At 36.6% G+C, this 144,179-nt stretch overlaps 1 protein-coding gene, 2 long non-coding RNA genes and 1 pseudogene across 3 annotated transcripts in view; 2 read left to right on the plus strand and 2 right to left on the minus strand.

Moving 5' to 3' along the window:
- Window positions 1-13,149: 13,149 nt before the first annotated feature.
- Window positions 13,150-52,014, minus strand: LOC141516041 (uncharacterized). The gene is made up of 3 exons (XR_012476590.1): window positions 51,943-52,014; window positions 44,057-44,148; window positions 13,150-13,252 (listed from the first exon to the last, which is right to left on the minus strand). It is a non-coding gene; the product is annotated as an uncharacterized LOC141516041 (long non-coding RNA).
- Window positions 52,015-52,074: 60 nt separating this feature from the next.
- Window positions 52,075-78,631, plus strand: LOC141516043 (uncharacterized). The gene is made up of 4 exons (XR_012476591.1): window positions 52,075-52,161; window positions 68,491-68,591; window positions 72,212-72,271; window positions 78,504-78,631. It is a non-coding gene; the product is annotated as an uncharacterized LOC141516043 (long non-coding RNA).
- On the minus strand, window positions 54,730-66,036 carry LOC141517118 (serine palmitoyltransferase 2 pseudogene; annotated as a pseudogene).
- Window positions 78,632-135,656: 57,025 nt separating the features above from the next.
- PARM1 (prostate androgen-regulated mucin-like protein 1) overlaps window positions 135,657-144,179 on the plus strand; it is a 330,318-nt gene continuing 321,795 nt past the window's right edge. Inside the window, 1 exon segment of the mRNA XM_074228456.1 lies at window positions 135,657-135,803. Coding sequence (XP_074084557.1) covers window positions 135,761-135,803 — 43 coding nt within the window. The 5' untranslated portion in view covers window positions 135,657-135,760.

The following is a 144,179-nucleotide window of genomic DNA, read 5'->3' on the forward strand; positions in this document are numbered from 1 at the left end:
CCCTCCACTCTCCTTGGCTTTGCCTGTTCCTCCAATTCATGATAAACTCACTTCTCCCACCCCACCTCTATGTTTGTATACTCTTCTTCTGACCCACTCCAAATATGACAAATAAATATTTCCCTCATTGTTCTCATTTCTTCTACAATGTATTCCTTCCCCCGCTTCACCCTCTTAGAATCAACGAAAAGAATGATAAATATCCAATTTCTAAGTTTGTCTTTAATTCTCTCAGTGACCCTTGAAAACAGAATGATTTTTGTGGAGGCATATATCTTTTCTCCCTCTAAACATTGATCATTGCCTAGCCCTTACAAAATCTCAATATTATCTACCTCTAGGATTCTCTTTTCTCCTGTTTTTGCATTTCAACAACTCTTCTCCACTTTGGACCTTTTCCATCAGAAATTCATAAAAATTCTTTGTTCTACTAAAAAATTCCCTCTCTCACATATCGTTCTATTAATGGTTTAAGGTAAATTCTTAATTTTCTCATTTTGGAACATTTTTCAAGGAGTCTATTTAGATCACAGATTCCACCTACTAAGAGCTTTATTTTTTTTTCATTTTTTTCTTCAAAAACTAATTTCATTTTTAAAAATCTTTTGTATCATTTCTTCTATTTATTCTTAGAGTTCTTGTGGGTAAACAATTCTTTTTGGTAAGGCTCTTTTCTTTGTGAAATTAATTATGGAGATAACCTCTTCCTCTGCCCCTTGAGCAAATCTAAAGTCATAGTAATTCTTCATTGTATCAGGAATTTTATACTACTTAGCCATGTCTCCAGTCTCAACTTCCAGACTGGAGTTTTGTGCCACGGCCACCTCATATAATTAGATGGGATGGTCCCATTCTCTTTAATATGGAGAATCCATCATTACTGTCCTACTGAAAGTCTGGGATGGTTCTCCCCAACCCCATTCCCACTTCCCTTTCCCCAATCTAGGACAGGAAACTGGTGCTGGAGCTGGCCTTAACTTTTGCCTCAATCCCAATAAGCATAATGATGATGATACAGTAGTTTAAACTGATTTACATCCAACCAGGTATCTCAGAGTATGCGCTTTCCAGAAATCTCTCCTCATCTTCATAACCTTGGACAATCACTGACCATGAGCATGTTCCTTGTTGCATCTATAACCATATATCAAATATGACTGAAACCCAGAATAAATTAGGACTCTATTCCTACTCTAGCCACCTAGCTAGCTTGATCTTTTGGTTTATCTAGCAGGCCACCCATGAGATCCCCTGCCAATTCTTCTCCTACCTTTCCTGAATTCAGAGCTCCTGTTGTCTCCCCATCCAGAGTCCCTACCATCTTCTTGAATTGGTCTACCATTGGGAGGAGCTGGTGTCTCCCCCTTTATGACCATTACTCCATATGACATCCTCATTCATCTTTTCCCTGGGACCTCTTAGGGGAGCCAGAATAGTCTGAGCCATTATCTTTCATATCTCCATCTTTGATGGAAATCTATCCCACTATTCCCAAAACACCTGCAAACCTGTTCTAAGGTATTTTACATAAATGATGGATGAAGTTTAGAGAATAAATGTGGATAAGCTATTAAATGATCCTGTGACCCCAAGGACAGTGATGCTAATATGGAGCCCCTTTTTAAACCCTGAGGGGAAATGGTTGAAAAATCATCTTCTAAAGAGAAGCCCCATAAGTAACAGCAATGATAAAAATGTTGACTCAAAATTTACCAGCATTTTATAGTAATGACTTATATGCTTATATATGTAATTTACAATATACCATCCTAGTAATAATTAATACTAATAGTGCAGGACTTTGAGGTTGGCAAAATGTTTTAATTCACTATCTACTACGACTGAGACAGAAAAGCCTACCAATGCAGAAGAACCAAATTCTTCTCCATCTAAACAATACACCCACAGTTCCTAGATATATGAAAAGGAAGTTCAAGCTTCACCTACTGATTTCAAAAAGAACAGCATGCTTACTGTCTGCAGTCTGGGACTCTCAGGCCCCTGACTCACAATTATCTCATGTTAACATCTACACAGAGGAGGGGAATTTTCCTCCTTCAAGACAGTCACTGTATATAAAAGATGTGTGAAATTCAAGACTCAACTATCCACTGGCATATCTGGCTTTACAAGTAGGCAGAGTAGGTGGCAATCTTGGCCATGTGATTTGAGGAATATTTGGAAGAGCATTTTTTCTAAAAATCTTTTTTACCAAGGTTCCATGGAGCCAATAATTCTACCACTAATGAGTCAATTTGGGGGGCTAAACTGTCTTTTAGGGGCAGCTTCTTTGAAAATTCAAATGTTTCTGAGCAATCATCAACATCATATTATTAATTAACTTATCTAACCACTAGCTCTCATGTAAAGGAGGGACCTAGGAAAAAGGAGATACAAAAAGAGAGAAAATGGTCATAGAACATAGGCACAGATGAGCCCCACAGTCAAAATTTAAATGAATACTTGATTTAGGGTCAGGACGACCTTGTTACTTCTGTCCTTTACAAGCTAGGTAACCTTTATAAGTCTTAGTTTTTTCATCTGTAAAATGGGAATTAATGATGCCTCAGTACCTTCACTGGATTATTGTGAAGACCAAATGAGATAAATGTTCAAGTTCTATGACTTTTAAAGTCTCTTCCAATTTCTATTCCTTGGTGTTGTAATCTTATATAAATGGTTTTACATGTTAAGGAATTGTACAATTTAAAGAACTATTATAATTGTAGTAATAAAGGAAATATATATATATATATATATATATATATATATATATATATATACATGAATCTTTAAAGTCCTCCCTCTACAACTTGCCTAAGAAGTAATCATCTAGACTCCACCAGAATGAACCCAATATATCCCCAGACAGTCCATTCTATTCATTGATTATTGGGAAGTTATTATTATTATTATTATTATTATTATTATTATTATTATTATTAATTATTGGGAAGTTTTCCCTTACATCAAACTTCAATATAGGTGGACTCTTAACTGCCTTTGGAGCCAGCCAGAACAAGTATTATCTCTCCTTCATATCACAACTCTTAAAATGTATGAAGAAAACTACAACCCTCTCCTGCCACCCCCACAAATATCTGCAGTTTCTCTTCTTTAGGCTAAACATCCTCAGTTTTTTTCAATTGATCCTCATAGGATAAAATTCTGAGGTTATTCACAATCCCATGTATCCTTCTGTCCGTACTTCACAATTTAGGAGACAGAACAGTTTAGCAGACAAAGGTGTTAGAATCTAAGATCTTCACTCTTAGCTGAGTAACCTTAAGCAAGTCACTTAACCACTCAGATTCTTGATTTTTAAAATAAACTCCAATGTGCTTTAGAGCCATTTACAACCATTAATTAGCAAACCATGTAAATGCCAGTTATTCTTTTTAATTCCCTTCCTGGAATGAGGCCCCTAGAACTAAAAACAATATTCCATATGAACTCTTCCAGGTTACAGAATTTAATGTAGGACTGTCATGTTCTCTAGCACTGGATACCATGTCTCTTGGTGTATTAGCATTTTTGATTTCCTAGTGATGCAATTGACTTGCATTGATGTTGTTAAATGTTTTTTTGGTCCTCTCTAATTCTTTGTGATCCTATTTAGAGTTCTCTTGGCAAAGACACTGAAAGGTTTGCCTTTCCTTTTCCAACTCATTTTTACAGATGAGGAAACTGAGGCAAACATGGTTAGGTGACTTGCCCAGGATCATATAGCTAGCAAGTGTCTGAGGCTAGATTTGAACTCAAGTCTTCCTGATTCCTGTCCTAGATCTCTATTTGCTGTACCATCTAATTGACTTTCACTAGCTGTAAGTCATTTCTGTTAGATTTGCAAAGCACTTAAAATATTATATCTTTTTATCATCACAACAACTCTGGTAGGAAAGTATTATTATTATTATTATTATTATTATTATTATTATTATTACTATTACTATTATTACTATTACTATTACTATTATTTGCTTTTTACAGGTGAGGATACTGAAACATAGAGAGTTAAAATGGCTTGCCAGTGTTTGTTTCTGAGGTATATTGGAACTCGGGTTTTTCTGACTTCAAGCTCTATCAGTAGTGTCATTTTTCTATATAAATGTGAAATCTTAAATCTTGACTAGTATCAGCTATATGACACCCACTATATGAAGCCCTGGAGGCACTTGGTGTCACCATAGTGACTTCACTGAATTCTATATGAATTATGCACAAATGCATACACCAGTAGATTGAGTATCATAAATACAAGATTCAACCTGAGTATAAGGAATTATTTTTTATTATGTATATATGGACTCCAAGTATGATTAATATATTTGCAGGAAATATTGAGTAGATGTCTATTCCTGAACGCAACCATTTTTTTGGCAGTACATTATGAAAAGATGCTCAAGCAGATAGAGAAGCAAAAAGCCCCACCCCAAACAACTTTATCTGTAATTTTTCTTTGTCATCCTCCTTTGGGCTGAGGAAAGGAAGACAGCTAGTTAAGGAAATGATTGCACATAAGATTGGTTCACAGACTTCCTATAGGCCTGAAGGATAAGTTTGACTACAGCACCATCCAACGACTTCTGTCTTGTATGTTCAATGGTCCAATCCCAACTTGGAGATGTTCTGGGGCCCAGGTGTTCTGGGGCCGAGAGGGAAGATGAAAAATGGAGCTCATAGGCTATGGAGAAGCATGGATCTGCTAAATTTGGAAAAATATTGCTGTATCCTCAGCAAAAACTGAAGATGTGAGATTAGGTATCTTCCTTTCTTCTGTATTTCTTAATTGGATGGACTATCCCATCACTGTGATTGTGAACATTTCATTTTCCCTTACAAAATCCTAGGAAAGTGTTCTCTAGATTGGGAGCCATGGATTATTATAAAAGACTATCTTAATAAATGATAGTATTAATGAATAAGAAAACACACCTGTAGGTTGAATGTCTCCGTCTGTCTTTTGATCTCTTGGAATCTGGCTTTACCTCTCTATTTCTGCCTGAATAGGCAGGTTTGTTACAAAGACTTCCTTTGTCTCTCTGTCTCTGTCTCTTTGTCTCTTTCTCTTTCTGTCTCTGTCTGTGGACTTTGTAGGGATCCCAGGGGACAGGAATAGTCCACACCTGCCTTCCTTAAGACCATGGGAAGACGGTGTCACTTGACAAAGGAATACAATCCACAATCCTTTTACCATATGGTTTTCTTTTCAGGCCCCCAGTCTCATGGATCTCATTAAAATCTTAGAAACATGCACAGGAGTTACCCTTTAGTCTGCCTCAATAATAAAAATTCAAAGAGATAAACACTTGTTAAAAAACAGTGACATTTCAATTAATTCTGTAAAAAGAGATAGACAGTACTCTCATTCATTTAGAGAAGACATAACCATTTATGATACTTACTGATATATTTAGAGATACATATGTAGATATAGATATAGGTATAGCTAAAGAAAACCACACCACGTTATAATATAGAGACAGACATATAGACACACTAGATATAGTTTTTTTGGTGTAAATATATGCAAATATACGCAGATTTATCACAAGAATGTAATTGACATTACATAGTTCTTTTCCATGGCTGAGTGGATATGTAGAAAATGTAAAAATATGCAACATTGTATATGCTATAAGATATTGTTATATTAATATATAGACAACTAAAATATATAGTAACTAGAATAGCTTCATCTATTGTTTTATAATGTATCACTATATTATTTAATATATGGCATTATAATTCATTGTATGTTACTAGTAAAATATATTTAGATGGCTATTCATCATTAGAAAAACAGGGATATGATAAATTATGAATGTATACACACATATGTAATCACATAAACACCATGCTAAAGTCTTAAGCAATTAAAGCTTAAACCTGCACTAAGATTTTTGGGATGCCTTACATGTTCAATATAAACTCATCATGTTTGGTAGTCTAGTGATAGTTCATCATACATATTAATACATAAGATAGATCCAACATATTATCTATTTTATTTGTTATAAAAATTTATGACATATGCTATTAAGGTTCTCAGAATTATATGGCTTAAAAAGTTTAGTTGCGATCTTAGTTCAGAATAAAAAGTGAGGAGAAGAATTGAAGTAAGGAGTTAGTACTGGGGAAAAGATGACTCAGGATGGACAGACAGATCTACTCCACCCTTGCATGAGCAGAGAGTGGCAGTTTGGGCAAGCACCAGAAATAACAAGGAAGCCAGAACAGGCACAAAGCACTGGGCTTGGCTTTTCTCTCTATGGAGAAACCAGAAACCATCCCAAGAACTGGAAAGAGGGAAAGAAAATGCTAGTGTCTGGGAGGCAGGAGTATGAAGGACCCTGATATGGAGTCTGGCAGTAGGGATGACAGAACATTATATAGGTGTATTAACACCTTTAGAGTGAGGCTTGGATTTAAGGAACAAGCTGTTGATTAATTAACCACTTATCCATCCCATAGTACTTGGCATAATTATGATCCATTTCCTAACTGGTTTCCATTTCCTGATTCAATTTTATATTAAGAGTAGTGTGTGTGTCTCAAAATAACCCATGTTGAGAGTGAGGGAGAGCCCACATACCTAATCCTCTTCCAGGAGTGACTCAGAAGCAGGCTCTCATTCATCTGCAAAGAAGAAAACCAGCCTGACAATTAAATTTGCAATTATAATTATACTTACTTAGAAGCTAGGTGGCACAGTAAATACAGTTGGGTACAAAAATGCATTTCATTCAATAATGAAATCTGAGAGAAGTGAAGGGAGGAGGGGGAAATTAGCTAGAATGTAGATTAGTCCTGGGAAGGACTAGTCCTAAGTAAAACAAATCCTGAGGAAATACAAAAGCATTTATAATTTTTTCTGAGGTATGAAAGAATGGGAATCTGAGTGGATGCCCGTAAACTGGGGAATAGATGAAGTTATGGTGATGAAATATTGTGAGGAAATATTATAGGAGTAATAATCAATCAGTATTCCAAAGGACTGATGATGAAACATACTACCCACCGCCTGTTAGAGAAGTGGAGGGTGCAGAATGAAGAATTAGACAAATATTTCTAGGTTGTAAACAATGTGGAAATTTGTTTAGATTGAGTATTTATGCTTGTAACAAGGGTTTCATTTCTCTTGTATTATCAATTTTGGGCGGTGGGATGAGAAGGGGTGAATGAATAGAGTTTGGCTGATTAAAGCAAAATATATGTTGGAAAGAAAAGAAGGGAGAGAAGGAAGGAAGGAAAGGGGGAAAATTTGGGCACTCTTTGAAACATAATGGCCAAATATAATTCCTGAAGAGTCATGATAAAACTTAATGCCCAACTGATAATGTTTGTCCTTCAGTTTTGGAGGGACACAACATCAGGGAGGTGATGCCTTGACAGGCACATGAACTGAATTTTAGTGAGAGGGATGCTCTCCTAAGTCACCACCCTTACTTTCTCCACCAGAGCCATCTGGGTCCAGTTACCAGATCTGAATCAGGATGACTGGAGATGGCCCTGGATGCAAGGAAATCATGGTTAAGTAATGTGCTCAAATTCACACAGCTAATAAGTAGCAAGAATCTGAGGCCAAATTCAAACTCCCATCCTCCTGAATCAAAAGCCAGTGCTTTATCCACTAAGTCACCTAACTTCCCTGGTGCCCAACTACTGATAAAGAGGTAGTGGACTCAGATTGCAGATTGAGATACATTTTTAGACATAGTTTATGAGAAATTTGTATTTTTAAACTATCATATTTTCCCACTTAAAAGTGAAAGTAATTTTAACATTCATTTTTAAAAATTGAATTCCAAATTTTCTCCTTCCCTCCCTATCCCCCTTCATTGGGAAGGCAAGCAAGTTGATATAAGCTATACATGTGTAGCCATATAAAACATGTTTCCATATCACACTGTAAAAGAAAACATAGACCAAAAAGTAAAGAAAATGTAGGCTTTCATCTTCATTCAAACTCTATCAGTTTTTTTTTTCTGGAGATGTATGACATTTTCCATCATAAGTCCTTTGGAATTAATTGTATTGCACCCTTGAATTACTAAGGAGAGGTTAGTCATTCATAGCTGATATGCTAATACTGTATATAGTGTTCTCCTGGTTCTTCCTACTTCATTTTGCATTAGTTCATGGAAATTTTTTCCAGGTTTTCACATTCTGTTCATGATTTCTAATTGCTCAATAGTACTCCATCACAATCCTATCTGTCAAACCATTCCCCAATTGATGGACAACCCTTCAATTTCCAATTCTTTGTCACCATTAAAAGAATTGCTATACATATTTTTGGAATATATATACCTTTTCCTTTTTAAAAAAATTTTTTTGAAATACTGACCTAATAATCAACAAGTATGCACAGTTTTATAGTCTTCTGTTCATAGTCCCAAATTGATCTACAGAATGGCTATATCAGTAGATATATATCTTCAGCCAACAGTACACTGTTGTCTCAATTTTTCCCATTTCTACTCCAACAGTTGCTATTTTCCTTTTCTGTCATATTAGTTAATTAGATAGGTATAGAATGGTAGTTTATAATCAATTTCATTTGCATTTTTAATCAATAGTGATTTAGAGCATGTTTTTTCATTTGATTATAGATAGCTTTATTTGTCTAAAAACTGCCTGCCTGTTCATAACCTTTGGCTGAATCAGTTGATACATGGCTCTTATTTTTATAAATTCTCTAAATGATTGAAAAATGAAGTCTTTATCAGTGAAACTTGCTATATTTTTCCACATTTATGATTATATGTATTTCCCTTGATCCTATCTGCCCCCCCAATTTATTCTACTCTCCCCCTCCTTTCACCCTCTCCATCCCCAATACCTTTTGTTTTATTTCTGCCTTTTGTCCTCTTTTCTATCCCCCTGCCCCTTCTCATATTCCTTTTACCTCCTATTTTCCTGAAGGGTCAGGTAGATTTCTATAACCAACTAAGTATGTCTATTATTTATTCTTTTAACCAATTCTAATAAAAGCAAGTTTCACTCATTTCTGTCCATTTCTCTACCATCTTTGCATCCACTATAAAATCTCATTTGTTCCTCTTATATTGACAGTGTTTATCCCAATCTACTGCTCCCTTTCCCCTTATTCCAGGTCATTCCTTTTTCTTAGCCCTTAATTTTAGTTTTTTATAATAATCCCATAATATTCAACTAACACTCATTCCCTCTATCCATTATGTATACTATTTCTTCTAACTGCCCTGGTAAAGAAAAATTTCTTAGGTGTGACAAGTGTCATCTCCATGTAGGATGTAATCAAGTGTAGCCTTACTAAATATCTTCGAACAGCCCTAGTGAGTTTTTAATGAGTTACAAATATAATTTTCCCTTGGAAGAATGCCAACAGTTTACTCACATTGAAAACCTTATTATTTCTCTTTCCTGTTTTGTATTTGAAAGTCAAAATTTCTATCCAGCTCTGGTCTTTTCATCAGGAATGTTTGCAAGTCTTCTATTTTATTGGATTTTCATATTTTACCCTGAAAGATTATATTTATTTTTGCTAGTTACATGATTCTTTTTTATCCTAGTTCCTTTACTCCATGGAATAACATATTCTAAGTCCTCCAGTTCTTTAATGTAGAAACTGTTAAATCTTATGTTATTCTGACTAAGGTTCCATTATATTTGAACTGTTTCTTTTTAGCTGCTTGGTATATTTTCTAGAAATTTTGTTTTGATTGACTATATTTGTTTACAACAGGGTTTATTTTTGCTTATTTTCTCAGTGGGGGAAGGAAGGGATAGACGGGATAGAAAATTAATCTTTATATGAAAATTAAAAAAATTTAATTTAAAAGAAAGCAGGCTGATTTCCATGATCTCAAATTTACCAGAATTATTTTAAATTATTAATCTTTTTAAGATCAGTCAGTAGAACCTGCCTAGGTATCATACTTTGTGCATAGTAATTAACAAAATGATTGTGAATCAAAACTTAGAATATGTAAGGGGTAAAGATCCAGGGCATATATATAGATTTTCTTTCCATGGTAATACATCAGTAGAGATAATTAGTAACCTACCTGCTGAGAACTGCCTATTCTAAGGAGGAGGGGGAAAGTGTCTTTGTGGTAAATAGACAAGCAGAGTAGATATCTCTAGCTTCCACTCACGAAATGTCAATGGAATTTCCTGAATATAGCACTCAGGCAGAAGAAAAGTCCCAGGTTTCTTCACTGAGCTAGAGATCGGCGATCTTTAATTTCACAATTAAATTTTATGATTGCAATCTTTTAGATGATTACTGCTTTGTTTCTTGTCCAAATATTTTGGCCAATGCAAATAAGCCTTAGAGAAGATCAAAGTAGAAGAAACAAAATAATTCTTGTTGTTTCTGGGAAATGGCCCATTACCTATGATGAGAACACTCTCTAAATAACTCTTTTACAAATGTTCATAGAAGAGAGTCACAGAGATGGACTTTCAAGGGAGTAAAGCAAAATCTGGAGAAAAATAATCCAAACTATTGAATGATTTAAAATGTCACTGGAAATTTGAGGACTCTGAGTTCACAAGAAAGTTAAATAATATAGATGTGAAAACTATGAAGAAAAAAAGAGGAGGAAATGTTATGAGATGTTTTAAAAAGCAGAGAATTTTTATATGATCCTGGAGGTGATAGAAATCTGTAGGAGTTTATTGAATAGGTGGATGATATGGTCACACCAGCACTTTAGGGAGATCATTTTGATGAGTGAGAGGAGGATAGGATGAAGTAGGGAGAGATGTGAGACATGGAGACCTACCAGTAGATTTTAAAGTAGTACGGGTGTGAAATGATGAAGTCTTGTACCAAGGTTGTGGCAATGCTATAGGAGAGAAGAGGGAGTTTATGAGAGATATCATGAAGGTAAAATAGACTGTTTTCTTGCAGCCCCTTCACATTTAAAATTTTCCTTTTTTATTAACTTTTCTATCTGATGGATGTGAGGTAGAACCTCAGAATTGTTTTAAATTACACTTCTCTATTTTTTAAAGTGATTTAGAACATTTTCCATATGATTGTTGATACCTTCTATTTCTTTTTTGAGAGGAACCTGTTCGTAATCATTGACCATTTGTCTATTGATAATGGGTTTGATATTTATCCATTCAATTCCCTATATTGTATAGAAATCAGACCTTTATAAAAGAAATGAAGTGCAAAGATTAATCCCAACCAATATTTTCCTTCTAATTCTAACTGCATTGATTTTAGTTTTGCAAAAACACTTCAACTTCATATAATCAGAGTTCTCCGTTTAATTCACTGTTACCCTCTCTTTAGTGGTCAAGTAGGATAGCATATCATAGATATGTAGATAGAACACCGAGGGTCTGAGAGACAGGAAGACCTAAATTCAAATCAGATCTTAAAAAGAGTAATTTGATCTTAAAAAGATTAATTGGCAGTATTTTCTAGCTGTGTGACCCTGAACAAATTATTTAACCCTATTTGCCTCATCTGGAAAATGAATTGGGAGAGGAAATGGAAAACGGACTTTTATATCTTTGCCAGGAAAATCCTAAATGGTGACACGATCGGACATGACTGATAAATGATGTTATGAACTCACCCCTAGTCTCCGATAGTCTTCTCTGCTACTCTAAACCTCATGACAATCTAATATTCCTTGAGTTTCAATTGTTTCCATTCTTTGTGTTTATAGTCTCACTTCTTGGCACAGATATTCACATATTTCCTATGAATCTTAGTGCCAAATATGGAAGAAGAAGAGCTGGTGTATGCTTTTTTTTTGATAACAGATGATTGTGCAATCAATGCCACCTGTGTAGATGAGATGTTACAAAGCATGGATGATTCTTTGGTGCTTGGGCTAATTTTAATCTAACAATTAACATCAAGAAAACACAGGTGCTCCACCAACCAGCACTATACCATCCACACATGGAATCATCTATTATAACAAATGAAGAAATTTTTAATGCTGTGGATAAGTTCCCTTACCTTGGCAGTATGCTTTACAGAGATGTACACATTGATAATGAGGTTGACATGTGTTCCTGAACTAGCTCAGTGTTTGGTAGACTTCAAAGGGAAGTGTGGGTAAGAAAAGTACTAGACTAACCATCAAACTGAAGGTTAATAGAACTATTGTGCTGACCTCATTGCTATATGCCTCTGAAATCTGGACAATCTACCAGTGCCTTGACAGGAAACTAAATCCCTTCCATTTGAATCCTTGTAGGAAGATTCTAAAGATCATCTGGCAAGATATGGTACTGGATATCAAAGTTCTTTCTTGAGCCTAAGTGTTAGCATTCAATTTCTATTACAGATAGCACAACAAGTTGGACATTGTTTGAATGCCAAACAAATGTTTGCCTAAAAGACTATATTATGGAGAACTAACACAAGGCACATGTTCACATGAAGATCAGAAGAATTGACACAAGGGCACTCTCAAGGTCTCTCTGAAGATTGGAATTGATTGCATGACATGGGAAATTCTGGCAAAGGATCACCCAACATGGTATGTCTGCTTCAAAGACAAAGACAAAGAAATATTCTATTTATGCAAAAAAATCAATAATTCTGCAAAGCAAAATTGCACTGTTTGAAAAGAAACATGAGAGGCCCACCACTCCAAATGTGTATTTTCCAAATTTTGACATAGATTATGTGTATCTAACCAATGGTAGAGCATTATGGGCTCGTATTGGTTGGATCAGGCATAGTTGGATACACTCTACCTTGACTCCAACATAGTGATGTTGTTTTGATCCTCTTTGAAAGTGAAGGATCAACCAAGCAATTTATCTTGGTAACTAGACTTCTAGATGGTTCATATATATACATATATATATATATATATATATATATATATATATATATATATAGAGAGAGGAGAGAGAGAGAGAGAGAGAGAGAGAGAGAGAGTTTTATTTTGAATCAAATTTAATTTTGATCTCTCTTGATGGATTTAATTGGCAGTAAACGAAGATTGTCCATTTTTGTCCAGTACAATGGAAAAAATGAATTTGAAGATAGGGGATCCTGGGGTTCAGAGACTAATTCTACAATTTATTACCATTGTGAACTTGGGAAAGTTACCTCAACCTGGGCTTCATTTTCCTCACATGTAAAAATGCTCATACTCAAATGATCTTTCATGCTCTTCCAATTTTAATATGTTCCTATTTCCTGTTTCTTTTCTTCAGTTGATATTTCAATTTATTTCAAGGGATTTTCTCCAAGTTTCCAAGCAAAGCACCATATCACCTGCAACAAGAAGTAATTTTATTTATTTTTTTGCCTGCACATATTCTTTCATTTTTTTCTTCCCATATTACTATATTAGCATTTCTAATCAGTAATAGAAACTGAGTTTTACTTCTTATCTTATTTAAAAGACTTCTAGAATTTTTCCATTAGAACGGTTGATTTTAGATAGAGTTTACAACAAGAAAAATAAACTTTTATAATAGTTTTTAATTTTATAAACAAAAATAGGTATTGTTTTCTGTCAACGGTTTTTTTTCTAAATCTGTTATAAAACTATGTGATTACATTTGTGTTGATAACCTCTATGTAACTCTTATACTTGTTTTCTGAAAAGTTTACCACAGACATAGACTATTCTTTCCTCCTGGGCTTCCAATTAAAAATCTTCTAGTAACTGACTATAATATTTCCAATGTTGATATTATTTCAGTTGCCTGATATTAAACTGAATATTCAGTGATTGCTAATCCATGTTTGTGCATGGTTTAATGAAGCAAGCAAGGAGAGTGAAGAGGTTCTTTTTATCCTATAAAAGATAGTGAGCTTTGACTCTCCTTAATAATACCCATAGTGAAAGAACAGTCTTATTTTTTTTCTTTAAAGAGTCAGAAACAGCACCCAAACTGAGACTACCAAACAATCCATAAACCTCTTCTCCCTTGCTCATCAGCTCCTCCAAAATCCTATGCAATCTGGAACTGTATTTTGGATTTAATCTCTTGCATGCCTCTCACCTTCTTTCCAGTTTATGAATCCATTAGTCTTGTGCAGGACCTTATTATATATTAGACCAGTTCCTAATTGAATTCCTGGCTTCCAGTAACTCCTCCTTTGAATCCCTTCTCCACACATTTTACAAAATAATTTTTTTAAATATTTTTCTTGTGGCGGCTAGGTGGTGCAGTAGATAGAGCACTGGCCCTGGAGTCAGGAGTACTTGAGTTCAAATCTGACCTCAGACATTTAATAATTACCTAACTGTGTGGCCTTGGGCAAGTCACTTAACCCCATTTGCCTTGCAAAAAAAAATATTTTTCTTAATCACATATAAAAACAATATTAGCATTTTTTTAAATTTTGAGTTCAAAATTTTCTCCCTTCTTTCCTTCTCTTCCTCCCTAATCCTTGAAATGGTAAACAATTTTATGTAGGTTATACAAGTGCAATTATGCAAAGCAAATTTCCAATATTAGTTCTATTGTGAAAAAAGAAACAGACCCTATCCTCCCCCCACCTCAAAAAAACACCATGGCAAAAAATTTAAGTGAAAAAATGTTATTCTTCAATCTGAATTCAGGCTCCATTATTTCTTTCTTTGAAGGTAGATAGCATTTTTCATCATGAATCCTTCAGAATTGTCTTGGATCATTATATTGCTGAGAATCTCCAGGTCATTCACAGGTGACCATCATACAATATTGCAGTTACCATGTACAACATTCTCCTGGTTCTATTCCACTTTTTGTCAACTCATATAAATCATTCCAAATTTTCCTGAAATCTCCTGCACATCATCAATTCTTACAACATATAGTATTCATTTACAATCATATACCACAATCTATTTGGTCACTGTCTAACTGATTGGCATCCCCTCAATTTCAACTTCTTTGCAATCACAAAACCAGCTGCTACAAATATTTTTCCATATGTGGGTCCTTTTCCTTTTTAATCGATCTTTTTGGGATATAGACCTATTAGTGGTATTGTTGGATCAAAAGGAATGAACAGTTTTTTAACCTTTGGGGCCTAGTTACAAACTGTTCTCCAGAATGGTTGGATCAGTTTGTCCATCAACAATGCATTAGTGTCTCAATTTTCCCACATCCCCTCCAATAGTTATTTTCTTTTTATAGCATACTAGCCAATCTGATAGGAATGAGGTGGTAGCTCAGAGTTGGTTCAATTTGCCTTTATCTAATGTGATTTAGAGCATTTTTAATATAACTATAGATAGTTTTAATTTATTCATCTGAAAACTGCCTGTTCATATCCTTTGGACCTTAATCAATTAGGGAATTACTTGTATTCTTACTAATTTGACTCAGTTCTTTATTTATTTGATAAATGATGCCTTTATTAGAGACATTAGCTGAAAACATTGATTTTCAGTTTTCTTATTTCTATTCATCTTAGTTGCATTAGTTTTGTTTGTGCAAGACCTTTGAAATTTGATACAATCAGTATTATCCACTTTACATCTTGTAATGCTCTCTATCTCTTATTTGATTACAAATTCTTCCTTCTCCAAAGATCTGACAGGTAAACTGTTCCTTGCTCTCATACCTTGTTTATGATATCAGTCTTTATATAAAATGCATGTTCACATTTTTAATATTATCTTGATATGTGGCATACAATGTAGGACTATATTTAGTTTCTGCCATACTGTTTTCCAATTTCCTTAGCATTTTTCTGTCAAATTTTGAGTTCTTGTTCTAAAAGCTTAAGTCTTTAGGTTTATCAAATAATAGATTACTATACTAATTTACTATTTTTTCTTTTATTCCTAATCTATTTCACTCATCTATTTTTTATCCAGTACCAGATAATTTTGATGACTCTCACTTTTAGGACTTTAGAAAGGGCTATCCCTCCTTCTTTTGCATTTTTTTCATTAATTTCATTGATATTCTTGACCTTGAATTTTGCAATGATTTTTTCCAGCTCTGTAAGATAATTTTTTGGTAGTTTGATTGGTATGACACTGAATAAGTAATTTAATTTAGGTAGAAATATCATTTTTGTTATACTGACTCAATCTACCCATGAAGAATTGATATTTTTGCAACTGTTTAGATCTGTCTGTGAAAATTATTTTACTGCAGGTAGACCTAAGTATTCTATTTCATCTACAATTATTTTAAATGGAATTTCTCTTTTTCATATCTGACAGCTGGACTTTATTGATAATATTTAGAAATACTGATGATTTATGTGAGCTTATTTTATACCCTGCAACTTTACTAAAGTTGCTAATCATTTCAAGTAGTTTTTAAGTTGATTATCTAGGATTCTCTAAGTATATCATTATATCATCTGCAAAGAGTTTTGTTACCTCGTTGCCTGTTCTAAATTCTTCAGTTCTTTTCCTTTTCTTAAAATTAGCATTTCTAATATAATATTGGATAAAAGTAGTAATAACAGACATCCTTGCTTCCCCTCTGATCTTATTGAGAAGTCTTGTTTATGATTTTAAAACTTACTAATCATTTTAAGGACAGCTACAGTTATTCTTAGATTCACTAGTGTTTTTAAAAGGATTGGGTATTGTATTTTGTCAAAAAGGTTCTTTTGGCATATGATTTCTGTTGATTTTATTATTGATATGATCAATTAAGCTAATAGTTTTCCTAATATTGAACCAACCCTATGTTCCTGGTATAGATCCCATCTGGTCATAGTATATAACCTTTATGATATATTGCTGTAATCTCCTTACTAGTATTTTATTTGAAACTTTTCCATCAATATCCATTGGAGAAATTAGCCTATGGTTTTCTTTCTCTGTTTTTACTCTTCTTGGTTTAGGTACTAATTGTGTCATAAAAGGAACCTGATAGACTTCTTCTTCACCAAATAGTTTATATAGGTTTAGAATAAATTGTTCTTAAAAATATTTGGCAGAATCTAATTGTAAATCAATCTGGACTTTAGAATTTCTTCTTATGGTGCCTTTCTCAATTTCTTTTTTTTAATGTTTTTTTATTCTCATTATGTACAAATTTTTTTTACATTAATAAAATATACTTGTTTACAAGTAAACAAAATACCCCTCCCCCCATGAATATAGATAGACTTGCTTGGGTGAAAAAGTAAAGGAGAGAAAAAAATTAAAATTAAAAAAAAATTATAGTAATAATTGTAGGTATGGCCAGGTGGCGCAATGGACGAAGCACCAGCCCTGGAGCCACGAGCACCCGAGTCCATATCCACCCTCGTAAACCCAATAATCACCCAGCCATGTGACATGCAAGCCACCCGATCCCCACTGCCCTGCAAAAACCAAAAAGAAGAAAGAAAAAAAAAGACCCAAAATAAAATAAAATAGTAATAATAGTAGGGGTGGCTGGGTGGCAGACAGAGCATTGGCCCTTGAGCCAGGAGCACCTGGGTCCAAATCCGGCCTCAGACACCCAAAGATCATTCTGCTATGTGGCTCCAGGCAGGCCACCCAGCCCCACTTGCCCTGCACCCTCCCCCAAATAATAATTACAAAAAATGTGCTTCAGTCATTGTTCCAACACCATCAACTCTGTCGTGAGTGGATCACATTCTTTATGATAAGTCCATCACAAAAGTTACTTCCATATTTTTCCAACGTTGCCATTGCTGATCGCAACTCCCTCCTTTCTTATTTCTCCATTACTGTGTACTATATTTTCTCTGTCCTTTCACTCTGACTCTGCTGTAGGGTCGCTGAGTGGTGCAGCAGACAAATCCCTGGTCCTGGGGCCAAGTAGCCCTGAGCCCCATACCACCACTTAGGCCCAGAATCCACCTGGTCCTATGGTCCTGGGCAGGCCATCCAATCCCAGACCCTTGCAAAAAGTGAAAAAGAAAATGTGTTATATCTGAACACTGTCCCCCCATGGTCCATCCTCTCCTCCTTTATTCACATCCCCACCCCTTCCCCCTGCTCCCTCCTCCTTCTTACTCCAGATGTCTATACCCCTTTGAGTATATTTGCTGTTTCCTCTCCTAGCCATCTCTGATGAGAGCAAAGGTTCCCTCATTCCCATTCCCCCTTGCCTCCCCCCTTCCATATCATTGCAATAGCTCATTGTAATAAAAAAATCTTATTATGTGAAATATCTTGGACTATTCCCCCTCTCCTTTTTCTTTCTCCCTTTCCATTTCCCTTTTTTTCTATTGACTCCATTTTTACACCATATTTTATCTTCAAATTCAGCTTTCTCCTGTGCTTCAACTATAAAAGCTCCCTCTACCTGCTCTATTAACTGAGATGGTTCATATGAATATTATCAGTATCATTTTTCTATACATGAAGTTCATCCTCATTAAGTCCCTCATATTTCCCCCCTCTCCTCCAATCTCCATGCTTCACCTGAGTCCTGTATCTGAAGATCAAACCTTCTGTTCAGCTCTGGCCATTCCAAAAGGAACCTTTGAAATTCCCCTGGTTCATTGAAAGTCCATCTTTTTCCCTGGAAGAGTACATTCAGTCTTGCTGGGTAGTTCATTCTTGGCTGCATTCTAAGCTCTTTTGCCTTCCGGTATATTGTATTCCAAACCCTAAGAGCTTCCAATGTAGCTGCTGCTAAGTCCTGTGTGATCCTGACTGCAGCTTTACAATATTTGAACTGTGTCCTTCTGGCTGCTTGTAATATTTTCTCTTTGACTTGGGAGTTCTGGAACTTGGCTATAATACTCCTGGGGGTTGGTTTTTTGGGATCTCTTTCTCGGGGTGGGGGTGGGGATCGGTGGATTCTCTCCGTTTCTATTTTGCCCTCTGCTTCTAGAATATCAGGGCAATTTTCTTGTAGTAATTCTTTGAAAATCATCTCAAGGCTCTTTTCCTGATCATGACTTTCAGGTATTCCAATAATTTTCAAATTATCTTTCCTAAGTCTGTTTTCCATATCAGTTGTTTTTTCAATGAGATATTTCACATTTTCTTCTAATTTTTCATTTTTTTTTTGGTTTTGAAGTATTGATTCCTGATTTCTGGTAAATTCATCAATCTCCCTGAATTCTATTCTTTGTCTTTTATTCTCCTCAGACAGTTTTCTTATCTCTTTTTTCCATCTGGCCAATTTTGCTTTTTAAAGCATTCTTCTCCTCAATAACTTTTTGAACTGTTTTATCCATTTGACCTAAGCTGTTTTTTAGCATGCTATTTTCTTCAGCATTTTTTTGGATTTCCTTGACTAAGCTTCTGACTTCATTTTCATGTTTTTCCTGCATCTCTCTCCTTTCTTTTCCCAGTTTTTCTTCCAACTCCCTCATTTGATTTTCAAAGTCTTTTTTGAGCTCTCTCATAGCCTGAGCCCAATTTCTGTTTTTCTTGGAGTCTTTAGATGCAGGAGCTTGTGCTTCCTCATCTTCAGGCTGAGTATTTTGATCCTTCTTGGGCTCATTTGCAAAATATTTCCCAATGGTCTTCCTCTTATTTCTTTGCTTGTTCATTTTCCCAGCCTAAGCCTGTTTTTTGGGGGTGCTTCCTGAGCTTTTGGGACACTCCCACAAGGGTCTCAGTGTGTGAGGCTCTGTCCTCCCTCCTGGTCTGTGAATGACCATAAGCGTCCCCCTCTGCCATGGGGCTGAGGTGTGGGGGCCCTGTTGTTCTATGGGGGGGCCTAGACTGGGATCAGGATCTGAATGTGGTCAGAGCACCAGAGTCCTGTTCCAGAGGCAGAGGACAAACCTCTGCAGTCTCTCTCTCTCTTCACTCCCCTCCCTCAGCTTAATGGGCTCATGCCCTAGAGGCTCCTGCTTACTGGCTCCACCTGCTTCTATTTCCTGGATTTGCACTGCTGAAAGACCAAACTGCTGGCTGTGTGCCCTGAGGGCTGGGCTCCACGTGCTGGCTCTGGCAGAGGTCCCCAGCTGTTCCCCAACTTTGTGCCAGTGCTCCCCGAGGTGCAGCTCAGGAGACTCCCCACTGCTGTGAGCCTCAGCTCCCAGTGCCCTGGGGCTGCCTCCAGGAGGCTGAAGTTCTTTGGCTCTGGTGGGCCACCCCTCTGACCCCAGGGAGCAGAGCCTTTCTGCTCTTTTCCAGGTTACCTTGAGTAGGAGAACTGCCTCACTGGGTCCCTTTGTGGGTTCTGTCTCTCGAAAGTTTAGTTAGAGTCCTTAGTTTATGAGTTTTTATCAGAGAGCTCCTAAGACTGGATCCCTTCATGTCACCATCTTGGCTCTGCCCCCTCTTTTTTTTAATGGGCAAAGTAATCTATTTTCTCTTCTGTTCATCTAAACAATTTATATTTTTTGTAAACATTTATTCATTTTGCTTATATAGCTATCTTGGCAGATAATTGGGTAAAATAAGCTCTTAATAATTCCTTTAATTTTTGTCTTCAATGGTGGTGATTTTATCCTTTTCATGCTATTTTTTTTAGGTTTTTGTAAGACAATGGGGTTAAGTGGCTTGCCCAAGGTCACACAGCTAGGTAATTATTAAGTGTCTGAGGCCGGATTTGAACTCAGATACTCCTGACTCCAGGGCTGGTGCTCTATCCACTGCACCACCTAGCCTTCCCACCCCCTTTCATGTTTTTAATGGTCATCTGTTTTTCTTCTTTCCTTTTTAAAAATCAAACTAACCAAAGATTATCTATTTTATTATAGTCATAAAACCGGGTCCTAGTTTTACTTATCAGTTCATTATTTTTTTACTTTCAAGTTTATTTATCTCTCCATTGATTTTTCAGGATTTCTAATTTAATTGAGGATTTTTAATATTTTCTTTTTTCTAAGTTTTTTATCCCAGTTGCATGAGCAATTAATTGATCTTCTCTTTCTCTGTGATTGATGTAAGCATTTAGGGATATACATTTCCCCTTAAGTATTGCTTTGGTTGCATCTCATAAATTTTGAAATGTCTCCCTATTGTTATTCTCTTTAATGAAATTATTCATTTTTTCCCTATGATTTGCCATTTGACCCCACACACTTCAAGACTAAATTATTTAGTTTTTAATTAATTCTTAATCTATTTTTCCATGGCCTTTCATTTAATGTAATTTCATTCCATTATAAACTGAAAAGGATACATATGATATTTCTACTTTCGGTAACTAATATTCTTTTGCCCTAATACATAAGTCAACATTAGCTTAATTGACCATATCCATAATAAAATCAACAGAAATCATATGATTACTTCAGTATATGTCAAAAAACCCTATTTGACAAAAATATAATACCCAATCCTTTTTAAAAATACTAGAGAATCTAAGAATAAATGGAGCTTTCCTCAAAATGATCACTATGTTTTAAAATCATAAGCAACAGTGGTTGCCTTGTACCACTGGATATGTTCCTTTCTATCTCCATTCAGTTTTCTCCAGAGTTCTATCCTAGCTAACTTTTCTAAAGTTCTATTTACCTCCTTCTTTTTGGTGAATATAGCTACCTAGTTCTGAGAGGGGAAAACTGAAATCTTTCCTGTTATAGTTTTCCATAGTTTACATAGTTTCCATAGCACAGTGTTATTTCATCACAATCCTATACCACAACTTGTTCAGCCGTACCCCAGTTGATGGGTCCCTGCAATTTCTAGTTCTTTGTCACCACAAAGAGAGCTACTATAAACATTTTATAACTTAAAGATTCTTTTCCTTTTTTCCTAATCATCTTTGGAAATAGACCAAATAATTATATTGCTTAAGCAACGAGTATAGATAGTTTAATTACTTTTTGAGCACAATTCCAGATTACTCTACAAAATCATTGAATCAGTTCACACTTCCAACAAGAATGAGTGACCCAATTTTTCTACATCCCTTCCAAAATTTGTTCCTTTCCCCATCTGTCCTTTTAACCATTCTGGTAGGTATAAAATGATATCTCAGGCTTTTTACTTTGAATTTCTCTAATCAGTAATGATTTAGAGCATTTTTATATGACCACAAATTGTTTTGATTTCTTCATTAGAAAACTGCCTTTTCATATACTTTGATCATTTATCAATTGGGGAATGAATCATTCTCAAAGATTTGATGAAGGTATATATACATATTTTAGATATGATACCTTTATCTGATCAACTCTATAAATTTTTTCCTCAATTCATGTTTTCCTTCTTTTCTTGTCCATAATTGTTTTATTTGTACAAAAACATTAATTTAATCAAATTGAAATCCACTTTAGACCCCACACTGTCTCCATCTCTTTCTTATCCATAAATTGCTTGCTTATCCACACATATTAATATTGATATTACTTCATTGTCTGAGGTACCTTTTAGCAACATGTAGTTTTCGTCTTTATCTTTTTTAATTAGATCTGTTTTTACTTTTGCTTTGTTGGAGATCATGATCACTACCCCCCTTTCTTTTTTTTTTAATTTCAGATAAAGCATAATAAATCCTACTTCAGCACCTTACTTTTATTCTGTATCTCTCTTCTTCAGATGTTTCATGCAAACAATACATTGTAGAATTCTGATTTTTAATCCACTCTGCCTTCTCCTTTCATTTTATGAGTGATTTACATTCGCAGTGATGATGAAAAAAATTGTGTATTTCTATTTTTACTGTTTATCCTTCTCTCCCTCCCTCTCCCTCTCTCCTGTTATCCTTCATCCTGTCCTTCTTTACCAGTGTTTTGTTTTTGCCCACCACCTCCCTCAATCTGGTCTCCTTTCTATCTCTACTGCCCCTTCCTTTATATCTTTCCTATTTCCCTAGGAGGTGAGATTGGAACCTCTGGAACAAAGAGAATGAATACTTTATTCACATTATGTTCATAATTTCAAATTGTTTTCTGGAACTGGAACAATGCACAATTCTGCCAATAACATATTAATATGGCTATCTTTCCAGAACTCCTCCAAAACAGATGTTCCCATACTATTTCATATTTACCAACTTGCTAAGTGTGAGATAAAATCCTCAGAATGTTTTTGATTTGATTTCTCTTATATTTTATTTTGTCATCAGTGCTTTGGCTTAATGTTTCATGGTTACTTTTTGGGGGTTTTTTAAATTTTTATTTATTTAAGGCAATGGGGTTAACCAAGACCACACAGATAGGCAATTATTAAGTGTCTAGGGCCGAATTTGAACTCAAGTACTCCTGACTCCAGGGTCAGTGCTCTATCCACTGGGTCACCTAGCTGCCTCTCATGATTTTTTTTAAATTTGCAATTCATCTTTTGAGAATTGTTTGTTTATATTCTGCCAAAATCAATTTTCCAAAGTACTACTAGAGGTAATTTTTACCCCCAACAGTTCATGCAGAATGATTACACTGTGAAAACATGGCAACAAACTTCATTTTCCTAAAATACTTTGGAGTAATTTTGAGACACCTGAAAAGAAGGGCTGATTTCTAACCTGACCATTTCAGAACAAACTTCCCCATGTAACATTCACACAATGTGAACTAACCTTGTCTCTAACAGATGCCTTTTGAAAGGCAAGAAGGTGCTCTTATTATTCTGGGGTTCCTGCAGTGCTTACTGAAGCCAGGACTAATGGGTGTCTCTGTGGTTTTGCCTTTTTTAACAAGTCTACTTGAAGAGGGGGAAAAAAGGAATGGAAAGGGAGACTTTGGACTACTTTAGGGTGTGACTGGTTTTCTAAAGTTGGCACTTGGACTAATAGACAATGCCATTGTTTTGCCTACTGTTGCCATAGTAATCCTGGGAACGGTCCCAGTAGCTAAAAGACTAATGCCAACATCATTCCCCTTTTTTCTGGAGTTTTCCCCCTTGATCTCAGAACTGTGGAACGCCTTTCTATTTTTTTAAGTACTCAAATACATACTTGTTTTGAAGCATTTTTCCAACCACAGATTTGCTTAATATTTTAACCTGTTCATATATATATTAGATGGAACAGAATTTAAGAACATCTAGAAGGAAAAAAAATATTTCAATGGTTTTACCTGGTCCTTCTATTAACAATTAATTAGTATCATAGATCCCTTATCTTTCATATAGGCAAAATATTAATGTCATTCTTTATAATTCCCTCCTCTACGCAAAGCCCAAGTGATATTTAACCTAGAAATATAGCCAGGCACTGGCAGACACATGACCAACATAGGAGAATTTTCCAGTTTACTTCCAGGAATTCCAGGTCCACTTTAGAAAAATGAAACTCAACCTTCATCTCCATATCATTTGCTATGCCCCTATGTTTACTGATTTAAACTGATTTAGGTTTATCTGTAACAAAACTATATATTAAGGTCAATTTCTTAGCATTGAACTCTTATTTTTGTCTACAAAACGGAATTTACCTATTATTATTACCTATTATTACATATTTATTACCTAATTATTACCTATTATTGATTAATTACAAACTGGGTTCCAGGCACTCTATTAAACACTAGAAATAGAAAGACAGGCAAAAGTCCCTGCCCTCTAGAAGTTTCCAGATTCTAGAAGGAATCACAAGCAAATATACTCAAATTGGAAATGATAAAGGGGAGTGCATTAGAATTAATAGGAGTTGAAGAAGACTTCCTAGAGATGATGGGATTTTAGACAAGACTTAAAAGAAGCCAAGGAAATCAATTTGTGAAGCTGAGAAAGGAGAGCATTCCAGGTTTGGGGAACAACCAGAGAAAATGTTTATAGTCAAGAGATGGAGTGAGTTAATCCATGAACCATTAAGAGGTCAGTGTTACTGGATCAGAGTATAAGTCAGGGGGTGATATGTAAGAAGACTAAGTTATGAAAAGTTTTGAGTGTCCGAGCAATAAAATGGCACTGGATTTTAATGAATAGGGGGATGAAACAGTTGAACTCACCATGAAGGAAAATCACTTTTGTGGTCAAATGGAGGATGGATTTGCAGTGTACAGAAACTTAAGGCAGCCAAACCTATCAGCGGGTTATTGAGTGATGAGGGTCTGCAGCAGGGGGTTAGCAGTATCAGAGAACAAAAAGGGACATGTTCAAGAGATAAAGCAAAGGTGATGTCAACAGATCAATAGCTTGGGTATGGGAGGGGAAAGATGGTAAGTAGCCTCATGTGATTCATAGGCTGAAGCTAGAGGACTGGGAGAATAGTTTTGCACTCTACAGTAATAGAAGAAGTTTGGGTGGGGAAAGATCTTAGAAGAAAAGATGGTGAAATTCAGTTTGGGAAATGTTGATTTTAAGATGTTTACTGGACATCCTGTTTGGGATTCATCAAGGACATTTAAAAATGCAAGACTGGAAGTTAGTATTGAGGTTGGAAGATAAGATTTAAGAATCATCATCATAGGGATAATAAAATCCATGAAGATGAGCTTACTAAGGCTAGTAGTATATATATAGAGAGAAAAATGGTACCTAGTTCGAATCCTGAGGGATACCACTAGCTAAAGGTGTAGAGGATAATCCAGCAAAGGAGAAAGAGAAGGAATAGTCAGATCGGTAGAATAACCAGAAAAGAATGGTATCCTGAAGACCCAGAGAGAAGAGAGGATCAAGGAAGAGAAAGTGATCAACAGTTACAAACACCATAGAGAAATTTAGGAGAATGAGAATTGAGAAAAAGCCACTGAATTTGTCAATTAAAACATCATTGTAATTTTCAAAAAAGTAGTTTTTTATGAGATGATAAGGTTGGAAGCTTAGGATTTAAAAAGAGGATGGAGGAAAGGAATTGGAGGCAGTTATGGTAGATGGTCTGTCTCTTCAAGAAACTAAGTCACAAATGACAGAGGATATATAGGAAAACAGAAGAGACAGAAGTATAAAGTAAGGGTTGGTTTTTTTTTTAAATGGGAGAGACCTCGGTATGTTTGTGGGTAGGAGGAATAGAGTCAGTAGGCAGAAAGAAAATGAAAATACATAAAAGCATAGAAATGAGATTGATGGCAAACTTAGAGGAACTGAAAAGGAATATAATCACTTGAATAGATATAGCTGTTTGCCTTAGTAAGAAGTAAGAGCATTTCATTATGTGAGACAGGAATGAAAGAGGTAATAATGGCAGAAAATATATAATATGAGATAAGGAAGAGGGAAGAAGAGGGAGCTCATGGAAATTAGTTTCCATTTTTTTCTGTAAAATTTGAAGAAATTTTCTTAGCTGAAAAATTAAGGGAAGGAATTAAGGGAGATTTCAGGAGGAATGAAAAAATTTGGAAAAGCCACCATGGAGGAAAGGATGGTAAGTTGATAAGGGAGATATAGGATGATAGCCTAGCAGCAGTGAAGACCCAGCTGAGGTTATATAGCATAAATTTTTAGCAAACCCAGTCAGAATGGTTGCATGATTTTCTCTACCTTCATTCAACAGCAAGTATGTAGGCTAAAAGTTGATGAATGTTTTAGTGATCCAAAGTTGAGACTTGCCTGTGTATAATTGGCAATATGATAAGGAGCTAAGGATTCAAGATGGTTAAAAAAACAGAAGTTAATCATTAATGCAGGGATATGGTCTAAAGATAAATTTAGAGTTTAAGAGATTGGAGATCACAGTAGGGAAAAGAAGTAGGGTTTTCTAGAGTAAGGCAGAGGCAGGAAAGGTCAAAAGAGTATGGTCAGATAAGGAGATTTCAGAATTCTAGAACATGGAGGTGGTGATGATGATGATGATGATGATGATGTTTGTCCTTTGCTTTCTGAGAAGACCCCAACATCAGGGAGGTGATACCATGACAAGCACATGAATTGGATTTGAATGAGTAAGTCACCAACCTCATTTTCTTCTCCAGAGTCATCTGAGTCCAGTGACCAGATATAAATCAAGATTATTGGAGATGGTCCTAGATGTTAGGCAATAAGGATTAAGTCACTTACCCAAGGTCACACAGCTAGTAAGTGCCAGAGGCTGGATTCGAACCTGACTCCAAGACCAGTACTCTATCCATTGTGGCACCTAGCTACTGGAGGATGGCACTATCAACAATAGCTGAGATGGGGTGAAAGGGAAGTTTATGGGAGGGAAGTAGGTTGAGAAACAGTGATTAGAACATTTATAGTAGAGTTAATGTGTATGAGAGCTGGAGTTGGCAAAGAGACAGAAAATTTATTGAAGAAAAAGGAGAGAGATGGGGGAGGGGATGGTCCATAGCCAACAGATACCAGGATTTTAAATGCATATAAATATGAAGAGTCTGAAGCACAAAGGAGAAGGGGTTACTGGGTGATGGAGAAAGTGGAAGAACCTGGTAGTGACAATGGGGAACAAGGAGTATTCCAACTCATTGTGACCAGTGAGCTGATGGGAATGAACTAATATTAGAAAATATAGTCAGTGAGGCTGTGTCATCTGAGAGGAATAAGATTTTAGTTAGCTAGTAGATGTAAAAAGTACAAGAGGAATAGATTTAATATGAAGGGAAATGTGATTTCTATGAAAGAAACAATTCATAGGACACAGTTGAATGGCTGGGTGGAGTTAGGATGAAACTTTAGGGTGGGAGGATTGAAAGGGATGAAAATAAGAAGTTAGAAGGCAGGGTGTGGGCAATGGAGCTTGAATTGGGATTTCAGGGTTTTAGAATCCCTGGGATATGAAGGCTATGAGCAGGTGTAAGAATGACCAGCACTGAGTGGAAAGCACCCCTCATCTTCTCAAAGAAAGATAGCATTTGGGCTGACATGGGAAGCACATAGTCAGATGATCAAATGAAAGGCCTCCGTTTCACTCTTCTCTCCAAAGGGAAGAGATAGGCAGGAAGGGGTAGAGCAGGAGAAAGAAAGAAAGAAGTCCTGCTCCCCACCAACTTTCCTCTTCCTCCTCCCTCAAAAAAATCAGGAGAAGGAGAGATGGAGACCAAAGAGAGAGTTGCTCTTCTTTGCATTGGTTCTTCACCTCCCAGATGGGAGATTGGGCTGGAAGCCAGAGGCGGAAGTTACTTTGTCCAGGCATGAATAGGAGGTCACTGCATTGCCACCTTTTCTTAAGGAATGTCCTATGCCTTGCAGAAAATGAAAGAAGTAGAGTCATATTAATATATTAAATCAGTTTAAGATTGTCAAAGAGAATAGAGAAAAGAAAGGGAGGGAGAGGGGAAAGGGAAAAAAGAAAAAGAGAGAGAGAGAGAGAGAGCATATTCATTAAGATTTGAGGTGCTTGGGGTAGCTAGGTGATACAGTGGATAGACCACTGGCCCTGGAGTAAGGAGGACCTGAATTCAAATCTAATCTCAGAAACTTAAACCATGCTTAGTTGTTGACCTTGGTCAAGTCACTTAACCTCATTGTCTTGCAAAAGAAAAAAAAGAAAAAAGAAAAGAAAAGAAAAAGAATGAGGCATTATCCTAAATGCTTCACAAATATTATCTTTTTTTGATCCTCACAACAATCCTCCAAGATAGGTTCTCTTATTGTTCCCATTTTGCAGTTAAGGAAATTGCGACAGAGAGAAGTTTAGTGATTTTTTTAGGGTCAAGGGAAAGAGAGAAGAGGAGGTAGAGTTAAGTAAACACAAGACTTGGTTTAAAATCATTGATGAGCATGCACTTTAACAAAGTCTTTTGGCAACTTTAATCCCTTTCTTTGATTCAAGGGGAAGCAAATAAGGAAGAAGGGGACTCAGTGTTAGATAGAGAAAAATGGAAGGAAAAAGAAGACTGAAATGTCTGAGATGTACCCAACTGTAAACTTTGTGATGGTACTAATCCAGTATCTGGCACATAGTGGGTTTTTAATAAAGGTTTTTTGAATTTATTGAATCATGTCTTATAGATCTTTATATTTTCCACAGTTTGTAGCAAAGTGTCTATAAGAAACACAAATGTGTGTGTGTGTGTGTGTGTGTGTGTGTGTACAGCTAGATGGAGCAGTGGATAGGAATATATGTCAGGGCATAAAGTCAGGGAGATTCATCTTCATGAGCACAAAGCTAGCCTTAGACATTTGACTAGCTATGTGACCCCGCCCCCCTCTGCAAATGAGTAAAAGAAAGAAATGGAAAATCACTCCAAAATCTTTACCAAAAATCTCAAATGGGGTCTTGAAGAGACAGACACAACTGAAAAAATTGAAAAAAACATGTGTTTATCTATGTGTGTATAAATATGTGTGTAAATGTGTGTATTGAATGGATAAATGAATAAGTTCTACTAAGTGAGCTTAAAAACAAGCAAAATGCTAAGCTACTTTATTCTAATTATTCTCTGTTCCCAATCCCCATTAGTCAAATGGCATGATCAAGTCTACGATGATAAGTCACCATAGTAAAAAGACAACTGTAAACAAGAGACCAGTTATATCTACTGAGGCAGGGAGAGGAGGCTATTTCAAGGAAGAGGTTAAGTATCACTGAAAGGACAGTAGAGTCATGTGATTGTCCATTGTCTTAAACTTCCAAGTCTTTTTCCAAACTGTCCCCTGAAAACTCAACCTGTCCTTAGCCACTTTTTGCTATACTGTTACCTTGAATGACATGAACCATGAAAAACTATAGAATACTAAATCCTTCTGGATTGAATGTTCCAGTCAGTTACCCAGTCCCCTTCAACCCTCAGTATTAGTGGACTAGAAATCAGAAGGCTGCTTCTATTGAACCAAAGACAAAAATATTTATGGAAGATCTAAGTATAGGAAGACGTTTACAGTTTTCTGGAAATTCTTCCGAGTATCCATAAATTTCACCTTGAGGATCCAGAATTACCAGATCCAGCATACTGTAGGAAGGACAAAATGTAATAAATCCATTCATGCTTATGTGGTAAAGCCTGTTTAACTCCAAAATAGAGAAAATACATCCCACAGTGGCTTCATTTCCTTTCTGGAGGAGTGACGATTGAGAGAACAGCAATAACTCCTAATCCTAGCCATACATCATCAGTGCCTCCATACCTCCTCTCCCTTCTAAATCCTGTGACATATGACTTCCAACTTCACCCTTCAATTGAAAGCACTTTCTCTGTAGTTTACCAATGATCTTTTGATTGCCAGCTCTAATGGCCTTTTTTAAAAAATTCTCATTATTTTCAACCTCTCTGTAACTTTTGACAGTTAATTATCAGCTCCTCCTGGATACTCTCTTCTTTCTGGATTATCGTGACCCAGTGCTTTCCTGATTTTCCTCCTTTCTGCTTGAATGTTCTTTCTCAATTTCTTTTTGCTGTATCTTCTTCTATGTCACGTCCATGAACTGTGTGTGTCCACCAATGTTCTCCTCTGGCCTCTCTTATCTTCTTTCTATACCATATCACTTAATGATTTTATAATAGATCATTTACTTAGCCCTCTATTTCTGTTTATTACATGTCACAATAGTAAATAGTAAAAACTGTAAGTAGTAAATAGTAAAGCATAGTAAAAAATAGTAAAAATAGTAAAAAAAAGTCCCAAACTATTTAGGACATAAGCAGTTTACCAACTAAAATGATTGATAAAGAAAAATTTGTACAGATTTAGTACTTTCAAGAATTCATTACATTCCCCGAGCTCTTCCTCTACTGCCAATATGGTGCACATTTAATGCGTCTTATCAAATGGTCTTTGTGTATTGCTGAAATAGGAAATATGTTTCTGGGTTTCCCTGTGATTGGTAGCTGGTCTTCAAGTGATACCTCTCTGAATTCAGCTAGATTAGTTCTTAGATGGAAAAATATGAATTTCAATAAAGCAATATTTACTATTGGTGGTGTTTTAGTCATCATCATCATCATCAAGTCATTTCAATCATCTTCATTGATATTTTCCTTCAAGACCCATTTGGGATTTGCTTAGCAAAGATACTGGATTTTTCCATTTTTTTTTCCTCCAGATGAATTTATAGATGAGGAAACAGAGCTAACAAAGTTAAGTGACTTGTCCAGGGTCAGACATCTAGTAAATGACTGAGATCAGATTTGAAGTCAGGTCTTTCTGACTTCAAGTGCAATACTCTATCCACCATGCCCCTCTGTTCTTGGATACAGATGTGGGAAAAGATTTTATAAAGCCAAAAGAAAAAGAGGGTGGTAGAGAACGAGATGAATAGGCAGTATCATGGAAACAATGAACATAAACTTGAACAGGCTTTGGGAGATAGTCTAGCATAGGAGAGTCTTGTCAAGCTATGGTCCATGAGGTCATGAAGAGACATACAGAACAAAACCAACATGTGTAGCTTACTGAATTACACATTGAAGTTCACCTCCATAAGATTATGTTGGCTTATAGTAGAGCTTTTGTGCAGGAATCCACATGATGTTATTCAAACATAAATAGACAATTGCTTGGAACACAGCCTGGGTATAGAGCATGGACATAAGAACATAATGAAAATTCATGTCAACACTGCATGTGTTTTTGTTTTGAAGACATTCCATCTGTGGATTCTACAAAGTGTTCTTCAAAGAACATTTCTCCTGAGGAATTAAAGATGATTTGGTCACAATGCATAATGGGAAAAAAGGCTAGAGGACTCTCTTGAGACAAAACTTTCTCTTTTCATCAAGCTGCCTTCAGTTAAGAGAATGAACATATCTATCTCATAAGAGACCTTTGTGTAGATTTCTGAAGGTTTGACACAGCCACAACATGTGTAACCAAATTCAGGGGATTTCCACTCACCATTTGCATCATGAATTATGGCCCACAACCTACTTGAAAAGATCTCTGCTATGCATAACTAAAGTTGCAAATGTCTCTCATTAGGAAATTAGAGTCACTGTGAGTCATTTCACCTAGTCTTTATTTACAAACATACAGTTTGTTTTCAGTACCCTATGAAAGAAAAAAATAACCACAACATTCTTGTGGATGGTGAGGTAGCATCTTCCCAAGAAAACTGTAACTGTGCTATTGAGAGACCATGGAATTGAAATCACTGTACAGGTCACTAACAGATTTTGCTCATGCACATGAGCCTGAAAGAAATAGACAGATGTGGGTATGATGGGAAAACAAACATGGAACAATCAGTACCGGGAGGGGAAGCAAATTAAAGATAGGCAAATCTTTACCTAATTAAGTAGGCAACTATTCCTGTAAGAAGTAAACTGGATTCCTTTCTTGGGTGCTTCGGGATCTTGAACTGCTCTGTGTCAGTATTTTTTGTGCCTTGGGCAGGTACGCGTGGGGGAAAGTATGAGGGTGGTCCTGAATGTCAAGAAAGACCTACCTTCTCCAGTGACTCAGCTCTGGGAAGTGGCATCATACAGAACATGTTTGTAATGACATCACTGTGTTACCACTTCCGATTTCACCCATAAGTTCAACCAACAATTCTATGGAGATGACACCCACATCTCTTCATCCAGTCCTGAATACTCTCCCAATTTCCAATACTATATTTCCAACTCCTACAGAACATTACACACGTTTCCTACCACCACCTCCAACTCAGTCCATAGAAAACTGAACTCACCACCCTTCCCTTAGGGATAGTTCCTCCAGTCACTTCCCTCTTTCTATTTATCACACAATCATTTTCTCATTCATTTTTTACTTCAACCTCTCTTATGCATCTAATTGTACTTCCAATTGCTGTCCTAAAACTGTCATAGCAGTTAGCAATAGAAGTCGATAGAGCCACAAAAAAAAAAAAAAAAAAAAAAACCAGAAGACATTGGTGTCAGCAAGTATGGAGGCCAAGGAATTGCTCTAAGGGACTACAAAGATTGTACCATGCTAATCTTTCTGTCACAGGCAATCCACATTTATTAATGCAAAGTATAAATTTGTCTCCTTTCCAAGGGAATTGGAGGAATGTCTCTACTCTGTAATTTGGCAGGAAGGAGAGAAGATAGTATTCAAGATGAAGACAAAAAAAAAGAAGAAAATCAAACACCAAGTTCTCAGAAAGGGAATCCAAACCAAGGTCATGAGAATCAAAGGTTTGTAAGGAGGTACATACAATGTAGATTATGAAGAATTATTCTATCAAGTGAAATTGAAGTGATGGTCAAAAATAAAGAAAATCAACTAATCAGGTGGAAATAAAGATCTTTTTCTAATTATGTAACCCAAATCTCCTCTCATACACAAATAGATAGTAGATGGACAAGACTTAATAATTTTCTAATCCAACCAAAGCCTAAATTATGAACCCTACACACACACACACACACACACACACATATATATATATATATATATATATATATATATATATATATATATGTATATATATATTTATACATAATTTCCCCAATTTAATTCCCAAATATTCATTATAATACATATTTCTTAAGTCCTCACTATATACCAAGTACTTAGAGGACATAGAGTATTTGGACAAGCAGTTGTTCCTGCCCAATGGGATTCATTGTCTATGTCACTAATAAGTGATCATTGAACCTCTACTTAAATAACTTAAATGATGAGGGAGCACACAACTTCATAAGGTAGTCAATTATACTTGGAAAATTCTAATGCTTATATGATTCCTCATTCTATGAATATGAAATCTGCCTTCCTCTTACTTCCATTTGTTTTATTAGTATTATTAAAGTTTTTGTTGTTGCTAAATGTAAATATATACCTACAGGAAGTTCAATGGCACAGTGGATAGTGCCAGACCAGGAATCAGGAAGACATCTTCCTAAGTTCAAATCTAGCCTCAGACACTGGTCAGGGGCTGTGTGACCCCTGAACGAGTCACTTAACCCTGTTTGCCTCAGATTCTTCGATTGTAAAATGAGTTGAAGAAGGAAATGGAAAACTTTAGTATCTCTGCCAAAAAACAAACAAATAACAAAAAAATAACCACAATCAGACACAACTGTCAACAATTAACAACAACAACAACATATAAACATATATATGTGTTAAATATATACATATTTGTGTATTTTTTAAAAAGAGAATTGAGGAAATTTTTCAATATATCACTTCCAATATTTTAAGGCATTTGGAGTTGGGGGTTGGGATGAAGAGTAGAGAAACCATAAAGACTATCTAGTCCAGAGATTTTTAATGAGATCTATTTGTTTAATATTTGATAACTGCATTTTGATACTGAAATGGATTGGCACTCTTTTAAATCCTGAGTTTTTTTATTATATACATTTTAAAAATATTCTATCTATAGGATTTATCAGTTTTTCAAAGGGGGTCTGTGATACAAAAAAGATTAAAGATCCCTGATTTACTCCAACCTCATTTCGCTCAAGAAAGAAAAAGAAAAAAAAGGCTTAGAGAAACTGTGACTTTCTCAAAGACACCTAGCTAACTCAATGTAGAGTCAGATCTCCAGAGTGGGTCTTTCACCAAGCAAAATGGCCTCAATAGTTATTATAATATTCCTTTCTGAGATTCTGAGAAGAGTATGCAATTCTGATCCAGGTTTGAAGGACATAGAATGTTACTAGACAGAGGTTAGCTGTCAAAAGTCCAGGTTGCTCTGTGGCATTTCTTCCCCCCCACCTTCATGGATATCTATGATGGAAGAAGCAATCTTTCAGGAAATTCAGGCTGTGATTAGCCTGCAGTGAGCTCATGGAGGAAATTAATTACAACAGGGACAATCAAGCTTGCAAGCTGACACTTGCATTTTTTTTTAGTTTAGTGAGATCAAATATAACCACCACCATGCCCATCCCTCTGACTTACAATCACAGGACTTTTGATCTCGGAGGGGTTTTTGTAAACCATCTCTCTATTCCCCTGCAAAGATAATTCTGTACTAAAAATATAGCCATGGGGTAAATCTGACTCTGAACTTACTCACATCTCAATAAATTGTGAACAATGAGAATAAAAGGGCTGGGCCACCTGGGTCTGAGAAAGGGGTAGTGAGGAGAGAACATTCCAATAACCAGAATAGGAAGTTTGTGCAAATAACAGAGAGGGCAAAAGCCAATATCCTCCCTTGAGAACAACTGAAAAATCTCTTACTATTGTATTTAATAAATATTTTTTTCAATAATTGCTACTGAATCTATGTATTTTCCATATGGAAAAGCATATTCCATGATCTGTATGTAAGATTGGGGTAATTGAATAAATCAATTCACCAAATCCTATGTAAGGTACCTGATAAAATTAAGATATTCAGCCAGTCTCAATTATGCTTTAGATCATTAGTATTCAAAGTATGTTTCATGGATCCTGGTGATTTCTAAGAATCCTTCAGGAGAGGGTCAGCAAGGTCAAAATTATTTTCATAATAATACTAAGATGCTATTTATATAGGACAGTGAAGTGATAGAATGAATATAATATTGAGTCTGGTCAACAAGACTCCACTTCTGTAGTTCAGATGTGATCTCTGTCTTAGCTTTGTGACCCTAGGCAAGTTACTTAACACTGTTTACCTCGGTTTCCTCCTCTATGAAATGAGTTGGACAAGAAACAACAAATGACTCCAGTATCTTTGCCAAGATTACTCCAAATGGGGTCACAGGAAGTCAGACCCAACTGAAACTACTGAACAACAATAAAAAAGTATTAGTTTATTAGAATAGTCATTTCCTTTATCAACTACATAGCCATATGAGATCAGATTTTCTTCATATACTTCAACTAAAATATATCACACACAACAGATTGAATAGAGAAGTAGATAGGAGAATCCAACTATTACAAAAATATGCAAAATAATTCTACTGATCTCACAATCTATTTTTTGACCTGCAAATTAGTCATTTTTCATTGATTATGTTAATGATGTCAATGAATAATGGGTCCATTATTTTTATTTTAATATAGTACAGTATTTAATCCAATACAAAAAACAAAAACTCTTTGAGGTCCTCAATTTTTAAGAGTATAAAAAAAGTCCTGAGACTAAAATGTTTGAGAACTTCTGCTTCAGATCAAGTGTGCAAGGTCTCCAAAAGCCATTAGATGAAGTAAAATAATACCAAAAATATATTTATTTCAACTGATCACTTATTTTTATCCTTCCCTATAAATCATATATAAAATCAGCTGAACTGAGGAGTCTATAGAGTGGTTACCCAAGAGATGCAGGTTGCCCATCTGATGAAAATGGTTGGGGGTGGGCACAGAGATGAAAAAAACTTGGCTTTCACCTTGGCCTCAGTTTTCTCCTTCTTGATCCCCAATCTTTGGCTGGAGGAGAATCTTTCAAGCTTTATTAGTTCTAAGGATGTTGGATTCTCAGTCTGTCAAAGACCAGCTTGCAATTTCTGGCAACATAATGAGAGTTAGCCTGTTATATCATATGTGTATATATATATATATATATATATATATATATATATATATATATATATATATATATACACAAACCTGTCTCAATGGACTAATTGAGAGTATGAGAACTTAGAAGCCTGAAGTGGAAAAGGGTATCAAGTGAACAGCAGTTGAACATGGGTTATTTCATCCTGATATAGTAAGTATCATTCCAAAGGGATGGGTGATGATCTCCATTGCCCTCAGATGATTGAGGAGTAGAGATCCCCGAATCCAGAGAGGCAGAGATGGGTACCACAAGATGATCATGACACTGATCCAATATACATTGGAAATGTATATAAATATTCTATTTCATACAATATATATACATATATTATATATAATTACATATCTAATTAAATCAAAATGTGATCTACTAAATCAAAATATAAACAGATACATATAATTGCATATCAAATTAAATTGAAATACAATCATAAACCTTGAATCACAATGGGAACATGATAAATATTCCCTATACTCCTAAAGACCTAACCCATAAAATCAATCTTAGCAACCCTAGTCTGTCATTGCATACAAATCTTTGAAAGCAAAGTCACACTAAAGATCTAAAGCATACGTCAAAGTGTCCCATTGCCTTCTACTTCATGTCCAGCTACCTGGGTCTTCCATCAGTTTTAGCATAACTGTCCTAATCTACTCCCCCTCCCCCTCTATGTTGTTTACTATAATGAAGGAGTGATGTGCAATTAAAAAAAAAAAACACAAACCTCATATTATGGCAGAGATAAATGACCATGAATATAGTAAGTAGAAGAACTTAGGAGCAAATATTGATGTTTTGTTAAATATTTTTCAGTTCTCCCTCCCACCCACAAAAAAGTATTAATAGAAGATTTTTAAATTTTATGTACAATATTGACATTTTCTCCATTATTTTCTTTAATCTAGACAATCAACAAAACAATAAATCAAATGCTCAAATGCTAATGTGTAGTATTTGTCAATTTGCAAGGCAGGAATGCTCATTTTGAAAATTTCACAAATAGTCAATTTGAGATGACCCTAGAACATCCCTGGTTACAGAGATTGCCTGGGTCTCTACTATACCAAGTGCAGATAGAGAAGTGAAAAGAAATTACATTTTTTTCTACCCTGGACAAAGTGCTGGCACACAGGTAAACATAAAGTTGATTAAAATAAGGTATTTGCCATCAAATAGGAGATCAGACATATAAACATTCATACAATATGAATGAGAACTTGATAAAGGTGATGTTGTAAGGCCTATGATGGCATCAACTGCTATATTGTCTTGATATTTGCCCATTTCCACATTATTTTGTACGTCATACTTAATATACAATATAACATGTTATTTTGTATCTATTCATATAATCTTGATCAAGAATAACATTTATAGAGTCCCTGCTAAGTGCCAATCACTGTGGGAAGCATTTTATAGCTATTATTTCATTTGTTCCACAAAACAACTTTAGGAGGAAGGAGCTATTACTCTATCCATTTTACAGAAATTGAAACAAACAGAGGTTAAGTGTCCTGCCCAGGGTCATATCATTAGTGTCTGAGGCTATATGTGAAATCAAGTCTTCCTGACTTCAGTTCCAGTATTCTATCCCAATAGCTGCAATTATTACATTATAAAGGGGTAAATGAACTGGGAAGGATGAACAATGTGATATCATAGGTCTGGTGAAGAAAAAAAATACTTTTTGACCAGTGGAAAGATACTCCCAGAGTAGGGAACAATGCGAGCAAGGGAATGGGAGCAAGAAACTGCAGACCATATTGTTGAGTCTAACATAAATAATAAGGGCATAGAAGCATAGCATTTCTGAGTGGGATGGTTCAATATAATCCTGAAAGAAATCCTCTTATTGGTAGCTATATGGTACCATGGATAGAGCACTGCCTTTGAAGGCAGTTAAGATCTGAGTTCAAATCCCACCTTAGATACTTGTATGACCCCAAACAAGCCATTTAATTTCTGTCTAACTCAGATTCCCTGACTGTAAAATGGTGATCACAATAGCACCCACCCCCCAAGATTGCTGTTAGAAACAAATGAGATTATATATCATGTTTGTAAAGTACCTGTTACAGAGTAAATGATTTGCAAATGCTTGCTCCCATTTTCTTTCCTTCTCATTTCATAAAGACACTGAGGCCAGAAAAATTAAATGATTTCCCTAAGGTAATGCAGATGATATAGAACTGAATTAGGATTCAAATTCATTCCATCTGACTCCAGACTCCATGTTCCTTTCATTATATTTAACTGCCCTTCCCCAATATAGCTCTAGCCTTAACATGCATTAGAATAGATCATGTCACCTATTTGGAGTTGGAAGTTTCTGTTAATAATTGGACTAGACATTTTTGATTCAAAATTCCCTTGATTGGTAGTTTGGGGATTTACTTAGAACTGAGTGAATTAATTACTTGGAACATTTTAAATGACAGTCAGGAAACCACCAAAAACAGTGACATATGGAGTTTGTTGAGAATCTTTAGTGAAAGGATCTGGGTGCAAAGAGGCACTTGAAAGGACAATATTTGAACTCTGACAATCAGTGGAACTTTCCAGAATTAGGGACCTAGAAAAATATTTCCTAATTAATTTTCTAGCTATAGTTTTTATTTCAGGGGCAAGAAATACCCTCTCCAAGAGCAATATTTTCATTGAATGGTAAAAAATTGTTGGCTTCACCCTCTCCCTGGGAAGGGCAACTAGAATCATGTTTGTATTCTTTTCTTTCCATGAGTAAATAGTGATCCCTAATCTTGCCTGTAGTCTTGTGAGTTTAGAAAGTTGAGAGCCCCTGGGTCCCTTTGTAGAAGTTGCCAGTAATAAGAGGAGAGACTATTTACTAGCAGAGGGAGGAACCCAAACCTGGATTTGACTAAGGAGACTGGACCTCACCACAAACTACAAGAGGGTCAAAGGTATAAATTTGTCCCTTCCCTCCTACCCTCTGTTATGAGGTTCTCACTGTGGTCTTCTGAGAAGCACTGAATGGGTGATGATGAGTGATCGATACATGTATATCTGTTATATAAATATATGTAATGTTTTACTTTACTATTGGCAGTGGCCGGGAAGGAGTTGTGTGGATTAAGTAAGTGGAAAATTACATTGTCACTGCACGTCCTGGCATTGGACTACTTGATTTTTTTTTTAAAGCCAGAAACCAGAAGTGCTTCCTGTTGTTTTTTGATGCCATAATTTGTGGTTTTCTGATCTGAAACACCTCTTTAAGCCAACTCTGGAAGTTTTATTAAGTTAATCAATTTCATTAAAATAACTGAAAGGTCTGAGAAACTGCTGATTCATTGGTGTCCATTATAGGTTTCCCAAGATTTACTCTTAACTTTATCATGTTCTTCTGAGCATTTTTTAATAATTGTGGCAAGAAAACACCCCAGCCTCATTCAGGACTTAATGAAAAACTATGCTGGATTTTAAAATGAACTGTGTTCATTTTGTTTTATAAATTAGATTTCATAATTTGTGATTAGTGTAACAAGAATGTATATTGAAATTTTATCTTGTCCAGTTGGGTAAGTGTACTGTTCAAGCCAGCACTAAAAGGGTGACATTTTGTGGATGGTGATGACTGGTTTCTTGTCAAAATGAATACAATATACCATGGGACTAAAATGTTATTTTATAATAAAATTATAAATGTGACATAAAAGTAAGAATGAAATAAAATCATTCATAAGACTTAGTTACTGAGAGGTCTAAAGTTTGAAAATTTAACATAGCTTCTGGGTTGCCTAAGCTTAATGTAGTTAGTGCTCATCCATCTTGGTGGATTCCTTTCTATTATTCAGTTTGCATATCTGATTGGTATGTTACTAGAAGGAACCCCATGGAACCATATCCAACTGTATCACTGTTGAATCTTGGCCAAATGTTCTTTCCATTCTATTGTTAAATAAGTTCCTTTTTTTAAATGTTAGAATTAGAATTTTCCAAGGCTGGAGAATTTTAAATGCAACTGTCTAGGAAGAAAAATATCCTAATAAGTGAAGAGAATGACTGTAAGGTGCAAAATTGGATCCAGAGTAATACATTCTTTGAAAGAGATGGATGTGGTTCCAGAAATTCTTTAGGACTGATTGTAGGGTAAAGACAGAAACATTCAAAGCTGAATAATGTATTTTCTCTTTCATTTCCTTGGAGTATCATAGTAGGATCATTGGGTCAAGGGAAATGAAAAGTTTAGCCACTTTTCTTGCATATTTCCAAATTCACATCTAGAATGGTAGGACCAATTCTTAGTTTCACCAATAATGCATTAGCATAACTATTTTCCCAAGTTGCCTTTGACATCAATTATTTCAACATATCATCATCATGTTTGTTAGCTAGAGTTTTTTAATTCGTTTTATAATTAGTTTTTTGGAGCACGTTTCCTTATGGTCATTTATTGACTGATTTTTTTTCTTTTGAGAGCTACAAACTCATCTCCTTTTGCTACTTTTCTATTGGTTCTTGATTGAATATTTTCTCATTTTTCTAGATATCTTGGATATCACATTTTTCTGAGGAAAATGTTAGGTAAACATTTTGTCTTATTAGTTTTTCTTCTTATCCTCTCTTCATTGATATTTTCCATGTAAAGGTTTTAAATTTTATGAACTAGAAATTCTCGCTTTTTTCTTTTGTTATCTCTTCTACTTTCTTGATTGGCTAAGACTTTTTTTCCTAGCCATGATTATAAAAGTTAGCTATTCTCAGTTACTTTAATTTTATAAAGATGTGACTTTTCATATTCAGTTTATAGTTGAAGCTTATTGTAGAATATACTGGAAGATATTGGTCTATTTGACCTGTTTCTAAAAGGCTATAAGCAGGTTAAACTGAAAAAGCAGAGTAATTGAAGTGAAGGAAGGTTTATAGGATGCTTTGAGGATAATATAAATAGCAGTATTTATATAGTGCTTTCATACATCTCTCATTTGAACCCCAAACAACTAGTCCTGCAAATAATCATTACTGTAGGTATTTTTATCATTCCCCTTTCAAATATGGGGAAACCATATATGGGATCACACAATGAGCAGCAGGGTACACATATCCAAATTCAGGTTTTTCCAACCTGTGTTCTGTTCACTACTTCACACTGCCTCTCAAGGGCATTTCTTTCTATTTCCAAAACATAAACCCCACTTTCTGTCATTTTGCGCTAATATTTTGATTTTTTTCTGATCAGTCAAAATTGGCTGGTGCAAAATTGCACTGCTGAGGCTGGTAATTGAGAGGAGCTAACTTATAATCATGGCAAGGGGAGAAATTCTTGGCCAAATAAGGGATACTTAAGAAAGGCAAAAAAGACCCTTTCTGTACTCAAAGAGCACATAAAACTAATCCGGGAGATACCATGCAAATGGTTAAATACAAACTAGATATACATTGGCTAATTTGTTGTTTGTTCTTATTTTTCATTGACATCACTGTCAGCTTGATGCATATGAATTGGATTTGTGGGACACAGTTGCATATCATCAGTCTCACTCTCCCTTCCAAAGTCATCAAAATCCAGTGGCAAGACAAGAGTTGGGATGACTGGTGATGGCTCAGGATGCTGTGGATGATCTTGGTGATGTTTGGAGAAGCTCTAAATGCTACATGATGCCTACTTTAACTACTTTAATTGCCATTGGAACAAATTGTTCTCATCTGCCCTTTCTGCCAGAGGATATTGGGATAGACACCCCCCTACCTCACCAGTGGGTGGAGGTCTATCAGTTACGCACAATCTAATTTATCCTGTGGGTGCTTTACTAGGGTATGGCCACAGCACATGGAGCCCCAGATGAGATCTGAGTGAAACACTTGTTAGATGCCAAGATGGATGAGCGGCCTTAAAAAGGGGTCAGAAGCCCTCAGGTCAGAGGCGCAAGTCTTCCTCAACACCCTATACACCCCTATAGGCTAAATAGGGAATAAGCAACAAAGAGAATAAGCTAGAATTAAGAGGCATAGAAAGGGACCATTGACAAATACAAGGGGGGCAGTGAGGTGGAGCAGTGGATAGAGCACTGGTCCTGGAGTCAGGAGGACCTGAGTTCAAATCTGACCTCACTTGATAATTGCCTAGCTGGTAACCTTAGGCAAGTCACTTAACCCCATTGCCTTAAAAAAATAAAGTTGTTTTTTTTTTAAAAGTGAAAGACAAATACAAGGTACTTAAGACTAACTTCTATGACTTTACAATTTCCCAAAGAGTTGGTATTACACTCTTTATTTCTGAGTCATGTGTCATGGACAGGTTCAAAAATGGAACATATGGCTAAAAATTGGGCATCTGAGTGTCTGTAGTACTGACATATTAAGCATTTATGGAGTTGAATATGAAGCTAAAGTGTAGGAAAGATTAAGAGTATTTTAAGGAGACTGGCTGATCTCTTAAGTTGAGAGCATTAGTCTACAATTTTAACAGGTCCTCCCTCACCTTTGTTAGGTTTTTCAGAATTAATGCCCATCCTTTCACCTGACTGTATATCTACTTTCATTTTTAGCTTCTCTTTCAAATGTTGTCTTTCTCCATTAGAAACTAAGTAACTTGTGAGTAGGGACTGTCTTTTCCCCTTATATTTGTACCCCAGTGCTTAGAATAGTTACCAGGCAAATAGTAAGTGTTTGAATTCATGTTGACTGAAAGATGCACTATGTCACAAAAATCTGAGGTCTACAGTGTTGTGACTCAGAAAGAAAAATCAGTCTCTACCATTCCACTATATATTACAATACTTTTTTTTTTCAGAGATGTCAGTTTTATGTAAAAAGAATTCAAAATTTCACCATATTGAACCAATGGCTCAATTGTTCATACATAAATGGATGAGCAAAGTTCCTTCTGGCAGTAAGTGCATGAATATGTGAATTGCAAAGTGAGAACTGTCACAAAATTCTAATGCTCTATTTTATGGATATCGATGGAGTTTTATTCCATTGTCCTTGTTTCCAAGGGCTTAATATTCTTCTACTGGCAACCATATAAATATACAAGGTGTCCCAAAATCTTAGTATAGTTTTAAGCTTTAATATCTTAAATCCACAGTAGCTTTGTAATACCTAATATGTGTTTAAATATTAGAATTATATAGTTCATTAAGATTTGTAAAATACTTTACAGATCATCTGATTTGATTCTCACCATATCTCTGGATTATTGTTGCTATTATTGTCATTGTTATTATTTTCTCCATTTTTCATATGAGGAAACTGAGGCAGACGGGTTAAATGACATACCCAGGGTCACATAGCTAGTAAGGGCATGAGATCAGAATCTGGACTTCCAAGCTCCAGCTCTAAGTCTCTATCCACTATAACCCCTAGCTACCTCAAATATACATACCTAAATATAGCAAATATAGCTAAAAACAATACTAAAAACTACTATACAGTGCCTAGAAAATGAAAACCAAGACTTAGAATGTTACATGAACAGTCAGCAAACTCTCCCTTTGAATTCAAGGCTAGGTCAAAGCTGTGATTAACCAGCAATGTAGCGTGTTCTAAGAAATGAAATAAAAATGAACTTGGATTTCAAGGAATGTGATACCATGATTTCCTGTTGCTTCCAACCCTTCATTTCAAGACTGAATTAAAAATAGTTATCTTAGTCAATGACACTGGAAAGACTTGAATACTCTTATTCTTTCCCCAAATAGTAAGTTTCAGTCATTTACACAGTCATCAGTCTATATAGATGCTACTTGCATCAAATCCTTTGCATGAGTGGGTGGTTTCCTGTCTGTGTTTAGTTTGTACCTGTTCCAGAGCGTGTGGCTTGTGGCCAAGCTCCTACTGGTTTTATCATCCTGTTTTATGTTTAACAGTTGTGTTGATTTTGCAATTGGGCAAATGACTCCTGCATTTCTGAGGGGGACCTTTATGAGACTGACAAATCTCCTTGCCCATTTCTCTTTTCATTCTCATAACCAATAAATTCCATCAGTAATCATCTCCAAGTTTAACTATCTTACTTCCTTTAATAATGGGAATCATGCTTTGGACATTGGAATCTGAATATCTAAAGAAGGAGACTTGAGAGTGAAACCTATGAAGGAAAAGAAGAAACCTGGAGCAGACATCCTCTTGTCTTGGATGAGGATTCCTTATTCTGGGGTTCGCAGATCCTCAAAGGTTCCATCAATAAATTTCAGAAGGGATCTATGAACATGAATGGGGAAAAAATACATTTAAATGTTCACTAACTTTTGGTTTCCTTTGTAAGCCTGTGTCGTTTATCTTATATAATTAAAAAAAACATTATTCCAGAAAGGGGAGCTATAGGGTTCCTCAGACTACAAAAGGGGTACTTCCTCCCAAAAAAAGTTGAAGAACTTCTGTCCAAGATCAATCAGACATCTTAAGTCTGAATAGAGTAAGTAGGTTTCCCTTGTGCTGTGATTTGAGGGACAATGAGAAACCTTTCCTTCCTTCCAAAAGAATTCTCCTCTAACCACCAACTATGATGCCTAAAATTTCTCCCTTTCCCTGGCCCCCACCCTAAATCCTGAACTCTATCTTTGAACTAAAATAGTGCTTACTATTAAAATCCAAGTGCCTTCCTGGTGTCATTTACACATTAGAATGAATTCATGTCATATACTTTCCAACATGAAAGCCAGTTTAGAATGATTTTTGAAATGGGGGAGAGTAGAAGTCCAAAATCAAATGTACTAAATGTTTTTTTTTCTTTAAATCCAAATAGCTTCTTTAAACTAATTTTTCAAGCCATTACAACTATTAATGTCTAGTAACTTCTAGAAGACTTTTTTTGAAGGTAGAGATATACACATAGGATGTACTGTAACTGGTTAACAACTGGCAATGGGAATGGGGGGAAATTATACATAACATTTTCTTGATACAATAAGTCAAGCCCTGATTTTGTAGGATTTGCTTCTTTCCAAAGTATAAATGCTCCCACTGAAAATTTAACAATTGGCTCTTTATAAGCTGTTTAAATTGGCTCCAATACACCATAAAAAAAGGAATTAGCTTCTTTGTGAAATGGAAGGTAAGTATTCAAAATCACATAGTTGGAAGGTCATTTAACCAAGCCCTGTGGTTTTACTGATAAGAAATTTGACATACAGAGAGATAAAATGATCAGCCTCAGATCTCAGAATCTCAGAAGAGGAAAATACAAGACTCAAACCTAGGTTTTCTGACACTAGTAAAACTATGGCTCCCTTTATTATTATTATCATATCACAATAACCAATATAATGATGATTGCTTCTTGAGTTCCATAATCCCTCAAGAAATGCAAGGCCCCATGCACATGTCTATGGAATATCCCTCAATAGAAAACTATTTCTTATCTGATTGCCCTATGTGAGAGACTCCCTGATTACCAAACATAGAAATCACTGTTTAATGATAAGGTGGGAAAGGAAAATGTTCATGAGCAAAACAATAAATCAATGTTAGATTTGTAGTCTTTGCTGATTTCAGAGCTATTTCAGAATGAGAATTTAAAAATCTACTCTCTCCAAACTGGTTAGAGGTGGTTCCAGCACACCCCTATCAAAGACAGTGGTGCTCTGAAACTCGGGGTGGAAAGACAGATGTTCCTGTATCAATCGCTAACAAAGTTTTGTTAAACATCAAACAAAGAATTAAACATTTTTTTTTTACTAACTGGGAGCTTATATGCTAATTTTCTAAGAAAAGGAAAAAGGAAAATCTACATCAAGAAAACAAAAACCTTGGAGATGCTTATTATGCATGACTCAAAAAAAAAGAACTTCTTGAATTTTTTTTTTAGAATTTTCATAGCATTCCTTTAAATACTAAGTTCCCTGGTGCTTTAAAGTGGAATTTTTTCTATAAATTTGATTTACTTGTGATTTTTTTTAAAGTTGAAGTTACTGAGTCAAGTAAAGCACATGATAATTCCCCACATTGTCAAAATGGGGAAGGAATAATTCACTATGGAAAAATTCATCAAGTGAAATATAGCTGCTATATTTTAAAAATCAATCCCAGAATTTAAAACCTAGAGAAGTCATAGAAATTATCTTAGGCAACCCCTTTAATTTTACAAGTGAGGAAACTGAAATCCAGAAAGGTTTGTTGTATTTTGACTTGCCTATGATCTTTAAAAATATCTCTTCTGATGCCAAAGTCAGTATTTTATTTTGTTTTTACCATTTCATAAAGTGTTTACCAAACACCACTAAGATAGAAGTAGATACTTAAAGGATTTAGTCTAAATTATAAGCAAGTAAATGAAACTCTCCAAAAAAGCAAAATCCTGGTATATGTCCAAAAACTGGTCTTTGAAATGAATTCTATCTAGGACCAAAAAGAAAAAAAAAGTCATATGATTTTCATGGTGATTTTTTTTTAAATTTCAAATAAGAAGGGAAGGGTCCAGATACAAACAAGTCCAGAGGAAGTGAGTTTCTCACTCAAGAACAGTCCTCTGACTCATTAAATCCAAAATATATTCACCTGTTGGCCCCAGGTGCTATGAAGAGGTCCATCAGAGGAAGATGGAAGGATTATGTCTCAGAGTCACTTACCAATTCACCTTCCCAAATTTTCCAGAAGGCCCTCAGGTAGTGTCCGAGAGTGATGATTGTGGATGTTGGCAAGTCTCTGAGTAGTTTCATGGTTCAGTCATGCAGGTCTTGTGACTTGATCATCAAGTCAAAGATTTAGTTATTGGATCCCTTAAAGAGATCCCAGTCCTGGATTTGAATGCCAATGGAAAAACCCTTGACTATAGAAGCAGAAGACTTTGTTGTTGAAACATTTCTGACTCTCCCTGACCTCATTTAGAATTTTCTTGGCAAAGATATTGCAGTGGTCTGCTGTATACTTCTCTGGTTTATTTTACAAATGAGGAAACTGAGGTAAAGAGGGTTGTGATTTGTCTAGGTCACACAGACTGGAAGTGTCAGAGATCAGATTTGAACTCAGGAAGATGAGTGTTCTTGACTCCAGGTGGCAGCTCGCTTTCCACTGAACCTGCCATATCCTATAGAAGGATTTTCCTTATTTCCTTAGTTGTTAACTTTCCCCATGTGGATTCGTTTTACCTATTTATTAAATATTTATGTATTTCTTTAGCTTTGTATATGTTACATGTCCCCAGTAGAATATAAGCTGCTAACCTCATACAAAGACACCCCTGGCTATTAGTCCAGTGCTTTGCACTTTGAATGAATGAATATTTTGAGGGTGTCACAGTCCTCTCCCTTAAATAAACTCAGAAGGTCCAGACACCTCAACTGAACAAATCAATCAAAAAATGTAAAGGAAAGTAAAAAGTACTGAATCCTGATTTGAAAGGAATAAAGAGTTTTGAATATTGGATGAAAGCATCATGGCAGGAAGCAGATGACAGAAAATGTTGTAATACCTAACAAATCAGACACATCTTTCTGTGTATAACATAACAAACCAGCTTATAATTATGTATCTCAGCCACATCAAGTCAAGTGGTGCAAAATCCAGTGGTTCAGGGTGAAATTGCCCCAAGAAATGGAGGGAAAAATTAATTTTCTCACCATCACTGTTATTCTTCTGAACTTCTAAAGACTAGCCTATCTAGAATGCTCATCTGCAGTGTCCCCACATATCAATGGCAATATCAACTGAGTATAGACTGAGGACAAATTAGGCACACTAGAGAAAAGCAGTTTCTGGATGGTCCAAGGACACTGAGCCATAGAGCCAAGCAGAAAACTGTCCTTCTGGGGAAGCTCAAGAGGAGTCCACAAAAATGGAAGAAAAACCTCTAGTAACTCTGAGCTATGCTTCACCCTTGGTCTCCTCTATTTTTAAATTTGAGTATTTGAATATTTGATTACTTTGAATGTTCCCAGAGACTATGTGAGAGGGTAGAGTATATTCTTAGTTTAGGGTAATGTTTCTGTAACAGCTTCTCTTGTTATAGCTGCGTAGCAAATAGCTTTTCTAAAAGTTCATTGACTCTAGCTGATAATCAACAGGGAGTTCTCTAGTGGGGACTTAGGAGCAAACTACCTGCAGGAACTTCCTTATGCCGGTAAAAGTGGAAGTTGGTATGTAATCACACTTGAGCTAATTTTCCTTGATAGCCAGTAAGCTTAGTTGGTTTTATGTTGTTTAACCCTTTTTATCTCAGTTTCCTCATCTATAAAATGAGCTGGGAAAGAAATGAAAAATCATTCCAGAGACAGAGACAGACAGAGAGACAGAGAGAGACAGAGAGAGACAGAGAGAGACAGAGAGAGAGAGACAGAGAGACAGAGAGAGAGAGATTGAGATTTCTGTACCTCTAAGTTTTATCCTAGTTATCAGATCTGAATAGCAGCACTGGAATGCAAATGCAAATACTGGAAGCAAAACTCCAAGATTAAAATTCAGTTTCATAATTCACCTACTACAATGTGTGTATATGTGTGTCTGTCTATGTGTATAGATAAAGACCTTTAGAAATCAGTACATAAAGCGGGGTGCTGCTGTTTTTGTTGCTGCTGACCCAGAAATCTTTTTAAAACAATACTTGGACTCCATCAATAGATGACAATGGACAACCTTCCAAAACTATTATGGCTATTATTCATTGTCATTGTTATTAAGGAGGAAGATAATAGTAACAAAAAATCCTTCATGGTTTCCTAAAGCATTTTGCATACATTACATCATTTGCATACATAATAGCAGATGATATTGTCCCTAGTTTCATAGGAAGAAATGTAAGATCAGTGATGTCCATGTTAACTCATCAGTCAAGATGAAAACTCAAACCTCTCACAGCCCACATTCACTGCTTTTACCATTACATACAGATTGGTATAAATTTCCCAGAATTATGCTGATACCTCCATAATAGGATAACAATCTACTCTTCCATGTTCTTTTGAGTCAGCTGGGTGACCAAGTGCTAATGCACCAGATCTGGAGTCAGGAAGACCTGACTGGTCTAAGACTCTAACTTTCACTACCTGTGTAACACTGAGCAAATCACTTTACTATTTCCTTCACCTTTCTCATCTGTAAAATGGGGATAATGACAGCCTTACTTTCCAAAGTTGCTCTGAGAACTAAATAAGATAAAATCTGTAAAATGCTTTGCAAACCTTAAAGTAAATTCTGACTATTTATCATGATCATTATTATTTAGAGTATTTTAGAAATCATTGGGCACAAATCCCTCTTGAAAAAAAAAACAGTTAACTTGTTTTGTTTTGTTTGCTCAATTAATGGCAAGGATGAAACAGACTTTGAGGACAGTGAAACTCAGACTTTCAGAAGATGGCTTTATTTCAGAGTATTCAGGAATGAGTGGACCCATCATGATTGCTCTGGTCTTTGTTGGGTTGTTCAAGAATTCTGAGTCCAGGGAGCCAGAGCCAAGATGGCAGCATGAAGTCAGGAATTCTCAGAAACTCATTCCCCAAAAAAACTCCAAAGGCCATCAAATTATGACTCTAGCCAAAATTTAGAGGGGCAGAACCCACAGGAAGACTGACAATTTCCCAGTCCAAGACAACTCAGAAGTTCCACAGGACTGGAGGGATGGAAAAAGCTACTTCAAGCAGCCACAACCACTGTCACACAGTAGCCCAGTGCAGTCAACTAAGTGCCTAGATCTCTGGGGTAGAGGAGGCAGTTTCCAGCCTCCTGGCCCAGGGATTATCAGGAACAGCTTGAAAGGGTGGTGAGAGAATTCTGCCACACCAAAGTGAGTGCAGAGTGAGTACCGAACTCAGAGCAGCCCTGCAGTGGGGATCAGGGAAGCTAGCCTGCACCTCCAAAGAGCAGTCCACAGATGGGTCAGGGGAGACTCTAAAGGTCCCTCTGCTCTCCCTGGGACAGGACTCTGCTGTTTGCCCACACCAAGACCAAGCAGGTTGGGCTTCCATGCTGCCATAGCTAAGCAGGGACCCTCCTCACATCTCCAGGGCAGAGGGGAGCACCTGTGGTCATGCACATACCAAAGTATAGACAAGACACCTTGAAGGAATTAAGGTCCCTGTGAGGTGTGACAAACCTCACCCCCCACAGCCTTGGAAACAAGGTAAATCAGTCATAGGCTGAGGAAATGAGCAAAGGAAAAAGAAGAATCTGACCATAGAAAATTACTTTGGTCTCATGAAAGATTCAGAAGATAAGAAAATTGAAGCTTCTGTACCCAAAACCTCCAAGAGAAATAGAAAATGAACTCAAGCTATGGATGAGCTAAAAAAAGCAATTAAGGGAAGTAGAGGAAAAATTGGGAGGAGGAATGAGAGCGATGCACATAACATGAAAATCAAGTCAGCAGCTTGGTGAAGGAAATACAAAGAATGCTGAAGAAAACAATATGTTAAAAATCAGTTTAGGCTTAATGGAAAAAGCAACACAAAAGGCAAATGAGAAGAAGAATGCCTTAAAAAGCAGAATTGGCCAGCTGGAAAATGAGATAAAAAAGCTCTCTGAAGAAAATAACTCCTTCAAATGTATAATGAACTAAAGGAAGCTGATGACTTTGCAAGAAATCAGGAAGAAACAGAACTATTCCAAAAACACAAAAATTAGAAGAAAATGTGAAATATCTCACTGAAAAACAACTGACCTTGAAAACAAATGCAGAAGACATAATTTAAAAATTACTGGACTACCTGAAAGTCATGACTAGGAAAAGAACCTAGACTTCATTTTTCAAGAAATAATACAGCAAAATTGCCCTGAGATCCTAGAAGCCAAGGGGAAAAATAGAAATTGAGGGAATTTACCAGTCACCTTCTGAAAAGGATCCCAGAAGAAAAATATTCCAGGAATATTATAGCCAAATTCCAAAACTCCCAAGTAAAAGAGAAAATACTATAAACTGACAGAAACAAACAATTCAACTACTGGGGCTCTATTGTTGGGATTACACAGGATCTGGCAGAATCTCCATTAAGACTTGGAATATGATATTCTGGAAAGCAAAAGATCTTGGTTTACAACCAAGAATCAACTACCCAGCAAAACTGAACATCCTCTTTCAGGCAAAAATATGGACTTTCAATGAAACAGGAGACTTTCAAACTTTCCTATTGGAAACAACCAGTGCTGAACAGAGAGTTTGACCTCCAAGTACAGGACTCAGAGGAACCATAGAGGGGGTGGATGAGAAGTACTAACTATAAGGAAATTAATGATGTTGAACTGTTTGCATTCCTGCATGGAAAGAAGATACTAATAACTTAGATGAAATTTCTCATTTATAAGAGCAGTTAGAAGGAACATATATAAACAAGGCATAGAAAAGATCTAAACACAATGGTATAATATAGTATAAAGATGGAGTCAATGGGTGATAAAGGAAAGTACAGGGAGGAAGAGAAAGGAGAGGAAGAAGGGGCTAAGATATTTCACATAAGAGTCAAAAAAAAGTTTTTCAATAGAGTGGAATGGAGGAAGGTGAGGGGGAATGAGTGAGCCTTCATTCTCATCAGAAACAGAGAGGAAATAACATACACCCTATCTTACCCTTATCAATCTTATCCTTGAGAAAAAAATGAGAGGAAAGGTATGGGAAAAGGGGGAAGGGGGGGAGTGAAGGGGGAAGTAGGTAATAGAAGAGAGGGAAGATTGTGGAAGAAGGTACTCAGATGCAACACACTTTTGAAGAGGGACAGGGTGAAAGGAGAGAGAGAATAGAATAAATGAGAGTGGGAAGGAATAGAATGGAGGGAAATACAGCCAGTAATAGCAACTATGGGAAAAAAAATTGAAGCAGCTTCTTTGGTGGACTTATATAAAGAAGGCAACTCATCCCGGAGACAGAGCCATTGGAATCTGAAAACAGACTGAAGTACATTTTTTTCTCTCTCACTATTCTTAAGGTTTGTCATCTTCTCGGGGGAGGGAGTGGGGTTTATGTTCACTGTCATAACAAGATTATTGTAATAATATAAAATAAATAAACTAAAAAAATTTATAAAGAATTCTGAGTCCAGTGAATTTACAATCTAAAGGGTAGTAACTTACCTTTCCTTTTGTTGGCCTAGACATATCCAATATGACTCATCACTTCCATTCCCCCTCCTACAGATGTTCTAGAACCAGAGAAGTAAATACGGAACCCAGCTACTTGTGTGAACAAAGTGAAGACAATGAAATGGGCTGCTCTGGCTTTGACCCACCACAGTCTCCACATCAACCTACTGCTCCCTCTTCCACATTCAGACGACTCCTGACCTACATGAGGTAATGTGACACTTCATTGTAAACCAACATTTCAATTGTACATACTAAAAATTCCCCAAATGTAGTCTAATGATCCTTGATATCCAGAACTAAGGATATAATGGAGTTCATGTGTGCTATTTGAATGGGCTAATGATTCTAAAGAGTGAAATGAATTAGAAAGACTTGTGTTTGAGCTATGGGACACTGAGCAGGTCATTTAATCTCAAGCAACCCTTTGAGACAAGTCATAAAGTAAGTATTGGCCTGCTTTAGTAGAAGAAATTACATCACCAAGAGTTCCTTGAACCAAATTAATATTATGGGCCAAAATTTAGAATAGCAAAATATTTCCATGTTGTACCAGTATCTCATCATGGTGATAAGGGTTTTTTAAACTTGTTTAAGTTTATTCTGTATCTTCATAATATAATAATAATATCAATTTTTAAAACTGACCATAAAATGCTACATATTTTCATTTTCTATCACCTCATTTATTCCAAAATAAAGGGCAGGGTAGAAAAATGTTGATTTGAAAATCTACATATGAGATTTTGGAGATTTTCTTCAACTGAAGTGTAGAAGTTGCTGGTTGGCATGCTATAGTGAGGAAGCACACATTTAGGAAAAGTTAGTTATTTGCTTGGTTTTTGCCAAAGGTCTATTTTCCTTTATGTTACTCCTCATTTCTTCACTCATATATGTTACATATAGTCTTTTCCACCTCCGCTCAACTGTTTACTAAACTTTTTTTAAAAAAGGTACAAAAGGCTTTAGGTTTGGGTATCAGGGAAATCAATATTTTTAATACACTAAAAGCAAATAACAAAACCACTCCATCATTAGTATTTTTTCTACTTTCTATTTAATAAGTTATCATTTCTTCAGAAACAAGAGTACAGCTGATGGCAAGCTAATTGGATAGAATTTTAGATGAGAAATTTTGCCAGTAAAGCAAATGGATTCAACACACACACACACACACACACACACACACACACACACACACACACATCTATGCACAAATTACTCCTTTCCATTACTTTCCCAACTTTAACCTGCTACTAGATAATCCCTTTTTTGAGAGACAAGCTAACTCTGGGTATAATGAAGCCAAGTACATTTCTCCCTCAGGCTTTGGTTAAAGAAGACAAATAGCTTTGGAATGGTGGTGTGCAGATTTGCTTCCTGGTTGTGATACATGTGGATCATATAAGCAGGTACCCTTGGCAGAGGGTCCAAGGAGCCCAATTCAGGAGAAGAATGCATTCTGAACCACTCAGAAAAAAAGGACAAAGACTAGTTAAGGAGGGAACAGAAAAGTTTCTCAGTATCAGAAGATTAAAATAACCAGTGTAACTATCCCTTTCATATGGTAGGTGTTTGATGGAAAACAATAATCAGGATATAATTAGAAGGACATATGTTTTTAAAAAGAGCTAGTGTAACAATGTTAATCCTTTTGTAGAAATATTCTGAATGATTCCAGGCAGATAACTTATCCTTATTTTACTCAATCATGCTAAGTCCTGACTGGAAACAGCTTTTCCTAACAGTCACAATTCTGAGATATAGAAAGAGATCCATGAACCATGGTCAATGCCATTAACAGTATTATTCTCTGGGATACTATCAGAAGTGCTCCTCTCTCATAACCAACCAACCAGTCACCTGATAGTGTAGAGGAATTTGTAAATAAAGTACCAAAACAGGAAACTTATGTTCACTAATCAGGGTCTCATTGGCAAGAGGAGCTTAAGTAGGTATGGAATATGGCTATCTCATAAATATTAAACATGTTTAATGGGAAAAACTTCTTTTCTGCTTAAAAATACTCTAGGCTTGTGAATATCATGAGGAAATACTTGGTGGCAAAGTAAGAAGCATCTAGTGGCCAGGATGAAAATAGATATCGGACAAAATTTTGGAGGCCCATGGCCAGGGAGAGTTACATAATGATCCTGTTGACAATATTTGTATTCTTAAAAAAAAATTAAAGCTTAAGTTTCACATATTTAAATGTAAGAACAAATGAAAGAAAATGAGCTTTAGTTGATTATCTGCCTGGTTAAATTAGGGTTTAAACATTAATAACTTTCAAGGATTGGCTGGGAGATAAGTGGAAGGCACTTGTTTCCTAAGGAAGAGGAGCAAAGTGAGTTCTCCTTGAGGTTCTATTCTGTGAACAACAACTGGGTAGAGAAGCGTACCTGTGACCACAGTGATAGAAAAAGATGCAAGGTCATGGAGTGGTTTATAGGGCATGCCAGGATATCATGATTTCATCAGAATATAAACTATATAACAAAACCTTTTTTTTTTCAAGAAAGAATGTATGTCTGTGTGTGTGTGTGTGTGTGTGTGTGTGTGTGTTGGGTAGGCAAAGACCCCTTTCTTTGAAGGAGAGATGAAGCAGAAAATGATTGTGAAGCAACTTTCACTATTTACAAAATGCCATTTGGATTGGTTGTGGTCACCTTCAATATTGTGAGAAAATTACAAAATTGTGGTTCCTAGACTGGGCTTGGAAAGGCTACGTATTTTCCTGGGTGAGAGAGGGTGTCCTCTAAAGGCCACCAAGAGGACTCAGACTTCTGTCTCTTCATATGTAGTCTCATCAAAGGGCAAGTCCAACAGAGGTACCAACCAGTGACGGGAATACTTCAGCTGCAACAGGTCCCCTACTTCATTTATTTCCTTTAATGCAGTATCAAAGTATTTCTTTGGTATGAGGAGCTGACAAGCAAAACCTAGCTCAGGATTCAATAATTGGGGTAGCAGAAAATCCCATCACAACCACACCGATGATTCACTTCAACATCTCCCATCCAAATGCACCAATTTTAGTTGGCATGTACAGCATCAAAGGTACAAGAGGGGAATCTTCATTCCCATAGATGATGAAGCCCATCTCCTTCAAATGTCTCCTGAAATGCCTAGTGTTTTCAACTCTTTGCCAAGGTTTGTGCCAGCTTCACCCATAATGCATTTCATGGAGGTGATGATTTGTTCCACAACAAGTGGCAACAATGATATGGCATATATGGCACTATGAGAATGTGTTTGGAGATAATCTATCAGTTCCTTCCTGCCTCCAATGTATCCTCCAGCAGCTCCAAAGTTCTTTGTGAATGTCCCCATCATCACATCCACGTCCTTAGGATTCAGACCAAAGTACGCTACTACACCCCAACCTGTTGGGCCCAGGGCCCCAATGCTGTGGGCTTCATGTAGATACAGGTAAGATTTGTATTTCATCTTAGGTGCAATCACTTCAGGGAGGCCAATAATTGAGCTTTCCATGCTGTATATTCCCTCCACAAGAATGAGAATTTTTTTCCAGGGCCTTCGTGTTCAAGGCTGTCCATACACAATGGCAGTATTTAATAGCTTCTCAAGGCTTTGCATATTATTGTATTTGAAGATTCTAATGGTTGCTCCAAGATAACCTAGCGCCAAGAACTAGAGATGCATGGTTCAGTTCATCACTCAATATGAGGCGGCTCTTGCCAAGAATAGCAGGAATATTCGTTGAGTTGGTTGCAAAACTCATTCCATATAGCCATGGCTGTTTCCATTCCCAAAAACCTAGCCACTAACTTCTCTAGCTTTTCATGTTTATCCAGATTTCCAATTTCCTGCCTACTGCTACATACTCCAGCTCTGTACTCCTCCAGGACTTTGGCTGCTCCTTCTTTGCACATTCCAGTGTTCTTTGCAAATCCAAGATAGTTGTAGGAATCCATGTTGATAACATCTTTAATTATATTTCCTGTGTACTTGAATGACTAATTATAATCATGGGAATGTTTTTCCATGATGTCCATGTTGGTTCCAGGAACACTACAGATTGCTTGGTTCCAGTTATCACAAATTCGCATGTAGAGGTTCCTTATGTAAAAGTTTTCAAAGTCCTGATATAGTGAGGCAAAGTTCTTTTGCTCCTCTCTTTCTGTGGCATGGTGACACTTTTCAATTCTCCAGTGCCTCAAGAAACGCATAGATATCCAAAGAGTGGTAGAACCCAATACCCATGCTGTGCTGTAAGCACAGCAACAAGCATTGGGGTTTCCTCAAAAGCTTCATTAAATGGTCTTTTATACAGTCCTCCATTTTGAGTAACATGATGAATCTGGCTGGTGGTGGTGGCAGAGGTGGCAGCAACTGCCAGGCTGCTCCTCACACACCCATTCCACAGTTCCCCATTCAGCAGCAGAGGGTGGGCAGCAGCAGCTGGTGAGTTTTTAAAAACTATTCTAAAGGAGTCCAAACTCTAATTCTGAGGTTCTTAACCTTTTCAATGTCCTAGATTTCTTTGTCAGTCTAGTGAAGCCTATTGGACCCTTCTTGAGATAATGCTTGTAAATACATTTTAAAAAAATATATGACATTAGGAAGAAAACCAATTACATATTACAAAGATATCTTTTATTAAAAGAGATTCATCACTTCCTTTATCCCTCCTACAGATACTTTAGCATTCACAATAGAAGAAATTTAAGCCATCTACCTGTAGTAACAAAGTGAGGGCCACAGAATTACATATTACATATAATTCTTTCTATACATATAGATGTTGTAAGGTTTGGGTTCGTTTTATTTCCAATCAGGTTCATGGGTTCCCCCCTGAGATCTATTAACAGAATTTCTTGGATGTTAAGAATCTCTGTACTAGCATGTCACATCTGAGGACAGTCCTGAGAATGGATGGTGCCTGTCTTCTGAGGTCTAGGCTATATCCTAAGAGAGAGAGAGAGAGAGAGAGAGAGGCTCATCAACCAAGAGTTCAGCACCAGCTAAGGTTTTGTTGTTGTTGCTGTTTTTTGTTTTTTAGCCAATTATCTCAAGGTACCGTTTGCTATGATATTACATTGAAGGGCAGCAATCTGTATCAGTGAGGGAAGTTCTGAGCTAATGATGTCACAGATTCTTTGCAGGGGAAGTGGATTTAGAAGGATCAGAAGTAGGAATAGAGAAATATGTGTTCGAACACAATTTAAAGTAAATCTAGAAAAGAAAATATTTCCTCCCCAACTTCTGAAGCAAAATAACAACCTAGTAAATATTGCTTTCAGAGATTAAGAGGTTGTCAATCCTCAGGTCTCCATTTGCATATTATATTTTGCAAATGAACACTGGAAGATATGCAAGGACTTCCATCAAGTTCCCACAATTCTATTATTCAAACATCTTCAAAAATCTTGTCTCTTCCAAGAAGTTTTTGCCCATGAGAAAGAGTTGATAAATTCACAGATTTCAACCTTTGGTTCAGCTAGTAAAATTTGTACCTAATTAAGGTTTCCACAACATGCCAACAAAAGGTGTCTACCTCATCTTGAAGTCCTCCTTTGGAACCTGGAAGACTTGAGTTAAACCAACTACCTCCATAAGCTAAGGAAACTCCATAGAGAAGAGCTGGGACAGAGTTAATTATGGCCCACAGTTGAGGGCCCTTTGGTCAAGAAAAATATAAAAATGACCTTAGAGGTTTCCAAAGTACTCAAGAAACCATGGAGGAGATATATCTTCAGATTGTCTGCTTTTAACCAATTTGGATATCGTTTTTTTTCTTGGGGGTATTTGAATATTTCCCCCCCAAAAAAGATGAGTATTAGAACCCTCAGATGTTGAACCATTTTATCCAATGTTGAACCATTACTGGGACAGTCTGTGCCCAGAGATGTGCTGGTAAATATATAATAACCAGGTCTCCAAGAAAAAATACTAATAGCACATCTTTAAATATGCTATGAATTACTTCTTAGTAAATTATGTGTAATTTGTTTCATCAGGGCATATTATTTTATCATTTATTCTTAAGAAACTAATAGCTAATAATGCATATTGAATAATATTAATATTAAAAGAATTCACAATTAAATATGATCAATACATTATTTGTTTAATTGTGAATTCTTTTAATATTAATATTATTCAATATGCATTATTAGCTATTAGTTTCTTAAGAATAAATGATAAAATAATATGCCCTGATGAAACATTTGCTGATTTCTGAGATGCAAATGCCCCTACTGAAGACTTAACAATCAGTTCTCCAGGGCCTTTACAAACTGGCAGACACTTGCTTATGTCCTTTTATCAGTTCATGACAATATTGCCCATTTTAAGTTAATTTAATGTCATACCAGGAGGAAGAAATCAGGGACACAAGTCCAACTTGGGCAGTGCTAGGTTTCTCAACAGTCAGCAGAGGGAGGCAATGAGCTACCTGAATGCACACTCTATGCACTCCAAATATGAAAACCAATTGACATTCTGGATACATTGTATAATATATGAAAAATTACCCATCATTTATCCTTCATCTCTCCAATGAAAGAGGAATGGTGAATCTCCCTCTCTTTTGCAGTCCATTTTGATCATTATAATTACCATGTTCAATTTAATTTTATTCTTTTTGTTTATACTATTTCACCCTTTCTATGGTTTTCCTACAGTTTTTAATCATTCATGTGATGTTTTCCATGTTTCTTCATATTTTCTTTTTCTAACAGGCCATTAATATTCTGTATATTTAATATTATTATTTTTATATCTGAATAATATATTTTTAAATTCAGGGCCTTTTAAGTTTTGAATTCCAAATTCTATCCTTCCCTCCTGCTCCTACCTCTCTTCAAAAAAGATAAGCATATTGGTCTTCATATAGGTTAAATTTAATGTGCCACAATTTGTTTAGCCATTTCCCAATTGAGGAGTTCCCGCTTTGTTTCTAATTCCTTGTGAACTCAAAAAGTGCTCATATGCAGAGGCAACTAGGTGGCTTGATTAACAGGAAGACCTGTACTTGAAATCAGGAAGACTTCAACTCAGATCCCATTTCAGATGCATGTATTAGCTATGTGACCCTAGGCAAGTCCCTTCACACCTCTCTTAGCCCTCATTTTCCTTATCTCTAAAATGAGAATAATAATTTCTCATAATTTTAAAGGTTGCCACTTGGATCAAATGAAAACATATATGCAAAACATTTATATATATATATATATATATATATATATATATATACTATATAAAATACTAGTTGTTTGCTATTATAATTGTTGTTGTCACATATATGGGACTTTTTTCTTGAACTCTCTGGGATATGGCTATATAGACAAAAGAAGTAGCCACTTTAGACTCTTTTAAAAATAATAGGTGAAATTCACAGTTTTCTATACCCATATTTCTCCAGCCCCTTAAAACATTAACTATTTTCATCTTCTGTAATCTTTACCATGAGATTTAAAAACCACAGAATTTAAGTCTATTTATGAATTAGAGAAAGGATAGATTATAAGCAATTAGACATAAGCAAAATAAATTCTAAATAACTATAAAAATAGTTATCTGTCTTTTGTGACATGGCAAGCAATGTTACTATAGCAAAAGGTAGAAAGTAGGGGTGGGGATATGGAAATGGATTATTATTTGCAGGGTGACATGGAAGAAATATGCATTAGTTGGGTAACTAGACCTGGCTAAAGGTAGTGAGTTCCCACCATTCGGAAGTTCAGGGTGAGAAGTAGAAATCTAGTTGGTAGCATATAGTCATAGGAGGGCAAGTTTAAAAGGTATATCAGGAAGATGGTACATTAGTGTGACTAGAACAAATCAATAGAACAAACCAGGTAAGTAAGAAGCAAAAACAATTAAATAAAATAACCCACTATTAAACAAAGCAAAGAATATAATTTTTTCCTCAAGAAACTCTGGGAAAATAATATTGACTTAGTCTACTATCTTTTACTATAAAACAAAAAATTTTTTAAGTTCATATCAAATTTATATAGCTCATACCCATAAGAGACCTGATTAGTAAATTTTCAATATCAATAGACTTCAGAAATTAGAAAATGCTAAAACTGAGGCTTGATATATTATTGCTTTGCTGACTTATTAGAAAAGAAATTTTAGATAAAATATTAATAATGCAGATGAAATCTAAAAGTATTTAGTTTGTACATTTTTTCCAGAGAACCAGTTGTTAAACATTAACTATAAACCTCTATACCTATATATCAAAAGTCACAATACCAAAAAAAAGTAGATAAAAGGATATAAGCATTTTTTAGTGCCTACAATGTGCCAATCACTCCACTAAGTGCTTTAGAATTATCTCATTTTATCCTTACAACAACCTGGGAGGTAGGCACTATTAATTATTCTCATTTTATAATTGAGGAAATTGAAGTAGAGCTTATGTGATTTGATCAGATGAAATGTAGGGAATTCTCTTTCACAGTTATGACTGAACACAGAACCAAGCAAGGCTTAGAAGAAATGACAACAGATTAATTATTTTATTAAGCAAAATTTATTTATTTATTTAAAATGGTTTATTTGGTTTCATTTATAATTCCTCTCTGTCCATGCCCTATATGTATAAAGATACTTTGTCATTTTTTTTTATATTTTTGCTATTCTCAGTTGGAAAATGTCACATCTTTCAAAATAAACTTCAACAGTCTTCAGTTATACAGTTTTTGTCTTTATATTTCTACTGGTTACCCAGCTCATAAAAATGGAATATTAAAGCTTCCAACAAATTATAGTATTAGTAATTTTGTCTCTTCAATTTTGTTATCATTTCCTTTAGAATGCTTAAGATGCTATACTTTTGGTGAGCATATTATAGTATTCAAGGGACCTTTAAATATAATGTTTTTCTTACATTGTAAATTTTTGTAATGTTTGATAACTCCACCATTTTCAGAATTGCCTGGCCCTGTAAATGTCTTTCCAGCTTCTTAGAGTCTTGATTGCTGTTATTTCAACATTCTCCAGCTTATCAATGTCCTTCCCAAACCATCCTTTCCACTAAGCTGATGAGTAACTTTCAACATTCCCCCTTCCCCTCTTCAATCCCTTAGCTTAGCCTTTTCCAAGAGTCAAAGAATCATAAAATGTAGAGTTGGAAAGGATGGCAATAGCTTTACATACACACAAATACACACATAACAATAAGCATAGGAAAAAGAATGTCTGTTACAATTCATCTAAGTAGTGATCATCGATCAACTTTTTAAAGGTGTCCATTCAGTCTATCCTTCATATTCGTACTCCCATATAGAATATTCCAAGAGTAACAGATCTACGTGTCCTTTCTTTACTTTCCTTAGGTTTCTTATGAAATATTGGTCTCCTAGAATACAAAAGTCGAATTATATCTTCGATCTCATTTATCTGTGATTAAGTTTGTAGATCTCATTCACCTTCCTACTCCTTTTATTTGGGGGGGTGGGGTGAGAGGGAATGGATGGATTTAGCAGCTTTTACAGAATCACTCTGTATCCCAAATTATAAGATCTGATTCTATTCAACTATCCTTACTATGGATCTTTCTCAAATGTAAATGTGTCCTGCCTCTTTATATATGTTGCCCTTTGACTCTGCAGGCTGGTCACCCCAAAAGGAGCCCATATTCCTCACTGTTATGATATTATACAGTTTTTGATGAGGTGATCTGCTAAGATGTCTATTCCTTCCCAGGAACAAAGAAGGTGGGAAGAAAATATTATGAAGTTCCTGTCTTTTTCCTACTCCAAAATGTTTTATATACTTCATCATTATTTTGAATGGTACTTTCTCATATCATTTCCTTTGGGATTTTATTATTAATATATAGAAATGCTATTGATTTTTATTGTTTTCTATTATCTGGTATTGGGAACTAAAAAACAAAGTGATCTATCTAATTATCTCTTCTTCTGCTCCCCTTAAGACAAAAATTGCAGTTTCTGTTGGAGAAAGGTAGGCAAGACTCCATAGACAGCTATCGATGCCTCTCCTTGAGCAGCATTTAGACAGCCCATGTAAACACATAACCTACATAGGCAGCCCAAATCTTACACATAAAATGTTTACTTTTGAAACTAAAAGTATACTTCTGTGCCTGTCAAATTGCATTCTTAGCATAAATGTTATACTTTGTCAATGACCTTATCTGAATCTTCTGAAAAAATTATGTGGTTTAGGGTGTTTCTATTTTTAATATGATTGGTACTTATTTTCTAAGATCTAATTCTTCTTTTATTTATGGTCTAAATCTAAATTTATCATGCTATAGGCTTATTACCAGAATTTTATTTAAAATTGTAGATCAATATTCACCTTTATTGATCTATTGTACTTTCTCTTTTTGCCCTTATTTAGTTGAGAAAAAAACTATATTTGTGTCACAGAAAGATTTTATTAGAATTTTTCTATTTTTAACTCCTTATACTCTTTCATTGTGTTATGTCCTTGTTTTTTAAAACAATGCTCATTTTTCCTCCAGTTTTCATGCTTTTTCACTGTTTCTTTACTTGCTTAGACTTATTGCTTTGTGTTATTACTAGTCCCATTTCTAGAACTTTTTTCCTTACATCTTTTTCTCTTGTAAGGGTTTCCCAGGAATGGACAGCAACATTACCTGATTAAACAGAATTGAATCCATTCAGACTGAAAATTAACCTAGAAAACCAAAATTAGCATTATCCATGTTGTATTTTTATTTAGTTTGTTGAATATTTGTCAACTCTATTTTATGTTAAAATCAGATAGGAATTGCATTTTATTCTGATTCAGGCCACACTTGGGAATATTATAGCCTGCACAGGTCCTGTATTTGATACCTCTGACTTAGGCAATGCTCTCAAATTTCATAAATTACCTTACTTAGAGTTCCCTACACCAATTAAATCAAGTCTTGAGACCAAAAGAAATATGTGGTCTTTGGAATATCTGGTGATTCAACCCCATGGTGTGTGTTTGATCCCACTGTTGTTTGACCTTCCTGATTCTCTTCACCCATGGCCCTATTTCTGTGGCATATAGACTTTCTCTGAGTGGGTGGAGGGAAGGTTTAGGGTAGCTTTTTCATATCCCGTTCCCAATTTTGTGTCTCATCTAGAAAACACTAAAAAAAAAAAAAAGGTTAAGGTAGGAGTCGCCTCTTCCCCTCCACTTCCTCCCCCAATTGGATAAGATTCAGTTCCCAGCAGGTTAGGGCAAGAGAAAATATGCTCATTTTCAAGTGCCCCCCAAAAGAGGAGGTTTCTTGTCAGAAGTAATGGATGAATTTGCATGAGCAAATACAATTATACTGTTACACCACAACCACCCCCAACCCATCCCAGTATTCCAAGATAGAGTCATGAGTTTCCTCTTTGACTACAAAGGGCAGAGCTTGTCCTTTCCTCCAAGTTCAGGATAGTGAATCAGCTTCTTGGCACTATTACCCCCTTTCAAAGACTTACTCACAGGTGAAAGCTTCCGCAGCAGCTGCCACAGAATTTTAGAAAAGAAAGGAAGGAACTGATGCAATTAGTTTATTGAGTAACAAGAGAAAGTGAGGAGGTAACAGGTCGAGAAAACATTCTAAGTACTATTCAAAAAAACTTAAAGAAAGAAAACAGAGAAGTAAATTTTGGTATCTGGATCAGTGGGGCATTAATGAAAAAGCAAAGGTTGAGAATCTCTACAATTCATCTCTTAACTTTGAGAAAAATCATCTGGACCTCTTCCATCTTTTGTCCTTTAATAAATGTTCCTTGGTTTTGCTTTTCAGTCATATCTAAATTTCATGACCCTGTGGATTATACTGTCCATGGGGTTTTCTTGGGAAAGAGACTGAAGGAGTTTGTCATTTCCTTCTCTAGTGGATTTAAGACAAACAGAGGTTAAGTGATTTGCCCATGGATCACACAGCTGGGAAGTGTCTGAGGGCAGATTTGAACTCAGAGTTTTATCCACTTCTATTATTCTGTCTAGCTTATGATTTTGCTTGCTGTCCTAGCCTATTAAAGTGAAAATCTACCATAAGCATATTTTCCTTTTGTTCCATGTACTATCTTTGAAGGATATGGTTTGATTGGTATTAATTTAGAACTTTAAAGGCAACTTGATTGGATAGGGAAATACTACCAAAAAAGTCATCATCATTCCAACTCTCAAGTGAGTTCATTCACATTTGATTTATCTTTTAGCTCCATTTTATAAATGACCTCTCTGTCATTACTAACAAACCAAAATTTGGTGCCAGTATTCACTATGAAAGACATTACTACTATATAACCATGTTGACCTTCCTTTCCCATGTGTCTGATTCCCTGGGATATCAGGGAATATCTGCACCCCTGAGGTGGTCACTATACACTTCCATTTGTATGAATACAAGTTCAGATCTTAATCAAGTTCCAAAAACGTTTTAAAACTCAGAACATCAAATCATAAGTCATTAGAACTGAAAGAGACCTTACCATGTCACCTATCAAGCTTTTCCTGGTTTTCCCAAAAGATTAAAAAATCTCTGGCAGAGATAGGGTGTGGAGAGTAGAAATTAGTAAACTGATGTAGGAGGGAAGGGTGCAGGGGTGGCAATCATCCTTTAGTGATGATTAGTTGGCTCAGATGTTGGTGGGCAAAGCTTCATAAACAAGGAGTTACAAGCAATGGAGCCAACTGGCTATTATTGACCCAGAAAGGTGCCATCAGGAAGAACCCACTCTAATTGAAACTTTCTACTCTTTACTGCCTTCTTCTTATATAGCCCTGAAAGAGATCAAGCTACAATGCATTTAGGGTAGAATCAATAGCCCTGTATACAGAAAGCTCAATAAACAAGCATTTATTTGTGTGTCTAGGATGACCCAGAGGTACTACTTACCATAAACTACGCAAAAGAAGTCTTAAGCATTGGTCCTATCCTGCCTTTTGTTTGGGGTTTGTAATCTGGGTCCCTGGATAGATTTCAGGTGATGGAGGGGTTCATGAACTTAGATTTTAAAAAATTACCAAAATGAACACTTATTTTAATTACTTAAGCACATTCATCTGACATGGAGTCAATGGGATTCGCCAGACTATAGGAAGGAAGGGAGGAAGGGAGGGAGAGAGATCTTGAAATAAAGGTATAGAGACAGGTAGACAAGCATATTTGTTTTTGCTGTTCAGTTGTTTCAGTAATGTTTGACTCTTTATGACCTCATTTGAGATTTTCTTGGTAGAAAATCTGGTGTGGTTTGCCATTTTCTTCTCCAGCTCATTTTACAGATGAGGTAACTGAGTCAAACATGGTTGAGTGATTTGTCCAGGATCACAAAGCTATTAAGTGTCTGAGGTTAGATTTGAACTTAGGTCTTCCAGACTCCAGTTCCAAACTCTACCCACCATAACATCTTGTTGTCACCTAAACATATAGATTTGGATTTAAAAATTTTAGAGAAAGAGAAATGAGAGAGCAGTAGTAGTTCATAGCCCTTAGGTTAAGAATTCTCCTTTCATATAAAGAGAGCCATGGGACATGGGCTCTTGTGACACTAACCACATAGCCTCTGTAGACTTTGTATTGATGCCCTCAAACCCTGGGCCATTGAGTTTGGTTGGGGTGAGGAAGACTCTAGTAGTAAGAGTGCTTATGTTTCCAACCAAATGATGGTTTTCTGACCCAGTTTCCCCATTAATAGAGTCATGGATTTAAAGCTAAAAGTGACCTCAGAGACAAATCAGATTATAAGTAATAAGGGGTCAGATACAAACAAAATGAAACATTCATCATGCTATGACCAGTACTTTTTCCAATTAATATTTCAACAATGATGAAAATAAGGTCTCTCCTCAAAATCATGAGTCATTTTATTCCTACTCTTTCTCAGAACTACAAAGTTCTGAATCTGGATCGATTAGGAAAAGGAAGTAGCTGTCACGCCAATACTAGGCAGACAAATTTAGTTTTCCCTTTGCTACAAGACAAGACAAGAATGATTAAATTATGATGAAAGAGTTGCCCCTGGAGCAATGGCAGGGATGGAAAAAGCCAATGACAGCTGATCATTTGTTCTCATGACTCACCTGGATGATGAGGAGGCTGTTACCTTCCACACACCATGTGTTTGAGGCCCAACCCATTACCCACATCTCCTAGGAAAAAATCTGAGTCCCACTTCTTTGGTTGACCCTGGGGGATGGTTAGAAATTCTAGTGTGGGATATAATTTGAAAACCAATTATCCCAGTCAACAGTGTTAAGAATGTAATAATTTAAGTGAACAAATTATTTCTCTGTTTAGTCCACTCCTAACAGAACTTCTCAGAAATCCAGCCCAACCTTAATCTCCTATTGAATGGATTCTCTCTAGGTAAGGTGAATGCTATGACAAAAATCTGAGTAAGATTTTGCATAGTGGGTCACCTTTCATGCACCTAAAATTGAAGGATAAAAGCTCAAATTTCTATTCTTTGCTCTATTTATTCCAAGATACTCCTTCCCTTGGAATGTTGAGTTGAACTTGGGTGACCTTTCAAAGAATGAAAAGAATTCAGTGCCCCTAAAGTGTACTGACAAATTCAATATAATTCAGCTTACCAGACTTAAACCAAGACAGGTATGTGCAAATTTGTCTGGTCTCTCAAGTTACCTGGACATCTATGTTTCACAAAGAATTTTCCAGGAAGGGTTTAAAGGTCACAATTGCTATTAGTGCTTCAGGTAACCAAATAAAAAGAAACAAACCCATCACCTTGGAAATAGGAGTTTGAACAGTGAGATTTGTACAGCTGTGAGAAATGGGATTTTGTGGTCTTTAATAACCAATCAACAAGACGGTCAATTAAAAAAGCTTTGTTACAGAATACCAATGACCTTTGGCTAAAAATACATACCTACCTCAGCTCTCTTGATAGGAACCCAAACTAGCAAAAAGTGTGAGGAAATGCTCATTTTTCTGGTTGTGTATCCCAAGGAAAACAAGATGAAAGTCTCAAAAAATACATTATCAGATGTACACTCATTAGGGGAGCTCATACTTGAGTTTTTCAGTTTCTCAAAAGTATCAAATCATAGTCAGCCCCAGGTGATCCCCAGTCCCTCCCTCACCCCAACTTCCCATCTGGTCCACATGCAAACACAATTGAGAAATAGTCAATCATGGAATTCTGTTTATTCTGACATAAAGATAAATCTGAATAAGAGACACACCCAGAGACAAAGATCTTTCATGATTTTTGGTTATTTATGATTTAAACCAAGGCAGGTATGTGCAAATTTGTCTGGTCTCTCAAGTTACCTGGACATCTATGTTTCACAAAGAATTTTCCAGGAAGGGTTTAAAGGTCACAATTGCTATTAGTGCTTCAGGTAACCAAATAAAAAGAAACAAACCCATCACCTTGGAAATAGGAGTTTGAACAGTGAGATTTGTACAGCTGTGAGAAATGGGATTTTGTGGTCTTTAATAACCAATCAACAAGACGGTCAATTAAAAAAGCTTTGTTACAGAATACCAATGACCTTTGGCTAAAAATACATACCTACCTCAGCTCTCTTGATAGGAACCCAAACTAGCAAAAAGTGTGAGGAAATGCTCATTTTTCTGGTTGTGTATCCCAAGGAAAACAAGATGAAAGTCTCAAAAAATACATTATCAGATGTACACTCATTAGGGGAGCTCATACTTGACTTTTTCAGTTTCTCAAAAGTATCAAATCATAGTCAGCCCCAGGTGATCCCCAGTCCCTCCCTCACCCCAACTTCCCATCTGATCCACATGCAAACACAATTGAGAAATAGTCAATCATGGAATTCTGTTTATTCTGACATAAAGATAAATCTGAATAAGGGACACATCCAGAGACAAAGATCTTTCATGATTTTTGGTTATTTATGATTCCCCCAAACTAAAAATTCTATATTTCTATGCCTTACAGTTACACAGATACTGTAGTGGTAGCCTTTTACAAAGACTTTAACAATTAAATTTCTTTAGCACCCCCTTCTGAGCTTCCATAATTCCCATTCACATTGGTCCTCAGAAAGTGACTATTTCTCATCTTGGGGTTTTAAATCACCCTGGATCCTTTTGCAGTGGTTTTCTGGCATTATCCCTCATAAACCCCCACTGGTATATATCTCTCCTTCCTTATTTAATTGATATCATCAATTAACTAGATAACCAGAGGTAATTAGCTTTAATTAGGAATATAGTTAAAGTGATAAAATGCGAAAAGCTGGTATGAAATGCATCCCCTCCCTCCCAAAATCTAGGTCACATTCTACTACAAATAAATACAGAATTCAAGGGAACATAGGATTAAACTTAGAGAGTCCATGGGGCTAAGTGGTAACTCAAAATTCATTCATGGATGGAATTTCTTTTCTCCTTTTTGTGATTCCTCATGAAAATCCTCTGAGGTAGGGATGTGTGTGTGCGTGTGTGTGTGTGTGTGTGTGTGTGTGTGTGTGTGTGTGTGTGTGTGTGTTTGAGAGAGAGAGAGAGAGAGAGAGAGAGAGAGAGAGAGAGACTGTTGTTGGGTCCCAATGATTGAAGTCCTTATAATGTCTTAAATCTCCATTTCTTTCTTTCAGTCAAACTCCCTGAAGTTGCCCTTCTTCAGTGTGTCCGCTGTGTCCATCTCTCTGCTCCTGGTTGAACTCATTGTTTGTTGCTGGTCATCTCTTATGAGAAGGTCAGTCGGACGGAGGAAGGGAAGTGGCATGCTCTCTGAGCTCACTCTGCCCACCCCCCCTTGCTGCTCTCTGGCTAAAAGAACAAGGGTTTGGTTCCTTCAAATGCTTCCAAAGTTTAGCTCTCAAAGTGGTTTCTATAATAATGTCCCTGCTTAGACCACTTTCTCTGATATACATAGCCTCAGAAGTGTGTCTAATACTGTTAGTCCCAATACATTATAAGATTTCATTTAAATGCTTGGAACAATCACTCCTAGAACCTTGTTGTTCAGTCTTTCAGGCAAGTGCCCATTTGAGAATACTGGAGTGGTTTGTTCATACCTTCTTCAGTTCAGTTTTTACAAATGAGGAAACTGAGGCCCAAGGTCACCCAACTGGTCGAGGTCTGAGTCTAGATTTTAACTCAGGAAGATGAGTCTTCTGGACTTCAGACAGATCTCTCTGTACACTGTACTACCTCCCCACTCTCTTGGGGTCTAGCTAAGTCTCATTTTTGATTTGATTGATTGATTCAGAAAAGGTGGTTCAAATTGGCTCATGCCTAGTTTACAAATTTGATTGATTCTGCAATTCAATCAAAAAGACATAATGGAAATACAGCATTTTGGCAATTACACTAATTGGGACTGGAACTTCAGAAACTCCTTTTACATCTCCAGCTAAAGGGATAGCTATTCAGAGAACCTTGCATCTGACTAAGTAATTAAATATCTTGGAAAGAAATAGAAAAAGAAACTGTCGGGAATTATATAACTAAAGAGAAATGCTATGCCCATAAGACAAATTTTTGTCTGTTTTTTTTTGTTTTCTTTTCTCTCTTCCTCCTATCTATGATTTCTCATCACTGGAAATCAATGAGTTGCTTTATTTTTGCATTCCTAGAATTGAATAGGAAGAGATCAAGCCAAAGATACTTTTCAAAAATTATAAAATTGTTTTAGTGATCCAAAGCTTCTCCTGACCTCAAAAGTGAGCCCACCTTTTAACATCAATGTCCTATAAACAGCAAATCATAGTTCAGAACTCAACAGTCTCCAAAGAAATGATGTTAAGGCTCCTTCAAAGGGTAGAATAGAAAGTTATGGTGGATTTGAATAGGCTTCAAGAAGTGCATTAGAAACAAGGGATTTATAAAGAATTGATGTAAAGGAAGTTATCAGGAAGTGCGTTTAGTGAGTGAGAAAGCAAATGACAGAGACAAGGAGAAGCAAAGGCAAACATAAATAAAATCAATAAAATCCATAAAGTTGGCTTCCCCAGTGGATAGCATCTCATATATAATAGACACAATAAATGTTAGTTGGTATTGGAGTCGATGGCAGACGTGATTCCATGAGGATATTCTTATCACAGAATTTAGAGTCAAAAGGGATTGCATCCTGTTTAATCTATACCTAAAAGAAATCTACAATATATGATACCCAGAAAGGGCTCATGTAGCCTCCCACTGATAGACATTCAATAAAGGGAAGTACGCAGTCCCATGAGGCAACCCTTTCAACCTTTGGACAGCTCTAATTGTTGGATAATTTTTTTCCTGACAATTTAAATAACCTTCCCTATGAAAAGGCAGGTTAAGTGTGATTTTTTTAAAATACTTATTATGGAGAATGCTATTGATGCTGCTTGTCATTACTGAAAAGGGTCAGAAAATCTCAGTCATCCATCAGTCAGAAAAATAAGCAACATCTTGCGATTTGACCACTCATTTTTAAAAACACTTTCCCAGTACTTTCCCAGAGCATCTTTGTGTGCACAAAAAAGTTGGCATCCTTGAGAGAACAGGACACTGGAAGTTATTTGTTTTGGTAGAATTTGCCAAATAAATACTTCAGAGTGAAATATTGACATTTTTATCCAGTACTTGACTTTAGAGTATCATAAATATTTCTACAATATATTCCATATCTCTTGTATATTTTTGCAAATATACAAATATGCACATATATGTATATATATATATTACACATGTATAATATGTATACATAGATGCATGTGGATATTGATATAGATATAGATATATAGATATAATCTTACTGTGACTTGTTTCATTAATTCAGAGATTCTGCCCAGATTGCAGATATTAAAATCAAAACCTAAATCTCCGAGATACTCAAAAGAATCCATGATTTCATGGATTTGAAGTTTCCTTCCAAAGCTCAATAAGTAATAGGGCATTATCAGGTAATATACTGAACACAGGGGGCGCAAAAGTCCCATCCCTTAAGCAACCTCCATTCTGTTGGGAGAGAGCATGTACTTGAATAGAGATGATAGCTACAAAATAACTATGTTAATTGGGGGAGAGAGGATTCAATAATTTGGGAGGATCATGAAAGGTTTTCTGGAGCCAGGGCAAAGATCAGGAGGCAGGAAACTAAGAACTATGTGTGAGGAGCATAAGTCCTTAGCCAAACTGTCTGGGATCAAAAGAATCATGGCAGCTTGAAAATGGCATGGAATTTTTTTCCCTACCAAGTAGTTTTTCTTACCTATTAAGCTTGAAGAGCTCAGGCTAGCTTACAGTTTATCTCTATCCAGACTTTTTTGCATTTTAAAGTGCCTCCCTACCCTTTGAAAAGCCTCATTATCAATAATTCAGGAAGACTACCTTCCAAAGTCAGGAAAGGGACTTTTCCAAAGAGAAAGTACTCAAAAACTCAGGACTATCTCCATCCCCATCCTTGATGAAACTGCTTCTCAAAGAGCTGTTCCTGGGGACCTAGATTCTGATTGGTCAAGACAGTGAAATATCCCAGACCATTGTGGGAAATAGCATTAGCAGAAGCATAGTCAAGAATGTTGAGCTGTAAACATGGGGCATTAGTTGCTAATGAAGTTGACATAAAGGTCAACTTCTCCCAGGCAAGGAGATTATTGCATAATTTCTGATGGACAAGGAAAAAAAAAATCCAAGAACATTGTTTGCCTAGGATTTAGGTGTACCTGGGTGGAGAGGCAGATCTTGATTTACAAAAATCATGGGGGAAAAGGGCATGGAAACCAAGGGAGGAGACATTTGAAGGTTATGATCAAGAGTTTCAAATGTTACAGAGAACACTCAAAGAAAATGAAGGCTGAGGTAACTGGATTACCATTGACTTTCCCAGTACAATATCACTGTGGACCTATCAAACATAAATGTAAGTACAACTAGTGAACTAGATGGTATGTTTCAGAAGATTAAAGAAAGAGTTAGGTGCAAAAGGAAAGGGAAATGAGGGCAACTTATTGACAAAGAGTAATTGCTATGGTACTGTTGTCCACTTGAATTCTAGGTCTTTGGAAGATTTTACAGGCTTGATGCATTTCCCTTTTTATGTTATATGTTGCCTAATGCATGACAACACATATCATAAGTCTGATAGAGGTGATATGCAAAGATGGAGAGAGAGAGAGAGAGAGAGAGAGAGAGAGAGAGAGAGAGAGAGAGAGAGAGAGAGAGAGAGAGAGAAATTTACATAGCATTTGCCTTACTGTAATGAGAGCTCTTCAATGTTAAAGTTTATGGGGGGTTTTTTTCACCTTTCCTCATTTCACTGTGTCTTAAGGCAGTGACTGTTACATGTTAAGTATCTCATAATCAGCTGTTGATGATGGTTGTTTATAATGTTGACAGGCCAAACTCTGGATGATTTGTGATGTATTCTAAGCCTGAAGACATGATAAGCTACAACAGGTACAACCTATCAATTGATACTGTTCTGCTTTGATACTGATTTTTCTTAAGTATTCTTCTAATCCCTTCCATTAGTACTCATGTTCTCCTTGGGTCTCAAGATGTGTAGGACAAATTTTGAGAATGTGCCTCTTTATACAAACTTGTTATCTATTATCCCCCAAGGGTCTCGGGTCTCTCTCTCTCTCTCTCTCTCTCTCTCTCTCTCTCTCTCTCTCTCTCTCTCTCTCATCATATATACATACATATATATTTATATATACATACATATTCACTTTTAAAATACTGAATTGTTTTACTCAACTATTTGCTGTTAGTTTACTAGACTGTTTGCCACTGAGGGAAAGAGGATGGGATAGGAGAATGGTAGGCAAAATGTGGAATATATTCAAATGGATGAATGTTGAAAATCTTTCATAGCATGGGATTGAAAAATAAAATAAAATAAAATATTAAGTTGGAAAATTCCCAGAGGAGAAGGATCATAACAACAGCATGGGAACCAAAGGTAAATGCACTTTCTCAGGCTGTTGGAATAGATCTGTAATTTCATCAGCAATCAGGGACAGATGGTACTCAATCAATGACAATATAGAAAAGCCCAGAGACTCTGTTTTTGCTGCTCCCAGGAGCAATTTCTATCATATTTCTACTTTCCAACAGAGCATCAATGTCTAGTTGCCTGAGATACATAGACATTAAATGTTTTCCCCAAAATCTTAACTAATTAGAGGAAAGGCGAATTTTAACCCAGCTTTTTCTGATTCCAGGTCTAGTTCTCTTTCTAGTGCCTCACATTGCCTCTATATGCTCAGGGCTACCATTCATTGAATAAACTTTCTTTGGTCTGGTTGCCACTTGATCTTGAAATTTTGAGTCACAAAAAGGATATGCAGTTCAGTTTCCTAAATCAAATGCTAAAGTTGGTTGTCATTAGCTATTAGCACAAGGTACCATTTTTTCCTTTTTAATTTTCTCATCACTATCTAATTCCTGTCTCACAAGAAGAAACAGCCATTCTCCTTGCCTAGGAAACATTTCTTACATGCACAAGTGATCCTCTTCCAACGTAGCCTTTGCACCAGTTTGCTGCCTTTATGGTCCCCACTCTCTCACTAATCTTCACTTTCTTCATACCCATTTCCAGTTGCCTACTGGGAGATATGTGAAGACTCCTCATTTAATCAGCTATTTAATCGCTTTATATCATCCTGTATTTCTCTTGCTCTTTGCCGTTCAACTCCTTGAATGGTCATCTATAACAAACATCTCATTCCTTTTTTTCCACCCTTCTTAATTCTCTACATTCTGAATTTCAGTCCCATCATTGAAATTAATCTGTCTCGGGGTGGCTAGGTGGCGCAGTGGATAAAGCACTGGCCCTGGAGTCAGGAGTACCTGGGTTCAAATTCGACCTCAGACACTTAATAATTACCTAGCTGTGTGGCCTTGGGCAAGCCACTTAACCCCATTTGCCTTGCAAAAAAAACCCAAAACAAATTAATCTGTCTCTACAAAGTTACTAATGATCTCTTAACTCTCAAGTCTAATGACCTTTTTTCTCACTCTTCATTTTCCTTGACTTCTCTACAGACTCTAACATAGTTAACCACCCTCTCTTCTTTTAGATTTCCATGGTTCTGCTTTCTCCTAGTTTCCCTATTTGTCTGACAACTCCTCAGTCTCTTCTGCTGGAGCTTCATCCAGGTAATGCTCACTAACCACAGGGCTCTGTCCTGGACTCTCTTCTCCCTCTCCACTAACCACAGGGCTCTGTCCTGGACTCTCTTCTCCCTCTCTACTATTTCATTTGGTGATCTCATTCGCTCCTAAATGGTTCCCAGATGTAGCCTTAACCTATCATCCCATCTCCAGTCTCACATAGCCTGTTGCACATTTCCAACTGGATATCCTATAGACATCTTAAATTCAATATCCAAATCTATACTCATTATCCTCCCTCCTCCAAACACTTTTCTCTTTCTATTACTATTGAGGGCAACACCATCATCCTAATCATTCCAACTCAAAACCTAGATGTCATCCTTGTCTCTTCACTCTTTCTCATCTCCCCCCTCCCAAATTCAATCATTTGCCAAGACCTCATGATTCTACATTTGTTAACATCTCTCAAATATGCCCACTTCTCTTCTTTGACACTGCCTCTATCTGCAGACTTTCATCATCTTACTTCTGGACTATGCTAATAACCTGCTGGTTGAGCTCCCTATCTCAAGTCTCTCCCCACTCCAATCCATCTTCTATTCAAACACCCAAGTGATCTTCCTAAGTTGCAGGTCTGACCATGTCACTATTCACCTCTACCCCCAATCAATAAATATGTGACCCCTTTTATTTCCAGAAAGAAATATAAAAACCCTCTGTTTTCCTTATAAACCATTTATAACTAGCCCCCTTTCCAGGCTTCTTACATCTTACTCACCCCACATACTTTTGAGATCTAAGGATACTGGTCTCCTGTAGTTCCTTGAACAGGACACTCCATCTGCCAACTCTGTTCATTTTCTCTGGTTGTCCCTATGCCTGGAATGCTCTCCTTCCTCACCTCTGTCTCTCTTGGTTTCCTTTAAATATTAGCTTTCTGAAAGAAGCCCTTCCTGATTTCCCTTCCCTCTCTTGAATTTTTGCAGTTTATTCTTGTTCGTACATGCATCATCATTAGACTGAAAACTCCTTGAGGGAAGGGACTGTCTTTCCCATTCTTCATAAACCCCCCTACCCCCACCAGTGCTTTATAAGCACTTAACAAATATTAGTCGTTTCTGTGGTTGTTGTTCTCCCTGTAATATTTATTACACAATATATGATACATGAACACCAAGATCTCACTTATAAAACCCAAGTCACTCTTTTTGATGAAAATAATGGGGTGCCTTTAACCATTCTATTTCCTGTTCAACTTTTCCTCATCTATCATCCTAGGGACAGTTTCAGAACTATCATTCCACAGTTGCCTGGCAACTCAGCTCTGATTACTGAACTCAGTAAGAAGAGCTGATAGAGAATACCTTTTTTCCCCAGTTGTGAGAGAATGGATCTGCCTTCCTTGAGTATGAACTTGCCATTGCTTGTGATGATAACTTAATGTGAACAACACCAAAACTAGATTGTAAGCTGTTGGAGTTGAAGAACCAAGCTTTTCCATTTCCTTTATTATCTAGATCAGTGAGATATCTTTGCTGAATGACAGACTTATTGAGTGCAAGGTCATCTATGACACCAACACATTTTCAGTGGCTTTCAGTTTGATGTCAGAAGCCAGTACTTCAAAAAGATTTTTTTTTTCAAAATTGATTATAGAATTCCTGCCAAAGGAACTCTCTAAAAGCGTACTTGCCATAAAGCATTATTATGCCATCCTTTGGAGGACAGTTTAATCACTATTTGTTCCAAGTCCTAAAACTTCAGCTGGCAGAGGAAAGCAAGTTGTGCCCTGGAGGGCTAAGTTGGTGATGTCATTCTCACCTTTGCTCCAGGACTTTAGGGGGAAAGAACTAACTTGAATGGCATGGCTCTCCAAATTTCCACATCACACCTCAGTATGCTTCAGTTACAGGGGAAATGAAGAAGTTTCACCTCCATTTGTTTTAGATGAAGAAACTAAGGTTCCTAGTGGCTGTCATTTACCCGCAGTCCTATTAATGGTCTTGAATTCAGTTCCTTTGATTTCTGTTCAGATTCTTAAAAAGCTACAATATCATCTCAAATTAAGAACTAGTGAGCTTAGTTGGGAGAAGAAAACTAAAAAGTTAGATATTCTGTGATTTCCTTAGCATAAAGGTTAGTACATCATTTCAATTGCTCATGTATCTAGAATGAGAAAAGAGATATTGGAAGGTGAGACTATACCTAGCTACCTCATAGTCAGCAATTATGTATTAAATATACATTATGATGCTGCTGAGTGAAAGAGTGGGCAAGAATCCTGGGCTTCAGGACAGGAAAATTTGACTTTAAATTCAGCCTGAAACACCTAATGCTGTGTGATCCTCAGAAAGTCACTGCATTCCCCTTAGACTTATTTTCCACATTTTTATAATCAATATTATTGATCAATACATTATTTGATCATTCTTAATTAACATTTAACAATTATATTAATTAGTAAGATGATTAATTTATATTAATGTTAATTAATGATCCTCTTAGGGTTGTTGGGAGGATAAAGTGAACTAAGATATTACTTTGTATGAATGTTTATCATTGTTGTTATTATCACTTTTTGTGGCGGTGGTGATGATGATGATGATGATGATGATGATGTTTCAAGGACTATGCCATCATTTTTCTAGAGCTTCAGGTTCAGGTCATTAGAGGTCATTTAGATGGACCCCTTCCATTTACAGATGAGGCAAAGGAGGTCCAGAAAGGAGATGGGATTGGACTGAAGTCTCTCAGGGAGGTGATTAGCCAGGCTGATGTTCCAGCTCCTGGTGTAGGCTGCCAAACTGAGCACCATTCTCACACGGTCACACTATTCCATTCTTTGGAGATTAGAGACAACATAAATTTTACCCAGCCTGAAAGCTTTGCAGCTAAGACTATGAAGAGAGACAGAAAGGAAACTGCTTTGATCATTTGTAATGAAGGGGGAAAAAAGAAAATGGTAAGAAAGTCATCACTTGGGAGACTCAGCATGGAGATAATTAACTTTTTTGGCCTGTAATGGTTCCTTTGGATACTCATTGTAAAGAAAAGGCAATGGTGCCCCCCAGTGTCCAAGAATGAGGAGGCTTAAAGGCAGCTACAGGTTTATTCACAACTGGTAAAGCCAGATCAGAGGGGCTGGAATATGGGCAAAGAGCTTGAACAAGCCTTGACCCCTCCTTCAGTGGTATGGGAAAGAAGGGAGGATGTGGAAATAAGCAGCTGGGGGTTACCCCATCCTTCCTGCCCCCCCTTACCAAGAGCCAGGGGTTCTTCTCAACTTGAGGATCAGATACAAAATGCTCTTTTCACCTTTCAAAGACATTCTTAACCCAGTCATCATAGTCCCAACCTTGCCAAGTCTTCTTACAATTTACACTTACTCTGTCTCTGTCTCTCTCTGTAATCTCTTATCTGTCTGTCTCCATTTCTCTTGGTCTCTCTATCTGCCTGCCTTTTTGTCTGTCTGTCTGTCTGTCTCTATGTCTCTGTGTCCCTGCCTCTCTGTCTCTGTCTGTCTCTCTGTCTCTCTATCTCTCTCTCTGTCTCTCTGTCTCTGTCTCTGTCTCTCCCTCCCCCACCCCACCCTCCTCCCCTCTCTGATCTAATGACAATGAATTTCTGGCTCCTCCTCTACAAAGACACTCAATCTAGGCATGTTCTCTGGCTCTTCTCCTATCCCTAGAGTTCTTTTCCTCCTCATCTCTGCCTCCTGGCTTCCCTGGTTTCCTTTGAGTCCCAGCTAAAATCCCATCTTCTCCAGGAAGTCTTTCCTAATCATCCTTAATTCCAGTGTCTTCCCTCTGTTAAAATTCCAGTTTGTGCAGTGTATGGCTTGTTTGTACATATTTGTTTGCTTGTCATCTCTTCCATTAGATTATAAACTCCTTGAGGGCAGGGACTAGCTTTTGCAATTCTTTTTATAGCCAATGCTTAGTACATATAGTAGGCTCTTAATAAATGTTTTTGACTGATAGCTGTAAGAATAATATAGCAAATACTAGAAAGATCTGAATTTAAATCCCGAGACAGTAAGTGTACATCATGTAATGTCTCTGAGTCTCATTTATAAAATGGAGTTAATTATAGAAGAAAACTCTGTACACTGTATCTTAGAAACCAATTTGCCAGAAACATTTTATAAAAATTAATTAGATTATTCTAATCCAAGTATTTCTAGTCAGAGTTTGAAAAATAGAAAGTGGCAGAATTCCTATTATACCTTTGAGAATCTCTAACATAAGACAGCTGAAAAAGTTCTCCAGTGAAAATTGAACATAGATTTATTAGATTGTAATTTGTTTTTCATCTATCCTTTGTTTGTTTGTTCATTTGATCAGAATAACAGTCATTTAACTTTTGCCATACCCTTGGAGAATTGTTGTCATTGAACTGTCTTTGAGCCTTTCTCTTTTCCAGCCAGGTAAATCCAATTAGCTGAAATAATTTACTTCTTTATTCCAGTCTGATCACTATCCTAATCCCAGGAAGGCTTGGGGGCAGCTCTGAAATGCATCATTTCAAAAGTCACTCCCTAGTTACTTTGTCACCATCCTTATTCTAGGGAGAAGAGAATCCTGCCAAACCTTCACCCAAGGTACCTCAAAGAAAGAAGTCGGGCCTTTGGTGGGAAGAGGAGAACTTAGTGTTGGAACTGAGAAATAAAAAAAAATGATATGATCGATGGGAAAAGCCAAGTATGAAGAAGAACTTTAGACTAATTTGTTGCTATTGTTATCATTAACATTGTTAGAATTGTTTTTGGACATCCATCTCTTGCCCAAGTTGGAAGGGCAGGAGTCACTGGTAGACCTCTCTACAAGGTCAGATCCACAATTAATTAGTTTGTTTTGGGTTTTTTAGGTTTTTGCAAGGCAGTGGAGTTAAGTGGCTTCCCAAGACCACACAGCTAGGTGATTACTAAGTGTCTGAGGTCAGATTTGAACTCAGGGGACTACAGGGCCGGTGCTCTATCCACTGTGCCACCTAGTTGCCCACACAATTAATTAGTAAGGGACCTTTGACTTACCCCATTTCCAGGTTCCAACCTGGACAGGTTTGTCCCTCTTTAAGCAAAATATTCTTCCCTCTCTCCCATCCAAGGACCCGCTATATTGATGCATTGGTGTTGGATTTAGTATAGACATTCATTAAATCAACTTATATAACTCAAACCTCTCAGGCTTAAGAGATCTGCCAGCTTCTTCTTCTTCTTCTTGAGGACCTGGGACTATAGGCAGATATCCCCATACCTGGATATTTTATTTTACAATATAGTGTTTGAAGAAGGGGAGTGAGAGGGGGTGGGAAGGGAGCATGATAGCAGAAACCAACTAATAAGGTTCTGAGGGTCAAATAAGTTGATAAATGAAAAGTGCTTTGAAAATCTTTCTGTGTCTTCTAAACATTAGTTGTCATTATGGGAAGGCTTATTTCACAGCTTTCTTTTTAACTTCACTCTCAGGGGAAATTACTGAGTTCTAAATAACTAATGCAGACAGGGAGATTATCATGTCAGCAGTAGGAACATCTTTTGTGATCATCTGTAAGAACGTTTCTGTCTAGGATTTTATCTTGCTTTTCTATTGTCTTTTAGTTGTGTTCAGCTCTTTGTGATCCAATTTGGGGGTTTTCTTGACAAAGATATTGGTAAGGTTTTCCATTTTTTTTCTCCAGCTAATTTTCCAGAGGAGGGAACTGAGACAAACAGGGTTAAGTGACTTACCTAGGGTCACACATCTAGTTAAGTTCTGAGGCTGGGTTTGAACTCAGGAAGATGATTCTTTCTGACTTCAGCTCCCAGCACTCTATCTCCTGTGCCACTTAACTACCCAATCAAATCAGAAAACATTTATTAAGTGCCTACTATTTGCTGAGCACAACAGTAAGTGCTGAGGATACCAAGAAAAGCTTACCTTCAGAGAACAACTATGCTAAGGGAGGAGGCAACATGCAAATAACTATGTACAAAAAGGAAACAGTTGAACATTGGACTGAATTAGAAACAAAATGCCTTTTGAAATAGATAGTTTATTGAATGAAATAATAGAATAAAGGCAATAATGTTAAGGGGACTTAGAGAAAGGTTTCATGCTAAAAATAAGATTTTAGCTAAAACTTAAATAGGGATAAAAATCTTTTTAAGTAGTTATGGATCTCTTTTAGGAGATTCTGCTGTCTTCTGGGGTTTTATACAATCAGCACAACATCATCCACAGAAAAGAGCACCTGGGAAATATCCTGTAGAAGGATGAAAAACACACAGGAAAAAAAAAAAATATATATATATATATATATATATATATATATATATATATATATATATATATATATATACATATATATATATATATATTAGCCATCAGGAGAACAACATCTCCCGCAGAAACAGAAGAAAACACTCTGCAATGTGAATTGTGAATTGAACTTTAAAATTGTGGCTGGAATCACAATCGGAGATGTCTGTGACTGTGGTAACACAACCCACTCGTGTCCTTTCATTAGAGTGGCAAGTCACCAATGAGAAAGCAAGATGACTGCTTATGTAAAAATGATTTAAAACACTTTTGACTCATTACCATCACGTGCTGCCAGAGCTAGCATTCATTTAAAAATAAGATTGGGGTTTGGGGTTTGTTTATTTGAATGAGATCTTCCCGAAGTGCCAGCAAGACTCATTCATACAATTGCTGTGTGATCCTGGGCAAGTCACTTAACCTGCTTGTCTCAGTTTCCTCATCTGTAAAAGGGGCTGGAGAAGGAAATGGCAAACCATGCCAGTATCTTTGCTGAGAAAACCCCCAAATGGGGTCAAGAAGATTCAGACACAACTGAAAAACAACTGAATAACAACAAACCCTCACTCAAATATGACCTCTATGTTCCTCTAGTGAAAAAAAGGTATGGAAATGTAGTACCAAAGCTCGAATCCTATAGTTTCCCAGTAATCATAATAACTGGAAAGTCTAGATCTATGATAAGTTCAAGCATATAAGATTATTATTTTCCTTACTTGTTCTATCATCAAGAGATCACTTTAGTTTCACTGACCCATCAAAGGCAACAACTTAATGCAATATCATTTTCGTGTCAGCTCACTTTTCTCAATTTAAAAAATGGTCTCATTTCTCCGAGATAAATGTAAATGTTCCATCATATCTCTGAACTGTAATTAGATCCATTTGTATTTTTCCTCAGCTCTGGAATTTGTAAGCAAAGACCTCCCTGCCCTCTCACAGAGAACTTTCATTCCTCTATCATTAGTCTGGTATTAAAACAAAGTATGCCTATTACAGATCCCGTAGTCCTCCCCCTCTTAATAGAGAGCATTTCAGTGCAACAACATCCTTTGTAGCCTCCCAAGACATTATTGCCTTGCTCTCATATTTACTGCTGAGTCCTTTCAGTTATGTCTGACTCTTCATAACCCCATTTTAGATGTTCTTGGCAAAAGTGCCATTTCTTTCTCTAGCTCATTTTGAGATGAGAAAACTGAGGCAAGCAGGGTTAAGTGACTAGTCTCTGAGACAGTTTTTCAGACTTCAGACCCAATTCTCTATTCACTGCACCACCTGCCAAAGATTCCTAGAGCATCTAGACATCACCACAAATCCTGTTTCCTATCAAATCACTCTAAGAGATGAACCGGTTCATATCATCATGTATGGGACAATTGGTCTTCCTCAAACATGAAAACAATTATCCTGCCCACTGCACTATCTAGATGTTCATACTAAAAGCAGTATTTTATTTTTTCCAATTACAAGGCAAAACAATTTTTTGCATTCATTTTTTATTTATCAAATTTTTCTCCTTCCCCTTCTTTCTTCCCAAAATGGTAGGCAATTTGATAAAGTATATACATGTGCTATCATGTAAAACATATTTTCATATCAGTCCCAATTATGAAAGAAATAGATTAAAAGAAGAAAAAACATGAAAAGAAATAAAGTGAAAAAAATAGGCTCCAATCTGCATTCAGAGACCATCAGTTTTTTATCTGGATGTGGAGAGCATTTTTCTTTGTAAGTCCTTTATACTTGTCTTAGATCATTGTGTTGCTGAGAAGAGCTGAGTCATTCATTGTTGTCCTCACACAATGAGCAATTTTATTTTTAAACAAAAATTTCTTTAAGAAAAAAGCAATTCTTGTTCTAAAATCCAAAATGAAGATTCATAGTTCAGATAAAACCTCAGAAGCTGCTCCCAGAACTGATTTTTAAGCTTCACTCAATGATCAACTCAAATAAATAATGTAAATAATGGTAAAAAATATCTTCCAGAATTGTCCAAAAACCATCTGAAAATCATAAATGTCACCATTAGTGGAATTCCAGGCAGGATGTCTCCATTTCAAAGATTAATCAGGTTATTTCATAAAAGAAAATGACTCTCCAGAGAAAATGTATATTGTTTTTTTCATTTCAGTAGTAGAGTGAAAACCTTAAAAATTGTCCATGTGACTTTTTATGATTTCTGTCCCATTTTTGAATTTAACTTCTCCTGAAAAAAGGAGGGTATCAGAATAGTGCTCCCCTTTATCAACCTTTACCTCATTACTAGCCCTATCTAAATTTCTTTCTTAGATTGGTAGACTACATGCAAAATGACATCTATTGCTAGTGTTCTCCCCCTGGGAATTATTTTGAATATATTCTGTATTTGAGAGGCAGTGCTCTATAGCAAATAGAGAAACTGACTTCAAAATCAGGAATATCTGATTCAAATCATGTTTTTATCACATTCTGGATATGTGACCTCAACCATGTCTTACTTTTTTAAAAAATTTATTTATTTTCATCCTTATACATGTGTATATTTTTAAGTTAAAAAATTCCCTTCTACCCTCCCTTCCCAACCCCCTCCCCAGAGGCAAACAGTCAGGTTAGCATTGTACATATATATTTTGGATAAAACCAATTTCAAAGGGTTAAATTTTTTCCTAATTTCATGAGATCTTCTACCAAGAAATTTTAATAAAATTGACCTCTCCAGAAGGCCAGTGATGAAGGATATTCCCCTCCTCTAGGTAATAAAGTGATACTGAATGTTGTATAAGTGGCTAGAGGTTGCAATTTGATTTTGCTTAACTTTTTAATTGTTTTTCTTTAATATAATATAGAGTTATTTCTTAGATAGAGATCAGGTATTGGCAAAATTTACTGTGGTATCAATGGAAAAATGTTAAGCAATAATAATGAAGAGTTAAAAATTGGTTTTGTGGGGGGCAGAGCCAAGATGGCAGAGTAGAGGCAGGAATTTCCAAGAGCTCTCTCCCCAGATCATTCCAAATGCCTTAAAATTAAGACTCTAACCAATTTTTTGTAATGAAACCCACAGAAAGTCTGAGTAAAACAATTTTCCATCCCCAGACAACTTGAAAGATCCATGGGAAAAGTCTGTTCTACTGGGGTTGGAAAGGGCCACAGTGCATCCCCAGCTGCAGCACCAGAGCAAATGATCTCCAGTCTTCCAGGATCAAGGAACTTCAGTCCCCAGGGACACTTGGGTACCTGACAGTGGGAGATGTTTCCAGATCTCTCAGCCCAGAGATTGGCAAGGGCAAGTTGGAAGGTCAGTGTGACTGTGGCCAGTATAGAACTTGATGCAGACTCACCCCAAGAACCAGAAGAAGGCCAGTGGAATCATCCAAAAACTGCCTCCAAAAGGATCAACCCACAGGCAGTAAGGGGGTCAGGGGAGACTGTAGAGGTCTTTTTGCTATGCCTGGGACAGGACTCTCTTTGTCTATACTCAGATCCAGGTAAAAGTCTGGGCCCCCATCCTTCCATAGCAGAGCAAGGACCCTCCTCCCAGCTCCAGGGCAGAGGGGAGAGCCTCTAGTCATCCATAGACCAGAGCACAGGTCAGGAGAACAGTCAGAGTCTCTTATAAGACCTTGAATGAATTGAAGTCCTTGGGAGGTGTCCCCCTAAAACTCTAAACTTCAGGAAAATACATCTTCCACCCTGGGAGCAGAACCCTACCTTAACAAAGAGTTAAAAATCAGGTCATAGACTGAGGAAATGAACAAACAACAGAAGAAAAAGAATGTGGTCATAGGCAATTACTTTGGTCCCATGAAGGATCAAAATATACACTCAGAAGATAACAAAGTCAAAGCTTCTGTGTCCAAAACCTCCAAGAAAAATATGAATTCGTCTCAGGCTATGGAAGAGCTTAGAAAATACTATGAAAAACAAGTAAGGGAGATAGAGGAAATGGAAAGAGAAATGAGAGCAATTGCAGGATCATGAAAACCAAGTCAACAGCTTAGTGAAGGAAATTCAAAACAATCACTGAAGAGAATAACATCTCAAAAACCAGTTTAGGGGCGGCTAGGTGGTGCAGTGAATAAAGCACTGGCCCTGGAGTCAGGAGTACCTGGGTTCAAATCCTGTCTCAGACACTTAATAATTACCTAGAACTGTGGCTTTGGGCAAGCCACTTTAACCCCATTTGCCTTGCAAAAGCCTTAAAAAAAACAGTTTAGATCAAATGGAAAAAGCAGTTCAAAAGGTCAAAGAAGAGAATACCCTAGATAGAAAATGAGATAAAAAAAAACTCTCTGAAGAAAATAATTCCTTCAAAAGGAGAGTGGAGCTAAAAGAAGCCAATGACTTTGTGAGAAATCAAGAAACAATAAAAAAACCAAAAGAATGAAAAACTAGACAAAAATGTGAAACATCTCACTGGAAAAACAACTGACCTGGAAAACAGATCCAGAAGAGATAATTTAAAATTATTGGGCTGCCTGAAAGTCATGACCAGGAAAAGAACCTAGACTGCATTTTTTAAGAAATTCTCCAGAAAAATTGCCCTGAGATCCTAGAAGCAGAGGGTAAGATAGAAATTGAGGGAATCCTCCTCTCCAAAAAAAACTCCCAGGAATATTATAGCCAAATTCCAGAACTTCAAAGTCAAAATATATTACAAGCAGTCAGAAATAAACAATTCAAATATTATGGAGCTCCAGTCAAGATTACACAGGATTTGGCAGCACCTATTTTAAAGGCTCATAAGGCTTGGAATATGAGATTCTGGAAGGCAAAATAACTTGAATTACAACTGAGAATCAACTACCCAGCAAAACTGAACATCCTCTTTCAGGGGAAAAGATGGACATTCAATGTAACAGGGGACTTTCAAACTTTCCTGTTGAAATAAACAGAACTGAACATAAATTTTGATATCTAAGTACAGGACTCAGCATAATGGAGATGGGAAGGGCAAATTATGCATGTAGTCCTGCATGCAAAGAATATACTGATAACTCATATGTACCACCTCATAAGAGCAATTAGAAGCATATATAAAGAAGGCACAAGAGGGTATGAAGGTCTAATACATTAAAGATGTAATCAATGGCAAGAAAGGAATGTACAGGAGAAAGGGAAAGAAGAGGTAAATGGGCTAAGAGATTTATGTAAAAGATGCAATGAAGTAGAAGGGGGGAAGATGAGGGGGGGATGAGTGAGCCTTCATTCTCATGGAAGTGACTCAGAGAGGAAATAACATACATATCCCCATTGTACAACATTGCCAGGGAGGAATGGGATGGGAGAAAGGAGACAGGGGGAGGGGAGGGGGTGTAGGTGATAGAAAAGAGGGACAATTGAGGGAGAGGATAGTAAGATACAACACACTTCTGAGGAGGGACAGGGAGAAAGAAGAGAGAATAGAATAAATGGGAATGGGGAAGAATCTCATGGAGTTAGCAAAAGCAACTGGGGGAAAGAAAAATATTGAAGCAACTTTTCTGATGGACTTTTGATAAAGAATATGATCCATCCCATGGACAGAGCTGATAGTATCTGAACATAGACTGAAGTACGCTTTTTTCTCTCACTGTATTTTTCTTGAGGTTTCTCTACCTTTGTGGGAGAATTGTGTTTACCTTTACAAGAAGACTATTGTAGCAATGTGAAAATAAACAAATTAACTTTTAAAAAATTATTTTTCTTCATGACATGGATACCCCTTATGCCATCCAAATCCATTTACTTTAAACAATAAAATAATTTTGCATACTAGTTAAAAATAGAATATTTCTTTTCATTCTTTTAAGATTGACTATAACAAACTATATTCAAATAGTAAGTCGATGTTCCAAGGTCAAAAAGGAGGTTTCCTACAAGTTAGGCCTGTAAACAAAATCCAAAGAGTCTGAGTTCTAAATGGTTCAAGCAGGGCTGTGAGTAGCTGCAATAGTAGTTAAAGCAATTACTTCCTCTCTCCAATCAGTTCTTTCATTCAACTTCCACAATACCACTCATATCCTTTGCCTCTTCCCTACTTACCCTGCCTTGGTCAAATTTACCTGATTTACCTAAGTCCAGCTACTCTCCTCTCTCATCCATCCTTCATACACATGGCAGAAGAATTCTATAAAACTCAAATTTTGTCAGATCACTCCCCTGTTAGACAAAAATTAATAAGCAAGCAAAAACAATAATTATAAGATAAAGCACAAACTCTTTAAACTTATATTTATGTCTCTTCACAAAGAAAATCTAATCTTTCTATCCAACCCATTCTCACATTTGCATACTACAAGTATTCTGCTCTCCAATTATCAACTATTCCTTTTCTGAATCCCTTCTCTTCTTTCAAGGACAACTCATCTTCTGCATTAAACCATTCCTGATCATTCCAATTGAAAGAAACCTTTTACCCTTGAAATTTCAGGGTATTTGTCTTGATTTTTCCTTTGCACTTCTCATTTTCTCTTCATATTACAGCTACTTATGAGCATATTATTCAACCTGAAAGTTCCCTGAGAACAAGACCAACTTTGTATTCCCATTGTACAACATAGCATACTCCATACTGAATCCATTTAATAAATTTCTGATGAGTTAAATTAAAATTTATGAATTGAGGGCTTGAAAAAACAGGGTTGAAATTTAGTACTGTCCATCAACATTCAGTTCAATTCAACAAAAATTGATTAGCAGAATATGCAATGGAAAGAGAATGAAGGAGAACAATATGAAATAATGCTATCAGGTAGATGGGACCAGATGGTGAAGTGCTTTGAATGTTAGGTGGAGAATTTTGTATTTTAGCCAAGAAGCAATAGAGAACCATAAAATATTTTAATTGGGATGGGGGGTTGGGGAGAAGTGACATAGTTCTGTATTTTAAGAATATCAGTTTGGCAGATATGTGGGGAATGGATTGGAAAGCGGAGAGAATGGAGCCAAGGAAACCAATTAGGAGATTATTGCAATACTCCATGATGACTCGATTTTGAAGTAGGATAGAAACTATGTGATTTGAAAGAAGGGGAATAGACTTAAGAAATGAGGTAGAGTTAAGATCCATAAAACACCGCAACTAATGAGACTAAGAAGGCAAAGGATAAAGAAGAGTCAGGGATGACTCTAAGGCAGTGAATCTGGATTACTGGAAACTTATGATTCCAGCAATAGAAATAGGGAAGTGTGGAGCATGGACAGGAGCAAGAAAAAGGATTACTCACTGCTTATTGATTTTGTTTAGTATATGATCTGGTCAAATTTGAACTTTTTTGACAGATTATGCATGATGGATTGGAGAAGGGAAAGACAGGAAGTGGATAATAAATTAATTTTAGGGAAAATATGAGCATGAATTTTGGACATGAGACTGTGTTCCCTCTGGGAAAGAGTAATCATTTTACTTCCACCAGCTATGTAAGAAAATTGAAGGGAAAGGATCAGGATAGAAAGGAAGTTGGCATGACTAAGTAAAAGTTCAGTGATTGTATTTGAAAGTAAAATTTTGAGAGAAATTAAGGAAAATTTGAAAAATAATCTCAAAGTCCAGATCCTGCTTTTGGTTTCTGTGAGAAAAGGTTAAAGAAGATGGAGCAAGACCTAGAAAGATCAAGAAAGATTAAGGAAAATAAAAAATAAAGATTTAAAAAGGAAAACATTTATGATTATGAAACAAATGGACTTCATTTGATAATATCTTAGTAACAGAACAGAATAATTTAAAGTCTCAGGAAAGAGCAGCAGTCATCATAATCAAAAAATAAGTTCAGTGGATACAAAAAGCAAAAACTTTTGATTTATTAGAACTAAGTAACTCAATGTCAGTAAGACCCCAAACAAAAATGACTTATGAAAAACTTCCCAATTAGATTAAAATTGTTGGAAAAATTAGAATGACATCCAACTGAAATTAAGCTTAGTACAACATCTTCCACCTTATTACAAATAGATCCAAACTGAATTCTTACCAATTTTTTAAAATTGAAGAGAAGTAAATTATCTTTTTTAGTTATGAGTAGGAAATGGATTCCTAATCAAACAAAAAAATAAAAAGTTAAAGCAGGTTATTTTCTTTATGTGAAATTGAAAAGCTTCTGCATGATCAAAATTAGTACATCTGGAGTAGAAGGGGTGCATTCAAATGGAGGATAAACATTACATCAAATATCCCAGATAAGAGTTTGGCATCCAAGACACATGCACACATAACCATGACTTTTAGTTAAATATTCAGAGACATATATTTACAAATAGTTCTTAAAAGAATTACAAACTAATAACAACCATATGAAAAAATTCTTCTAATCACTAAATACAAATCAAAACAATCACAAGACTTTACCACACACCCTACAAACTGGCAAAAATAGCAAAAGATGGGATTTGTTCAGCGGACTTCACTTAGCATCTCCATGTGGAGGACACTAGGAAAACAATGACATTCCTCTAGATGGAAGATGTTAGGAATCTGCTTCCTGGAGAATCATGATATGGAAAGGATGTATCTTGGAGAGACAACCTATGGGTCATGCCTATGCAAACTGTACCTAGTTCCAGGTTGAAGAGCAGGCTATTTGAATGAGTGATTAAGTCATTCAAAATCTTCTACCAGATTCAACTATAGTCCCTTTTCCTCAATATCCTTGGAGTAGGAATTCAGTGACCAGTAAAGGAACTAGAATCTATGATCTTATGAACTTAAAAGGGCCAACAGACTCCTTCCTTCTTCAGCATTTCAGCTAGCACAGACTCAGTGTATGAAAAGTATGGAACCTCTTTCTGCATTCCTTTGTTCCAGAAGCTGGGTTCCTCAACCAGAGTATTGTTGGCCTGAGGAAAAAGAATAGAGCTTGGAGAATGAAATTCAGTACTTTAGCCCAAGAGAAGCTGGCAGTGATGACAACTTTGGACAATACTTTGGTTGGACCAATAGAAACTAAGCTAAATTTTGAGTCTAATTGCCCTCCCACACTCATATCCACCCTCAGACTCAGGTGGTGTAAGAAAGACTCTGCCCCTGATGTGTTGGGGGAAATGTTTGTAATGTTCTTGCAATATTTATGAAGCAATATAGGGCAGCTGGGTTGTGCAGTGAATAGAGCACCAGCCCAGTAGTGTACCTGAGTTCAAGTCCAACTTCAGACACTTGACATTTAGTCATTGGGCAAATCACTTAACCCTGATTGCCTCACATGCAGGGCTACCTTCAGTCATCCTGATTCATAATCTGCTGCAGAGAGAAAATGAGACTGGTGACTTAGCACAGCCCCCCCTACTCAAATCCAATTCACTTGTTTGTCAGGACATCACATCCCTAATATCATGAGAACAAAGGACAAACATTATATTTTATAAAAGCTACACAATATTAAGTGCTTAGAGATGGAATGCTAGTCATGAAACCATAACAAATGGGGGCAACATTCCAGCTAGGGATCAATTCAATGACAGTTGGAAAAGTCATTCACAAACCCTTTATAGTTCCTTGGAACCCCAAAAGGGGTGTTGACTTACTGGATTTGAGAGAATTGGGGCAGTGTATACCCTCCTAGAATTTTCAAGTAAGGAGTATTCTGGTCTGGTTTAGGGAGTGTTATATGATTTATCAGAGAAAGAGTAGCAAGAGGCAACTTTAGAACTAGGAAGACTTGTGTTTAAGTCTTACCTTTTATACCAACTGACTTGTGACCCTGGGTAAGTCACTTAACATCTCAGGGCTCTGGGTAACTCTAAAACATTTCAGAAGGTACCAACTTGCATCAAGGGAAGGAATTTCTTCATCTAGGAATTCCTTATCTCATTTGACTTATAATTGTCTGTTTTTATGATGTATTTGACTTTCTACTCCTTTCTCAATAAGAATTTAAGGGGAGAGATGGGAAACAAAAACTGTTCAAAGAAAAATGATCTGAAAAAATACTCACTGATGGGAAGGGAAGCACTCTGGATTTGATAATTAGCTTGATAGATCCTATCTAATGAATGCCAGCTCACTGAATTTTGCAGGGAGTTGGTTTGAGAGAGATGGGAGTCTGGCTATCAACTCTAAGAACATTCATTTTGGATGAATATTTTTAAAGACTAAAAAAATAGTTTTTATTTGGTACATACAAATTAAGTAAAGGTAGACACATACATAGGAATAGAAATTCTTTTCACTACCCCCACCCTTAAATGAGAAACTGTAGATAGGAAGAAGGAATTTAAGAAACAACTGAGCTGAGTTTCACCAAAATTCCTCTCCCTTCCCCCAAAACATTAAACTAAAATCAGACACAGAGAGAAATCAGTCTCTGACAAGGGTCCATTCTTTTCTGAAGGGTGAAGATGTTAACTCAGAAACATCATCCAAAATAACTGGAATTTTTAACAAGTCAGGTATGATATCATCCCAGCAACACATTAATAACCCAGAAAAATAATGAAGCAAGAGTCAGGTCAAGTTTATCATGTCACTGCCAAGGTAGACTTTTACAAAGTTCCATAATGCATTTGAGATTAGGAAAATGTGGGAGGGAAAGAGAGGAGGATGGAAAAATAGAGACAGAGAGAGAGAGAGAGAGAGAGAGAGAGAGAGAGAGAGAGAGAGAGAGAGAGAGAGACAGAGACAGAGAGAGACAGAGAGAGAGAGAGACAAAGAGAAACAGAGAGAGACAGAGAAAATAACAGAAAAAGAAACAGAGTCACAGAGAGGAGAAAAAGAGACCATGATAGAGAGACAGAGGGAATACACACACATACATACACACACACACACACACACACACACACACACTATACACTCACACACACACACACAAACACACACACAAACATATATATGTATAGTGTTTCCTTCTAAGAAGAATGTAAATTCATTTAGGGCAAGGACAAATTTTTATATTCATTTCCAGGGTTTAGTACAAAGCCTAGCACTCAAATGGCTATTGAATTGTATTAAGTTGAAAGAAATCAACATCTTCCAGCTTAGGGATAATATCATGGTTAACTAGACAGTATGGTGAGGAAAGCATCTAGGTACTTGGAATAGAGAGAATCCATAACCCCAAAGTAGTTTTCAGCCTTCTGTTAAAATTCAGGGTTGAATGAAGACCCAAATCCCAATGCTGATCAAGTCTCCCTATGCAGAAGTCAGAGGAAAGCAGAGAGTGACCATGCCCAAGAAATAATCAGAATAATGCAACCATGCATACAATAAGATATATATTTCTAGAAAGCCTTTTATCACATTCTAAAGTCAACAAATGCATTAAATAGTTTTTATAAATATTTAGATCCCATTTATCCATTCTCTTGCTTGGAAAGAACCAACATCTTCCTCTATCCATTCAACATCCCTTTCCTCTCTCCATTCTGCACATATAAGCCAACATAGAGAATCCCAAGCATAAGGAATTAAATTTCCAGCATCACCACCACCCAGGGTTTTGGGTTCTCATTGGAAATTGGCTAAATAACTGTATTGTTTGGGCTTAAAAACAGAAGAGAAAGACATCCATCCGTGACTAAGAAAGATGCTTCCATTTGCATAATATCTCCATGTCTCCTCTACCACCAGTTTTCTCATTAGAACAGTAATTTGTTCTCAATTGATGTTTCCTATTGATGGTTTTTCAATGAATAAATGAATGTGTAGATGAATGAATGAGCTAAGACACCTCTCCCAGGGGAATAACTTATGTTCTGAGAATGCAAAGGAATTCTCTGACCTTCCAAAATGCACAAGATCATCCTTTGGGGAGGGGAAGAGACAGAGGCTATAATCCTCCTCCCACTACCACCATGTGATGATGACAACAACAATCAGCATTTATATAGAGCTTTAAAATTTGCAAAGCTGTGTGTGTGTGTGTGTGTGTGTGTGTGTGTGTGTGTGTGTGTGTGTGTGTGTGTGTGTGTGTGTGTGTGTGTGTGTGTGTTGGAGCAACTCAGTGTTGCAGTAGATAGAGTAACAGGAATCAGGAAGACCTGAGTACAAATCTAGCCTCAAACCCTTACTAGCTATGGAACCCTAAGCAAATCACTTAACCCTCAGTTTCCTTGCCTATAAAATGAGCTGGAAAGGAAATGGCAAACTACTGTAACAAAAGTTGTAGAAGATAATGGCTAACCACTCCAATATTTTTACCCAAAAACCTCCTTAAAATCCCAAATGTCATGAAGAATCAGACATAACTGAACAACAACATACATATGTTACTATATTTGAATATCACAACTGCTATTATTATAATACCCATGTTACAGATGAGGAAACTGAGGCAAATTACCATTAAGTGACTTTTCCCAAAGTTATATAACATTAAATGCCTTAGACAAGATTTGAACTCAGGACTTCTTGATTCTGACTCCTTATGTGCTCTTATCTATTGTGCCAGCTAGTCAATTCTTAGAGCTTAGCTGGGTCCTTTCTCTCCTCTAAGTTGTCAGACACTGATATGATGGGTTCCAAACTGGTTTGCTGATTTATAGAAGACCAAAGGATGAGATAAAGCATAGGTGAGTTTGATGCTATAGATTCAACAGAGCTGTCTCTATTTGATGAAACAGGGTCACGGTATCCTATCAGTTACCTGAAATGAAGTAAAGTATTTGGTTGGCTCAACCAAGCTTCATCCTTACATGGAAATACCTTTAAAATTTATACTTCTATTTGTACATATTGTCCATCCTGATGGAACGCAACTCCGTTGTTTTAGAGGGGAAATTATCATTTCTGTTCTACCTTTGCAAAGCCTAGAATAAGTAAGAATTTAATAGGTGCTTGTTAAATAACTTTTTGATTGACTATATCAGTGCATGCAATGCCTTTGGAATTAAGATGTTCTTTGTAGACACTCTCCTACTGAGGGAGTGGGAGAGGATAAAAGAAGAGGTGATAGGTAAAAGAAATGTAATTTTATATAAGTGAATGTTATGTATTTGGGGGTTAGAGGATCAGTATACAAATCAATGGTAACATTAATCCTTGAGGCAAGAGATATTATGTGTTATGGAAAGTGTCCCCTGTTAAGAATAGTAGTATAGCTATGAATATTTATAAGAAATAATAAACTCATTAATTTTAGAAAAACATGGACAAATATTCAAAAATAATAATGTAATGAGCAGAACCAAGAGAACATACAATAATAGCAATATTATTCTAAGAACAACTTTGAATATCTAGATTATTTTGAGTAGCATAAATACTCAGATCAACTACAAAGGACCTATGAAGGAAGATGTTACCCTCATATAAATAAAGAACTGATCATAGAAGTATGCATAGTATGGTTTTACACACACACACACACACATACACACACACACACACACACACACACACACACACACATATATATATGTATATACATTAAATACAAATATGAGTACATATATATACATATATATATGTACTCATATTTGTATTTAATGGCAACCTTCTCTAAGGTGGGGTGAGAAAGGAGGGAGATAAAAATTAAAAATGCACAGCAGAGAGCAAAAGAAAACAGAAAGAAGAACAGAAATGCAGGGTAGCTTTGCAAACAATGTGTAGTATTTTTTAAATTTATTTTTCAATTCTATGCAAAGCTAGCTTTTGACATTCATAGTTTTGCTAGCTTTTGAGTTTAACATTTTACCTATTACCCACCCTTTCCTACACCCTCCCCATGACAGCAAACAATCAGGTATAGGTTGTACAAGCACAATCATATTTAACATATTTCCATTTAAGTCATATTGTGAAAGAAGAATTAGAACTGGGGCAGCTAGATGGAGCAGTGAATAGAGCACCAGTCCTGAAGTCAGGAGGACCTGAGTTCAAATCTGGTCTTAGACACTTAATAATTGCTTAGCTGTGTGACTATGGGCAAGTCACTTAACCCCATTGCCTTAAATTAAAAAAAAGAAGAAGAAATAAAACTAGTAGGGAAAAAATTCATAAGAAAGAAAGAAAAAATATAAACAAAGTTTTAAAAAGTGAACATAGAATGTTTTGCTCTGCATTCAGATTGCATAGATTTTTTTTTTCCTTCTGGATATGGATGGCATTTTCCCTAAGAGGTATCTCAGGATTGTCTTTGATCCCTGAACTTCTAAGAGGAGCTGCACCCATCATAGTTAACATCTCACAATGTTGCTGTTAATGTGTATATTGTTCTGGTTCTGCTCATTGCACTCAGTATCAGTTCATGTAGATTTTTCCTGGCTTTTCTGAAGTCTGGCAATTCATGATTTCTTACAGAAAAAAAGTACTGCATTATACTCATGTGCTATAACTTGTTCAGTCATTCCCCAGCTGATATGCATCTTCTCAATTTCCAAGTCTTTGTCTATACAAAAATAGAGCAGTATTTTACATAGTTTTTCAAAAAAAAATAAACTGTGAAATGGAAATTCATGATTTTATATTGAATCCACTTTTTGTTGTCTACAGTACATGGAAATGTTCTCTTTTTTATCTTTTTGGATTTAAGTTCAAAATGAATAAAAATTTAAAAGAAAAAGAATAGCTTTGGAAAAATTCAGAAAAAAGGGACTTTTTTTTAATCAAGAAAAGAATTCTCTGCCTCCCTCATCTCTCTCTCCATCACTATGAATACTCTGTGTGTGGTCAGCTCTATACAGGTTGTTTGTTCCTTTATTTTAAGACTGATCTCAGGGGGGCGGAGCCAAGATGGAGACAAGAAGGGATCCAGTCTTAGGAGCTCTCTGATAAAATTCATCAGCTAAGGACTCTAACTAAATTTTCGAGATACAGAACCCTCAAAGGGACCCAGTGAGGCAGTTCTCCTACTCAAGGTAACCTGGAAAAGAGCAGAAAGGCTCTGCTCCCCGGGATCAGAGAGGCAGCCCGCCAGAGGGGTGGTCCGCCAGAGCCAAAGAACTTCAGCCTCCCAGAGGCAGCCCCAAGGTGCTGGGAGTCTCACCTCACAGCAGCGGGGGAGTCTCCTGAGCTGTACCCCGAGGAGCACTGGGCACAAAGTGGGGGAACAGCGGGGGACCTCTGCCAGAGCGGGCACGTGGAGCCCAGCCCTCAGGGCACACAGCAAGCAGCATGGTCTTTCCCCAGCCCTGATCCAGGAAACAGAAGCAGGCAGAGCAGGTAAGCAGGAGCCCCCAGGGCATGAGCCCATTGAACTGAGGGAGGGGAGTGAAGAGAGAGAGAGAGAGAGAGAGAGACTGCAGAGCTCTGTCCTCTGCCTGTGGAACAGGACTCTGGGGCTCTGACCACATTCAGATCCAGATCGCAGTCTAGGCCCCCCCATAGAACAGCAGGGCCACCCCACCCCAGCCCCGTGGCAGAGGGAGGTGCTTATGGTCATTCACAGACCAGGAGGGAGGACAGAGCCTCACACACTGAGACCCTTGTGGGAGTGTCCCAAAAGCTCAGGAAGCACCCCAAAACCAGGCCCACACTGGGAAAAATGAGCAAGCAAAGAAACAAAAGGAAGACTATTGAGAAATATTTTGCAAATGAGCCCAAGAAGGATCAAAATACTCAGTCTGAAGATGAGGAAGCACAAGCTCCTGCATCTAAAGACTCCAAGAAAAACAGAAATTGGGCTCAGGCTATGAGAGAGCTCAAAAAAGACTTTGAAAATCAAATGAGGGAGTTGGAAGAAAAACTGGGAAAAGAAAGGAGAGAGATGCAGGAAAAACATGAAAATGAAGTCAGCAGCTTAGTCAAGGAAATCCAAAAAAAAATGCTGAAGAAAATAGCATGCTAAAAACCAGCTTAGGTCAAATGGATAAAACAGTTCAAAAAGTTATTGAGGAGAAGAATGCTTTAAAAAGCAAAATTGGCCAGATGGAAAAAGAGATGAGAAAACTCTCTGAGGAGAACAAATCCTTCAGACAAAGAATAGAATTCAGGGACATTGATGAATTTACCAGAAATCAGGAATCAATACTTCAAAACCAAAAAAAATGAAAAATTAGAAGAAAATGTGAAATATCTCATTGAAAAAACAACTGATATGGAAAACAGACTTAGGAAAGATAATTTAAAAATTATTGGAATACCTGAAAGTCATGATCAGGAAAAGAGCCTTGACATCATTTTCAAAGAATTACTACAGGAAAATTGCCCTGATATTCTAGAAGCAGAGGGCAAAATAGAAATGGAGAGAATCCACTGATCCCCCCGAGAAAGAGATCCCAAAAAACCAACCCCCAGGAATATCATAGCCAAGTTCCAGAACTCCCAAGTCAAAGAGAAAATATTACAAGCAGCCAGAAGGACACAGTTCAAATATTGTGAAGCTGTAGTCAGGATCACACAGGACTTAGCAGCAACTACATTGGAAGCTCGTAGGGCTTGGAATACAATATACCGGAAGGCAAAAGAGCTTAGAATGCAGCCAAGAATGAACTACCCAGCAAGGCTGAATGCCCTCTTCTAGGGAAAAGGATGGACTTTCAATGAACCAGGGGAATTTCAAATGTTCCTGTTGGAATGGCCAGAGCTGAACAGAAGGCTTGATCTTCAAACTCAGGACTCAGGTGAAGCATGGAGATTGGAGGAGAGGGGGGAAATATGAGGGACTTAATGAGGCTGAACTGCATGTATTCCTGCATAGAAAAATGACACTGATAATACTCATATGAACCTTCTCAGTTAATAGAGCAGGTAGAGAGAGCTTTTATAGTTGAAGCACAGGAGAAAGCTGAATTCGAAGATAAAATATGCAGTAAAAATGGAGTCAATAGAAAAAAAGGGAAATGGAATGGGAGAAAGAAAAAGGAGGGCGGGGGGGAATAGTCCAAGATATTTCACATAAGATTTTTTTTTATTACAATGAGCTATTGCAATGATATGGAAGTGGGGAGGCAAGGGGGAATGAGGGAACCTTTGCTCTCATCAGAGATGGCTAGGAGAGGAAACAGCATATATACTCAATGGGGTATAGACATCTGGAGTAAGAAGGAGGGGGGAGCAGGGGGAAGGGGTGGGGATATGAATAAAGGAGGAGAGGATGGACCATGGGGGAAAAGAGGTCAGATATAACACATTTTCTTTCTTGCTTCTTGCAAGGGGCTGGGATTGGAAGGCCTGCCCAGGACCACAGGGCCGGGTGGATTCTGGGCCTAAGGGATGGTATGGGGGCTCAGGGCCTCTTGGCCCCAGGACCAGGGATCTGTCTGCTGCACCACTCAGCAACCCTACAGCAGCATCAGAGTGAAAGGAGAGAGAAAATAGAGTACATGATAGTGGAGAAATAAGAAAGGAGGGAGTTGCGCTCAGCAATGGCACGGGTGGAAAAATATGGAAATAACTTTTGTGATGGACTTATCATAAAGAATGTGATCCACCCATGACAGAGTTGTTGGTGTTGGAACAAAGACTCAAGCACATTTTTTATTGTTATTGTTTGGGGGAGGGTGCAGGGCAAGTGGGGCTGGATGGCCTGCCTGGGGCCACATAGCAGGGTGATCTTTGGGTGTCTGGGGCCAGATTTGAACCCAGGTGCTCCTGGCCCAAGGGCCAATGCTCTGTCTGCCACCCAGCCACCCCTACTATTATTACTATTTTATTTTATTTTGGGTCTTTTTGTCTTTCTTTTTTTTTGGTTTTTGCAGGGCAGTGGGGATCCGGTGGCTTGCATGTCACACGGCTGGGTGATTGTTGGGTTTTTCGAGGCTGGATATGGACTTGGGTGCTCGTGGCTCCAGGGCTGGTGCCTCGTCCATTGTGCTACCTGGCCATACCTACAATTATTACTATTATTTTTTTTGTTTTAATTTTTTTCTCTCCCCTTTACCTTTTTTGCCCAAGCAAGTCTATCTATATTCATGGGGGGAGGGGTATTTTGGTTACTTGTAAACAAGAATATTTTATTAATGTAAAAAAAAACATTTGTACAAAATTAGAATAAAAAATAAATTTAATAAAATAAAATAAAATGGAAAAAAATTTTAAAAAAAGACTGATCTCAGAAACTTTTATGATGAATGAAAAGTGTTAGTTCACTTTATTGTGAGTGAGGCAGGGGAGAAGGTGAGGGCTGAAGGAGGGAAAGGGTAAAACATCATTTCTAAAACCAAATCTCTTCATCCAATTCTACTAGGAGTTCAGAAAATCACAGATGTTTAGGATTAGAAGTTGTTTCAACCTTCATCTAGATTAATCCATGCAGAAAAGGAAATCCCACTGCATCATATAAAATAAAGGGTTATCCAGTCACTGCAAGAAGATCTTCAAGGAAAAAGAACTCACAACCCCCTTCAGGCAGCTTCTTTCATTTTGGATCAGTTCTAATCCTTAGCAAGATCCCTTTGATTTCTAGCCTAGATGGGACTCTTTCCAGTTTTTACCCATTGCTTCTGGTTATTCTTTCTGAAGCCAAACAAATCAAGTATAATTTATTCTTCCAAACCCTTTCAACACTTGAAGACAGCTTCCATTCCCCACCATGTCTTCTTTACTTCAGATGAAATACCGTCCTTTTGGGCTCATTTCTTTAATTGCTTTAATTCAGCAATACAGGGAAGTTGACTCTTTTTCTTATTATCTTATTTCCCCCAATTACATGCAGAATTTTTAGCATTCATTTTTTAAAATGTAGAGTTCCAGATTCCCTCCCTCCTCTCCTTCCCCCTCATGAAGAAGACAATCAATTTGATAGAGGTTTTACATGTGCAGCCATGAAAAATAGATTTCATATTAGTCACGTTGTGAAAGAAAACACGGAGAAAGAAAAAACTCAAGAAAAATAAAGAAATCTTTAAAAACTATGCCTCTATGTGCATTCACATTCTATCATTTTTTCATTCTCTGGAGATGTATAGCATTTTTCATCATAAATCAGAAGTTGGTTCTTAGGCTAAATCCAGTTCCCTCATTAGCAAAAGTCAAAATTATACTAGCATTATTCTAGAATTTTCAAAATTAATTTTCAAAGGGGTTCAGTTTTATTAGTAATCAAATGAATTTGAAACATATCCATTACATTACTGGGAGCTGTAGAGCCTTCAAAATCCTCCCACATACAATAGAGCAAAGCTGAACTTCCATATGGTCCTTGGTGTGACATCCAAGTTTCTGGATAATCCAGAGGGGCCTTCATTCATCTAATCCAACCTCCACATTTTATAGAGCAAGAAATAGAGAGTTTAAGTGACTTGTCCAATGTTGTTTAGGTAGCAAGCTGGAAAGACAGGTTTTGGTCTCAGATTCTCCAACTTCAAACCTAGCTCTTTCTCTATCACCCAACCCTTAGTTGAAAGCCATGTTGATTTCATAATACATTTACTTCTTCTTTAATGCATTACATAATATTTAAATATGTAACCATGGGTTTATCAGTATCATTACCTTAGAGGATTGGTGAACCGAGGTAGGTGTTTAGCCAGTATCCCCAAGATATCATTCAGTATTACCCAAATTCCTAATGGGTTTTGTGGATCTTGAATGAACTTGAAGAAGCAGCAGTGTCCATGCAACAGAAACTGGGGTCTACATCCTCACGGGTCTTCATTCAGGACTATATGAGCAGGAGTTGCCTAATGGCTAGCAGCCTCACTCAGTGAATGAACACAAATAGAGACCATGGCGTCCAACATTCCAACCATAATGTAGTAAAGATGAAAAGCAGATAAAATTGAATGGCATAGTGATTAGAATGTTGGATTCATGGGGCGGCTAGGTGGCATAGTGGATCAAGCACCGGCCTTGGAGTCAGGAGTACCTGGGTTCAAATCCGGTCTCAGACACTTAATAAAATTACCTAGCTGTTTGGCCTTGGGCAAGCCACTTAACCCTGTTTGCCTTGCAAAAAAAAAAAAAAAAAAAAGAATGTTGGACTCAAATTCAGGAAGACTCATCATCCTGAGTTCAAGTCCAACCTCAGACACTTACTAACCATGTGACCCTGGACTAGTCATTTCCCCCACTTTGCTTCATTCTTCATCAGTTAAATGAACTAGAGAAAGAAATGACAAGCTACTCCAGTATCTCTGTCAAGAAAATCTCATAGGGGGTGGCTAGGTGGTACAATGGATAAAGCACTGGCCCTGGAGTCAGGAGTACCTGGGTTCAAATCCGGTCTCAGACACTTAATAATTACCTAGCTGTTTGGCCTTGGGCAAGCCACTTAACCCCATTTGCCTTGTAAAAACCTAAAAAAAAATCTCATAGGAGTCATGAAGAGTCAGACATGTTTTAACAAGATGAGATTTGACACAACCACAACAAAATCAACAGATCACGGAGCTGTATTGAGACTACACTTAGTTCCAAAGACCTTACTTTCCCACTTCTATCCTCTTGAGAAAATTCTCTTTTGCCAAAGTAAGTGTCATTGCATCTTCATATTCCTCTAAGAGAAGAGAAAGGGAGAGAAGAGTTTCTGTCTAGTCTCTTTTATACCCCCATAGAGTTTACATAATAGTCCCTGAATGCTCATTTTTGTCATTCGAAGTTGTTAAAACTAGGTGACCATTAACCAGAATAGGAATCTCTCTCGGTGTGTCTCTCTCTGTCTCTCTGTCTCTGTCTCTCTGTCTCTCTCTCTCTCTCTCTCTCTCTCTCTCTCTCTCTCTCTCTCTCTCTCTCTCTCTGTAAGTTGGTAGAAGAGAGTATACTATTTTCTTAACTTTTCAGAATGTATGAGTCCCGATCACACCTCAGAACTAGAAAGAGGAGGGAGAAAAACGGGGAGTAAGAAGGGGAGGATAGCTGTTTATGTTGTCTGAGCTTACCTTGGGGTTGATTCCACTGCTCTGTAGCTGCTTTGCCCCATCACCTGGATTGTGTTTTTCTTTGGGGGGGGGGGGGTGTTAATAAGGGGGAGGAGTGAAACAGGAAAGCAGTTGGCTATGTACTTTGGCCAGACAGGTTGGAATAGCGCAGAGAGAGCTAGGCTAGAATCAGAAAGGCCAAGTTGGAAGTCCCACCTTCGGGTCACTCAGTGATAATGGACATGTCATGCAATTTCCCAGTTCTCTAAGACATCTCTCTTTAAGAATTATCTCCAAATCTTTACATAGAGCAACACTTTAGGTAAAAACAAATGTACATACACCTCCTATTATTTAATTATAAATTTTAATTATATATATTTTTCATTTTATATTTTTTATATTTTATATTTTATTTTATATTTATTTTAATTATATATAATATATATGTACTAATGTGCTAATATTATAAAACACAAAAATAGAAAATTTTAAAGATTAAAGATGTTGCAATATTTTGAAAATATTTCATTAAAAATAACATTTTGGAGGTGGCTAGGTTGCACAGTGGATAGAGCACCGGCCCCGGAGTCAGGAGTACCTGATTTCAAATCCGGCCTCAGACACTTAATAATTACCTAGCTGTGTGGCCTTGGGCAAGCCACTTAACCCCATTGCCTTGCAAAATTTTTAAAAAAACCTAAAATAATTAATAACTTTTTGTTTAAATTACTATTAACTAGGTGGTGAAGTAGATAGAGCACTGGCACTGGAGTCAGGAGAACCTGTGTTCAAATCCAGCCTCAGACACTTAATAATTACCTAGCTGTGTGACCTTGGACAAGTCACTTAACCCCATTGCCTTAAATAAATGAAAAAATCTTTTTTAAAATCTTTTAAAAATTTTTATTAGTAAAATGATAAATTTAAATGAGAGTAATATAATAATCTACTTTATTACTTTTTAAAATTTTAGTCTAACACCATGTAATAAAGCAATTTGAGGTTTATAAATTTGGTTGGTTATAAATTTGGTGGTTATAAATTTGATTGATTTCAATGTGGTTGACATCACTAAAAAAATCATCTCACAATGATGCAAAGATCCAAATGGAAGGGGAGCACTGCTGGTTATCCTTACTAAATCATGATACTTATTTTTCCTATAACATCCAACAATTTTACAAAAGTTTTGTTGAAACTCAACCAGGAAATTTCCATTTTCCATGATACCAAACAGCTGTTTTTATTAACTAAAGGGAAGTTATTATAATTTTCTTTTTGGTGACAAATAGGTTTAAAAAATACTGAAATTCTTCATTTGGAAAAATTAACAGTCTAGAAAATTCTGCCTCCGTGGTTTTTATATGTGCAAATATAAGAACTTTTAGGGGTCACTTTAAAAAATCATTTTTAGCAATCAAGGGAGAAGAGAGTAAGTATATAAGAAGAGATGCTGGTCTCAGACACTTCAAAAAGGATGAGGATTAAGCAAAGGTCATTAGCTCTGGCAATTAAAAGATGATTGGAAACTTTAAAGAATGGAGTTTTAATTGAATGAAGAGTCAGGGTTAACAAGGTGCTTAGGAACCTGCTAGTTGAGATATGGAGCCCCACAAAGAAACTGGGAAGCTCAGAAGCAGAGTGTGTTTGAAGGGGGAAATGATGCAGTGAACGCTAAAATGAACGTTAAGAACCTTTCATATTTGCCCATTCTGTATGACTTACTCTTTTTTTTACAGAAAAATTAAAAATGCAAAATGATGTTCTCACTAATCACTGCCCAAGACCATAGAAATATATTACCCAAAAGGACACATGCAATGACTACAATGTGGTCTGGACGTGGAGCCTTGGTAGATTTGTGGGGCTGTGGGGAGGGGGCGGGACTTTGCTTGCCTGTCTATTGAGGATACTGTTTCAAGTTAAGGTTGAACTGCCTTGTGGGATTAAAAATGAATACAGACAGGGAGGCCAGCCAAGGGAATGAGAAGAGTGCTTTTGTTGTTTGTTGATCATTGAGTCATTTCATTCATGTCCTATTTGGGTTTTCTTGGCAAAGAGAATGCAGAGGTTTGCCATTTCCTTCCCCAATTCATTTTATAGATGAGGAAACTAAGGGGAAAAGGGTAAAATGACTTGCCTATGGGTTACAGCGCTAACAAGTAACTGAGGCCAAATTGGAAGCTCATTAAGACATCTTCCCAGGACCAGCACCCTGTTCACTATGGGACCACCTAACTAAATTAGAATGTGATTGTTTATGTTGGAGCAAAAGGATTTGAGCATAACTAATATTACCTCTCTCTACGCAGTTGACCACACCCCACCTTGGGCTCTGGCTTTATCCCTCCAGTCCCCTCTCCTCGTTCTATTATAATAACTTGCAAAGTTAGTGCCATCTTGAATGAGTGAAGTTATAACAGTAACAAAATAAAAAATTGTTAGACCTAACTTGGAAAAAAATAAAGCCCAAACGTTTCATAAGGAAAATGATGAAGAAAGAAAATTATAGATGGGGAAAAAAGTGCTGAACCTGTCTTCAGGTTGAACCTGAGTTCAAATACAGCCTCAGACATTTATTAACTATGTAACCCTAAGCATGTCACTTGATCACTGGCTGCTTCAGTTCCTCCATCTGAGATATAATAATTATTTTCAGGGATCCTAATTATTATTTTCATTATCATCAAAATAAGGATAAACAAAGAATCTGTCTACCAAGGATAATATTAGTAACTATATTAATATTTGCAAATTTTAAAAGTTCTGAATAAATGCTAGGTGCTGGTGTTGTCGTTGTAGTTTTTCAAGGGACCTTTTCAACCCAAAGGATTACAATATTTTTAGAAGTATAGGTAGGGGAGGCTAGGTGGCATAGTGAATAAAGCACCGGCCTTGGAGTCAGGAGTACCCGGGTTCAAATCCGGTGTCAGACACTTAATAATTGCCTAACTGTGTGGCCTTGGGAAAGCCACTTAACCCCATTTGCCTTGCAAAAAAAAAAAAAAAGTATAGGGGTCAGTTTTTTTAATGCCATTTTATTTTGTTTTCAAATTTGTATGTTTTTCTCCCACCCTCCAAATCTTAATAAAACAAAGGAAAAAGGTGTTACAAACTTTATAGTCAAGCAAAAATATTCAAGTTTCTTTTGATAAAACACGAACTAGATCAAATTTCACTATTGTGGCAACATGTACTACATGCTACATACTACATACTCTATAGAAGAAGGATTAGATTGGTGGTTGTTAGGAATTCAGTATGACCTTTGCTTTCAAGGAAATTTATGTATGATGGGCAAACAAGGGCAAGCATTTATACAGTTAAATATAAATATCAAGAACATATAAACAAATGCATTACTATCTACTGTTGTTTCTAGGTACATCAACAAAATAACAAGAGTGTTGCTTATTCCCCTAGAAGAATAGGATTAAGGGATCAAGGTGGGATTTGTCTAAAAAGGATTTATGAAGATATCGAGCAGAGATTTGAGGGAGATTTAGTGGAAAAGGGAAAAGAAAATATTCAGAAAGAAGAGTGAGTCGCATGTTGGGAAGATAAGCTATATCTTTATTTGGCTAAAGCTAAAAATGTGAGTCAGGAACCAATGATAAATAGAAGTCAATTAAAGAGTTTCCTTGTTTTAGAGTTTTAGACTTATACAACTGGATTTATGAATACTGACTCCTCTGGATTACTATATATTCAGGACTAAGGGAGTGCTAAAAGATTGAAGGACTCTATCTCAGAATAAGGGTGCTGAAATATTATTTTGTGAAGAAGAGTCTAACAAAATAGACCAAAGAAAGGATACTTCAAATGGAAACCCTGACAACACAAAAATTGGTGAAATTGAATGGCATGTACTTCATCCTAGTCATTTCAAAGGAAACATCAGAATGCCTGAATCAATAGTGGGAAATACTATCAAACCCATGAGGTGAAATTTTTAAAAAGGAAAATTGCATCAACTTTTGTGGTGCTCAAATAATGCAAGAAATAGAAATGCTACAATGAGTGAAATGGAGTGCTTTTAAGGTACAAAGATTGATGATTGAAATCAATACATTTCTCCTACCAGAGCAGTCATTCAAATAAAAGCTTCAAGTTTATTTTAGACTGTGAAAGAAAATTGAAGTGAAATGGATAGTGAAGACACTTTAACTGAAAGCAATAGTAGGCTCGATCCTTTTAAAAATCAAGTTCAAGGGAAGGGTAGATGGTACAAAAATGAGGAACTCATAAACTTGGAAGTGGATGAAGGTTGAAAACTACATTTCCGCTTGTAGTTGTAAAAATAAAACAAAATAAAAATAAGTAAAAATAAAAATCAACTTGAATTCCATAATATTATAGTTATTGGAGAGGCAACTGGGCAGATGAGGATTCATTGTATTATGAAGGAAATAATGGGCAGCTATGTGATGCAGTGGATAGACCTTGGAGTCAAGAGTTCAAATTCAAGCTCAGACACTAGCTGTGTGATCCTGGATAAATCACTTAGCCCTGTTTGCCTTAGTTTACCCAGCTATAAAAATGAGCTAGGAAGAAAATGGAAAACCATTCCAGCATCTTTGTCAAGAAAACTACAAAGGAAGTCACAGACACAAATGAGCAACAACAATTAAAGAAGGTAGATACACTATTGAACATAATTTTATTGTAGATGAGTTAGATGTATGCCAGAAAAGATTCATTTCAAGAATTTACATTTTTTTTTTAGGTTTTTGCAAGGAAAATGGGGTTAAGTGGCTTGCCCAAGGCCAGGCAACTAGGTACTTATTAAGTGTCTGAGACCGGATTTGAACCCAGGTACTCCTGACTCCAGGGCTGGTGCTTTATCCACTGCACCACCTAGCCACCCCCAAAATTTACATTTTTAAAAAAGAAAGAGCTCAACATGAATTTCAACACGAAAATGGTCAAGAATCCTAATGAAGAAGAAGAGTTGAAATGAAAACTAATGCTTTTTTTGTTGTTCAGTCTTGTCCAAATAAGGTTAAGTGACTTGCAAACAGGGTTAAATGACTTGTTCAGGGTCACATAGCTGTTACTTGAATTCATGTCTTTCTGACTATCCAGAGCTCTATTCTTTGCACTACATCTTGTGTTCTAACAGGAAACAAACATCAACTCCCCAGTTTTTGATAGTTAAACAAGAAAAAGCAGGGTGATTGAAACTATTCTAAAAGGTCGGGTTTTCAAATTATTTTCATCCAGCAATTGAAAAATATTTTAAGAACAACAATATCTCCTCTAAAGCATAACTGATTTTAGATAATGCCCCAAGTAATCTAACTCTATTTGGTCCAATGTGTGAGAATGTGAACCTGCAAATCCACTGATTTGTGTCTAGCAATGTATAAATGCTGCATCAATCAGTGTATGAATGCTGTTAAAATATTTTAAATGACAATAATAATGGTTTTACTATTTTCCAGAGTAGATTTATCTTTAAATACAATATTCAATCATTTTAATGGTTTTTAAATTTCACTTTCTATCACTACTCTATTATTTGACTTGTAATAAACTTGGATGAGGAAAGTATTTTTCTTATCCTTTGCTGTTATATACCATTCATAACGAGATTTTTTAAATTAATTAAACTTTTTTTCTTTGTATGTTTATATTCAATTTAACTTAATAGTGTAAATTCAAATAATGTGACTACTTCATAGAATTCGTTATTTGTTCTAGTTGTACCCCACCTATATTTATTGCATTCTAATTTTTCAGGGCATTCCCACATTTTCTGCCTTCTGTTCTAAACTATTATTTTCATTTTGGTTTTCTGCCTCCCAAACTCTGATTTCATTTTTAAAAAGTCTCTTAGCTCATTTCTTCCAGCTATTCTTGTGGTCTTTATGGTCATGGTATCTTTTATCTGAAGATCTGCTTATAGTTGTGGATTCACTCTCTTTGGGGGAGACTCCTTCTTGGGTGTATCTGGACTCTTATTATTTCTTCATTGTGTAAAGTGTCTTCTAGTTGTTAATATTGGCAGCTTGAGTTTCTGGTTTAGGACTTTGTGTTAAGGCCAGGACCTTCCCTTATATTCTAAGATGGGGAGTTCTGGCCTTATTGGACCAGACCTACAATCAATGGGCTTAGAGTAGTGTTAGGTTTCAGGTTTCTTTTCCTCCATCATCATCAAGTCTCACTAGATTGTTCCTTGGCAAAGTATCAATGTCTTTAGGTCCCCCTAAGTGTCTCAGGATACAGTGTTACAGACTTCCAGCCCCATTGCAATATACCAGGCAGAGTATTGCCAGCTTCTGATCAATCTACACCTTCTGAGACCAGAACCCTATGGACTTCTGACCATGGATTTCCAAAATCCATTAACAGATCAAGGTAGGCTTCAGATCCCTGGAACAGCCTTAGTCTGAACATTGGTAGATTTCTAACCTAGTTACCAGAGCTTACTCACTTCTCTGGAAGGACCCCTCTAATGAATGTCTATAGTCTTCTAGAAATCTTTTTTATGCAGTCTCAGATTGAATGAAGGTACTTAAAAGTTGTTTCTTAAATTTCTTAATCATTGTGGAATCTCATTCATTCTCTTTTAGATCTTTGCAAAACTATATACCAAAAAAACCCCAAGCTTCTCAATGACTCTTCACATCACCATATTAATAAAATATACATTAAATTATTATTCTATAGAGTCCAACGTCTATTTGTCCCAATAGCTTTATGTTCTACCGTGCAATATGTTAGTTATCCCCACAGCTTTTTGTCACCTTCAGCTATGATAAGAATGCCATCGATGAATTGATTCAAGTCATTTGTCAAGATGACAAACAGCCATGAGGTCAAGCACAAATTTCCAGGATTTTCCACCAGAGATCTCTTTTCAAGTTGACCTCCATTAATTAATATCTGTTCCGGGGGCAGCTAGGTGGCACAGTGGATAGAGCACTGGCCTTGGAGTCAGGAGTACATGGGTTCAAATCCAGCCTCAGACACTTAATAATTATCTAGCCATGTGTCCTTGGGCAAGCCAATTAACCCCATTGCCTTGAAAAATCTAAAAAAAAATATCTGTTCTATTCAACTGTTCTAGAACTTTCTTAGAACTAGAACTTTCAACTAGTCCACCTCTCTGTCTTTTCATAAGATATCCGGAATGGATCAATTAACTAGGCATTTCTCTAACCAATAATGATTTAGAGCATTTTTTTTTCATATGACTGTAAGTTGTTTTGATTTCTTTATTGGAAAACTGCCTGTTCACATCCTTTGACTAAACAACTTTAATGAATACAAAAGAAAAGTTTGAAAATTATAGGAGAAATAAAGAAATGAAAATAAGCAGGCTAATGAACTGAAAAAATTTAAGAGCTTTTTATAATTTCTAACAAAAATAATAAACCATTATAGCTAACCTGATTTTTCAAAAAAGGAAAACCAAATTATCAAAATAAAAATAGCATGAGTTTATAGCAAATAGAGATCTAAAGGATTATTAGAAATTTATTTAAATGATTTCATGTTAACAAAATTTAAATTAAAAAGAATTGGATAAATAGCTATAATATATGAAATTCCAAAATGAGCAAAAGAGAAAATTTTGATCTTAAACAACACACATTAGTTTTAAAGCAAACTAAAAATGCAATAGGGGCAGTTAGGAGCCATTTTAGTAGATAGAGCACCAGGCTTGGAGGCAGGGATGTTTATTTTCGTGAGTTCTAATTCAGGCTCTGCTGTGTGACCCTGGACAAGTTATTTAGCAATGTTTGCCTCAATTTCCACAATAAAATGAGCTAGAGAAGAAAAATGGCAAACCACTCCAATATCTTTGCCAAAAAAAAAATTGAATCAAGGAAGAGACTGGCATGACTGAAATGACTAAACAATCTCAAAAGGTCTTTTCCAACTAAAGATATAAGATACGATGAACCAATGAATATAGATGCCAAGATTTTCAGTCAAATAAGAGAACAGAGACTGAAGCAATATATCTGGAAAATAATTTGCTTTGATCAAGTCATACTAATACTAAGGTTATTCAAAAAGGAAAATTAATTCATTTAATAAATCACAAAATCAATAAAAACCGTATGTTTATTTCAGTAGAATCAGAATAAAACTTTAGCCAGAATACAACCCTTATTTATGTTAAAAACTCTAAACATCATTACCTTGGAAGGACCCTTCTTTAATAGTAGCTAGGCAAGCACTGGCCTTGGTCAGGAAGACCTAAGTTCAGATCCAGCCTCAGAAACTTACTAGTTCTGTGACCTTGGACAAGTCACTTTGTCTGACTCAATTTCCTCATCTGTAAAATGGCAAAAATGATAGGACTAATCTCCCAATGTAGAAATAAGATAATATTTGTAAAATTCTTAGTAAATATCCCTATGTAGAAGTTGTTCAGTCATATCCAACTCTTTGTGACCTCATTGGCCATTCATAGAAAATCAGAACCTTCTATCCTCCACTATCTCTCAAAGTCTGTCCAAGTTAATAGAGTATTAGGTGGTTAAGTTGAACTAGGGTACTTATCTTTAGACTCCTATAAATAAGGGAATATAATTGCTAGAGGCTGATGCCAATAGCAAAGGGAAAAGATTCCACAACTTCCCAATATTCATCCTTTATTACTGAAGATGACTGAAGACCAGAAAGATGATGTCTTGACTTGAACATGAATTGGATTTAAGTGAAACAGAGGTGTGCAAAGTCATCAGCCTCACTCTTTTCCTGAGTCATCAAAATCCCATGGCAGAACAAAAGTCAAGACAATTGACCTGGATGCAGTGGATGACCTTGGCATCATTGATGTTTGACCAAGCCCTAAGTGCTTGTTTCAGTCTCCTTCAGTGCCATTGGAACAAATTGTTCTCATCCACCCTTTCCACCAGGGAAAGTCTTCCCATTGTTAAGAGGAAACATTCCCCTAATTCAGCAACAGATCTGAGGCCTGTTGGTTACCCTCATCCTATCTGCCCAAATGCTTCACAGTACACACAATAACTTCAGGAGTCACAGATGAGACCTGGCTAAAAGATAGACACCAAAGTTGGATAAGTGCCCTTAATACAGCTCAGCAACCCTCATACCAGAGGACCTAGTCCTCCCTGAATACCCCCCATATTCAGACTATAAATTCTCTATAGGAACCAATTTAACCTGAATCTCAGAGAGCGTGATCAGAGAAACAACATGTTATACAATATAATATACAATATATTTATACACTATCTAATGGGTGCATAAACTATGAAGACACATGAAAGATTTTACAAATATGACTATGAAACATTACTTTTAGAAACAAAGAGACCAAAAAAAAAATAAATAGAAGACCATGTGATGAGCAAGATGGTAGAATAGCTATTTTCTGAAAATGTAAATGTCTCCATTGTCAAAAACCTCTACAAGGTAAATACCACACAAGGTAAAAAAACGCATAAATCAATAGATGAATTAATGAAGGAATGAATGGATAAATAAATAAATAAAAACTGTGAAATAAGAAGATGTAAATGCTTAGAACTAACTCATTCTCCTATCCAGCAGTATGTTGGATAAAGGTACCACAGGTTAAACAAAAAAAGAATTCTTTCTGGTTTGTGTTTCAGGTTCTAACCATGGGGGACCCAAGCTATCCTTCTCTCTTCCTTTATCTGACTGAATCTTCGCTTACCCCACAAGAAGCAACAATCTTATATAGAAAAGGGAGGGAGGGATAAAGGGAGTAGTTGCAGAAGATATGAAGAGTGCAGAGTCAGTGAGAAAGGGGAAAACATTCCAATTCAGGGAAAGGAGACTAAATGACTATTTGGAGCCAGAAGTCACTCTGGGTAGACAGGTAGACCAGGCCTCCATGTTTCCCAGCACAAGGAGTCAAAGGAGGTTCAGTCTCCATGGAAATTTGCAACAATGAAAAAGGAGAGAGGACAAAAACCAAGGAGAGAAACAAAAGATAAGCCACTGGAATACCAGAAAAAGGCAGAAAATCCAAAAGTTCCAGGAGGAAGATAAAGCTAGCTCATAAGAAGATAATTCAATAAAAAAGGTCCATAAAGAGGAGAGGAGAAAAATAAGTAAAACTCCAAAAAGATGTAAAAATACACATGCACGTATAATACAATTGTAAATAATGTTAGAACTGAAACCATCCAAATTCATTTTGGCCTGTACTTTAGCTAGGTGAGAACGTGTCTCAATCAATCAATCAAAAGACCTAATGTTAAAACTCCTTGAAAACTATTTGAAGTGAAATGATAACAGACAAGATAACTCGTCTGACTGGCTGTGGAATTTCCTTATAGCTTCTCAGTCCTGTATAACAGTGTCCAAATGGATGGAATTTGTGGAAAGGATTCCATAAATTGGTACATTTTTCTTTCTTTCCTAACTCAATGGAAGAGCTGCCTTGCAGAAGGAGGGAGAAGATACCAAAAGGAGAGGCTTCAGCTTCTGCCTTCCTTAGATCTCTTCCCTTGCCCCACCCCCTTGATTTGAGGATAATGATAATAGAGGCTTTGAAATTTCAGCCTGGTGGATGTTTGAATTTTCCATTTTGCCATCTTACTCTTGGGACATCAGTAACTCCCATCTTACCACTGGTGTCCTAGAATGACTGAATCATGTTCTCTGATTGGCTGACAGTGATATCTGCCTCCGATGCCAAGGACAAAGATGGATATAGATTCACACTGTGTGTTAGGGGAACTTCTTGAGCACCTCATAAATAGGATAAAAGGACTTCTGATCTGTGCTTACCCTTTTGCTCTCATGAATTCTTTGAGATTAAGAATATTTTCCCTCAGACTCTATGTATTTCTGGGAGAATGTGTCACAGACATTTGGGGGGAGATGTTTTGTAGAAGTTGTTCTTATTTTATTACCTATAACACTTCTCAGTAATTGTTCTTCTAGTACTCCTCTTTCTAAAGGCTTCATAATTTTGGATGGCTAAATTGATTCTCAACCAATAATCTTGTGGGAAAGCAGACCAGTGAGGGCTTTATACATGTCCCCTCAAGGGTCTTCCCTTCCCCAATGAGAATATATAGCCTTTCTCTGAGGATTTAATTTATCAGTGGGAATGGAAGTTAGAATAAAAATTCTTAAAGTTTATATGGGCTATTTAATATAAAAAAGGAAATTAGCCAAAATCCTAATTTTGGGAGACTTCCCAGAAACCATAGACTCATGTAAAGAAACTCCAGAATGACTCAAAAGGGAAATAAAATTTTATAAGAAGGCAATAGGAATTAGATTAGAAATCACAATTTGCAATGCAGAATTTTAAAAAAGACAGGCAATAAGGTACAAGATTATCAATTTAATTCTGAAAGTGACTTTAGAGACAATCCAGTCTAGCACCTTCATTTATAAATGAAAAAAAAAATTGAGTGACTTATACAGCTAGTAAGAGTCAGAAAAGAGACAGGCTATCATGTCCTCTGACTTCAGATTCAGGGCAGAAGTAGCTTTTTAATTTATAGGATATGATGAAGAATATCTCCAAATGATTAGACACTCTGAGAGAGAGAAAACAACAAACAGAACACAAAAAATACTAGTGTGGAAGAAAATTTGTCAGAAGATAATATTTTTAAATGAATTCAATACAAACTAAAGCAATTGACTTTAAAACAGATGCACAGAGAATACATAAGAATCAGGTCTCCCAAAAGATCACAACAAATCAGAAACCTGAACATCATAATGAAAGAAATAATATTTTATTCCTTTTATTTTTATTTTTTCAATTACATGCAAAGATAGTTTTCGACATTCATGCTTTTGCAAGCTTTTGAGTTTCAGATTTTTCTACCACATTCCTTTCCCTCCCCCCATTTTAGCAGTAAACAATCTGATAAAACTTGTATATGTACAATCATTGTTTAACAAATTAATGAAGGAAATAATACCAAAAAAAAGTTCTAAAGCTTTTGAGTAGATACACAAGCCCTGATTAATCAAACCCACAGATGATTATCAGAGAAAAACTGTAATCATGAAACTACGAGAAAAGCAGCCTCCATGTGATATTTAATCATCAGCTTCCTGACTTCTAGAATAAGCTAGTCTCTTCCCAGATTCATCCTGCCATTCTCTCAGCACAATCCACTTCAACTCTATTATTCCCATGATTCACTCCAATCCACATTATTCCTTCCATTGTGTTCTCTAGAATTTTCAATTCCATAATTAATGAATTTCCCCTCACTTTTAGACCTTTCTCCCATATTTCATCCATTTTTGGTACTCACAGATACTATTTCCTCCAGATGGCACTGACTCCCAGATTATCCTTTCCAACACTGACTGTACTCTCTCATTCTTTCCAATGCTAGTCCTGGTAGAAATCATAAGACTCCTTTATTGTCCTGTTAGTCCTGATTCTCCCTGTGTGGCTATCACACATCAACCTCTCCCTTTTCATATTATCCACATTTATCATTCAATCTGTATCTTCATGGTAGTTATCTCTTGACCTCATCATCCCCCCTTCTTTCTTCAGGAAATCTTTCCCTAACCCACAAAACTAGTCTTTGCACTAACTTTTGTTCTTATACTAGAGTACTTCAAATTACAAATTGATATCCCCTCAAATACACTAACCTCTCAATTACTCAGTCCTCTTAAATCCCATTACCTATCATCTCAATATTACATAAGGATGGTCACATCCTTTATCTCAGAATCTTACATATGTATTTCATTTTTATGATTAAAAAAATCTCCACAATCATGATATCAGCTAATCACCTCTTATCATTTCATCTCTCTATCCTAACCCTATTCTTTTTAAAGTATTTATTCTGAAATCAAACTCCAAAATAAAAGGAATTTCCATATTCATAGAATCCAAAAAGGATTCTACATAAAACCATGAATCTCCATTTAATTATTCTTATTTTAAAACAAGTTAGGAAGTATATATAATAAATTCCATTCATTAGTCTCAAAATTATTTTGCTTCTTTGATCCTTCCTTATTCTTTTCTTCATCTTCATCCTAAGTAATGATACCTCTTTTTCTCAATGGCATCCTCAGGCATTATCCCTCTTTTAACTTTCCCAACTATCTTTTTATGGAACTAGTTCCACTTTACACTTTCTTTTCTTCTGAAGTCTCTTTCCCCTTGTCCTATCAAAGTTCACATTTTACCAAATATCAACATCCTATCCTTTCTACCATTTATTTTTTTCTCTTCTGCTACTTATGTGCTACAATATGAAACTGAAAGAAATCAAGCCAAAAGGGGCTCTCAGTAGAGCAAGTTTCTCCAGAATTACTTCTTTATTCCACATCTCACAGAGGACATTACAATCTTTTTTTCTCCTCCTCACATCTCCAACACCAATCCTGCTCCCTCCCTCTCAACTTGTCTCATATTTTATTGAATAAAGACCATTCTTTGTGAGTTCCCTTTTCTGCTTTCCATATCTCAGAATCCTTTGATATTGTCCTCCTTTCCCCAATATATAATAGAGGTGTCTCTTTTTCTCAGCAAAGCTAATTCCTCTATTTATATTCTTGTTGCCAACCCTTCTTCTCCAGCAGATCGACCAACAATCATGTCTTCTCTAATCTTCAATTGCCCCTTATCAGGGGAGATTCCTTCCCTGTTGCCTATAGGATGCTTTCTTGCATCCTTAAGAAAGAAAAAAATCACCTTATTAAAATCTACCTTCCCCTCAATCTACTTTCTTATGCCTCTCTTCCCTTAAATAGAAAAATTCCTTAAAAGAGGGGGAAAAACTTTCTATACTATCAATCCATCACTCAACTAGAAATGTTCTACCCAACTTTATCATTTATCTCTTAATTGACAAACTCAACAACTTTACTGCCTTAACCTTGTGACAGACAGCACTTAACTGTAGAGCATCTACCTGATTCTCTTTCCTTAATGTTTACATGATATTCTCTCTCTCTCTCTCTCTCTCTCTCTCTCTCTCTCTCTCTCTCTCTCTCTCTCTCTCTCCCTCCCTCCCTCCCTCCCTCTCTCCTCTTCTCTTCCTCTCCTCTCCTCTTCGCTCTTCTTTTTTGTCCAGTTCATTTTACAGATTCAGAAACTGAAGCAAAACAGGGTCAAGTAACTTGTCCAAGGTCACATAGATAATACCTACGGTCAAATTTGAATGCAGAGAAATGAGTCTTCCTTACTCCATATCTGGAGCTCTATCCACCTAACTATCCCTAAACATTTCCATATGATGTTATAAGACCAGATAAATCTGAGGAGACTAGAAATGAAAATCAGTCTTTCTTCTGAGCTCATTTGAGTTTGATCCTTTCATAAAATAACACAATTTCCCTGGGTTTGCCATTATCTTTGGGATATAGTAAATCTAGAAAAATATGGCCAGGGAGTTTAGTGTGGTATTATACCAGTAGAGGAAGTATGACAAGAGATATCATTATCAAAAATGTTTACACAGAATCTGCCAGGCTTTTTCCAAGCAAATGATTACAAAAAATGTGTTGGGTGAAGAGAGATAAGTATATGTGGGTGTGTGCATGTGAGCTGTCAAAATTCTCCTAGAAATATTTCTAGCAGCCAATATCTCAGGGACTTCTGGCTGATAGGAAAGCTCACTAGGAAGGATGGAGGAAGGAAGACCATGTGAGCATCCTCATAATTCCAAATGTTAATTAACATATTACAAATGCAATAAACAAAATAATTGTTCTGATTTATCATATTTACCAATGCTTCACTTTAGAAAGATTTAGTTGATGTGTGAAAATAGTAAGGTTAAAGTATGTTTACTCTACTTTGAAAGAGTTCTGTTACTATGTCATCAATGGCCTGAGAAAGGGGCTAGTAGTTCATCTATCTAAAAGAGGATATAGTGATAATTATCTTGAAAAATCATGGTTCCTACAGTCAAAGAAACATAGAAGATTGAGCATTTATCTAACTATGAAAGTATAATTGGCCAGCCCAAGCCAAAACTTCCACATTGGGATATGAATGATCCAATCTGGTCTTCTCTTCTTCCTTCTTTTGCCAGCTAATTACCCAATTCTCTGCTTCTCTTTGGTTGTGAAAGCAGATGGTCTCATTTTGATTCACCTCATGTTTTGAAATAAGAAGTGAAGTCTGAGGCATTTCAAGACTTTTCTAAAAACTTTCCTAACTTTTTATAATATGATAAATTAATATCTATATATTCATTGCAATCTCTCATCCTCATTTCCTCTCTCTCTCTCTCTCTCTCTCTCTCACACACACACACACACACACACACACACACACCCCATATCCAATCTGTTGCTAAATCCTATTGATTCTACCATTTGTAACCACCCTCATGTAAATCTCTTTTTTTCCCCTCGGACACTGCCATCACTCTGGTACAGGCACTCATCACTTCATATTTGGACTGTTGAACTAGTTTTCTCCATAACCCTCCTTTGACTCTCTCTCTCTCTGGCTCCAACCCATCCTCCTCTCAATTATCATAATGATCTTCCTAAAATGCAGATCACAAAATTGTCACTCTCCCTTCTACCCCATTCAATAAACTTTAATGACTCCCCATCACCAAAAGTTCAAATATAAAATTCTCTGTTTAGCATTTGAATTCCTTCATAACCTGGTTCTTTCCTGATTTTTCACTCTTCTTATACATTATAATCCAGAGATATTAGTGCCCTTGCTGTTCCTCACACAAGAACTCCATCTACCAATTCATTATCCTTTTTTATTGACTACTCTCCATGTCTAATATGTGCTCCTTCCTCATTTCCACCTCTTGGTTTCCTTCAAATCTATCCCCAAATCTTCCTTTTGCATGAAGTTTTTCTAGACCCCTAAACCTTAGTGTCTTCCCTCCAAGGTTATTTCTATAGATAGATAGATGTAAGGATGGGCAGACAGACAGACAGACACAGACAGACAGACAGACAGATAGATAGATACAGTGGTAGATGGATAGATAGATAGATAGATAGATAGATAGATAGATGATACAGAGGTAGAGAGGTAAATGGATGGATGAATGGATGATAAATGGATGGATGGATGGATGGATAGATAGAGAGATAGATGGATACAGAGGTAGATAGATATACACATACAAGCATGAATATATACATGTATGTGTTGTTTATATAGGTATATATATATTATATATATATATATATATATAAATGTATGTATAGGTGTGTGGATATATATAGGTATATATAAAATAAAAAATTTTATATTGTCTCCCCCATTAGAATGTAAACTCCTTCACAGCAGGGACTGTTTTTGCCTTTGTTTATACCCCAGATCCATAGTATTGTATGTGGTACATAGTAAAGACTTAAAAATAATACTGAGATCTGGTGAAAATGACCAAAGCATTTGAAAAGGAACATTGTCTGAGAAGTCTCCCACCTATGTCATTTCCAATATAACCTTATTTAATGAACAAGTCTATATCTTGAGATGGTATATCCAACTGATATCCATAAATGGGAGTTGCAAGGGACCTATTTCAGAGGCCACCTGGTCTAGAAGAAAGTGATACACCTGGAGGATGGAATTTCCCTAAGATCACACAAGGAGGAAGCACCAGAGACTGTATTTGAACCAAGGTCATATCTCTGAGAATAAATAATTCAAATACCTTAAGCACTGATTTTTCCAATTTTAGTTTCATAATATTTTTCTTTCCCTGTAAAGTTAAGGAAAATAAATTATACCAGAACCTTTCATTGATGTGCATAAACTCTATGTCGGAAAGAAATTAATGGTCTATTCTCTTTTGATGGTCTTTTCAAGCAATAAAATATGACGTAAACAAGAGCAAATTTAAACACACAAAGAGCAAGGAGAACAAACCAGAAGAATTTTTCTACATAGTATTCAATATCAATTTATCCAAGGTCATGTTCTCATTAGATGTTGGTAGTGAAACAAGATAGTAATTTCTATTCAATAGAGCCATCCTGAAAGTCTTTGCAAGATAAAGTTCTTAAGGGACCACAATAAATTGGAGTCAGAACTTTAGCATTTATCATCCAAACAGGTTGATGGTGATCCTATGACCCTGAGCAATTATAACAACCTCAGCTGCTCTAAAACATAGGTATAGATCAAAGCTGTTTAATTGCCATGGATATGTTAGAATGCCCATCACTCATTAAGCCATGGCTTACTCATAGTCAGGCTGTCTCAGAGAACACATTGACTGTGTGTTTTTGCCAATCGCTGATGGATTGGCCCAAACATCAATGGATTGTTTTGCAAGTTTAGGAAATAAAGACTCCTACATTCTTTGCGGTATTCGCTAAACAAACATCTTCCAATGTGGGCTCCCCACCCCCTGGGGAGCCCAACATATCCACAACTTCTCCCCCAAATTTGCCATTCCTTCTTACATCTTCATTTCTACTTAGTGCAGGGAAGCGGAGAAGAAATAAAGGTGAGAAGGGATAGTTCTCAGCATGAGGAAGCAGCAATGGAATCTTTTTTTAAAATTAGAAACACACCAAAATACATTTCTCTGGGCTCACTCTCCCACTGAGACTAATAGGGCAGGTCCCCAGAGGCAAGCTACTTCTGCCCTCAGAATTTTTGGAGTAACCTTATGGAACTTTCCTATACTTTAGTTTTCAGTCCCAATCCAATGTGTCCTCCCCTACATTAATTGCCAGTCAATATCACCCCAATATCTATTAAATGTCTATTAACTTTTTCAAAAGGATCTTTATTAAGGGGAAGGGAAGAAGCTCTACTATTTTCTGAACCTCTGCTTTTTTCCAAGTATTAAGTACTTTTACAATTTACTTTTATATTCTCATTTTATGCTCCTAACACCCCTATGCTATTACTATTCCCATTTACTGAGAAAACTGAGGCGGGCAGAGGTTAAGAAGGTATAGCAAGAGGCAAAGCACAACGGGGCGTCTAGGTGGCGTAGTAGATAAAGCACCAGCCTCAGAGTCAGGAGTACTTGGGTTCAAATCCAGTCTCAGACACTTAATAATTACCTAGCTGTGTGGCCTTGGGCAAGCCACTTAATCCCATTGCCTTGCAAAAACCTTAAAAAAAAGAAGAAGCAAAGCACAAGAGCTTCCCAAACTAAGAACACATTCTTCTCTACACATTGCCTTCCCCTGGAAGAGTGGACACTTAAAATAATTGAGACAAAATATTTCTCCAGCCACTTTTAATACTATATGTGCCAAAGAGAAGACCAATTCTCTCCCTTCCCTACAGGGAACGTCTCAGAATTGATTTACTGCTGGTCTGGTTCAAGTAGTTCCCTCAAGGTTGATGCATGCCGCAACAGCCAGACTCAGGAGTAGCTGCTACCAGGAGACTAGAACCAACCCAAGTTAATGGTTCTCTGAAGGTTCTCAAAGCTCCCAAGGTTATAACCTGATCCACTCCAACTACAGTAATCATTCTCCTTTTCCTCCCCCTACCACAGAGACAACTATCATTAGATAGATAGGTGTTTCTGTGTGTTTGTGTATGTCTCTGTGTTTGTGTGTGCAAAATTATATTATCTACATACTTCTATTTATCAATTATTTTCTGGATATAGATAGCATCTTTCTTCATTTATCCTTTATAGCTAATTTGGGTATTTATAAATATACAAAATAACTTATTTATTCTTAAAATAATATTGCTATTAGTGTATACAATTCTCTTGATTATGTTCATTTCAGCAGACACGTGTTAAAAATGGATAAAAACAAAATGGAAACTATTGATTCCAAATATATATTTACAGTAGAATCTCTTCTTCCCAATCTCAGTCCCAACAATTACTATAGAAGTCAACTTCTTTCCTCTGCCAGAAAAAGGGAGTGGATATCTCTTTCCTTCCCTTCCCTTTCTTCAAATTAACATTGAGCCTTCTGTCTCCATCATGGCCACCTGGTACCACCATCTCATCAGTTTCTCGGTCAAGATGAAGGAGAAGGTTGAATACTGTCTGATCTTTCGTACCCTATCTTCAGGTAAAATGAAAGCAAAACCTCTAGTCCTCCCCTTTCCCTATTTATCAATATCCCTCTCCCTTCAGGCTTTATCAATTCCCAAAATTTACACATTTCCCATCAGAGTAGAAGACAGAGAGGGAGGAAAGATTCCATAATCCACTCTCAAGTCTAGAGGACTGTGTTAGACACTGGGGTAAATATAAAGTTCATACTAGGTGCTATTCCTGCCTTCATGGAGCTTATTCTCTAAAAGGGACATTATTTATGCAAATGTGACTGGGTTGAAACTGGATTGAAGGGACATTATTTATCCAATGTAACCGGGTTGAAGGCTAAGTCTATATTCTAAGGAGCAATACAATAAGCACATACCCTACCTCAGGTCCCAGGAGATGGGCTCATGAAGCAGCTTTGCCATAAAAAATATCAGCAGCATAGAGACAACTTAGATTGGAGAAGGAAGTCTAAACTAGTCTGGACTACGGAGATAACAAGAAGTTTCTGTCCACAGAACAAACCAAAGCCAGAATGGAAGTTTAAATGATCAGACATAGTGGCAATGATTGATTTCCTGAACTGGTTACCAATTACAACAAGGGAAGGTAGCAGAGCTGTGCAGCCAGGCTAGAATGATGGCCAAATATGATAAGTGACCAGACTCAGGACTATCAAGAAATTGAAGTATTTTCCTTAGTTTTGCAGACAAGAACCCAGAGGGAAGAATTCCCCCTCAGAAATACCAGGAGGAAGACAAAGACAATGTACTCATTTGGAAAATTAATTTTTAGACTTTCTAATATTTACAAAATAATTATTCCTTCACTACTTCCCATGCATGGAATATTCCCCCTTCCTCATTTCCACCTCCTGGCTTCCCTGACTTCCCTTAAATTCCAAATTTCTACAAGAAGAATTTCCCATAATGCCTTCTATCTGCCACTTCCCAATTTAGTCTCAGGTTTATATATTGTTTGTCCAAAGCTCTATTCTCAACCATTGTCCCTGAAAATTTCTTGACAGAACTTACAAATTAAACTGGAAGCTCCTTGAGAGCTGGGACTGTCTTTGAATCCTTTTTGTATCCTCAGGGCTTAGCCTGACCCACAGTAGGCATTTAATAAATGTTTATTGATTAAGAATGGGATTCTTTTTTGTCCTTTCTCTGTATCCCTAGCACTTAGCACAATGCCTGGCAAATAGTAAGTTCTTAATTGGTGTTTGTTTGTTCTTCATTCTCAAAGAAGACCATGACATCAGGGGGAGGTAATGCCATGACAAATTGGTTATGAGTGAGGGAATGCCTCACCTGATCCAGTCAAATATGGATCAGGATGATTGGAGAAGACCAGAGTCACACAACTGGTAAATATCTAAACTCGGGTCCTCCTGACTCCAAGGTAGGTCCTCTATTCACTGCACCACCTAGCTACCATCTATCATTCTTAAACAACCTTGCTTCTGGGCAGCTCCCTCAATGCAATCTATTGAAAGTCAACCTTTGATACAATGACGCTTAATATGAGCTAGTCAATTGACTAACTCCAGTTAAATGTATTTTTAGATAATATTGTTTACCTAGATATAAAACTTCTTTGAAAGATAAGAGTTTATCTAAAATATCTCAGAAAACACATTTTCTTAAGAACCTAGATGTATCAGCTCTTTTCTGGTGACAAGGAATTGGAAATTGAAGAGATGCCTATCAGTTGAGGTACAAATTGTGGTTTGTGATTATAATGTAACTGCTATTCTCTATAAGAATTGATGAGCAGGATGCTCTTAGAAAAACCTGGAAAAATCTGCATGAACTGATGAAAAGCTGCATGTACTATGTACACAGGAACAATAATATTGCAAGAAGATAAGTTGAGAATGATTTGGCTATTCTCAGCAATACAATGACAACCCTGAAAGACTTATAATGAAGAATGTTATCCATCCCCAGAGAAAGGCCTGTTTTTGGAATATAGATCAAAGTATACTTTTTAGAATTGTCTTTAGTTTTCTTGAGATATCTTTTTTTTAGGAAAGGAAGGGAGGGTCTATGTTTTCTTTCATAATATAACTATTATAGAGTTGTTTTCCATGACTACACATTTATAACTATATAAAATTGGTTACTTTCTCAATGGGGGGAAGGGAGGGAGATAACTAGGAACTCAAAATTTTATAGGCAAATGTCAAAAATTGTTTTTGCCTAAGTAACTGGGGAAAAATAAAATAAACAAATATATAATTTAATTATAATAATAGTGATAGATGATAGATAGATAGATAGATAGATAGATAGATAGATAGATAGATAGACAGATAGAAAACACATTTTCTTGTTCCATTTGTCTTTGTATTCTAATTAGCCATCATGGTTTTTTTTAGTATTTCCTATGTTTTATTGTATTTTTGTTTAATTTTCTAAAATATTTCCCAATGATATTTTAATCTGGCTTAGGCCACACTCTGGAATATCAAAGGTGACAATATAGTTGTTCTTTTTTATATTTTATTTATTAACTACATGCAAAGACAGTTGAGTTTCATTTTTCTCCCTCCCTCCCCTGACAGAAAGCAATCTAATATATGTTATAAGTGTATAACTATGCTAAACATATATACGTATTAGCCATGTTGTAAAAGAATAATAAAATCAAAAAGGGGAAAAAAACAGAGGGGGAAAAATAACACATAAGATAACCTTAAAATTAAAGATAGTAAGCTTTGATCTGCATTTAAACCCCATAGTTCCTTCTCTGGATATGAATGGCATTTTTCATCACAAGCCTTTTGATCCTTGTACTGCTGAAATGAACAGATCCATTAGAGCTGATCATCACATTATGTTGTTGTTAGGGTGCACAGTTCTTCCAGTTCTGCTCACTTCACCCAGCATCAGTTCATGCAAGTCTTTCCAGGCTTTCCTGAAGCTCATAATATCTTATAGAATAATAGTAGCCATCACATTTAATAGTCCCTCTCAGTCTACTCTAATACTTTTCATAGAATAACAGTTACAATCTCCCTTCAAGATCCCTTTGCCTTTAAAAGACACAATAAATAAGTCTCCATAGGTGAGACTATGCAAAATGAGCTGTTCCACTAAACTATAGAGGGGCACCAAGACATAATGGAGTGTGAAGAGAGCAGTCAGAAAGAGCTGAGTTCAAATGTTATTAACATCTATTAGCTATGTGCACTTGTCACAATCTTTCAATTCCTGAGACCACAAAAGAGTAATTATTCAATCATTAAGTATTTAAGTGCCTCTTATTCATCAGGCACAGTACTAAAAGTTGATTCACATTAAAGGAGGGAATGCCCACTTCAATAGGTCCATCAAATGATCTCCCCTGAGTGAAAAATCTTTGCCTTCCAGAAACAGACTAACCTGTTCAATGGATTTAAACCAGTGATTGTTTTTTTCTTTCTCCCTGAAATGTTCTGAGAATTTTTATTCTCTTGTTAAAACAATACCTTAAGAACCTGTACCTTAGGGACTTGAAAACATTGAGTTTCTAGAAATATGTGATTTGCAGAGAAACATTTTAATTTTTCATAAAATTTATTTAACTACATGGTAAAATAAATGGTTCTTTCTAAAGCAAGAAAGGTGATGTGAAATAGTGGTTAGAGGGTGGCTAGGTGGCCTAGTGGATAAAGCACCGCCCTTGGAGTCAGGAGTACCTGGGTTCGAATCCGGTCTCAGACACTTAATAAGTATCTAGCTGTGTGGCCTTGGGCAAGCCACTTAACCCCATTTGCCTTGCAAAAACCTAAAAAATATAGTGGTTAGAGACGTGGACTTGGAGCCAGGAAAATTTGAGTTCAAGTCTCACCTCTGATTGACTTTAGGCAAGTCACTTCCCTTTAATGCTTTAGACAACTAAAATAGATAAGTTGCAGAGAAGGTGCCAACCCACACTGATAGAGGGAATTTCCTTTATCAGCAAAATCATAGGTCCAGTTCCTCAGCTCTCAGACATAGAGTCCATTTTCTGACAAGGGCAACTTCCCAGATAGTTACAGCTTCAGCAGCTAATGGAAGGTGGTGAGTGCTCTGAGAGCCCAGTTTCCTAGACAGTAAATGTTAGTATGAGGAAATTTTTTTTACTATGGAATTATAGCATCCAACTAAGGCTGCATCCTTTCTGAATATTTTTTCTACACTGTTAAGTAAAACTCTTTTAGTTGAATGTTATGTGATCTATGAAAGTCCCATCTGTTTCTACTCTCAAACCTTAACCAACAGGATGGTCTAGATATGGCCTGAAACAGCTTTTACTTTTCTTGTATCAGTCAAAATGGAATGATAGTACTGCTCGATTTACTCATTTAACCTTCCCTTCATGTCTTCTTCCTCTACATATTTAATTTCCAGTCCCCTTTTTTCTTTTCAGCTACATAAAATTCTGCTGTGAAAAATCTCTGAACTCTTTGTTTTTAATTGTTGATCTTACCTGCTGGGTAAATATCCAAACTTGAAATGATGGGGCCACAATTAACTCATTTTGGTTTGAAGGTAGAGGACAACTGACTATAATTTATGGTTTTAGAACTCGCTTAGGGTGCTCAGAGGTTAAATGCTTTGCCCAGGGCCATATAGGTAATATAAGAGGACTTGAACTGATATCTTCCTCACTCCCAGGATAGCCCTCTCTTCACCAGTCATATGGTTAGAGAGTTGACTTTAGACTCAGGAAGTTCTGGATTCAAACCTCCACTGGTATGTACTGGGGCAAGTCATTAATTCCTCAAATAGTTTGAGAAATTGCTTATCTATATTAGTAAGGGGCAAAGTTCATATACTAATGAAATTATAACCTCGCCCCTCTCTAATAAAACTCTGAGAAGTTAGTTTTTTTTTTAGGTCATCATTTAGACTAAGGAATAGCTTTCAATTCAGTTTACAGGGAAAGCACTGAGTTTTTTTGGAATAGTAAAGTACAATGAGATCATCATGATACATAAATATCCCCATATTATGAAAACAACACACTTAAACTGTCACTCTGAATCTAAAGATATGGAGTGTTCTCATTAAAGAAGGTCAGTAAATACAGTTGAGTTTGCCTTTATGGACACTTTAACACTGCTTTGCACCTTTTGGCTAAACCCATTAAGAATCTAGTCAAGCCTATGAACCCCTTCTCTAAATAATGCTTTTAGCTACATTGAACAAAATACAAAGGATTATAAAGGAAAACAATCATCCTTAAATAACTATCTAAATTTTTTAAAAAACTTAAAATTTTTTTTAAGATTCCCTGATAAAAAAAATGGAAGGAAAATATACTAGTCAACTCTGTATAACACACATCACACTATATCAAAATCACAAATGGAAAGTGGAAGATGTAGACACTTAATTGGCACCAAAAACTGAACTATAAACATTGTCTGGAGACCCCTTCAAATCAAAGCCATTCCCAAATCCTGTATTTAGACTAAAAGAAATTATCTTCCAAGAAGTCAGGTACCAAAGTGCTTTTCAGATACTTCATGACATAGACTAGCACATTTGAAATTGCCCTATATAAAGCTACATTGCATTAAAGAATCCCCATAACTCTCCCCTAAGTCTATTATGGTCTCTGCCTCCATGACAACCAAAGCAAAGATTCTAAAACCCTCAGTCACTATACTATAGATTAGAAAATAATGAAATACAAGGGTTTGAGCATTTAAAGGAAAAAAGAAACTTGATTAGCAAGAAGATGAAGGAATTTTGACTTATAGGTGCCGATGTTTCCCCCCTCCCAAAAGGAAATAAGGAATTCATTGAAATAAAAGAACAACAAAAATAACAACAAAATTTGTACATACAATTTTCTCAAATTGGGAAGTAGTATCATAGAACTTAGAGCTGGAAAGGACCTTAGAGAGATGGTGAAATAGCCATACATATTATAAACAATAAAATAGAATGAAGATTGAAACCTAGGACTTCTGATTCTCCAATTTTTTTATGATACAACTAAAAAAATTAAATCCAATTTGATGATCATTAACTACCTACTATGTGCAGGCATTGCTCAAAGTGTAGGTGAAGGAAACATACTTCAGGAATTAGGAGAAAAAATGTATAAATCTGGAAGAATGAAGGACGAGATGAGGTGAGATCTGGATTTATTGTTGCATTATGTGGGAGATGTTTTAGACAAAGACAAGACTGGAAACATTGGGAGTTCAGGTGACAGGTGATCAGAATTTGAATTCAAGGTTGATGTAAATATGAAAGATATAAGGGAACTAGAAGAGAAGGAGCTTCAAAAGTTGAGAGGGGCTGCTAGGTGGCACAGTGGAAAAAGCACTGGGCCTGGTGTCAGGAGTACTTGGGTTCAAATCTAGTCTCAGATATTTAATAATTACCTAGCTGTGTGGCCTTGGACAAGCCACTTAACCCCATTTGCCTTGCAAAAAAAAAAACCCTAGAAAATGTTAACGAGAAATGGAGGGAGATACTTATGAGATTTCAAACTGGATGACTTCATCAACAAAAACAGGGAAGTATCAGTATTTCTGATACTCCTGTATCTATTAAGAGCTTCTGCTGTCTCTTATACTTTATGTTTCTTCCTTAAGGATATGATTTCTTTCTCATCACATTCAACTTAGATCAGTGCATACTATGGGAATGCGTAAAGACTACCAAACTGCCTTCTGGGGGTAAAGGGAGGGAAGCAAGATTGGGTGGGGGTGGGGGGGATTGTAACACTCAAAATAAATAAAACCTTTCTAAAATTAAAAAAGAGCTATTCCAGTAACTATTAAGTTAAAAAACAAAAGGTTATCCGATTATGTGCTAAGTGGTAAAATAATTCTGAGCCTTTGCATTTTGATATGATCTTGCAGAAGATAGTGTGATATAGCTATTCAACTTAACTACTTCCAATATAGATTTCCTCTTTTTGTAAAATCAAATAACATGCTTTATCTAATTTATAAAGTTGTTCTGAGAATCACATAAAATAATGTAATCTTGAAAAGTAGATAAAATAACTGGTTAGCAGGATCATCTTAAAATAATCATTAAAAAGGGGAAAAATCTATTTTATTGGTGAATTCATCCTATTTACATTTATAGTTATGAAGATTTTTATGATATGTTCTTTGACCTGCTCGTTATTTAGTATTTCATTGTTGAGCCTTCTTTTGGGTCTAGGTCTTTTGTCTATAATCCCTGAACCGGATCGTTATCTTTATTGCATTACAGTCTATAAATGACATATTTATTATTTCTGCCCTTTTACATAAGAAATAAATTGATTCACAAGTAGATAAGTATGTGACGTTTAATCCATGATACTTCAGGTATCTCTACCATCACTTTGATTTGATTTCTGCTTTCACTTTTGTCTCTTTTTGTGCATTTGGAAAGAAGTCTCAATATTTTCCAGTGAGAGAAATTAATCTAATACTGTTTATTAATAACTAACAATTTGTGATCTATCATTTCTGTTAAGATCCAACTTTGGGAAAGGTAAGGCAATTTTAGAAAAGCATAATTGAGTAAAGCAATCTTCTCCAGGTGCAGTCCAAGGTATCCAACTGGGCCAGATCTCCATCCACAACCATGTTTTTTTGTCTTTGATCCCATCCATTAGAGTTTTAGAGCAACCTAGTTCATGAAGGAGCAAACTAGGTAGAGATGATCAGGTACTGAGCTGAAGACTTTCAGCCTACCTCCTTATTAAATGTCCACCAATAAATGTTGGGCTTCACTTAGTTCCCTGTGAGAAGATATACTTTTGGTTACCTAGAGAAACCATTGACCATCAATTTATTATTAGCTAGTTTAATTAATAAATTGGTTACTAAATGCCCGAAAACTGTCTCTCATGGGTTATTCATGACACTGTTGTTATTTTGGGCTTTTCTTGGTTACTGAATTTCTTTGTCCTTCTTGTATTTCTGTGATGTTTGAAAATCAAATTATTTTTCCAAGTCTGGTTTTTCATCTAAGAATGTTTCAAATACCTCTCTTTTTGTTAAATATCCATTTATGGGTTTTTTTAGTAATTACATTTAGGTTCAGATTTACAGGGTAGGTCATATGGACTGTATATTAAGATCCTTTGCTCTTGGAATTTATCATTCCACTTCTTCTGGCAATTTCAGGTGAATACAGAATAATTTTGTGTTGTTTGTATTTCCTTTCATTTATATTTGAAATTCTTCTGATTGCTGGCAGAATCTATGATTTGTCAGTGGGATTGTTAAATTTAACAGTATTGTTATTTTTTCTCCTAGAGGGCATTTCTTAATTATTTAAATTACAACTATTTTGTATTCATAAATGCTAGACATTTTCCTTGTACTATTTCTTGTATTAAAGTGCTCAGATATTTTGACTTGTGTATTCCTCTGAGAGCCCTCTAATCCTTAAGTTGTCACTGTACATCTTGCCTTTAAAAATCAATATATTTTATTTACATGGAGATATTTTCTATTAATGCTATTATTGCTCTTGTTTCTCTTCCATATTAAGTTCTATTCATTTTATTTACATTATAAATCAGTTAATTTCTCACTTATTTCTTTGATTTGGAGTTCAAGTCTTTCTATTCTGACAATTATTTCTAATATATGAGCCATAAATTCTGTTTACCATTTTGAGTGACTTTGTTGTTATTGTTACTATTGTTCTTCATTCTGAAAGACCATGATATTAAATAAATGATGCATTGACCTACAAGTAATTTGGAATAAAGAGAAGTGTTGTGCAAAGACACCATTCTTACGATCTCTTCCAGAACCATATGAACCCAGTAGCCTGATACCGTAGGAACAGGAGTGGAGTTAGCTTGTTCTTCTTGTTGCTATTGCAGTCTCCTATTGCTCACTTTCTGATTCCTTTCCCTTTCCTTGTGGTTCCACTACGTCCTAGCCTCAAAACTGTCTCAGTTTCCCCCCATGAATACAAGTTCACAAAGCTGTGGTCTCTAACCCAAGTAACTTATAGGACCATAGAAATATATCCCATCTGGAGTCAGATTCTTTCCCTCTAGCTCCTACCAAATTGTCATAGGTCTCTTTGTGCCACAGTCCTCTAATTGACCTCTGTTGCAGCACAGGGTATGGGCACATTTATATACTGTTATCACAGCCTGGATAAACCTCTGCCTTTTTTTATTTCTTGAACATTAGGAAGCTGGGGATAGGGTGTGGAGTTGAGTTTTGTGGCAAGTCTGCAAATCGGTTGGCTTGTGTAGCCACAAGGTGGGGAGTGCAGGAGGGAGTGCTAAGGAATATATTAGAGATGAGGGAGATGTTTTCTCCTAATGTTTTTCCATCATTTTCAAAGAAGACCACAAGATCAGGGAGGTGATGCCCTGACAAGCACATGAATTTAATTTTAGTGAGGGGAATGCTGTGTGCTAAGTCACAAGCCTCACTTTCTCCTCCAGATCCATCTGGGTCTGGGAGCCAGATATGAAACAGGAGATAGCTTTGGATGTGAGATAATAAAGGTTAAGTGACTGGTTCAAGGACACACAGCTATTTGGGTCAAGTTTCTGAGGTCAGTTTCTGAGGTCCTGCCCTCCTTATCCAATGGTTAGTGCTCATCCACTGTTACCTAGGTGCTAGATAGACCCTCAACCTCCTAATGTCAACAGACCTTTCTGTCTCCTTATGCTGCCATAGGATGGAAAAATGATTCACTGTGATTTTTTTCTTGAATTTTCTAGGCAGGATTTGATCTAGTACACTTTCTGGATCTTTGTGAATTAGTTGTGGAGGAGAACTTAACTGTACTTATTTATTGATTGGTTTCCCAAATAAGTTTTTTCAAATAGATATTTACTTAAAATATATGCTCCCCTCTCCAAAAAAAAGAAAGAAAAAAAGCAAGGTACATTCCCTGGTGCAGTCTATCACCTATTTTCATTCATCTAAGAACAGAAAAGAAGGAAACATAACTAAGTCAAAACCAGAAGCACCATTTTAGTGACTGCTTTATCCTCTATTGCCAGCAAGAAAAAGAGAAAGTAATTTAGCCTGTAAGTGCCTTTTGTACCTGCAATGGGCTCTCTTTCAGTAACCATTTTAAAACTTTCATCAGAAAATAAGGACACCTGAAAGAGTCACAGAAAAGGGGCAGCTAGGTGGTGCAGTGGACAGAACACCAGCCCTGGAGTCAGGAGGACCTGAGTTCAAATCCAACCTCAGACACTTAATAATTACCTAGCTGTGTGGCCTTGGGCAAGCCACTTGACCCCATTTACCTTGCAAAAACTGAAAAAAAAGTCACAGAAAAATACCTAAACCTGTTCTGAATTAGGGCAAGTTACTATATCTTGCAACTCAACAACATCTACCTGATTTGACACAATACAGAGCTAAAAGCAAGTATTCTCAGTCATACCTATTTGAGACCAATTTGTTTTAAACTCATTATCAAAATGAGATACTGGCACATCAGCTAACATTTAACCAAAATAAAAAACCAATTTGCTGGGGCAGCTAGGTGGTGCAGTGGATAAAGCACTGGCCCTGGAGTCAGGAGGACCTGAGTTCAAATCCAACCTCAGACACTTAATAATTACCTAGCTGTGTGGCCTTGGGCAAGCCACTTAACCCCATTGCCTTGCAAAAACCTAAAAAAAAAATTTACTTATCAAGGGAATGCAAATGATATGTTACATATGTTACTGCCTTAGTTGGGCATAACTCCTTTGCTATGTCACAATAGGCTATCCAGTCAATAGTGTATGACAATCTTGGATAGCCCTCAACTATTCATGCATCAGGCTTTCATACTGAAGCAACCAACAAGGTAAGTCAATGATTTATTTGTTCCTTAGTCCCCTGGCCCAGACAAATCTTGAGGATGACTTCTCTTTTAGTGAGAAACTAATATCATCTACATGCCAAAGGCCTTAGTTTGTTAGGCTCCTACATAAGCAAAGGAAGGATAAAATAAGGAAAGAGAAATTTAGATTAATATCACTAAGTAATATTGATTCAAAAACTTTTATACAAAATTTTGGCAGGAAGAATTGGCAAAATATCCAAAAATATTCATTATCATAAAACTGAATTTATAATCTATACAATCAAAGTCTGGTTCAACAATATGAAAACAGCATAACTAAACATATAAAATCTTCCAAACCCACATAATTGAATCAATAGATGAAAATAAAAATTTTAACAATCATTTATACTTTGAAAAAATGACAAAAGTGAAAATATGGAATGTTTTTAAAATGACAAATATAGGATTCTCCTTCCCCTATTGTTATTTGACATAGTTCTTGAGATGCCAGTAATAGTTAAAAAAAAAATTAAAGGTATGCTTGAATTCAAGTGTCTCTATTTGAAGACATCACAGTTAACATAGAAAATCTTGGGGAATCAGCAATTAGGCTAAGAAAATACTTTCTTCAATAGCATGTCTACAGCGTAATAATGAAACCCAGGAGAAAATAATAGAAAATGGAAGGCTCATTTGAAATAATTACAAAATACATAAAACATCTGGAAGACAAATTACCAAGCCACACTCTTAATACTACATGGTTACAATTAAAACTCACCTTAAAAGAAATAATGATCTAAATAACTGGAGGGATATTCAATGTTAATGGCTAGGCTGCAACAGTATAAAAAATGATAGCTAAATTAACTTTCAGATTTCATGTTATGCAATTAAACTGCTAAAGAAAAACTTAATAGAGCTAGATAAAGTAATAAAATTCATGAATGAATAATAGATTTAGACAGGGGACTACTGCTTCTCAAATTATGTATCTCAAATCTCAAATTATATAAATCAATAATTATCAAAACTCTTTGGCACTGGTTTAAAAAACAAAACCAAAAACACAAAATTAAATAAGTAAAACAGAGTAGATAATGATGATTTATTATCAATTGAACCTCATATTCAACAAAATTCACTTGGGAATGAACTTATTAACTAACATTACTAAAAATATGGAAAAAGTTTGACAGATACAAGGTTTAGAACAACAACTTACAACACATATCACAATAAGCTTACACTATTTATTTCTTTTAGGGTTTTTTTTTTGTAAGGCAAATGGGGTTAAGTGGCTTGCCCAAGGCCACACAGCTAGGTAATTATTAAGTGTCTGAGACCGGATTTGAACCCAGGTACTCCTGACTCCAAGGCCGGTGCTTTATCCACTATGCCACCTAGCCGCCCCAAGTTCACACTATTTAAAGAAAATTCTGAAAGAGAACAAATCAAATATCATGCATGTAAATGGCTAGGGGACACTTCTTAACCAAGAATTAGAAAATAAATATTTTGAATATGCATTATTTGTTTTCATCTCCCTTATGGAAAGTCATAAAATTCCATCTTTTACCAAAGCTTTCACCATCCCCTCTTTCCCTTTCTAGTTCTTTGCTAGTCTGCAGTGGTTTATATTTGTTTGTATATTGTCTCCTCCATTAAATTATAAGCTCCTTGAGGACTGGGTTATCTTTTGCCTCTTTTTGAATCCCCAGTGCTGAGCACATTGTCTGCCACATTGTAGGTGCATGAAAAATATTGATTGATTGATTGATTGATTGATTGAATGAATGAATGTGTAGAATTGGGCAGTTTAGGCTGTGAGTCTTTATAGCAAAACTGAGAAGAGAGAAATAATGGAAATGACAGAAAAAGAGGGTAAAGAAAAATTTTCTTAGAACTGTCAATTGTTCTTTGATAAAGAGATGATATGAAGGGAATATTATAAAGATCAAGACTGGAAATAGACTTTTAAGAGTGATGACTGAAGAGAAGATGGTGAGGTTTTTTCTTCCTATCCTGACCCTTCTTTAGAAAACTTTGCAACCTTTATCTTTTGAAGATTTTTAAGAGAATTCTTGCAATGAGATTTTCTTTGGTATGTCAAATGAATAAAACATTGTTGGACTGTTTCCAAAAATGAAGAGAACACATCAGAAGCTATAGCAATACAGTTTGTATTGCTTTCCCACAGCTTAAATATTGTAGTTGTTTATGTTTATTGTTTATTTATTTATTTGTTAATTAGTCACATACTTAATTTTAAGTTATTAATTTATTTAATTCATTTTTTATTTATTTAATCCTGAGAGTCAGGATTTTAATATAAAAAATGGAATAATTACTTAAAGAAATTACTTTCTACAGATTACTAAATACTATTTTATGGCCTAGAGTGAATCTCTGAGATTATTTATTGAAATTTTATTAATTACTGAGCAAGTATCTGAACATGCCCCTGGATTATTCTATAACTCAGAGTGATGGGATTAAATATGAGAATAAGTCAAGTAGCAGGCAAAAGAGGACACCAACAAGAGAAACTGATAGGGAGCATAGTTCCCAGGATTAGCCCCTAAACCTCTCTTAAATATAAAATACTAAAAGTTTTCCAAGAGCAAAGTCTACAAATCTAAGATAAGCAGAGAAGTAATAGATTTGAGTTGTATCAAATATGTCTGATAAAAGTCAGCTAGCTAAAATGTAGAGGACACTGGTCCAAACATAAAACACCAAAAGTCCATTCCCTATCAAATGAGAGAATAAAGAATCTGAAGTCTTCTAAAACTATGTGAATTATTAATAACCATATAAAAAGATGGCTCTAAATGACTAATAATAAATGAAAATCAAAACAACTTTGAGGATTCAGCTTGAAAAATATGAGACTATTAGGTATTGGAGTGGCTGTAGGGAGACAGGAACACTAACTGATGCATTGTGTATAGCTATGAAATGCTTCAATCATTATGAAAAGTAATTTGGAATTATGCTAAGAAGTCACAGTGAAGCTATAATAAGCCCAATGGAATGGGAAAGCATATATTAAGGGCTAGACTCTGAGAATACAAATAGAAAAAAATGTTACAGCTCATTCTCTAAGGGAGCTCACATTCTAAATTGGTGAAACTCATATCACAGAGTTCAAATTCAGGGCAGTTGGAAAGGTCATTTGACCCTTAAGAGGTAGTGGCAGATGACAAGGTCCAGGGGTCCCTTGAATGTGACCATGGGAGATCCAAGTTAGAAAGGACCCAGATGTCCTGCAAGAATTATACAAATGCTTTTTATAGAAGCAAAGACCTGGAAACAAAGAAATTGTCTTTTGATCAGTGAAAAACTAAAGCAAAGTCTCACTTTTATGCAATTCATTTGCAAATCATGGCAGTACCTTCCTGATGCCATGGTCCTCTTTGAGAACAAAAGGAACAACTACAGTAACAAAGGCTAAACCTGTAAGAAATGATGAATATGAAGAATACAAGGAAGCAGACAAAAACATATGACCTGATCCCAAGTGAAGTCAGCAGAGATCCAAAAACAAAACCTACAAGATGTTAACAGGAAAATGACAACAAAAATCAAAGCTGAAGGTCATGGAAAGTTAATGACCAAGTATGAGACAAAGAAGAAATGAGAATGGACTTTCCTATTTTCTTTACAGAGGAAAGACTATGGAGATGAACTATTTGACTTCTGACAATCAACTTGATGGATGAGCTGAGTGGTTTTATGGAGTTGCTTGGTTTTTCTTTCCTTCCTTTTTTCTTTTATAAGGAATGGGTGAGGGGTGGAATGTTTGGAGAAATGAAGGTGACATTAAAGGCAAGACTATGAAAATGTATTTCTATGGACCAGGCAATGTACTGTACAAATACAAGGTGGGGGGAAAATAGCACAAAAAAGGGAGGTTTAAGGGTACAGGAATTGAGTGGTACCACCAGAGAGGCATGGCCGCCAACTTGAAAAGTCTGAAACAAAGGAGGGAGGGAAGTGAAGAATGACTAGCTAAGGAAGTCATAAAATAAAGTCCCTCATATCTCACCTCACCAATAGAATGGGGTCAGCATGATGGAAGGAGATTCCAGAGTGAGATAGATCTCAAGTGTTGAAGTAGCTGAAAAACAGTGACCAGGCCCAGTAAGTCAGAAGCAAAGCCATGAGGGAAACGAAAGATAGCCAACCTGAATCTCTTCTCAAAATATGGATTTAAATGACTAAAAAAGTGGAGGAAAAATGCTATTCTTCTAATAGAAGAACCCTATTTCCAGAAGCATCATGAAAGGGCCAAAATGAGTCTGCTTGGAGGGACATCTGTTTTCATCACCAGCTTCCCCATACATGCACCTTGAGACCCAAGACTCTTTCCTCCACCTGTCCCAAGTACTTCCAAGCTCTGGAAAGGAGAAGTCTGTGCCACAAGGGAGTTGCGTTTGTTCCCTCCTTCAGGAAGGAGAGTCCTTTAATGCCTTCACTTCTCTAGCCAGACACTGCGGTAGTAAAGACTGCGAGTGCATCTGGCTGTTTGTCTGAACATTTCGTTTGCATAAATAGACTACTGCAATGATCCCGGCCGATGGGTGGACCGCAGGTGATCCCCCGAGTTGGCTCCTGGACCCTGGGCAGCCCAGGAAACGTTGAAGCAGACAAAATGGGAACCAGAGGACAGGACGAGAAGATGTCCTAGGACACCAGGTGCCCGGCGAGGTCCAGGACCCTGGGAAGAGTTAGGTGGACGAGCCGGGCATTCTGGAGAAAGGAAGGCAGGGCTGCTGGTGCCCCCCATGTGGAGGCGCAGGGCCAGGGCAGGGGTTCGCCTCCCCACTGTCCAGCAGGGGCCGCCCTGGGCCGGAGCTGCCGGGACCCGCGAGGCTGCGGGAGGGGAGGGAGGGGAGGGGACCGGGCCAGGCGAGGAGCGACTTTGTCATCGCGGTCCAGGCCAGCGGGAGGGGAGGGCGGGCGAGTGGGAGGGGTTTCACTGCAGCAGAGCGGCGGCGGCGGCGGCGGCGGCAGTGCCGGCTCGGGATGGACCAGGGGCTGGCCGGGCAGCGGAGGGCAGACCACTGAGCCGCCAGTCCTCGGGGCCGTGCGCCCAGCGCCCGGGGCGCGGAAGAGAGCCCTCGAGCCAAGGCAGGGAGCTGCCCCCTCCCGCAGGACCAGCAGCTGGCACTGGCAGCGGAGCCCAGGCGGAGTTCCGCGGGCATCATGGGGCGCCCCGCGCTCTTCACCCTGCTCCTCCTCGCGACAGGTACTTTGGCTTAAGTTCACTCTTTGGGGAGAGCCCCCGGGTTAGGGCTGCGGGCGCTGGAGACCAAGGAGCCTCTCTTTTCCCCTGCGTGCCCGCGATCTGGGGGTGCGTGGGGGTCTGTGTGCCAACTTGGAAGGCGGGGGGGCGACCGGCGGAGAGGGGGGTCTGCTTGAACTTGGGGTGGCCCTGCGTCTGGATGTCCGCGGACTGGGGGTGACATTGAGCCGGCGGATACTTAGGGAAGAACGAACAGGTGGGCGCTCAGAGGCGCCGCTTCCATTCCCAGAGCCCGGGGTGGGGGGCTGCCCCGAGCCTGCCGCGCCGAGTGGGGTGAGCTGGAACACCCCGGAGGGTAGAGGGGCAGAGGAGGCGCCTCAACCGCCTAGGACCCGGTGGGTGCCAGAAGTTTCCTCCCGAAGAGGAGGGAATGGGACTGTCTGGGAGGGCGACGAGGCTCCAGCCCTCCCCGGGGTTCGGGACTCCGTCTTGACCCTCCCGGGATGCTGCGATGATGCAGCGCCCTGTGCCCCAAAGGCTGCGGAGAGTGGGGCGGAGAAGGAAAGAAGTGGGGACCGAAGGGGAGAGGCTCTCCCACCCACAGGACACACTTGGGCAGTCCTCTCCTCCCAGAGCCACTGCATTCCACCCTCCCCCAGTCATTTTAACCGCTGCCTCAGTTTCCTCCTCTGCAAAACAGGACTAATAATAGAATCTACCTCCCAGGATTGGGGACCACCCTCAGAATCCCTACCTGCCTCCTCGTTTTAAAGAGAAGAGCTCTCTAGATCGGGGCTGGGGGCGATGCTGAAGCAAAGAGAATAAAAGCTCATTAAAAGTAGAATAATTCCTCCTTCCTTAGGAAGCCGGTCTCCTACCTTCATGTACAGTTTGAAAAAAAGCCAAAGCAAAAACAATAACCAGAAAATAAGGGGCTGGAGGACTGGAGAGGACAGCTCTGAGTCAGGAAGCAAAGCCCCAACTTCTGTCCCTTAACTCCCTCGGTGACCTATGGAGAGTTAATTAACCTCTCCCTCCCGCTTCCTCTCTGTAAAGGAGGGAAGGTGGCTGGAGGAAATATCTCTTAGGTCCCTTCCACCTCTGGGATCTCTACTTGATATGATCAGTTTCTGGCAAGGCTAAATAATGCTTAAACTGTCATTCTTTTGTCCTCTATAATTAATAATAGCATCTATCTAGAGGGCTTTAGGGTTAGCAAACTATCATTTCATCTTCACAACAATCCTCCGAGGTAGGTTCTATTATCCCTATTTTGCAGATGAGAAAACCGAGTTCAAATGACTATTTGGGGACACACATCTAAGTAGGAGTCTGAGGTCTGACTTGAACTCATGTCTTCCTGAACCTGACCCTAGTGCTTTACTCACTGCTTCTTAATGAGTTGGAAAAGCAGAATTTCAGGTTCAATTTTAAAATATGAGGTTTTCAGAGATTATTAGAGGAAGAAGGGATCTTAGAGAATATCTGTCCAATCCTTTCATTTTAGGAGGAAGAAACTGAGCCCCAGAAAAGTAATCCGTCTTGCCTGAAGGGAAGTCATAGTAAAAAGCAGATCTGGGGCAGAAATAGTAGTTTCCTAATGGTCACTGGGGACAAAAATGGCCATTTGAAGGTGACTTCAGACCACCAATATTCTGTCTTTTGCACTCAGGCAAATGCAATCTTCAGTGCCTAAGTTGATGTTTTTCCCCTTGGTTGTTTCTCTATATCCCTAGTTAATTGATATATGTACATTCTATTGGCTAGCCATTTGCAGTAAAGCAAATGTAACTAGGCATAGGGTTCTCTGAATATGGGAATTTCTAAGGAAATATAGCAACAAAAATAGTGAGAGTCATATGATTACCTATTTTTGATTAAGAACTAGATCATTAAAAAATATTTCTTTATCCAAAAACCTTTAAAAAGAATCCAGTCATTAAAAAAGAGAATAGAAGAAATTACATCTGATCAATTATCTATTCTATATGTATACATTAGATATAAAATACATATAACATATATACAGGTGTAGTATTGTGGTTCCAAAATTGCCCTTCTCTGCTTCCCCTTCAGAACTTGCTCTCTTCTGTGCATTTTAAGAAATATATAATGTTCGGTTTGGGGGGGGGGTTGCAACATAATCACCATTCCCCCAGACACTCATCAAGTCATTCCCCCATAGAAACCTTTCCTTATAATCAATCAAGAAAATCACATTTGCCTAAAATTGTTTCTTATTCTGTCCAAACAGTTCATTATCCCTCTACTATGAGATGGGAGACATTTTATCAGCAGTATTCTCGAATCATTATTGATCATTGCAGTGCTGGGTCTTAAAGTCTCTCAAAGTTCTTTGCATTCACAATATTTTGGTCCTTGTATAAATAATCCCCTGGCTTTGCTGACTGCACTGGATATCAGTTCATGCTGTCTAACTCCCAGGTTCCTCTAAATTGGTCCCTTTTCTTCATTTGTCATGGTTAAATAGTATTCTATTACACAGATGTACAAGAATTTGCTCATTTCCCAATTGATGGATAGCCACTTTCCAATTCTTTGCTTCAATAAGATGGACTTCTTGAACTACTTTGGTGCTTAGGACTTTGATCTCTTTGAATCAAGGGTCAGAGGATATCCACAACTTAGTCATTTGATAGGGCATAACTCCAACATATTTTCCAGAATAGTTGGACCAATTTGAAGTACTTACCAAAGAATATTAGTGTAATTGTCTTACCACAACCTCTCTGACAATGGTAATTTTCTTCTCTTGTTAATTTTACCATCCGGTAGACATGAGGCAGGACACCAGAGTTGATTTACTTGGTATTTCTCTAATTGTCCATAATTTGGAGTCCTTTTTTTAAAATATAATTACTGATAAGTTCAATTTTTTCTCTTGAGAATTGCCTATTCATATCCTTTAACCTGTAGCATGGCTCTTTTTCAAATATACATGTATCAATTTCTTATATATGTTAAATTTCAGACCTTTATCCAAGACATTTCTGGCAAAAAATTTCACATTAACTCTTTTCTTTCCAATTCTAACTGCATTTTGTTTGCACACAAAAACAGTTTTATGTAATTGTCCAATTTACCTCCTGTGATTATGTGTAACCTCTGATATGTCAAAAACTCTTCCCACTATTCATAAATGAGAAAGGTATCTCTTTCATTTTCCTCAAAAAAAAAAGGACTTTTATATTTAAATCATATATCTATTCAGGGTTTGTTTTATTATATATATATATATATATATATATATATATATATATATATATATAGTATGAATTATTTATTTAAATCTAATATATATAGCACTTTATAGGTTTGCAAAACTTTTATGTGTCCAATCTCATTTGATACAATAATGCTGTAAGAGTGATTATTATCTTCATCTTACCAATGAGGAAACTGAGAGAAATAAAATTAAGGGATTTGCCAAGGATCAAGCAGCAGTATTCAAATTCGGGTTTTCTTGACTTCAAGTCCAACACTCTTAACCATGGTACCATCCAGATGCTTCAGACTATTGCCACGAGTCTTACTTTATTGCATACTTTGAAAGCTATCCTCTTCCTTACTTTGTTCATTATATCCATAAGTTCTTGATCTTTTGTTCATTTAGATGAATTTCATCATTTTGTTTAGTTTTGGAAAGTAAGCCTTCGTTGTTTTGGACTAGTTTTAGCACAGTCCAACCATGCACAATTCATACCATTCCAATTATTTGTCTTCCTTTGTTTTTTAAAGAGTTTATAGTTTTATTCATATAATTCTTATGTGTGTATTGCTAAATGGAGTCCCAAGGATTCTTAATATTCTCCCTCCTCAGCTGGTCTCTTTCTCCTCTTTGCACAATATTCAAATGTGTTCCAACCCTTAGTTTAAGCCCCTCTAGGATATTGGGAGTCAGCCATCTGAAGCTGGTATCCAGGTACTGCATTCACTTGGTGTACTATTTTGTTCCCAATATTCTAAGGAGTGCCCAGGTGGGACCTGTAAGGGTGTGCTGGTAAATGTTTAACAACTGACTCTCTAGGGAAAAAAAATACATATTTGACATACATATATATGAACTATTTACATTTTCTCCACAACTTTCTTAAGAGTAGACAATTAAAAAAATAAACCAAGCCTTGATCTATAGCTTTTGCTGATAACCAAGATGCAAGTGGTGGTCCACAAGGAAAGTTTAACAGTTGGTCACAGCTTGTAAGAGCTGGCTCAACAGACCTGTCTCTCTCTATGCATTGACCTTTCAGGACCAGTTCTGTTCCCTGTTCAATTCCGAAAATCCAGTGCTGGGTTGTAGTTTTGTTTTTTTTTTTGTGAGGTAATATAGTGTAGTAAGAAAAGAATATTAGGTCTGGAGCTGAAGACCTGGGTTGCATTCAACATTTACTTGCTGTGGGACTTGATCAAGTCACTAAAACTCTCAAAGCCTCAAGTCCCTCATCTCTTAGATGTAAATAAAAAAAACGTTCAATGCCTTCTTCATAAGGTTGTTATAAGGAAAGTGTACTGTAAATCTTAAGATGCCATATACATATGAGTTTTTTATTGCTCTTTCACCTCATTTGTTCAGGCAAAGGCAAGAGGCTAGTAGAAGCTCTGAAAATAAGTTTTGTTTCTGTTTTGTTCTTGTTCCTTTTCTCTTCTGAATTTGAATTTTAGTAGTGGTTATAAGTCCTTTTATGGTCTGTAATTTAAGTCTATTGCACCTAGGGAAAAAAGTTTAAATTAATCCAATCATGCCCTATATTGTTTTAAACCAAAAGGAGGGTCTATTAGAACCAAAATTATGTCCTGGGCAATTATTTCTATCATAAAAGTACTGAATCATAAACTATTTATTGCTTGAATTGGAAACAAAGATTTGGGGGGAGTTGCAAAGAACTGAAAAGGCAGTTATTTTGTCAGCATTATTTTGTCTCGTTTCTGCTTCTGCCATCCATTCCCATCCCTTTTTTATTTTAGGAATTTATTCAGGAAGTCAACTGTTAAAAAAAACTGAGATTGTATATTTAAATGCTATGGTAAAGAAACAGGGTAGAGTGAGACTTTTCTTACTGGAAACTAATCCTAACTATATATGTAGAGCATTTCCCCTTCATTTCTTCATGCTGACATTTTTAAACACACTGAAAATAGATGTCTATTTTCAACAATGTCACAAATGGGCCTTTTCTTTTTCACTTTAAAAATAGAAACAAAACTTGTGTGGTTTCTGTACCAAAAAAAACCAAAGCAGAACATTGTGTATGTAATGGGTGTTTGATAAATGAATTGTTAAATTGTTGGATTTATTTGAAGAGTGTTAAAACTCTCAAAAATTTGATTAATGTGGGAACCCAACCTTGCTGTCTCAGAATTTTTAAAAATTACCTTCCTTAATAATAGTGTAAGGTAGTTTTAACCTGATTTATCACTATAATATTACAAGATATATGTGTTACCCACCTCTCCATTTGAACTATATATATGGACAAAGCCAAATGTATAAAACCACTGCCACTCTTATTTACATCTCAACTGTCCTAAGAAGTTTGAGATTCTTTACAATCTACTGCAAGTTTCTCAATCATTTATTATGGAGAAAGGAGAGATTTAAGGTAGGGAGACCAATTAAAAAGCTATTAGACTTGGAGTCAGGAGTACCTGGGTTCAAATCTGGTCTCAGACACTTAATAATTATCTAGCTGTGTGTCCTTGGGCAAGCCACTTAACCCCATTTGCCTTGCAAAAATCTAAAAAAAAAAAAGCTATTAGAGTAGTCCAGAGGAGAGGTAATGATGGTCTGAATTATGAAGTGATATTATGAGTAGCAAGATGGGTATATGCACTAGAGATATTGTGGATGTAAAATTGACAAAGACTTGGCAAATGATTAGTTATTGAGCATTAGGGAGAAGGAAGAATCAAGGACAATTCTGATGTTGTGAAACTGGGTGAATGGAAGGATGGTGGTATGCTGCCTAATACCATATAAGTCTGTACCTATATCAATCACCTGTCCATGGAGAGGAGGAGGTATATTTTAAAAAATATTAAAAAAAAAACCAAGAACAAAACAGAATCATTATTAAACAAACATTTCAGTTTGCAAAGGAGAACAAGAAAGAAGCTCCTTAAGACCTCTTATAAACTTATTTTACATATATATAAAGAAACATATACATTTAATATTATCACCACCAATAGTAGTTTCCCCTATCTCTCAGCCTAGAGGTATGGTAGCTCCTCATAAGCCACCACTGGCTATCAGGGAAGCTTGGACTTGCTCCATCTGCAATCTGGGTGGTTCACCCCCCTGAAGTAGTTTGATGGCTCCCTGTACCAATCACCACTATACTGGTGTTACCTTCATGATGACACCTGATAACTTTAATCCACTGCAGCTCAGAATTCCCAAGTTCAATTCAGCTATCAAACTTAGGTTCCCTAGTAGCAAGGATTCCAGGAGAATATCATCTCACTGGAAGTCTTGGGAGGGGGCGGTCCAGTGGATAGAGTGCAGGGTCTGGAATCAGGCAGACATCTGCTTAAATTCAAATCTAGCCACAGTCCCTTATCAGCCGTGTGACCCTAGGTAAGTCACTTAATCCTGTTCGCTTCAGTTTTCTTATCTGTAAATTAGCTGGAGAAAGAAATGGCAACAATACTCCAGTATCTTTGCCAAGAAAACCCCAAATGTGATCAGAGTCAGACATGACCAATCAGCAGCAACAATCACCCTACCTCGTTAAATACATTGCATTTTTAAAGGTAGAAGAAAAATCACTACATCTAGGTTTCCTTCTACTTTTTCCCCCTCCTATGCATTTTGAAAATATTTTATTGGTTTTTTCTTATTATCTAACACTAATCTGTCCTCAACATAGAACACCTTCCTTCTAGCAAAAACTGCATTATTCAGAAAAAATAAATTAACACATTGGTCATGTCTGACACTAAATAACTCATCATCACTTCTTTAAGATTGAATATGTATAATTTGAATAGGTTGTCTAAGTGTTGTTTTCATGTATATATATTTTTAATATTCAATACATTCTCTCAAATCCTTAACCCATAGCTTTAGAGCTATTGGAACTTAAGGTCCAGCTGGAATACACACACACACACACACACACACACACACACACACACACACACACACACACACATTTTTCAAATAAAGCAACCCAAAGCAAAGAGAAGTTAAAGTCATCCAGGTATTCTAAATTTGAATCAAGAACTCAATTCCAAATTTGTTTCAATTTCCTTTGACAAAGGAACTTTTATTTTTCTCATGATTGCTTCCTTTATGAACAGTTCATAAAAATCTTCCCATGTTTCTCTAATTTCCTCATCATTCATTCTTAAAGCCCACTATAATTCCCTACATTAATGTAATGCAATTTGTTTAGCCATTGTCTCCTACCTTCATCATTGGTACTTTTTTTGCTTATTTTCTTTCCTACAAGGATTGCTTGCTTATGGGACTAACCACCTATGGGAAAATGAACAGTCATTTGGATCACAAGGTCAAAAGTTATTGACTTTTTCCTCAAATATTCCAAATTATTTGCCAAAATGGTCAGACCAATTCAAAGCTTTATTAAGGTATTAGAATGCCAGATTTTAAATAACTCCTCCAAATTCTATGATTTTCATTCTTCCAAATAAGCTTCAGTCCCTTTTCCTTGGTTATTTGGACCATTTTTCCCCACATAGTAAATGAAAGTCTTTCTTCTTTGAAGGCCGATCATATCTTTCTAAACCATGAAGATTTATATACGTCATCTTGCATCTTAGTGTAAGTTATTTAAATCCATAATACTCTGGAAATTCATGCCAGAGAACAAGCTTTGTGATTCTGGAAATTTTGATTTTCCCTTACTAGGGAGTAAATTCTCTTTTCCTTCTCATCTTCAGTTTCTCTCTAGCCTTGACTTAGCTGATCCAGAAATTAACTGACTTGCCTAGGCGTCTGAGGTCACATTTGAACTCAGGTCTTCATGACTCTAGTCTCAGTGTCCTGTGGCATGTTTTTGCATATGATCAAAGTAGTATTTTTCTGAGCTGGGTCTGACCAATCAAAGCAGTATTTTCTGAGCTGAGACCTAACAATATCCTGGTAATTTGGGTTAGATTCTGGAGCAAACTGACATTTCTTAAGTCATAGAAGGTGAAAGATATTCAACAAGGATAGGCATTAAATTAATATAGTTGATGCAGTTGAATGAAGCATCGTTACTTGAGTTCTCCATTACAGTCTACCAAACATGAGAAAAAAACCTGGAGCCATCTTGGCCATTTTATATAATAGTTCATCATGGCATTCTGTTAGATCACTGAGCCAACTAAGTGTGGAGAATTGCTTCAGTA

Source organism: Macrotis lagotis, chromosome 3, assembly GCF_037893015.1.
Source record: "Macrotis lagotis isolate mMagLag1 chromosome 3, bilby.v1.9.chrom.fasta, whole genome shotgun sequence".
NCBI classification, from domain to species: Eukaryota; Metazoa; Chordata; class Mammalia; order Peramelemorphia; family Peramelidae; genus Macrotis; species Macrotis lagotis.